The sequence below is a fragment of the Sciurus carolinensis genome, chromosome 19 (genome assembly GCF_902686445.1).
Source record: "Sciurus carolinensis chromosome 19, mSciCar1.2, whole genome shotgun sequence".
Taxonomy (NCBI): domain Eukaryota; kingdom Metazoa; phylum Chordata; class Mammalia; order Rodentia; family Sciuridae; genus Sciurus; species Sciurus carolinensis.
The window spans coordinates 1088286-1232464 of NC_062231.1; the positions used below are offsets into that span (position 1 = coordinate 1088286).

Below are 144179 nucleotides of genomic sequence, written 5' to 3' on the forward strand. Positions count from 1 at the left end.
ATGTATGATTAAACAAATGGTATGCTTTTACTCCATGTACAGAGAAACAACATGTATCCCATTTGTTTACAATAAAAATAAATTAAAAAATAAAAGTTACTATAAAGAGTAAATATGAAAACAGCTTCATATCATATACTATGCCTTGTAGAAAGAACAGTGAGAGTTTATGAAGTTACATTCAGCTGTAAGAATTGAAAAGAAATTGCCATCTAACTAAAAATTCTACAACATGAGAGTATTTGTGTATCATACCTAGAGGCAATTTGAGTACCAGAGAGAAAAAATCATATTTTGTTCAGATTTCAGAGTTTAGTATTTCTAGTTTGTAAATCTTACTGCATCCATTTCTATGTTTTGAATCCTCTGCAGTCTTCCTTGGGATGATTACCTGTGAAAACCAGATTGTAGCAGAGAAAGAAAGGCAGAAATCAAGTCAAACTGTATGAATATTCTTTTATAAAATAAAAAATTAATTATAGATGGACACAATACCTTTATTTTTTTTTTTGAGGTGCTGAGGATCAAACACATGGTAGTCAAGCACTCTACCACTGAGTCACAAACACAGTCCCAGTTCCAGTGTTCTTGAGTAACTGCTATATATATTCATAGAAATGAAGAAATGTCCTTTCAAGAGAAACATGCTAGATAAGAGTGATGCTTCACCTATATAGCACTTTGTTGTTGTCATTTAAATTGTGTTAGCCACTAATATTTACTCATAATGCTTTTGTTATTAGTAAATACTTTAAATCTTTGGATTTGAGATCATGGGAAAACATGGATTTGGTAAAGGTTTACATATCTACTACTACTATTATTACTATTATTATTATTATTATTATTATTATTATTATTATTATGTTTGGTGCTGGGGATTGAACCCAGGACCTTGTGCATGCAAGGAAGCACTCTACCAACTGAGCTATATCTCCAGCCTACATATCTACTTATTGTCAAAGAAGAAGCTAGAACACTTTTAAATGCTCTTCACTGAGAAAACAGAGCCAACATTAATGCAGCTCACAAACTGATGTGAATACTCATTCCACAAAAGATATTTTTATAGAACTATTTTTTCTTCAGTTACACTTAGTCCTCATAATAGTATGTGGGAAGGACTGTTGCATTAGGTAGTTTTCGCCAACTGTAAGAGTGTATATGGTGGAAATTCAGGCAACAAACATATTCTTTACAGTAAAACCCAAATAGTAAACTGCAGTACATTTTGGTTTGTAGCAAACTTAGTCATAGTACTAGCCACCATAAAGTCTTATGTATAGATTTTTCCCTTTTATAGGACACAAATATCCCTATGGAATAAAAATGTGCACTCTTCAAGACACTGCACTCTGACACAGAGATTAAAAGTACTGCACCACCACTTCCAACCATCTACAGTTCTTCCTCATGGAAGAGGTTCACCCTAGAATGCAGTGCCAATTTATCCTGAAACTCAGGCACCTGGCTGTGTCTCAAGATTCAAATGGGAGTTTGCTTTTCCTCCTTTACAAGAACCTTGCTTTGGCACAAGATTTCCTTCCTGAGCACAAATTTAGTACAAAGACAAGGATCCCAATTTTCATCCTGATGAAGTACTTTTTCTTTTGATTTTTCTAGTGTTTTAAAAGGAAAATGCTGAAGATTTGAAAGAGTATGGTTTTAAAAGTAAGCAATAAGCATGACTTCTCTATAAGTAGCAGTAAGTAGCAATATAGTCACTCCCTTTTTTTCTTCAGCTTTTCCTTGCCCATAGCAGAGTCAAAGAAGATATAAGTGCTTCTTTGTACTAAAATACACTGCCCTGTGTGCTCCCTGAAGTGTTCACATTAGATAAAGGAAGTTACCCATTGATAGGTATCAGAAGACAGTGAAGTCTTACCTGGATACTTGTACTGGTTAGTATGTGAGCATTAACATGCTTTCTAGAGAAGTCTCTTCTTAGCTGAATAATCTAATACACATTCTGTGTGAAATCTCTCTTTCTTACCCATCCCATGGATTCTTACATGGTAAGGGTGGTGATCAATGAAAGAGCCCCATAATTTACCATACTTTTGCTCTTCCTTAAAGTATGCAAATATGACTTCTTAAAAAAACAAAAGAAAATGGATACCAACAAAAATAAGTGTAATTTTAAAGAGAAACAATTTCTACATCTGCATTTTTCACTCTGAACCACCTAAAGGATCCAGTGAACAGTGTCATTGTGTTTTGCAATTGAGCAAACCTGGGCTCAAGAGGGAAAGTGTAGACCTTGCAAGGTCATTGAGGACAACTCACTTTCTGCCACATGTCAAATTATGGACATGATCTGAGTGCCAGATGAAATTTCAAAATATTTTGTCTTCCTTTGACACAATTGATGTAGTATTAAAAAAAAAAGTCTCATACTACTTCTAACTTTATTGTATAATGACACCATTTTGTGGAAAAATTGTATCTAAACTTAAGGAAAACTGACAAATCACCATTCATTGTAAAGTTTTTTTTTTTATTTGATTTAGGTATTACACAGTATGATCCTTTAAAAAGGATCCTTAACTGGAACTTTGGTATGTGCTGCATCTATTTCCTGCCACTCCGACACTTGACACGGTCTGTTGGAATAAAGGACTCAATACTTGACACGGTTCTGTTGATCATCCTCCCTCTTGGGGGCCATAGGCGTGGCATGTCTCCATGTGTAGTTGCTTTTTAATATTAATAATCAATATATTATTAAAAACTTATTGGAAAAAACATTGGGAAGGTTTTACTGTATTGGGACACAAAATAGTGCAAAATAAAAAATCTGGCAGTAGTACATAGATAAAATATATGAACATAAACAATTTTAGCTGTGCTAGAGTTTAAAGGAGGCTGTGATTACTTTAGTATAATAATAGTTGTATAAAGAGGCATTCCTCTGAACTTGGATGCAGTGTTTAGTCTTTGTTGCTTTCTTAGTTTCAATAGTTGTTCCTAGAGATACTTTACATAATAAAAACCTTAAGGTTAGTCATAAATATAATTTGTACTTTTCCTATGTTTAGTCTAATTCTTTGAGAATCAGAATAAGATTGTAGTCTGCCATTATATGATATTAGAATATACTAAATATTAACTATAATTTGATTTCTTTGCCCTTTAATAATAGTAAAAGTTTCTCACTGTTAAACACTGGAGTTCATGGTGGGGGTGGTTTCTTAGAAAATCTAGTGATGTGCTTGTTCTGAAGGTTGAAGGCTGCCAGATCATTGTGCGCTCAGTTTAGCTGAGAGGCGAGGTTGTTTTATTCTAGCTGGTAAATAAGATTGTTTTGTTTTGGATTGCCATACAGAGAAAATGGGTACTTTGAGAAGAAGCATAGATTGTACTTTTGAAGGTTTTTCTTGTTTTAAAATAAACAAAAATGATATAATCATTACTAAAGAAAAATATCTATAAAAAGACTGGCATAAAAAATAAAGACAGATTCAGTCTCAAAATACTTGGTGTCTCCGGGTGCTGTTTCTCCACCGCACCGATGGCTCCCATCCACCTAGGATCCCTGAACCCTGCTAGAGCTGGATGCTGGCAGGTATGATTTTTTTTTTTTTTTAACTATTGCCACATTGATTCAAAATTTTAAGTTTGGAGGGACCAAATAATTATAACTGCTCTCTTTGCCCTTTGTTCATTTTCTGTTCACTATGTTTTTCTTTCTAGAAGCCCAGATTCCTTTTTACTGCAACCTCCTGTGCTCTACCACTTTCTCCATCGACTAGTGCCATCACATCTTTATTCTTGCCTCCATGCACAACTTAAATCCTATGTTTATCAGGATAAGAACCCTCTTGCAGATATATTGCTTGATCCTCCCTAATTTTCTCTACATCTGAGAATATCTCACCTCTTGTTGAACTCTAAGTACTCCTAGAGGAAATCATACAGCAGAAAGGCAGTTTGGAATCAATAATGTTCAAGCTCAAAAGGCAACTCCATATTGGCTGGGCTGTCTTAACTATGTTTTTCTAAGGTAGTTTCCAATTTTTTCAATTATGCTTTATACACATCCCCCAAACTTGCACAGATAACTTTACCATGTTCTGTTGTACTCACCTCAAATATTTTACACTCCTGAAGATGTTATTGGGTCATTTATCAGGAACCTCTTTTCCATTAATCTCCAGATCACTGTTCTGCTAGCTTAATTGCAAGTTGTTCAAATCTGCCCACAAATATCTGATCTAGGTGTTAACCAGAGATGTAGGCAGAAGTTGTTCACAAAACTTAGGGTTCTTACTATTATATTTTCTTCTTTCTGGCATTCCCTCTTTTCATGAGCTATGACTGTCACTATCTTTATTTTCTAGTTCTGCAAGCCAGCCAGACTAAAGGATTCTCTTCAAATATCGGCAACTCCTTTGCCCTTTTCTTTCCTCATGCTAAAAAAATGAATGAAGAAAAGACCCCACACCCCAGTGCCATGCCATTGCCTTCTTCCAAGTGTTAAACTTTTACCTGTATTCTCTATCTTAATTTAGTCATTTTTTGGTGACCCAATGCAAAATTAGTTCCTTTGTCCAATGTTTTTAATTTTTATCTGTGCTTTTGTGCAGGGGTAGGGAAGAAGAGGAGTGGCCCAATTTAGAAGTAAATTTTAAAATGTACTCTTTTATATTTAAATGGTGTGAAAATCCATAAACTTTCATGTTGGATTTAAACATTTTGACACTATGGCACGGTAAAAGCATAATGCCTACCTATTTCATTTCCCTTAACTCTGCCTATTTTGCTAATAACACTTTTCCCCACATAAGCCCTTTCTCACTTTTAGTGTAAAGCACTGTGCCAGATGCTCATTGCCCCAGTTTCACTTCCCTCCTTCCCACTGAGTAGATGTGGCTTACTTTCTTCTGGCTGCCTTTGATGCTTTCTTCCTCCCTGATGATGTTTCATCTACTCCTATATCTGCTTTTATCTTCACCACTACTAGTCTTGCTCCCTTCACTGAAACCAGTCTTGATTCCCATATGAGTCACTGTGAACAGGCTAATCTCACTCATATTTGTGGCTTTCCATGCTGCCTTCAACATACTTTCTAAAATTGTGTACTGAAAAGATATGTGAGAGATTTTGCAGTTGTAAAGGAAGGGAAAAATAATCTAGAAAATTAGTCCTTTATCTCCATTATCAGTAGTAGAGTGAGAAATCAAGTAGTAAACATTGCTTTTTTCTGGAGAACAACTTAATACAAACAATACTTCTTCTCATTTTTTCCTCATCTTGCCCTCTTTTTTTTTCTCTCTTTCCTTTCTTCTTCTCACATTGTTTTTTTCCCACTCTTTAATTGTGAACTAATCCAGTTTTCAACATTTTTACATAGCTAGTCCTAGTCCTATCTTCTATAATGGGAAAATATTATGTGTGGACATGAAGCACTTTATAAAATTGTTCTTCTTCAGTAAAATAAACTTCCTTTTGCCTGTGAAATTTTGGGAGATAAAATCAAGCAAACAATTCAGTGAAATCCCCAAAAAGGAACATGTAAGTTTCTGTATGATTTATAATATAATTATAATTATAATGTAATGTCATAGATTTTCTTTTTGTTAATAATGAACTGCTATAAAAATTTTGCATCTTTCAGCCACTGTAATAAACATATACTAAAGTAGATATTGCAGAAGTAAGGATAAGTGAATTTCACTAGTTTCCTTCATTTTCAATTTTTCTGAGATTCAGAGTGGGATATTCTTAGAACATTTATCATAATCTGAGCCAGATGCCATAGTTTGAGCACTAATTTGGACATTTCACTCATCCCAGCAAAATCTACCAAGCCAGAACAGCTGTTTGGAATGCCTCTAGCAGACATCTGTGAGGATAAATATCTACCCAAAGCTGCACGGCACCTCTTGGTCTAGACTGTAAACTATGTGTAAAGATATTTGGGGGGTAAGTTCTCTGGAATGCAAATGTGTCTCCATGTGGAAAAATGATAGACACCATTGGCATTAGCTGAGCATTTTATTCTTACTTCAAAAAATTTTAAGAAACTCATGTACCAATGGCAACATAATGAAGAGATCTAATCTGTTTTTTGAAAAGCAGCATAAACCTGCTCAGATAAATTAGACTATGCTCTGCAAAGAATCAACATTGCCCCTCACATCCTTTCTCAAACTCCACACAGTTATTAAAGTCTTCTTTGTCACTGTAACAGAAGAGACTTCTCAATCTTGTGTTTTCTGAGATTTTAAAGACTGGTTTACATGTATTTCCACAATCTCTCCATCAAGATATATTCTGTGGGGTGTAATTTTCCTTTTTTTATAGAATGGGCCTGAATAAAACCACTGAGCTTGCATTTTATCCCATGACACATAAAAAACACTGATAAGAACATTTATTGAGGGATGGAGTTGTGTATCAGTGGTAGAGAACTTACCAAGCATGTGTGAGGCACTGAGTTGAATTCTCAGCACCACATATAAATAAACTAATAAAAATAAAGGTCCATCAGCAACTAAAAAAAATTTTTAAATAGACATTTAATGAGTATCCAGTATCATTCAAGCTTTATAATAAATAGATGGCATTTTATTTTATGTTGTACCTCTGTATATGGCAGACACCATGATTGTCATTTTATCATTTTATCTTTTTCAACAATTTAAAGGGCAGTTATTATTTTCATCAACATTGTTACCTTAAAAATGAAAAAGTAACTACAGAATATAAGGTTACATATGAAATAACTGACTTTCAAATCTCATGGACTGCTTTTCTCCAAAATCTTTTCTTTTTCAACACTGCAGGTAGAAGACATACAAATAGAAAAATAAGAAATTAGAGAAAACTTAAAATCTACTCTCAGTAATTTTAAAATATATAATGTTATTATTAAATATAGTTACCATGTTAAACAAAAAATCACCTGAACTCCTTTTCATCTAGCTAAAACTTTGTATCAATTGACCAATATATCTCCAGACCAAGTCCCTGATCACCACCACAGTTTTTTCTTAAAATTGACTTGAACACTTGGAGTCAACTATCTGGCTCCAGTGCCTCACTGCTCTCAAATTGGCCTCTGAAAGTCAAAGAAAACAAATGCCTGTTCTCTTGATTATATATCTTTAGGCAGTCAGCTAACATAAGGTCTTGCAGAGAATTAAGAGAAAAACAGAATGATGGATTTGAAGTAAATCTGAACTGTGAATCTGTTTTTCTACTATTGTCTTAAAGGTAGAAGTCCATCTTTAAATATCCCATTATGTAATTATGGAGCAAGATACAGGGTTTGTTTTAGTATGTGTAATATTTCTTTCTGGAAAGAGCTAGAAGGTGTCAATAAAATTTCACAAAGATGACTTTGGACTTCAAACATTACCACAAATCATAAGATATGTCAGATGTGCTTTAATTTTTTCTTGTACACTACTCTCAGCTTCTGCCACCCTATGCACAAAATCAAATTAAAATTAAAAAAATACTTTGTTCTTTCTAGCTATACATGAAAGTAGAATCTGTTTTGACATATTAATACAAACATGGAGTGTATCATTTCTTATTTTATTTTTAAAATTTAGATGTTTTTGTTATACATGACAGTAGAATCCCTTTTGATATAATTATACAAGTAAGGACTATATCTTATTCTAATTAGTACCCCATTCTTGTGGATGTACACGATGATGGGTTCACTGTGAAGTTTTCATATATGTACACAGGAAAATTATGTCAGATTCATTCTACCATCTTTGCGTTGTTTATGACGCTTCCTTCCCTCCATTCTTCATTGTATACTCTACTGAGCTTCTATTTTACCCCCTTATTGTGGGTTAGCTTCCACATGTTGGAGAGAACATTATTCCTTTGGATTTTTCACACTGTCTGCTTCACTTAGCATGATAGTCTCCAGATTCATCAATTTACTGGCAAATATCATAAACCATTATTTTTTATGGCTGAGTAATACCACATTTTGTGTGTGTGTGTGTGTGTGTGTGTGTGTGTGTGTGTTATATCACATTTTCTTTATTCATTCATCTTTTGAAGGACACCCTGGTTGGTTCCATAGCTTAGCTATTGTCAGTTGAACTGCTATTAACATCAATGTAGTTGTGTCATGAGTATGCTGATTTTAACTCCTTTGGATATATACCAAGGAATGGGATAACTACATTGATTGGTTGGTTCCATTTCTAGTTCTTTTGAGGAATCTACATACTGCTTTTCAGAGTGGTTGCATCAATTGACAATCCCACCAGCAATACAAGCATGAGCGTACCTTTTCCCCCACATTCTCACCAACATTTATTGTTACTTGTATTCTTGATAATTGCCATTCTGATCTGAGTGAAGTAAATATCAGTGCAGTTTTAATTTGCATTTCTCTAATTGCAAGAGATGTTGAACACTTTTCACATATTTCTTGACCATTCATATTTCTTCTTTTGAGAAGTGTCTGTTTAGTTCCTTTGCCCATTTATTGATTATTATTATTTTTTTTTGGTGTTAAAATTTTTAAGTTCTTTGCACACTCAGGAAATTAGTGCCTTATTTGAGGTGCGGATGGCAAAGATTTTCTCCCATTTTGTAGACTCTCCATGTTCTTGAGTGTTTGTTTCTTTGTGAAGAAGCTTTTTAGTTTGATGTCATCCTGTTTATTGATTTTTTTTATTTTAATTATTACACTTCAGGAGTCTTCTTGAAGAAGTTGGTTACTAAGTCAACTTGATGGCATGTGGGACTTTATTTTCTTCTAGTATGAGCAGGCTCTCTGGTCTAATACCTGGGTGTTTCATCCATGTTGAGTTCAGTTATTTGCAGGGTGAAAGAGAAGGTTTAAATTCCATTTCACTACACATGGATTTCCAAATTTTCTAGCACCATTTTTTGAAGATGATTATCTTTTCTCCAATGTATATTTTTGGTGACTTTGTCCAGTATGAGATTATTCTATTTATATGGTTTTGTCTCTGTGCCTTCTATTCTACTCTGTTGGTCTTCTTCCCTGATTTGGTGCCAATAACAAGCTGTTTTAGTTACTATAACTATATAGTATAATTACATCTGGTATTGTGATGCCTCTTGCTTCACTTTTTTTGCTAAGGATTGCTTTTACTCTTCAGAGCTTGTTATTTTCCCAAATAAATTTTATGACAGTTTTTTCTGTTTCTATGGTGAATGCCACTAGAGTTTTTTTAGAGGTTGATTGACCTTTATTTTATTCATTTATTTTTATGTGCTACTGAGAATCAAACCCAGTACCTCACACATTCTATGCAAGTGCTCTACCACTGAGTTAGAACCCCAGCCCCACCATTGGAATTTTAAGAGGAATTGCATTAAATCTTTATACAGCTTTTGGTAGTGTGGCCATTTGGTGAATATTAATTCTGTGCATCCAAGTACATGGGAGATATTTCCATCTTCTAAGTTCTTCAATGTTTTTCTATAGAGTTCTGTAGTCTTCATTGAAGTTTCACCTCTTTTGTTAGATTAATTCCCAGGTATATTTTTGAGATTATTGTGAATGAGATAGATTTCCTAATTTCTCCTTAAAGTTGATTCATTGGTGGTGTATAATAGCATAATTGATTCAAAGCATTGTGCAGAATTCATTTATGAGTTCTAGAAGTTTACTGGCAGATATTTGTCTTTTTTAAATTTGTTCTTTTTAAATATACATAACAATAAGGATATTGTGATATATTTATAGAAATATGGAGTACATCAAATTCTAATTGGGATCCCAGTCTTGTGATCATACATGATGTGGTTCATTGTGTTGTATTTATATATGTAAGGAAAGTTTTGTCATTTATTCCACTGTCTTTTCCATTCCTATACCCATTCCCTTCATTTCCCTTTGTCTAATCTACTTAACTACTGTTCTTCCCCACTACTTTCTTGTGTTCTAGCATCCAGAGAGAACATTCAACCTTTGTATTGTGGGGATTGGCTTATTTTAGTTAGCATGATAGTCCATGCTAAGATTCATCTATTTACTGGCAAATGTCAAAAAGTCATTCTTCTTTATATATAAGCAATATTTCATTGTGTATTTATACCACATTTTCTTTATCTATTCATATGTTGAAGGGCTCCTGGATTGGTTCCATAGCTTAACTATTGTGAATTGAGCTGCTATAAATATTGATGTGTCCACATCACTGTAATAGGTTGATGTTTTTCTTTCCATACCAGAGATTGAACCCAGGGTACTTAACCGAGTCACATCCCCACCTACATTTTTCATATTTTATTTAGAGACAAGGTCTTTCAGAATTGCATGGGGCCCTATTAGACTGTCTTTGAACTCCTTATCCTCCTGCCTCTGCCTCCCAAACTGCTGGGACAGTATACTGATCTTGACTCCTTTGAATATAGAGTTTTTGGGTCTTCTAAATATAAGGTCATGTCATCAGGAAATATAGTTTGATATCTTCTTTTCCTACTTATATCATTTTAATTTCTTTCTTTGCCTTTAACTTCAAGGACTATGATGAGTAGAAGTGGTTAAAGAGGGCATACCTGTCTTGTTCAAATTGTTATAGGAAATGCTTTCAATTTTTCTCTATTTAGAATGTTGGCCTTGGTTTTGATGTATATAACTTTTACAATGTTGACGTATTTTTCTTCTATCCCTAGTTTTTCTTTTTCTTATTTTTTTTCTGCATTGGTAGGGATTGAACCCAGGGCCTTGTGCATGTGAAGCAGGAACTCTACCAACTGAGCTATATCCCCAGCCTTCTAGTGTTTTTAAGATGAATGTGTATGGATTTTTAAAAATGCTTTTTTTCCCATTTATTGAGATAATCTGTGGTTCTTCTCTTTAAGTCTATTTATTTGATGAATTACATTTATTGATTCATGTATGTTGAATCAACTGACATCCCTGGGATTAATCATGAACTTTAAAATAATTAAAGAAAATACAGACTTATGAAAACATATAGCTTACTTATGGTGACTTTCTATTTCACTGACTTTCTAATCAAAGTTTTCAAAACTACACTTTTATTAAGCTTTTGAAATAATTATAAAATTGACAATAATGAGCAAGCATTTGTTTTACAACTAAAAATGTAGACACAGATGTAAATTCTATTTCCATAACCATTTTACAAATACACCTTTCTCTCATTTCTTAGGACCTTTACTTTAAAAGTGAAATAGAAATGACTATTTGCTGCTTCTTTTACTTTAACCACATTTGACATTCATTATGGTTTTTACCCCTTACCCAGGTTGAATTAAGTTACATCTATAGTTGTACAGTTACAGTGTTCTGGTTTTTGTTACCCACATTCTTGGAAATTCCCAACATTTGTAAATCCTTAAGTCAAAGACCTTGACCATAGCAGAGGTTTCTGTACACTTTCCTCAGGCTCCATTTTCCATGGGCTTGTGGTGAAGTGGATCCAGGTGTGGAAAAGCACCTATCTTGCATCCCAGGGCCTGTGACATGGAAAACAAATAAAGAAAAACTGGTGAAGACTTGAATGTACCTCTATACCAACTGAGTGGCCAGATGCTCATAGAACCAACATCATTTTTAGAAAATTAGATATTTCTTCATGTGGGTCATATGTTCAAAAAAAAAAAAACCTGTTTTAGACTTATGATATAAAGTATCACTAAAGGGGTCTGAAGGGCTTGAGCTAGAGGCATCTTATCTAGAAGGTACCAGTTTTTAATTACTCTTAAATCCTCAAACACAATAAAGTAACAGAGAATGCTTAGCCAGATATATATGTCAGAGGTACAGATGTACCATGCCTTTTTTTCCCCACATAATTGGATTTTTCTCCCATCTCTTAACCTTAGAAAGTAAATTCTATGTTTGTAAACATTTCATAGCACCACACTTATTAAAATTTCTTTCTAAATCTTTGAGGCTACTGCATAGAAGTTTTGATCAAGAAGGTCTGAATAGTGCTTTAAATTAAGAATATCATTTGTCCAAAAATAAACAGAATCAAAAGTGATTCAAATGATTGAGTCTAGTTAAATGGATTGCATTTTCTCATTGTGTAATTCTGTTTTAGTACTATAAGTAACAGAAAGTGTTTTCAGAAATGGAGATTTTTGTAAAAATTATGATCAATTGTTTTTTCTTCATTGATGAATTCATAGATTGTAGGAATATTTTGAAATGGTGCTTCTGTTTTTCGATAATTTTTACTTATGTGGGTTTTGCTTAAATGTAAGACTAACTTTTCAAACTTAAATTTGAATAATATTGCTTCAGACCCTATAAGTTTAATTCCTTAAATCTTTGAGTCTAATCTCAAATTTAATTTATAGAATCTCATTGCCAATGAATTGTAGTGTTTTGATGACCTGGGCTCTGGTTTTGAAGGGTAAAAGCATTTCAGTTAATTACTGCAATTTAATAAATCTAATTCAGAACAAGAACCCACATCATTCTTAGTTAGGATGGTTGTATTTCTTAATTTGTTCTTGGGTATCTGGGAGAGTTTATTGAGATATAATGGCATGTAACCTTTCAAATAAAGGTTTGAGAATTAATGATGTCTTATCTTCAATAAGATCATTAGTCTGATTTTCACTGAGATTTAAAAACAGCATTTGACATTCTCACATTATTTTTTTGCACTGGGAATTGAAGCCAGGATCAGTTTACTGATAAACTGCATCCAGTCCTATTTATTTTTTATTTTGAGGCATGTTCTTCCTAAGATGCTGAGGCCAGCTTCAAACTTTTAGTCCTCCTGCCTCAGATACTTGAGTCACTGGGATTATAGACATGTGCCATCATGCTCACTCACTATCCCCTTTTTATTTATTTTTATTTTCATTTTATTTATTTATTTGTGGTGCTGGGGATTGAACCCAGGGCCTTGTGCTTGCAAGGCAAGCACTCTACCAACTGAGCTATATCCCCAACCCTTTCTCTATTTTGTTTGTGTTACCCCCTTTTTAATTACCAGAGATAGCTCATTCTAAATTCTACTTTTTGAGTGGTTGCTCCAACTAAATTTACTTTGGAATTATAAAAACATAACTGTACCCAGGAAAAGGTAACTTTGTGATGACATATCTGAAATCACAAGTATGTAGGTAGATTTCTACTGAAAGAGATAATAAAACATAGAAGTACTTTGAAGCACTCCATCTTTGACATGAGTACAAATATTTTCTTAAAATTTTCTAAGGACCTCAGTTATAGTTGATTGGTTCTATTTTTTTTTTTTTGGTCCCCCATTTTTATTTGATCATGTGGCACATAGTAATAGTTTAATTATGGTATCTTCCATGACTGGAGCCATACTTGACAGTGATGTGCACAAAAAGGTGAGGGTCTGTACCAGTCCTGGGAAAGTTAATAAGAAGGGAAGAGATATCCACATATTCAGCTAACCGTAGTACTGAGGTAAAACTGCTTTTCTTAGCAATTTAAACATGATATAAGTAAAGGTTTTTTGTTGCCTTCTACAAGGCAAATATAGGTTAATGATGTGTTGTTCTATCAAGTTAAGATTCCCCAATTGCACAAATTTGCCTGTCTTCATGTTGTAAATGGAAATTTGCAAGAATATAGCCAATGATGTGTTCAGTGCTCAGATAATACAAATAGAGTTCTCTCTGCCTCAAATTTACTAACCTGGAAAAAAAATTATAAGAACTTGTCCAGTCCAATTATCAAGGAAACCTAAATTTTTCAGTTTCCTTGAGTGGTTTACAAACAATATGCTAGTCTGTTTTCTTCTGTGCTACTGAAGATCAGAACAATGAAGTAATAATGCTGGAAACAATCTATTGTTATGTGTAATTACGTGTCAAGTATTTTGGCAGTGTGTGTGTGTGAATTTAATATCTTTCATTTTGAGAAGTCCTGTATTATTTTGGATGAGTTTCTTTTGGTAGGGAAAATTTGGGAAATGTCCAAGAAAAATGTTCTTAAAGCAGTTGAGCCAGCTGATCTATTATAAAAGCCACAGCATGAATATTTTAATGTTCTTGTGTACTAAATGACTACTCATCAAACATGCAGAATTTCACAGAGAAAATAGAGAGCTGTCGGGGTTTCCGGGACCCCCAGCCTTGGGCACGGTCAAGATGGCGCCTGGCGCTGAGCCAAAAGCGGCCAGCTATACAGTAAACAACCAGCGAATTCCAATGATTGGCTAGTTAACGATGTGATTAGAGCATGCCCCCCTCGTGTACCTATTCTATGCCTGCAGCTGTCCGCGCGTTTACCTCGTGTGCTCTCCCCTGATTGGTTGAAGTGTATATAAGCTTGGTGGGTGGGGGAGTAAGCGGCGGCTGAAGCTGAAGCTGGGAGTAAGAAGAAGCTGAGAGAAGAAGAAGCTGAGAGTAGGAGTAGAAGCGAGGAAGAAGAGTGCGAGGAGCGGAGTGGCCGAAGCAGGCGTGAGCCGAGCAGGAGAAACGGAGCGACTGGAGCAGGCGAGAGTTAAGCAGAGGGAAAGAGAGCGAGAGAAAGAAAAGAGAGAAGGGGATAGAAAAGAGGGAAAGAAAGGAAGACTGTGCACAATAAACTTCCAAAGCTTCAGACGTTTGTCGTGTCTCTCTCTGCGGCCAGAGGGAACGCGATAGAGAGCTGATATACTTATGAAAGAAAATATCAGCTTGGTGACTATCTTGTTAAATAATAGACTATTTCAGAACTAATACCATTACAATTGTATGTTTTCTTTTTTGAAATTCTTTCCTGTAGTATATCATTCTATTTATGATCTTGATATAACTTCTTCACAAATGATTTAAATTCTTTTGACAGGGTGTGACATGTGAATGTTTTGAATAATAGTTCATCTGTAACACATGCATGTTACAATTAATGAAGTAACTAAAATTATTTTATAAGAGAAAATACAGCATTCATTATTATTTACCAAAGAGACTTTGACTGAAATACTCTGTTATAATAAGCAGTGCCATAATATTTCATGTGGTTCAATCTTCAACTGCTGAAGGGGAATAAAAAAAGAAAAGTAAAACTACAGTGGGATTGTCTTACAGATTGAGTTAGAATGTTCTAATATATCACATAAAAGAGTATGTGGACACAATATAAGAAAGTAAAATTATTCTGTACCATTATACACTATTTAATGTTAAAACATTCAGTTAAGAAATTTTATAGAGCCACAATTATTGAATCACATTTGTGCTGAATAATGATATTGATCAATACCTTTGAGAACTATCAGAGAGCTTTGTCAGAAATGTCTCTTCTGCACTATATATTGCTAAGTGATACCCCTTTCCATATATCAATACTGATCTTATTTGTATAGTTCACAAATTCTAAGAATATTTCAATACCTAAATGTTTATATGTATGTATGTGTGTTTGTGTGTGTATGAATATATATACACATATGTATATGTGTGTATGTATGTGTATATATATATATATATATATATGGGTTTTTTTTTGTTTGTTTGTTTGTTTTTTGTTTTTTTTTTTTTTTTTGCTGTGCTGGAGACTGAATCCAGGACCTTGTTCTTGATAGGCGAGTACTCTACAAGCTGAGCTATATCCCCAGCCCTATATTTTTTTTTAAATATATTTTTGGATTTTTTTTTTTACATCACAACCACTCTGGAATAATAAGGATATCTCATAATTAAAACCTGCAGTGGACAGATTGAGACAAACATCATTACCCTATGTACACATATGATTACACATATGGCATGAGTCTACTTCATGTACAACCAGAGAAATAAGTTTTACCCATTTGTTTACAATGAATCAAAAAAAAAGCCTGCAGTGAAACTTTACTCAGTGGTTAATTTGAGCCATTTCTCACCCTCCAGTATTCATTTTTTTTTCCAAAATTCTCCCACAACTTCACAATTGAACCATATAATTTAAAACTTGAAGTACCTGGGATTTATGGTTCACATCAAGACATCATTTGAGCAATTTTAAATTATGTACAGCTCTCCATGTAAAAAAGATGTTTTGTAATCACAATTACCTTAATAAGAATTTATATTCAAATAACCTGACATATCATGTCTTAGCAATTTCAAAACCATTATTCAGACAATGGCAGTTTATAAGTTAGGCAAATGTGAAGTGCTAAAAGAGCTAAAAAGCTGTTCTGTTTAAGTGTTCTAAGAGTGCTGCAGAACCCAGGTAATGACTTTTTTTTTTTTTTTTTAGTTAACATAACCAACCCAGAGTACTGCATGCTAAATCAAATTCAAGGAAGGTAGTTCCTTTACTAAATTACAAAGCTTTGGCAAAGCAATTCAGTACTCTTTAATACAATAACATTATTTATGTTGGAGTAATATTTTAGACAGTAATAATATTCACTGCAAAATTATCACTAAGTACCATATCAAAACAGTAGCTTTTAGGATAGCAGGTTATTTTATACAGTTTAATGTACTTTAGAACTATATGATTTCTCCTTTTAGAGTGAGTTCCCTCATGCATGCTGTTCTAGTGATCTAGGTGATCTTGCTTGGTTCTGAGGTTGGTCCAGAATCAGGTACAGTTCCAAAGTCTGAAAAGTGTTAAAATTATATTTTAAGGAGATGCAATGTCAATTCCAATTTTCCCAAGTACTCTTTAAAAAAATTGTTAAATTTTTACATAAATACTAGAATCTTGGAAATTAGTCATTTCAAACTCACTAACCCCAGATGATTCCTTGGATTTTAGAAGCCTTGTATCTTTATTTGGACATAAAGTCATATAGCCTTACTCCAGAATATTTTTAAAATTCTATCTAAAATATAGTTGTAGTTTTTAAATGACAAATAAATACATTGTCTGCTTGGAGAGACCTGGGGACCTGATATATCCTGACTTTTTCATTTCTCTTCAAATGCTGCCACCACCATCAGTATTCTTATGCTTCTCCTTGCCAAAGCTGTCAACTCTTTGATCTCAGCATTTAATTTATATATTACCCATTCCATTGCTTCTCAGGCTTTACCAGCATTGGAAGATATCATGCTTGCCATCAACCCTTCCAGGTAACTGCTAAGGCTGACTCCCTGCACAGAGATTATGGCTTCCTGAATCAGAACAGTCTTTTATGGGTATTAAGGATGTGATTTTTATTTAAAGTCTCTCATCCCCTGAAATATTTGAAAAGGAAATATTAGTAGTTTTAAGTTTCATTGTTTTCTCTACAGGATCAACTACAGAATGTTCTTGCAGATGTTTTGATTCTTGTTACATCAATGAGAGACTTCGAGTTGGAAGAAATTCCCATGGTATGCTGAGAAGTCTGTGGCTGCACAGCTTTCCAGAGGGATCTATATGTCTGTCCAGCATATCAACTCTAACTACATTGAAGTTCATAGGGTTTGGATATTTCTGCATTTCAGCTATTATAACTGTTTCCTATGGGTGGTTGAAGACATGCTCCAAGGTCCAGAGCTTCCTGGTGCAGACAGCCCAATCCCTGTACCAGCTATGCTGGGGGACAGTGAGTCACCCAGGCACTGTCCCACCCCACCTGCACCCAGTGGGCCATATAGTGTTCAGGAGCCATCAGGCCCCAAGAGAGAGTATCCCAAAGTGAGATCCCTTAAATAGTTTGTATTTTCCTAGTTATAGGTTTCCTAATATGTTGTCTTCATTTAAACATTTAGTACTTTATTAACTACAGTTTTATGTTTCAGGATATATACATTTTAAACATTGATCAGTACTGTATATGCTTGTAATAAAACTTGTAACAAAGTTTATTATAAATGGAAAAGTACCAAATTATTCATTATTTATATCTAGAGAGTTTTAAGACTGAGTTCAATAAGTTGTCATTAGCAGAATAATTACAGAAGATACTCAACTGGTTTACCACTGAAACACCTACCAGCAAACTTTGTATTAGGTAGGTTTATAGATCTATTATTTCTATTCTTACCATTCTTGCTGTAATGCACTACATTTAAAGCATTGGGTAACTCTGATGTTTCATTTACAGTTTTTCCCTCCATCCCTCCCCCTGCCCTGCAATATATTGTTCATCTGGTTTTAATGCTGCATAAATGTGCATTTTCTCATGCCTGTTTGCTTTGGATGTTGTATGCTGAGCTGTAGCAAGTTGTTACTTTTGTTATCTGTATACAGTTGCTTGCTTTAAATTAGCAGATCCTGAAATAGCTTTATTGCATATCTAAAATAAAAGTAATGTATATATAAAAAATAATATGATGGCAACTATCAAAGTTATTTCCATGTAGACTAGCTTAAAGCAGGTTTTGCTGTTTCTGTCATTTTATTTCACTCAGCAATGAACTCATACAGAGGAATGACTTATTCTATCCTCCCTAGGAAGCCATGACCTTGCAGAATATATAAGCAAACTGAGAATGACACCTACAGAACAGTATAATTAGTGCTATAAAACTTACCTGCAGGGAGCAGTGAGAGAACACCAGAGAAGCAGTTAGATCCTTGAGAATTGCCATGGAGGAAAAGGAGTCACAAAACTTCAGTCTGATAGTAAAGAATGCAATGTTTATATGCATGCACAGGGAGATTGCTGGTAGAACTCCCTATCCCACATATTTGAATGCTCTCTACATTATGAGAGAATAGGAAAGAAGAGTTCATGAACAAAACCCAGTTATTTTATTCAAGAGGATTAATCAGCTGATTAGAGTAAGATTCTCATATCCCAATAATTTTACCTTTAAATTTTCTTGCATTGTCTCCCACATGAGCTTTTGGGAGACACCTCATATCTGAATCATAATAGTTTTATTAATTTAATTATCAATACTGTACAGAGGAGCAGAGAAAGAACCTCAGCTAAACAGGGGGAGGGACAAGCATGGATGTTGAGATTAACTTCTGTACTGGATTCCAGAATCAGAAGGTACCATTCTGTGAGATGTTATGGGAAGCAGACAGATATGCCTTTAACAAGTGTTGGGTAAATTTGGCAAAAGCCGAGGCTCACCCCTGCTTCAGTCACAAATAAAGCCACTTTACACTCTTTGCCTCCTATTTAAGGGGCTAAAGAGACACAGGAAGACTTGGAATTTTATGTGAAGAAGAAACTTTAGGATGCAGGCCTGCCACCAAATAGGCTCATCCTCTCACCATGGAGTTATGTCAAGGTGAAGGACAAGCTGAAAGGGAATAACAGGGAAGAACATTTTAACCTTTAAATTTTTCTCAGATACCTCTGCTGGCTTCTGATTTTTGCTGCCACTGAAATGTCTCCATGATAACCCACCATGATATTAAGATGAATCCTCTCTTGACCAGGGTTTTATTTGGTAGCCTATGGTCAATAACTGTCTCACAATACAGACATATACTAAAACCCACTGCAAGTCCTGCTAATCCAGACTCTGTGAGCAGTAACAGATACCTGAGTAGACCTCATGTAGTCACAGAGACATCTGTGCAAACTCCACTGCAGGTGGGAACTTAGCTGTCTGCCTCAGTTGTCAGTCAGGGCAGTGGTCACTTCAAGGGGACATTGGACCTTTCTATGGGCATTTTTAACTATCAAAAATTGCAGGTGTCTGTGCTAGGTTATCTATAAGGCAGGGACCATGGATGTTACTAAGCACATCATCATATACAGGAAAGCCCCCCAACACAACAAAGCATCTGTTCTCTCATGTTAATCATGCTGAAGCTCAGGAACCCTTGGTATAGATCATAAATGCTAATCAGGAAGGCACTGGGTCTTTTCTGGTTCATTATTTTGTCCCCAGTGCTTCAAGAACATGTGATTATTTTAGAGTAGGTGAGGAAGAGAGAAAAAAAGAAGGGGGAGAGGAAGACACATGGCATCTTAAAACCTGGGGGCAAGGGAATTAATAATTTGGGCCTGATTCTTATGCTACAGTCTCTCTGTCAATGAGTTTGGTCATTACTACCAAAAGTTTTCCAGTCCAAGTTCTGTTGTTGATGTGATGCCAGATACCCCTCCTTGAATATCAGGCAAGATTCCTTGTAAGTAGCAACCCCCTATTGAGAAAGTAGTATTTCCTCTTCTATTCCAAGCATGCACAATGAGTCATCGAGCACTTCACCTGCATGCACACTCACACACACACACACACACACACACACACACACACACACAAATTAACATGCAGGGCCACTGGAATCCACTGCCCCATACTGGAGCTGGTGACCTGAGCAGGTCTCATGCCAACTCCAAAGAAAACACATTGACTTCTGATCCCATACATTCAGAGTGGCCTGCATGGTGTTTCACTTCCTCTTTCAAGTTGTTATTAGAGAAAATATAAGCTCCAGTGAGAAACAATATTTTGCAAATCCTGCCCACTGCCCTCTTCTCTCTGAGGAGTCTGTCCTTGTCCCAAGCATCCTGAGCTCACTCCAGATTGAGGATAAAAAGACAGTTTGTTGATGAGCATCTGCATTCTCTGCTCTGCTGACCAAACTTTATTTCAAACTGGAAGGTTCTCCATTAAAATGAAAGACATCTGGTGCTCTGTGATCACTTAGGAGTCTGGTGTCTGAAGCATGTGATCTGAAAGACCATAAACACAGATGCTGGATTGGAGGCACCAGATAGCAGACTTGCTAGAAGCACCTGCAGAGGTACACTTTCTTTCTTTCTGGGAATGGAAACTACTTCCATTAACCATGCCATTTATCGTTGGTACACTTTATCTTTGACACTGGGACTTTTATGACCATGAAGGTCATGCCCTCCTATGCTGTTTCTTGTGTGAGTGAGTGTGCAGATGTGTGCATTGGGGGTGGTTATTCAGAGTGAACCCAGGAGCATTCTACAACTCACCCACAACTGAACTAAATCCCAACCCCTTTTTAAATTTTATTATAAGGCAGAGTCTTACAAAATGGCTCAGACTGACCTCCTGCCTCAGTTCCTTGAGTCATTAGATTACAGACATATGACACTGAACCCAGGACATAACTTCCTAGAGATAGCTAATTCATAGAGAGTCAGCCATCTCTCCAGCATATTCACCGTACACAAACCAATCCAGTTCCCACACCACCAATTCCCTCCCTATTGGTCTTCCAACCTCTTGTGCCACTATTTGATTGCCTTATTCATACCAAGTCAAGGTCCCAGAGAACAAGGGATGGCCTTTTCTACTAGAGCCCACTGAAATTATTGAAACATACTAATCCTAAAACTGCTTATGCTGCCTCCTCTTTTCTTTCTGAACAAATAAAATAAATCTTTTTCCCAAGTTCTCCCTCACCTTCCACACTCTGTGCCTCCTGACCAACACTGGTGCTTCCCATGTGGCCTGGTGCAACTGTTTATGGAAACTGTAGAAGTCTTGGAGAGTCAAATCTGTTTCTGTGAGTCTTAACATACCAGAGTAAAAAAAAAAAAAAATGAAAGGTACCATTCCAAGAATGCAAAACTTGCAAAGCTTCTCAAAAGAGCCAGGACAATTGCATTTATAGCCTGAGTCCCTGGGCCTGGGTCATGGGAGCCCACCAAGTTCTCTGTATTCTGTTAGGCTTTCCCCATCCTTTGTGCTGAGGAATAGGAAGGGCTGCAAGAGATGGGAGGGGAGGAAGGTCGCTGTACCTGGAAAGTGGAAATTGTGCAAGCACTATTTCTAATGCACATAATTTCTTTGGTGGTGGCTGCAAACTTGGGTCACAGAAGAGGCACAGGAGCAGACAAAAACCCACAATAATCTGGAGTATAACTAGACGTGGACTAGTTTTCTTTCATTTCCTCATTTACCTTTCCAATGAACACTTTAAAGCATCATAAAAGTCAGATCATTTTCTTTCTTTAGGTGTTCTTACAATCAGATTAGACTTCCCATGGAAAGAAAATGACCTGTTGTGACTTTATGACCTCTCCTCCTACTGATTGGTATTATCAGAGCCTGTGACCAGAGCTCTGCCATCCCCAGGACTAAGAACTATGGGAACATGGTCAGCCTAATGTGCATGTGGACTAGGACCTGTAAAATTTCTAAAGGATTTTCCTGCTGCAGTACCAAGGTCATTGCTCCCTCAATCAATGCCCCTGGCTACATATCACTTCCTGGACACCACAGTAAAATCGTCCTCAGCATACTGACACTTTAGGGACTCTGATGGGGCTCAGAGAAGTCAGAAGGCCCACTGCAGAGTGCCCTTCAGTTTTTACAGAAAAGTGCACTCTCACCATCTAGTGGTCTCGAAGGGAAACTGCAGGGATCTGCACACCATGACCCAGGATCTTCCATATAAGAAAAACGTGGTCTTCTCAATCGCAGTCCTCCCAATCATCATCACAGCGCAATGACAGGGCTTTCAGAGCTTCTTAAGCAATAGATTAGCTAATGCTTCCACCTCTGGAAGAGAAGTAAAAGTCAAAACATTTACAGGGTTTTCACTGTTAAGCTTGGGTGTGGTTTGGAATCCTAAAGGGGACACTGCAAAAGGATTCTCTGGACTCCTGGGTGCTAGGAAACAGCTTGTGCAACCTCTTATATCTCAGAGTTCTAGACTGAAACTGACTAACCCTGGAAGTCTGTCTGCCTTAGTGACAGTCAGTAAGATCATCATAAAATTGTTTTTCAAAGTGGTGAAAAAGATTGTGTTCTTGGTGGAAAGACCAAACAAGTGGTCAGCTGCAAGTGTGTACCTGAAGGGATCATGAAACTTAGGATCCCTGCATCTGATACTGCAGGTCTGGGGTGTGGCTTGAGAATCTGCATTGCTATCAAGTTCTCTGGTGAAACTCAGTTGATCTGGGACCCACTCTAAGAAACCCATTCAACCATAGCACAACTTAGATTGGTTTCTTCTTAAATTATAGTGGAGAGAACGTGAATTTCAGAAAATAATTTTATAAAGTAGACCCACTGTACTGATCCCCACTTGCTTTCTTTTTCAAGAAGCAATTTACCTTCAACCCTACCAGGCCTAAGTGGACAGGATATGTCATATTTTTCAGGAAACTACCTGTTTTCTGCAAGAGAAATATAGTCCTGAAATAATGTTCATATGGAAGGAAGATTTTAGTGACACTTTCCACAGGCCAGATGCCAAAACTCATGATGATAAAGAAATTCCTTCTAATCATATAATCTGTAAGAATTTTTGGTTAAGAATTAAATGAGAACCCATAAGCATGGGTGAAAGTCACCTAGAGTTGTGGCGGTGGGGATTTGACAGTCTGAAATCATTAAGCTGTCAGTCAAAAATCATGATGTAGACATTGTTGGGACTCTCTGGAAATTTCTCTATGACACTCTATTGAAACTAGAGTGCAGAAGAGACACACAGTCTCTCTCATTCTGAGAGGACTCACTCTCTTCCTTGAGAGTGTCCTTTTCCCTTGTCCTATCCCTTCAATAAACTCATGCCTATTACTCTGAGAGACATTCGGAAATCTTTCTGACTTAATCATAAGAATTGGGGTTAGAAGGAGAGCCTTTGCACTGTCTCAATTTCCCAGAAGTCACCAGTTCTGTAACATTAAACATTTGAAGATACTCATGATCTGCATTGATCTTGCTTCAGATACAGTGTCAAGATTTCAGGGGCCTCAGTCTACAGCTCTTTCAGGAAGAGTCAAAGGTAGAAAATGTAAGAATAGAGGTAAACACTTGGAGTGTCTTTGCCCTTATCACACTCTAGCAGATAGGTTTACCAGGAGATAAATTTGGACCCATTTCTGAGCATCAAGTACCCTTGTCTCCCACTGCAACTTGCAAATGATCAATGATGCCAGGATTCTCATCATCCATATTCCCCGAAGCCAGGTTTTAGGTGACTCTACAAGATAGACATAATTTTTTAATACTTTTTTGCAAAGATTTATATGTGATGCCTTTCATGCTAGAGATTTACCAGTACAAAGTGGAAGCCTCTGTGCTGTACAACCAGAAAGATTTCATATGATGATCATTTCCTGCCTGCAGTCTCCAGCACATGGGTTCTGGTCAATGCTGGGTCCAATAAGAAAACTGGATTTAGCCAATCAAAGGTGAGCAGTGCTCTGAGCTCCTCCCTTCCATCCTGTTTGGCACAATCAAACTGCAACTACATTTGGCCTATCAGAAATTATTGTTGCTCTGACACCCCACCAACAGAAATCCACAGGGCTATTCCTGTTCTATTCACTCAAGAAATATGCCTCAGTTGATGTGGTTCTTAATTTGCACTGTAGATCTAGTGAAAAATGATATCCTGAAAATAGAAAGAAATTTTTGGTTTCAAATGCATGCTCAGTGACAAAAGTGTTCTATGTAATACAGAAAAAAATCAAGCACTTTCAGAGTTGACTTATCCATTGGACACAATAGGCAGAGTGCCTACATTGCATAGATGTTTTATTTTGAAATCCTAAGAAAAATAAATAAATACATTCTGTCCTGGATTATATTCATCTACATACCAGCCCAGTAGCAAAATATAAACTTTTAACTTTCTTTGAATAGGGAGGGGTCCATGAAGGCAGACACAATCTCTGGGACTGTCTAAAGTCATGCTCCAACATGTGGCCAGTATTAGGTCATTCTCAAAGTTTGTATAGACAAACTTTTTTTGTCACATTTTTTATTGGTGCATTATAGTTGTGAGACAAGAGCAAAGAACAAATAGTTGATTACCAAATAAAGAGATGGGTAGATATCACTAGCCATCAACTAATTGCTAACAGCCCCTGGGGGAGAGGAAGGATCACATCCTCCAATACAAGCAATCATCACCTGGTTGACTATCTTCCTGCCCTTTTTATCATCTTTGGTCACAGAGGCAAGATAAGAGGAGAAGAGGACATGAGAAAAAATAAAACCTAAAATTTATAAAGGGAAAATTCACCCCCACTCCCTTGAGCATCAGCACTGAACTCCTTTCCAGAGCGCTCTCTCTCTCTCTCTCTCTCTCTCTCTCTTTCTCTCTATTCTATTCTTTAAATAAAACTTTTTCTCTTGCCTTGGCATTTCTTGGGTGCTTAATTTTCAACAGAGGAGGAACAAGGACCCAATCCTGATTTTGAAGACTGATTTCAGTTGTACATAATGCTAGAATTCGTTGTTACATATTTATACATGCACTCAATATAACAATATAATTTGGCTAATATCAATCCCCAGCACTTCCCTACTCCCTCCCTACATCCCACCCCTTGGTCCCTTTTCTCTACTGATCTTCCTTTGATTTTTAGAAGATCTACCCACTGCTTTGTTTTCTTTTTTCTCTCTACCTTTCATATATAACATATAACCCTTAACCTTCTGGGTTTGACTTATTTCCCTTAACATGATGGTCTCTAATTTTATCTATTTTCCTGCAAAGACATATGTTCAGTTTTCTTTATGGATGTGTAAAACTACATTATATATATATATATATATATATATATATATATATCACATTTTCTGTATCCATTCATCTATTGATGGACACAGACTGGTTTTATATTTTGACTATTGTGAAATGTGTTGCTATAAACATGGATATGTATGCTTGCTCCATTGTAGCATCATGGCCTCAGTTCTTCAGGATAAATAGTGAAGAGCAGTACAGCTGGGTCATATGGTGGTTTCACATCCAGTCTTTTGAGGAGCATCCATATTCATCTCCATAGTGGTTGCATTAACTTACATTCCTCCCAACTGTATGAAAGTTTTTCTTTTTCTTCACATCCTCTGCAACATTTATTGTTTTTATTTTTGATGACTGCCATTCTGAAATGTGTGAGATAAAATCTCAATATAGTTTTGACTTTTCTTTCCCTAATTGGTAAAGATGTTGAACAATTTTTCATATATTTCTTGGTCATTTGTATTTCTTCTTTTGAGAAGTGTCTGTTTAGTTTATTTGCACATTTATTAATTGGGTTATTTGATTGTTTTGGAGATTTAATCTTCTGTTGTTCCCTGCTCTCATTCTCTTTTCCCTCCATTACTACAAAAGGAAATTGAGAAAAACAATAGGTCTGTCAATACTCTTGGTTTCAAGTAACAGAAAACCAACTCTAACATAGGCAAAGGTATTGTGTATGTGTGTCACACCAGAAAACACATGACCTCTGTGCTCCTCTGCCACAAATAACTTTCCAGGCATGCCTGCAGTGTCCCTTGCACTCTAAGAGCATGGTGAGGGAAGTCACAGCTCCTCACAATGAGGTGGCCAGGATTTTCTACCCCAAAGTGGCCTCATTGCCAGGCTCCTTGTTCTAACAACTGCATTCTTAGCTTCTGACCACAAACCCTTGCAGACATATAATATTCAGAGGCTGTGGTACCTTCCAGCACCTTTTTGCCTAACAATTCAGTCATATCATAACTCCTAATTTACTGCTTCTGTGATTGTTACTGTTTAAGTGTTCTCTGAAGAAGAAACCAGGTTTTCACCGTGTCCCCAGGAAGTCAGGCAGTTCTAGACTGAGCACAGTCACATCTTGATCCCCTATCCTTCTGTCTAGCTGCTGCTAAAATGTCTGCCAGAGACCAATCTCCATGGGAAGAGAGAGGAGCCACCAACTCCAAAAGGAAGTAGGGCCTTTGAGAGCATGAGGGAGAAGCTGCTCACTATACAGAGGAGGAAGCCAGTTCTGAAGGCCCTGTCTCCTTATCTTGCACAACTTCTGGATCAATGTCCCCTGACTCCTAGCACAAGTTTCCAACCCAAATTACATTAAGTTCATGGTTCCAAGGACAGACTTCTCATGTAGAATAATCTAGTTTCTGTCATATATCCATGTAGCCACAATGACATTCTCTCACCTGGGAGATAAAACACATGACCTGATAGACTAATGATTCTACAGAAATAGAAATCATCTAAATAGCTCTACCCTACCCAGCTCTCATCCTGAAGACTTCATGACTTCCCATCCTGTTGATTGGGAATCTCAAACCAGATGCTGCAGATGGATTAAATTTCATCATTTTCAGAAAGCAATATGGAGTCACTGTGTCTTAGAGGAGGCAGGGCAGTGGCCTGAGCCCTTTTCTCTCACAGGTGGCTGCTCTGCTGTCTGCTGCTCAGTCCTGTTCCTCAACTGACCTTCAGTCTGGCCACCTCTGGTACCTCTTCAAGTGCTAGTGGGGGATGACTGGGGGTGGGGGGATGCTGCTTCTCAGCTGCCCAGATTCAGCACAACTACACCATGAGGAGAGCTGAGTAGGCATGAGAGACACAAGGAGGCTAAGGAGAAAGAGGTCCAAAGAAGTCAAGGGCAGAGCTTGTGCTAAGGAAACAGGATTCCAAGGAAGGCTGGTCTTGTGAGATAACAATGGGAGAGAATAGAAATTCTTCCCTAATGAAAAATACTTCCTCTACCATCACTCTTTGGTTTTACTCTTTTGGTTAAGGTCTTTATATTTTACAGTTTATTTTTATTATGGCTAAAAATTAGAAGGAACCCAAACATTGAAAAGGAACAATATGGCTGTATATGGCTGTTCTACAAGCTTTCAAGCAGACTTATGAATAATGGCCTAAAAATATGGATGGTTTAAGTGACTCAGGTAATGTTCAAATGTAAAACAGTAATTGCATGTATGATGAGATTACTATTGTGCTATCTGATGCTGTATTTCTTGAGCAAAATGTCTGAAGCATATACAAGTGTGGTGGTACTAGTGAACTTGTGGTACAGTGTGTAGAAGTATAGAAAGATATGATCCAATTATATTCCCTGTCCCCACTCAGAGACTCATGGGAGGTGCCATACAAGAATAATGGGGGATCCAAGATGGCAGCCTAGAGGAAGACTGCACCCCCAGTCGCTCCAGAACCCAGGAGTTAAGAAGGGGAGGCATTGAGAGACTCGGACTGAAATAGAGCCACGGGTGAGTCTGCCCACTGGGTAAAGCTCAGCCCGGGTGGCAGGCCCAGATAGAGGTGGCTTATTGGAGCCGGGCAGGGCAGCTAGAGTCTTCCCAAGGTAGCCTTCCACACTCCGGCAGTGGGCTCCTCCCACACGGCCAGCTGCACGGTGCAGGCCCACAGTGAGAGCATTTCTGCACAGAGCCAGTTCCAAACCGTGGAACCAGTAGGGGGCTAGGGGCAGTTTTCTTCGGATGAGCTGCTTTATCAGATTCCTCCAAGACATCAGGCTACTGAAGGCTGGGAGGTGATACACTGGAAATCTACCGGGACACTATAAGCCAATAGCGGAAAACTGCAATATCTCAGGGTCCCACTGACAACTAACCAATATGAGAAAACAAGGGAAGAAAATGTCCCAAACAAACCTAGATACTACATCAATAAAACCCAATGACAGCACAGCAGAAGAAATGTCAGAAAGGGAGTTCAGAATGTACGTAATTAAAACGATCAGGGAAGCTAATGAGGAGATGAAAGAGCAAATGCAGGCATTGAAGGAGGAGATGAAAGAGCAAATGCAGGCATTAAATGATCGCACCAATCAACAGTTAAAAGACCAAATACGGGAAGCAAGAGATCATTTCAATAAAGAGTTAGAGATACTGAAAAAAAACCAAACTGAAATCCTTGAAATGAAGGAAACAATAAACCAAGTTAAAAACTCCATAGAAAGCATAACCAATAGGATAGAACACCTGGAAGACAGAACCTCAGACATTGAAGACAAATTATTTAATCTTGAAAGCAAAGTTGGCCAAACAGAAAAGATGGTAAGAAATCATGAACAGAATCTACAAGAATTATGGGATATCATGAAAAGGCCAAATTTAAGAATTATTGGGATTGAGGAAGGCTTAGAGAAACAAACCAAAGGAATGAACAATCTATTCAATGAAATAATAACAGAAAATTTCCCAAATCTGAAGAATGAAATGAAAAACCAAGTACAAGAGGCTTATAGAACTCCAAACATACAAAATTACAACAGACCCACACCAAGGCACATTATTATGAAAATACCTAACATACAAAATAAAGATAGAATTTTAAGGTCGCGAGAGAAAAGAATCAAATTACATTCAGAGGGAAACCAATAAGAATATCAGCAGATTTTTCAATCCAGACCCTAAAAGCTAGAAGGACCTGGAACAACATATACCAAGCCCTGAAAGAAAACGGATGCCAACCAAGAATCTTATACCCAGCAAAACTTACCTTCAAATTTGACGATAAAATAAGATCCTTCCATGATAAACAAAGCTAAAGGAATTTACAAAAAGAAAGCCAGCATTACAGAACATTCTCAGCAAAATATTCCATGAGGAAGAGATGAAAAACAACGATGCAAATCAGCAACAGGAGGCGCTAGCCTAAAGGAATAGCCAAATAAAGGAGAAACCAAATCATGTCAAAAAACAAATATGAGTCAATTGACTGGGAATACAAATCATATCACAATAATAACCCTGAATGTTAATGGCCTGAATTCATCAATCAAAAGACACAGACTGGCAGATTGGATTAAAAAGAAAAATCCAACAATATGCTGCCTGCAAGAGACTCATCTCATAGAAAGAGACACCCATAGACTAAAGGTGAAAGGATGGGGAAAAACATACCATGCACACGGACACAGCAAAAAAGCTGGAGTACCCATCCTCATCTCAGATAATGTGGACTTCAAACCAAAACTAGTCAGAAGGGATAAAGAAGGACATTACATGCTGCTTAAGGGAAGCATAAATCAGCAAGACATAACAATCATAAATATCTATGCCCCGAACATTGGCTCATCCACGTACATCAAACAAATCCTTCTCAATTCCAGAAATCAAATAGACCACAACACAATAATACTAGGCGATTTTAACACACCTCTCTCACCACTGGATAGATACTCCAAATAAAAATTGAATAAAGAAACTATAGATCTCAACAACACAATCAGCAATTTAGACTTAATGGACATATATAGAATATACCATCCAACAAAGAATGAATACACTTTCTTCTCAGCAGCACATGGATCCTTCTCTAAAATAGACCATATTTTATGCCACAAAGCTACTGTTAGCAAATACAAGAAGATAGAGATACTACCTTGTACTCTATCAGATCATAATGGATTGAAATTAGAAATAAATGACAGAATAAAAAACAGAAACTTCTCCAATACCTGGAGACTAAATAATACACGATTATATGATGAATAGATAACAGAAGACATCAGGAGGGAAATAAAAAAAATTCTTAGAAGTAAACGAGAACAAAGACACATCATATCTAAATCTCTGGGACACTATGAAAGCAGTACTTAGAGGAAGATTTATTTCATGGGGTGCATTCAAAAAAAGAAGTAGAAATCAACAAATAAACAACTTAACACTACAGCTCAAAGCACTAGAAAAAGAAGAGCAGACCAATACCAAAAGTGGTAGAAGACAGGAAATAGTTAAAATCAGAGCCGAAATCAACGAAATCGAAACAAAAGAAACAATCGGAAAAATTAACAAAATAAATAGTTGGTTCTTTGAAAAAACAAATAAAATTGATAAACCCTTAGCCACACTAACAAAGAGAAAGAGGGAGAAAACTCAAATTACTAAAATTCGGAATGAACAAGGAAACATCACAACAGACACGAGTGAAATACAAAACATAATTAGAAGCTATTTTGAAAATCTATACTCCAACAAAACAGAAAACCTCGAAGACATCAACAAATTTCTAGAGACATATGAACTACCTAAACTGAACGAGGAGGACATACAGAACTTAAATAAACCAATTTCAAGCAATGAAATAGAAGAGGTCATCAAAAGCCTACCAACAAAGAAAAGTCCAGGACCAGATGGGTTCTCAGCAGAGTTCTACAAAACCTTTAAAGAAGAGCTCATTCCAATACTCCTCAAACTATTCCATGAAATAGAAGAGGAGGGAACCCTACCAAACTCGTTCTATGAAGCCAATATCACCCTGATACCTAAACCAGACAGAGACACATCGAGGAAAGAAAATTTCAGACCAATATCCTTAATAAACATTGATGCAAAAATTCTCAACAAAATTTTAGCAAATCGCATACAAATATATATTAAAAAGATAGTGCACCACGATCAAGTGGGTTTTATCCCAGGGATGCAAGGTTGGTTCAACATTCGGAAATCAATAAATGTCCTTCACCATATCAACAGACTTAAAGTTAAGAATCACATGATTATTTCAATAGATGCAGAAAAAACATTCGATAAAATACAGCATCCCTTCATGCTCAAAACACTAGAAAAATTGGGGTAGTGGGAACATTCCTAAACATTATAAAGGCAATCTACGCTAAGCCCATGGCTAATATCATTCTAAATGGTGAAAAACTGAAAGTGTTCCCCCTAAAAACTGGAACAAGGCAGGGATGCCCTCTTTCACCGCTTCTATTCAACATCGTCCTTGAGACTCTAGCCAGAGCAATCAGACAAACGAAAGAAATTAAAGGGATACGAATTGGAAAAGAATAACTCAAACTATCCCTGTTCGCTGATGACATGATTATATATTTAGAGGAACCTGGAAATTCCACCAGAAAACTTTTAGAACTCATAAGTGAATTCAGTAAAGTAGCAGGTTATAAGATCAATGCTCATAAATCCAATGCATTTTTATACATAAGTGATGAATCTTCAGAAAGAGAAATTAGGAAAACTACCCCATTCACAATAGCATTGAAAAAAATAAAATACTTGGGAATCAATCTCACAAAAGAGGTGAAAGACCTCTACAATGAGAACTACAGAACACTAAAGAAAGAAATTAAAGAAAACCTTAGAAGATGGAAAGATCTCCCATGTTCCTGGATAGGCAGAATTAATATCGTCAAAATGGCTATACTACCTAAAGTGCTATACAGATTCAATGCAATTCCAATTAAAATCCCAATGATGTACCTTGCAGAAATAGAGCAAGCAATTATGAAATTCATCTGGAAGAATAAAAAACCTAGAATAGCTAAAGCAATCCTCAGTAGCAAGAGCGAAGCAGGGGGTATTGCAATACCAGATCTTCAACTCTACTACAAAGCAATAGTAACAAAAATGGCATGGTATTGGTACCAAAATAGACAGGTAGATCAATGGTACAGAATAGAGGACATGGACACAAACACAAATAAATACAATTTTCTCATAGTAGACAAAGGTTCCAACAATATGCAATGGAGAAAAGATAGCCTCTTCAACAAATGGTGCTGGGAAAACTGGAAAACCATATGCAATAGAATGAAATTAAATCCCTATCTCTCACCCTACACAAAACTCAACTCAAAATGGATCAAGGACCTTGGAATCAGACCAGAGACCCTGCATCTTATAGAAGAAAAAGTAGGTACAAATCTTCAACTTGTTGGCTTAGGATCAGACTTCCTTAACAGGACTCCCATAGCACAAGAAATAAAAGCAAGAATCAACAACTGGGATAGATTCAAACTTAAAAGCTTTCTCTCAGCAAAGGAAACTATCAGAAATGTGAAGAGAGAGCCTACAGAGTGGGAGAATATCTTTGCCAACCATACCTCAGATAGAGCGCTAATTTCCAGAATCTATAAAGAACTCAAAAAACTCTACACCAAGAATACAAATAATCCAATCAACAAATGGGCTAAGGAAATGAACAGACACTTCACAGAAGAAGATGTACAAGTAATCAACAGATATATGAAGAAATGTTCAACATCCCTAGTAATAAGGGAAATGCAAATCAAAACTACCTTAAGATTTCATCTCACCCCAATTAGAATGGCGATTATCAAGAATACAAGCAACAATAGGTGTTGGCGAGGATGTGGTGAAAAAGGAACTCTCATACATTGCTGGTGGGGTTGCAAATTAGTGCAGCCACTCTGGAAAGCAGTGTGGAGATTCCTCAGAAAGCTTGGAATGGAAACACCATTTGACCCAGCTATCCCACTCCTTGGCCTATACCCAAAGGACTTAAAATCAGCATACTACAGAGATACAGCCACATCAATGTTCATTGCTGCTCAATTCACCATAGCCAGATTGTGGAACCAACCTAGATGCCCTTCAGTTGATGAATGGATAAAGAAACTGTGGCATATTTATACAATGGAATATTACTCTGCAATGAAGAATGATAAAATTATGGCATTTGTAGGCAAATGGTCGAAATTGGAGAATATTATGCTAAGTGAGATAAGCCAATCTCAAAAAACTAAAGGACGAATGATCTCGCTGATAAGCGGATGAGGACATATAATGGGGGGTGGGAGGGGCTAGCATTAGGTTTAGGGTTAGGTTTAGAGTTAGGCTAAGGAGAGTGGTAAGTATGAAGGAAAGAAGGACTGTGTAGAGGGTAAAGAGGAGTGGGAGGGGTGGGGGGGAGGGGAAAAATAAAATAAACATCATTACCCTATGTAAACGTAAAAAAAATAAATTAAAAAAAAAAGAATAATGGTACTGAATTTTGCAGAATTCAAGTCATTGTGAGGGTTTTTTTTCCCAAATATTTAGACTTGAAGTCAACATTCAAATGGAATTGAATGTTTCAATGCTGCTTGGACATTGAGCCCTGGCCCTGAACTTTTCTAGTTTACAATCCAGGATGAATATTCACAAGTGAATCCTTCGCTTCTTGCTCCTCTAGCATTGTAATGGAACTCAAGGTCACCAGACCATGCTGCCAGCCACTGCTATAGTTCCCTATATCTCTTCTCTGTCTCTCTCCTTGCTGCCTGCCCAGCCCGCCTCAGCAGGACCCAACCAGAGAGTTTCTTCCTAAGTACTGTTTAAGGCCACATATTGATGTACTGTTTGTTAACACTAGGATAAAATTAGAGCCCCGGTCTCCTTACTTTCATTGCTTCTTATTGGTGCTTCTATTTGCACTGGCCAGAAAATTCTAGGATTGGGCCATGTCTTCCTTGGCTAAGAGTCTGTGCCAGTCTTCAGCACAGCACCTGGCCCAATGTGTCCTAAAGGGATGACTGCATAAGACAAGTGTGTACTGACCTCAAGTTGTGACTACCAGACACAAGTGGTATGCCATGGCTGTGAGGATCTTGGGCATATTTGTTACCAGTCTAAGCTTGACTTCACTAGGGAAATTGCCTTTAGGGAATTGGCTTTACCTAGGAAAATGGCCTATCCCCCTCACCAAAACCCAAGGACCAGGCCTGGATCATATTAGGCTACACTTCATGGAGGAAGGTAGGGCTCCCAATCCCAATATATTGCATTTTCTGTCCTGCCCCTGACTACCTTCTCCCTTCTCATCCCACATCCATTTTAAACAACTGTTACTTGTCATCCATGGAATCCTGGGAATGTACCTGAAGTTTCTCAGTCAATCCTTCAAGAGAAATATTTTTCCCAATTTGTAAATGGAGCAAAACTGTTCACCAAAATACCTTGGATGCTGTTATTGACAAGCAAGACTCATAATTACTGAAAAGAAACATGGAACAAAATTGCTATAATCAGCCTGATGATGAAATGTGTTTAGGTACATGATGATATAACTGAATCTCTACTGCAATAGAGGCTGCCAAAGGTGTCAGGGACTGAGAGGAAGGTAGATAGATATTCAGGGTGCTAAACAGAGGAACAGAGAGAACTCCATCCCCATCTCCATTCATCCAAGGGAGGGATCTCAGGAAGCAGGGAATCTCAAGGCTTCCCACATTTTTCTAGGGCAAAGAGAAGCAGGACATATTTTAGTGGATTAGGTAGAGTTTTTATTTATTTATTTATTGGCATGTCTATCCATTTATTTACAAAATTAGGAAAATCTGCAATCAGCTTTCCTGGACTCACAATAAAAGTTGATTTTTTTAATTAGAGACCCTTGAGACCCTATTAACAATAAGTTTGTTTTATGTGACTTTTTGCATAATTGAAACTTGGGGAGCAAGATAGCACACATAACTTCCTTTTGAAGCTATGCATGAAGTTCTGCATGAAAGCAAGTAGACTGGGGTGAGCAGTTTGTGATGCTGTTGTTTTCCCCTTGAGAAGAACAGAGTGTTTTGCTGCAATTAAGGATACACACCTGGGCAGGGCCTTTCACAGTTTTGCAGGAAGGCAGGTGAGCGCCCACTGCCTGGGATCCAGTGACGGGGCTGGAACCAGGGAAAGCACCCAGGTTGACCTTGGTTTGTGCAAGGCTGCCATCATGTGGCCACTGCAGATATTTCTCACCAGCAAACTCAGCAAGCCCAGGCACAAAGCTTGGTTTACACTGTTCTGAGCTCTCTTGACAGGACCCTTCTGTAATGATCATGGTTTTCTACCTCCAGCCAGAATACAGGCTCAAGATATAGCTTGATCTCAGTTTGAGGAAAATAAGGTTCTAATGTAACCATTCAAGTCCAAGTCTTCTCCAGGCCTGCGGTGAGCCTCCACCAAAGTAGAGCAACACATTGACAAATTCCCAAGGAACTGAAAGGCCATTCCTGTTTGTATGATTTTGGATTAATTAGACGAAGATGAGGCAGCATCCCAAAGGACACTTTGGTGAGGTTTTATTATGGAAAGAGGTCCAGATATTTAAACATTGAAGAAGTGACAATTTCTTAGCATTACAACCCAACAGAACTTAGAACTCTGGTAACCAGGCACCCGCATTCTAGGGACAGTCCCTTGTTTAGCTCATGTGAAGGAAGATGTGTAACAGAGCAGAATTTATTCCTGATGTACCCAACCTTCTGAGGTTCTAGGCACAAAAAAATCCAGCATGGGAGTATTTTTATATTTTGACTTAGCCCTCACACCAGACCCTTATAGCCACTTATCAGGAGGCACCCAAAGGTAAAAGAGAGATCCAGCATGGGAGTATTTTTATATTTTGACTTAGCCCTCACACCAGACCCTTATAGCCACTTATCAGGAGGCACCCAAAGGTAAAAGAGAGGAGCCTAGAGATGACCAATCAAGGCAAGTTCTCATCTGGGATCATATCTGAGATGTCCTTTGACATTCCCTGCGTGTGTGTGTGAGAGGGGGAATTATGAAACCTGTAATAATAGGAGTAGATTATTCCATGTTGAAACTGTGGCAGAACTTTCATGTTTGTACTACTGAAAATGATGAGTAGGGTGGATATTTAAGTACTGGATACTAGATTTTTCTACTCAAATATTTATCCAAAGTATTTATTCTGTAACCAATTGTCACCAATATATGGCCTATGCATATATTCATCTATACCTGGGTATAAATATTTTCAATGAGAGTGTCCCCTATGGAATCAGCCAGGATGGCCAGAGTTAATTATTGTCCAACATGAACGACAATCTCTTTTTAGAGTCCCATGCAGATCATTGTGGAACTACTTCTTAATTATGTCTCCTTAGGGAAAGAACAAGTGCACCACACAACCAACAATGATATCTCTGGTCTAAAGTTAGATGAGATTTCTGGAGAAGAGTCTCCACAGGCAGGAATTGGAGATGGTCAAAATAGGTACAGGACAAATACCCAAGTATGGGGACTCCCATAAACCCTGTTCCAGGTATTTACCACTTGAATGACCTATATTCCCATCCCTAAAGAAATCTAGACTGTATTACACCCCCCCTTGCAACCTAGTAGGTGTAAATCTTCAGATTACATACTTGTATAAATAACAGAGAAAATAATTTCACATTGTTTTTAATGATTACTGGGTACTGAATATTTCATTTCTGGTGCTACCTACCCCAGGTAACTCATATACCAGTCATCTCTGCTGTATTCCTAGTTCTTTTACAAGACTTAAACTCTAACACCTTCATCAGGAATGTATTGGCCTAAACATGAGTGAGGGTTACTCAAACAAATGAGGTAAAAGTAGTCTACATATTTTACATGAACACCATAACATAAAAAAAATCTCTATAGTCCCATCGGGTAAGGAGAGTATTCTCACATGCCTTTAAAATATTCCAGTAAGTAATGTCATTTCTTGCAGCAGTTCAGTCTTTCAATGCTTGTGGAATGTGATGTGATTCAATAGTTTCTTCATTCTGCCATGATGCAGGAACAATGTATATGTGTCCTAATAAACTGCATCAGTATCATTGGACTGTTACAAGAATGCCACAGATGGGGTCAAACATAAATTTATTCGTGCTAATTCCAGAATCTGTATATCAAAGTGCTTGCTGGAATGATTTCCTTTCAGGTCCACTCTTCGACATCTATATTGCCATTTTTTTGTCTCTATGTTTGTATGCTAATTGTGTCTTTATTGCTGCTTTTTAAAGGAGATAAAGTGAATTGGATCATACATTACACCAATTAACTGGATTAAATTAATCATGTCTTTAGGAAACATATATTTAAGTAGAATCACAGTCTGAGGCACTAGGTATTTGGAACATTAATATATGAGATTTGGGGAGATGCACAATTCAGCTAATAACAAACTAGTCTTCTGGTGAAGACAGACTCCTGGGAAAGGGAATACTGAATGAAGGGATAAACACATGTAACATTTTAATAGCTACAGTCAGATTACATCACAGAAGGGTTGCTGAAGTTACATTGCCACAGAATGTCTGGTTGTAGCTACTTCTCTGCATCCAGGATTATCTGGGTGTTGGCATTTAAAAATTACTTTTCTTGGTTAATCTCTTGTCCATGTGGCAAACAAAATCTCTGTTCCATTATTTTTGCAGTTTCCCAACTGAAAAGCTTGAGTTGCTTTTCAGTTGATTTATCAGCCATTTAGATTTTTTTCTTCCCTAAGTCATACTCACATTTTGGGCCCTGTGTTTCACTTTCTTGCTCCCTGTAGTCTCCAAGCATTTGCCCCAATGAGGAACCTGGGTTGACATAGCTCTGATTCTAAAGAGTTCCCTTAAAGTGAAAATAGGATAAACATTAGTCTCTCAAGTCAAAGGGATCTCCTGGGATGTCTTCTCTAGGCTCTTTCTTTAAAATGGAGAGAAATAATATTTCTGTAGATGGAAATCCTCTATATCAGGAGCAAACCAGACTTTGAGATGCTTAGAATGAATTTGATATAGTTCTGTCCTGTGCAGTTCTCAGTAAAGACACATGTTGCTGAGAAGCCATTTCATACCTAGAAACCTGTGTTTTCTCATTTCTACTATTGTATGTTTTCAGAGGACTCAGTTGGATAATGTCTTTATGGGGGCTTTTGATTTATGTAGGTGCTGTGTTTCCACAGCTGACAAAACACTTTGAAGTTACTGTGTAGATACTGCTTAACCATTATCTGACACCTTATTAATTTTCTTTCAGAAACTTAAATCTTAAAATTTCATCATGGGCACTCATGTCATCCACAAGCCCAAAATACAATATGTCAACTCCTCCTGGTCTGAAATCCAGATTCCAATTCTATAATGTTTTATGGTACTGTTAATAATTATATATCTCTCCAGTCTTGGCCTCCCTTTTGATGTATACTCTCAACAAAAAAGAAAAAAAAAGATTCTGCTACATGCCTCTATAGCCCATGTCCCTCTTTGTTTTGAAATCATAGGGCTTTGTATTCCTTTACAGTCCTCTAGATCAACCTGTTCTATAATTAATAAACCCTGATTAATAATATCAATCTATATTTTGATATGTAAAGGGGTGTTGAGTTAAATTCTAGCTGGTGTTTGCCATAGATATAAACTGAAGCAAGATTCCCTGCATCCTGGAATGGAAACCCCAAGATGACACAGATATATGAGAATGTTCTGCTGAGTTATATAATATATAGGACTGAATTTTATATATGTATATCACAAATCCTGTGGGCTGGGGATATAGCTCAGCTGGTAGAGTGCTTGCCTTGCAAGCATAAGGCCCAGGGTTCAAATCCCCAGCACCACACACACACAAAAAAATCTTGCTTTTCTGATGAGAATAAAAAATTGCAAAAGCCTTCTGATATGGTGGAGGTTTTTTGGCTTTGGAGTCAGACACAGCTCATCATGAGTCTCAGCCCACCTGCTTATTAGTTGTGGAAGTTTGTCCACCAGAGGAAACAGATGTTACAGTCTGGCCATCAGGTCTAAGTCCAAATTGCCAAATAAGTTTGCATTTAATGTATTTAAACCATAGAGTCAAGACTGTGGAAGATTGCAGGCTATGTGACTTTAACCTCCTGGGCTCCCCCATCTTCTTTTTTATGCTGTCTGATATCTACAATGGGAAAGAACCTATGACCAGAATGAAGTGGGAAAGAATGATCTACTTTTGGACACTTCCTGGTTGCAGGTTCCTGCTCTCACTCAGGACCTTGTTTCTCCTATTTATGGAGTCTAAGGAGAAATATTAGTAGTCTAAGGAGAAATATCAACTCTAGCATATAAAGAGATAGACCAGGCCCTTTAAATCCCTGATGTCATGGGACTCATAGCTCTCAAATCTGGAATATAGCTACTGTTAACTGGGTTATGATGGAGTCAAACTTCAGGGTGTAGTTCTCAAAACACATATACTTCATTAGTAGTATTTTATTAGTCAGAGATGATATTCTGGATATGCTAGGTTATGTTATTAATATTAATTTCAACTGTTTCTTTTCATGTTATTAATGTGAATACTAGAAATATTTTAATTATCCTTGTGCCTTCCCTGTGTTTCCTTTGGACATTGTTGTTTTAGGGGGTTACTTCCCAGTTCAAAGATCAGTCTTTCTCCTAAACAAGAACAGAAAGCAGAAAAGTTAAATGGAATTTTATAGTAATTGTTATTATATTATTTTCATTCATGAATGATAAACAGGATATAACCCATAAACTGAAATGATCTTATTTGTAAGGTTAAAAGCAAATGTTCTGCTGGCTGGGCTAAATCCCACTTCGGGAAGAAAACCTTGCCTTAAAACAGAAGCAACCTGAGGCTCTGAGGTGTAATTCCCTGATCTCAAAATAAAAAAAAGAAAAAAGCTGCAACCAACAAACCTGTCATTCTGGCTTTATTAATGCCAGGATTGGATAATACTCCCTGTCACTCAAAAAAAAAAAAAAAAAAGACTCACTGAACTCAGACTCAGGGTGTAGGCTCTGAAGCCCTGTCCAATCAGGAGCACTTAGTGAGAACTATCCAATCCTGTGTGCAACCAGGGAAGAGGGGCGGGATTCCACAATCTGGCCAGGGATCTTTTACTCCTGAGTTCGCCATTTTTGTCATTCAGCTCCAGCCCTCACTCTCATTCTTTGGAGTCACGTTTTGCTCTACTGTGCGGGTGCTGAAGATCCCTAGGGACAGACCTGGGTCCTAGGTACCAGGAAATGGTGAGTGGGCAGTGGCATCGGGAACCTGGGGACGGAGACTGCGGGAGGGCGACTGTTGGAACCGTGGGACTGGCTGCGGCGGGAACAGGAGCTAGCAGACAGGGACTGGGGGCCGGGTCTTCCCAGATGCTGGTGATTGACTTGTGGGACGATTATCATAATCAAATCCCCATATCATTTCCCTGCAGGAGAGGAGCTGTGGTCTATAGGAATCTTGCTTCCTCCTGAGCTAACTTATTGTTCATTTTTACTTTCTTTTTCTTCATTTCCTTTTTTCTTTTTTTTTGTTACTGGAAGTTGGACCGAGGGATACTTTAACACTGAGCTATATCCGTGGTACTTTTTATTTTTGTTTTGATAAAGAATCTAGCTAAGTTGCTGAGATTGGCCTTGTTATGGTTTGATTTATCTAGACTTTTATATTGCAATGAAGTATATAATTTTTACATATGTATGGATTTATATATGGATTTTGTTTATATTGTGATTCCTTATTGTAATAGTATAGTTTCATAATATACATGAAAGTCAGGTATGATAAGTATTTCTTTTGCTCTTACAATTGAAAAATTTCTTGACTAATGTTATGTATAACTTTGTGGATGAATTTTAGAACATAATGCATTATTGCATTATAGTTATACGTAATATTTGGGTTCATTTTGACATAATCATACAAGTGCAGAATATAATTTGCTCCACTTCAGTACCCAGTAGTTTCCCTTTCCTTCTCCTACCTTCTCCTCTCTTTCATTTATTTATAGTTTTTTTAAATTATGGCTTTATAGATACACATTAAGGTAGAATTCACTGTGATATATTCATTTATGTACATAGCAAATTTGGTGGGAATATATTGTATTTTAATTTTGGGGAAAATTTTCATTTTTGTGATGATTAGTTTTATCATATACACATGGGATGTGTAATTGAGTCTTTTGTGAGCATCTGATGATTTTCATTTTCTTATTAAATCTATGTACATTCTTTTTTTTTTTTTTGTGGTGCTGAGGATTTGAACCCAGGGCCTCGTGCTTGCAAGGCAAGCACTCTACCAACTGAGCTATATCCCCAGCCCAAATCTATGTACATTCTTTCTGAACATGTATACGTGTGAAATATCAGTGCATATTACACCTACATAAAATTAAACATGGTGTTCTATACTATTTTAAAAAGTGGATATACTATGACCAAAATGTGACTGACCCTTAGTGACCAGTGTTCCCTCAGGTTATTATTTATCTCTTCCAAGATGTACCATCCCGCTGGGTTACAAGTGTTTGGATGAATACTATTGTGTTTTTACATGTCATCATAGTCACATATGCTGTCATTTCAGTAAGTCTCTGTGATGGAGAGTATCATATCTTCAATAGCAAAACAGTTTCCACAATTAGATAACTTAAACTCTTCTCAAGTTTATGAGCATTCTTTTATTTTATTATCCTCATCAATACTATTTGATTTTGTCTATGACAAAATTTTATTTTATATTTCTCTAAAGTTGTTGAACATTTTATGATTATTGAACATTTAGATATTCCCTGTATAAATTGGCAGTTCAAGACTCTTGTTTGCATTTCTTTGTAGTTTCTGGCTTCAAAGATAAGAAAATGAATCCAAAAAGGCAGATAGAATTTGATTTCAAGGAAAAAAAACGGTATTAAGTATTTTAAAAAATTATTTGCCTTGTGGGATCTCTTGGTCCACCAAACAACTGAGATGGGTTTTTCTGGAGATCAGTTTCAGATAACTTGATCTCCTTTTTTGTAACATGGTAGGCTTATATCATCAAGCAGTATCCTGCCAGAATATCACTGAGTGTTGTTGGATCCAGTGGACTTACAACATGTGCAGGGATTTTAACCAACGGGTTAAAATGTCACTGACAGAAAAAGCAAGAGGAACAAAATGTGGCTGAGGATGAAAGGGGGCTAGGTGCGGTTAGTGTTCTAACCACAGTATCCAGATTCAGGGCCTGAGAACCTCTCACATAGGCAACGTAAACATCTTTCCACCTCATGTTCCCAACATTGCCTTTTTTCTTCCCCTGAGTAAGTAATGTAGGTTTCTTTTCTGCTTTATATTGGAGGTTATTTCAAATATCTTTGGAAATTCTAACAGGAAGAATATATAAGGAAAATCTGTCTTCCCTGTGGCCATAGGAAAATGAATATATTTTCTCAAAATCATTTGTAAGTAAATTGTTGAATGGCACATTCAGTAAAACATCCACTCTTCTTCCTTGAAGGTTTTTTTTTCCTTAATATTTTTGACAGTGAATCATGCATTCTATTATCTGAATTTTGGAGTTTAATACAAAATCATATGGGATAAGAACTAGCAAATCCTAGAAATATTCATAAATGATTGTTTACTGAATGATATGTTGTGACAGTAGGAACAAAAGAACATTTATTTTTTTAGAAATAGTTACATAATTTTTCTTTTCAATTTCTTATAAACCTTATAGATTTCTTTCTTTCCTGAGTCATACTCAGATTCTGGGTCTGTGTTGTGCTTTTTTGCACCTTGTAACCTACAAGCATTTACCCTCTAAAGAATCTGGGTTGATAGCTGTTTCTGAAGAATTTCTTAATATGAGACAAGGAAAAATATTTTTGTTACCCCTGGAATGTCTTCTCTAGGCACTTTCTTCAAAATGGAGAAAAAATAATATTTCTCCAGATTGACATCCCCTATGTCAGGAACAAACCAGCTTTGAGGAACTTTGAAGGGATTTTATACAGTTCTGTCTCTGGGTAGTTTTGGGGTGCTGCCAAGTTGCCATTTAATGTCCAGAAACCTGAATTGTCTCATCTCTACAATGAGAATAATTTTAGAGGACAGAGATGGATAATGCTCTTATGGAGGCTACTAATACATGTATATAGGCACCCATGTCATCCACATTCCCAAATATAAAAGATTGAATCTTTCTTGTCTGAATAACAGGTTCCAATTCTCTGGTGGTTCAAGGTGGTGCAACTAATTTTGTTTCTCCTTGTCTTTCTTTTACTCTGTGTCCCCAGTAAAAGTGTTCTCTGCTCCATGCCTCTATTGCCCATGTTCAGCTATGTTTAGAAAATGATTTAGAAACCTGTATTATTTGCTAATTGGTAAAGAAGGGTTCAGATTACTTCTGGCTGCTATCTTGTTACAAACTGAACCAGAACTTCTCCAGGTCCTGGAGAGGGAGTCCCATAACCAATCAGGTATATGAAATGTGCATATTTTATATATATATATATATATATATATATATATATATATACACACACATATATAAAAATATAAGCATATTATATATATATATACACACACACACACACACACACACATATACATGGACATAGATGCAGACAAATCTCTTGCCTGCATTTCTTTTAGGTGAGGAATACAATACCTTACCAATATTTCTTTTCTTTTCAGGTTCAAAAAACAGGAGAGATACTGCCCTGGAAGCAGGGAGTTTTAACAAGAAAGTTTCCAGAAGCAGACTTTTTCCTACCCAATGCTGGTCATGCTGGTCATGGTCCATTCCATTCCAGATAGCAGACAGCAAGCAAAATATATATATATATACATATGTATATATATGTATGTATTAGTATGTACACACACACACACACACACACAATACTTCTTTTTTGAAAAAGTGTCACTAACCAAGTACTAAATTAACAAGAAAAGTTGTATGAGTTATGTGGTATAGTGGAGGTATTTGTATTTGGTCTTTTAAATTAGATGCTTTGTGTGTGTGTGTGTGTGTGTGTGTGTGTGTGTGTATACTGGAGATTGAACACCCAGGGGGACTTAACCACTGAGTCACATCCCCAACACATTTTATGTTTTATTTAGTAACAGGGCCTTGCTGAGTTTCTGAGGCTGACTTTGAACTTGCAATCCTCCTACCTCAGCTTCCCAAGCTACTGAGATTACAGGTGTGTGCCACGATGCCTGGCAACACAATTCATCTCAATTCCAAGCCCACTTGCTTATTGAGAGGCTTTCATCATAAGAAGAAAAAAATGTCATAGACTGGACATTAGGTCTAAGGCCAAATTGCAAAAGAAGTTTGCCTTTAATGAATTTAAATAATAAACTCCAAGCTTTGTATCTGAACACATGAGCCACAACTACTGCAAAGAACTGAATTCTTTACTTATAACTTATAAAAGAGTGATCAGGACCTCCTGAGGTCAGGGGAATCATAGCTTTCAAATTTTGAATATGGTTCTGTGAACTGAGATATTCTGAAGGCTTGACATAGTTTTAGAGAGTGCTGTTCCAAAAATATATATACTTCACTGGTAATATTTTATTGGTCACATAATGGTAATATTCACATAATGGATATGTTGGATTATGTTATTAAACTCAATTTCTACTACTTATTTTTTATGTGAATACTAGAAAAATTTTAATTACCCTTGAAACTCATATATTTTCATTGAATATTACTGCCTTAGGGGATTCCTTCCCAGTTTAATGTTCAATCTGTTTTCTCACAAAAGAGAGCAGGGAAGTTAAATAAAATTTTATAGAATTGTCACTTTACTATTTCCAACCATAAATAATATATAGACATATATAATCCACAAATTGAAAAGGCCTTATATGTAAGGTTAAATGCAAATGTCTTACTGACTGGAATGGACCCCACTTCTCCAAGAAGATCTTGCCTTAAATTGGCTGCAGCCTGAGGTTCTGGATTTCAATTCCCAGTACCTCAAAAGAAAAAAGCTACAGCAAGAACCTGTCATTGTGACCTCATTCATTTATGCATTTGATGTCACTTCCTCTTACTTAGAAAACTCACTAGACTCAAACTGATTATGTTAAAACATAAGGCCTGTCTATTCCAGAGCCCTTAGGTAAGCATCATCTCATCCAGCACACGGGCAGTAAAGAGGAGCAGACTTTGACCATCTGGTGTGGCTTTTGTCTCTGGAGCCTGCCAGTGTTGGTATCCATCTTTAGGCTCCTTCTTTTATGTTCAGGGGACCTGGTTTGCTCTGCCATGCAGGTGCTGGAAGATCTGATAGAAAGAAAACAGGTCCCCTCCAAAGTCAGTAAAAGGTGAGTGAAACTGAGGGGTGAGGCTGTTTGAAACTGGCTGCACTGATTATGGTGGAAACTGGCAATTGCAGATTGAAATCCCTGTTGTAGTCTCTAGTCTGCAGTCCTGGGTCCTCCTCTGAGGCAGGTCAGCACTGAATCCCCACTAGACAGTCAAATGGGGCATATGTCAGCAGTAGACTCTTGAAGTCCTGTCCTATCCCTGCGGAATATCTGCAGGCCCTACCTGAAGTCTTAACTGAGCACATATGTGGCAACATTCCAGCACCTTCCCAGATAGTGTGATGGATTGTGAAGCAGGATGATCATCAGATTCACAACTCCATGTATTGTTTTCATGCATAAGAGGGGCTGTGGTCTATAGGGCTTTCAGTTCTTTCTTCCTCCTGAACTTTTTTTTTTTTTCTTGGGGTAAATATGGTACTGTGGATTGAATCCAGAGGTCCTTTACCACTGAGCTACATCCCTGGTACTTTTTATTTTGAGAAGTTTGATGAGTCTGCCCTTGAACTCATGCCCCAGTCTCCTCAGTTCCTGGGATTCCAGATGTGTGCCAACCTGCCTGGATCCTCCTGAATGCTCTAAATATATGGGAAGCAAAATATCAAATTCAGAACCTTGTCTTCCAACCTAAACTGTTATATATATATATATATATATATATATATATATATATCAACAAAATCCTAAAATTACAGCTCTCTCTCCACAATCCTAGTGACAACTTCCCCTCTTCTGAGTATAATCAATTATTTTTCCCATATTATGTTTCAAATGAGCACAGTAGTTTTATAATGTTTTACAAAGAACTGGATGGAACTTTTTAAAGAATTTGTTCTCTGACTGGGTGCAGTGGCACTTGCCTATAATTCCAGACACTCAGGTGACTAAGTCAGGAAGATTGCAATTTCAAAGTCAGGAATTTAGGTAGACCATGGGCAAGTTAGAAAGACCTGTCTGAACGTTTTAAAACAAGGGCTGGTTATCTAGCGCAGATTAAACATGCCCCTGTGTAAAATCCCCAGTACCATAGAAAAAATCAAAACCGAAGGTTCATTGTTTGTTTATGAGCATTACACATGTAGAAAAGGATAGAAGAATCACTTGACCTTTGAAAAAATATGTGTTTTTATTCTCCCTTTGTCTCTCCAAGGCCAGAAAACTTTCTGCTGAGAGTACCCCTTGTGGAATTTGTCAGAGGGCTCTCATTCCCTTCTCTGATAGTTTTCTGGCACTGTGTTTCAGAACAGTCTGATAGGAGGATCCACAACTGGCACATCAACTGTCTCTTGAGAGTCTAGTGAATATCAGTATTTGGGTCTTATCCTGTTACAGAGCAGTCTAAATTTAGGGGGGATAGTTTCTCAGGGAAGTAGCTGAGTGCCCTAAAGCTGGGAGAAATCTCCTTGTGTACCAAAAGGCACTTCAATTGTTTCCTTATCTGGGCTACTGTGAATACTGCAACAATGAAGATGAGAATGCAACCATTTATTTAACATACTGATTTCAACTACTTTGGAAATGCACCAAGAAATTATTATCATGTTAGTTTTTAAAGATCTTTAAACTTCCAATGCTTTAAAAAATGACTACTAAATTCATATTCTAGCACAGTGTGAAAGTGTTTCTTCCATATCCACATAAATGGATATTATTCTCCAACAGTTGTGCTCAGACTGCAGGTCTTATATTTCACTGTCACACAAAATTCCTGATGCAAGTTTGTTAGAATCAGGCTGCCTTATACTCAGTGGAAGAAGGTGATGTAAAACTATTTTAGAAATAAACAGGAATCTGTGCTTTGAAGTCTTTTTCTTCATTCCTGGTAGGTTTGCACACCAATGTGAAGCCACTCCTTTGTGATTTAGGGAGATATGCATATGTCAGTTGCCATTACTCCCAAAGCTTGGAAGTTTAGGATGTAGTCCTTTGAATGGAAAAAATTGAGGTTGGGACAAATTCCTTACAGAAAGAATTAGTTCTGGAGTTATTAGTGAGGTGAGCTGTGGGAGAGGAAAGTGCTGAACTACCATTTGGTCTGCCAGTTAGGAACTCTGTTTCCCCTGTTAACTCTTTGATGCTGGCTAGTTAGAAGTTCAACTGTTAGCAAAAGCAGTTTGCAGAGTATGTTGGCAAATCCTTTTAGGGATAAACTGGAACCTTACAACTTAACTCCTCTTCTTCATGGATTTGGCATGGCCATAGACAAACCACCCTTTTTCTCTGGTCTTGATACTCATGTATATCTAGTCTTTTCTTCTGTGTGCACAAGTTAATTAAAATTTGAACTACAGGCAATTTAAAGTTAATATGCTATATTTATGACCCCAGTCTTCCCCTACTAAGGGAAACACTGGATTTGGGTATTCTGTCCCAGTTATATGGTACATTCCTCAAGGAAGGCTAAAGCTAATTTTTTCAACTTATCTGATGGTAGAGTTTTTTGTTGTTTTGTCCAATGTCTATTCCTCTAATTCATTTATAACCTTAACAGGGACTCATAATATTAATTTGGTGTATCCATGAATGGAGGAAGTCAGGAGGCTCATATTCTGGTATACTTTTAAAATCACCCCTCTTAATATCTGCTTTTTGGGGGTGCTGTGGCATAATTCCAGTGTCATACAATCTGCACATAAACCCTACCAGTGATCTGTGACTCTTGTTCTAACATCTACCTTTTGGTTGAGTTGTATCATTTATTCACCTTAAATACTTTTCTTGATATGGTTGGATTTATGTAGGTGCTTTTATTACACTTAACAATAAAAAATGATATGTACATACATATGGATTTACCTAGGGAATTTTCTGTATTATGATTTCTTTGTCTTTAAAATACTGCAATAAATATTATAATTTTACAATATATATTAGTTTCAGGTAATGATAGCTGGTGCTTTTCTTTCTTTTTTTTTTTTTTTTTTTTTGCGGTGCTGGGGATTGAACCCAGGGGCCTTGTGCTTTTGAGGCAAGCACTCTACCAACTGAGCTATATCCCCAGCCCTAGCTGGTGCTTTTGATCTCATATTTTGGAGAGTTCTTGGCTAATTTCAAGTATATTTAGCCTTCCAGGAGAATTTTACAAGTTTTTGCTTTGGTTTCTTTATTAATTAAAATTAAAGCATGGCTGGGTGCTGTGGTGCATGCCTGTAATCCAAGTGACTTGGGAGACTGAGGCAGGAGGAATGTGAGTTCAAAGTCAGCCTCAGCAAAAGTGAGGTGCTAAGCAATTCATGCAATTCATAGAGATCCTGTCTCAAAAAAAATAAAAGTTCAAAAGTAAAGCAGGGTAAAATTTTGTCAGAGTATTTTTATAGTTTTACTTTGGGAAAATTGTCATCTTTATAATGTTGTATTTTATCATCTATCCATAGGATGTATAATTGATTCTTTTATGTGCTTCTCTGTATTTTTATTTTCTCAAATTCTGCACATTTCCTTTTTTAATATGTTTATATGTGAAATGCAACATTCATGTGGCATCTATATAAAACATACATGGTGTTTTATAGTATTTGTCAAACTGGATGTAATATAACAAAAAATGTGTCTGTCTTCTAGAAAACATTATTTCCCACAGTTTATAATTTATTTCTTCCTAACTGTAAATCCTCTTTAATCATGCCCCTGGGTTTCAACTCTGGAGGATTATGGCTATATCCTCATATGTGCTCTAATTTTACTGTCTATCTGGTGGGGCTGTAACATGTGTGTTCAATAGCAAAATAGTTTCTACAAATAAAATCAGCATAATCTCCATCTCCCTTTATGAGAATGCATTTATTCACATGTTCATCAATACTATATAATTTTGTGTATATGATATGATTTTATTTTACATTACCATATTTCTAAAGATGTTGAGTTTTTATGATTATTGAAGACTTAGATATCTTCTATTTAAAGTGGCTGTTCTAGTCTCTTGCTTGCTTTTGCAGTCTGTTTGACATGTGAGGCAGATAGTTTCTTTCACTGTCAGTTCTTGTACCATTTAATGGAATCATTTGACGAATAGAATTTTTATTCTAGCATTATAAAGTTTATAAATTTAAAATATTATTTTGTGTAACTTTGTAAGGAAATAACTGATATTTGTTGTTCTTTTTCCCTTTTGAAAGATTGGGGATTGAAACCAGGAAGTCCTATTACTGAGCTATATTCTTAGCTCTTTTTAAAATTTTATTTTCAGACAGGGTTTTGCTCGGTTGACCTTAAAATTATGATCCTCCTGCCTTAGTCTCCAGAGTACTGGATATTTCAGATGTGCACCACCACATGCATCCTATCTCACTCTTCCTTATGTCAACTTTTGAATATATTTTCTTTTATATTTCAATATTATTTATTCATAATTCTTATATTTAGTGTTTGGCATGTGAAAATGATTTTTTATGTGGCATGAGTGAAGGGGGATGATAGCATTTCTATTATCACACAGATGTCCCAACATACTAGCTACTTTTTTGGAAAGAATTCCATTTTTATTTTTCCTGGTACTGCAATCTCTATGATTTTTCACTGTCTCAATGGCAAGGGACAAAAATCTTAAGATTTTTGTCTTGCTTTCCACCATTTATTCATTTCATCATGTGGTCACTGACTACTATAACTTCATAACATCAATCATGTGTGGCATCATGTGTTTTGGTCAGTGGTAGGCTTCCTGTCAGCAAATAGCTTAGCCATGTTGTAGTTTGTACCATCTAGATTCTTGTCATTACACTCAGTTATTTGGAAAATGGCAGAATCATGTTTGAATGAATTTTCCATAATGTATTACCATCAAGTGAGACATCACTATATCTATACATATCTGTGCAATTACATAACATATAATTGATATGTTTTACTTGTTGAATTTACCAGAGCTTTTCAATTTTATTTGCTTTTCAATATTTATTTGGTACTGTGCATTGAACCTAGGGGTACTTAACCACTGAACCACATCCCCAGCCATTTTTTTATATTTAATTTAGAGTCAGGGTCACACTGAGTTTCTAAGTGACTTGCTAATGTACTGAAGCTCGATGCAAACTTGAGATCCTCCTGATTCAGCCTCCTGAGTCACTGGGATTACAGGTGTGCACTACACCTGACTCATTTGCTTTTTAAAAGTACCAACATTGATATTGGTGATTCTCTTTTTAGTATGTTCAATTTTAATATCTTCTAATTTTGCTCTTTTGCTTAGGATTTTCTTTCCTCTACTCTTATCTTTATAAAATTTACTTTTCCAAACTATTGAGATGGATGATGTGCTAATAAATTCTTAGTCATTTTGTGGCTTACTAATTTATGTCTTTATGTTTCCTTTTTAACCTCAGTTTTAGATGCATTCCACTTTTTTACAGCCTTTATGGAGGCTTAATTGGCACCAACAACCTGTATATATCTTAGGTATATAGTTTTGTTTTCTGGCATTTGTACATACCATGAAACCATCACCAAAATCAATAAAATTTTTATAGTCATTTCTACAGTGTTTTCCCTTAAATTCTCCCTTTGATTTCCCTCACAACCTTTTATATAATAAATTTGATCTTATTGAACACAGCAAGAACAGGCAAATATAAAAATTATAGAGATCATTGAATTACCACAAAGAAAATGTACTACTGCATACATTAATAAATAGAACATTAAATGATGCCCTGACAATCTCTTTATGCTCTTTCCCTCTTGATACCTCTCCATAATTCCCAATGGTGAGTGCTCTTTTGATTTTCTAAATACTATTTTGATTTTCTATATACTATTTATTCTTTAAAAAAAAACAAAAGAGCAAACAATAAAACAGAAGTGTTTCTCCCTCTTAATGTATTGATACAAAAAGGGGAGGAGAAGGAGGAGGAGAAGAAGCTGTGGGCTTGCTTCTAACCCTGACCCCACCCAGCCTGCTGTTTTTCTTTTTTTCTTTTTGCGGTACTGGGGATCAAACTCAGGGCCTTGTGCTTGAGCAGCAAGCACTCTACCAGCTGAGCTCTCTCCCAAGCCTACCTGCTGCTTTTTGGTTGGAGAGGATGTGAGGTAAATCTAGAGATGAAGAAGGAGAGGGCTGGGGCAGAATGTGAGACTGGGGGCTACTAAGAGAGGCTACCAGAGTATAAGTGGTAGGAGGGAGAAAAAGAACAAGGAAGGGGAGAAGGGCAATTGGGGACCAGTGGGAAGCTCAAATGGAGCAGGCCAGAAGGTGTAACAATGGTAGAATGATCAGGGAGTGTAAGCATCTAGACAGGTAGAAATAAGAAGGCTGGAGTGAAAAAAGAATGGCATCTTTGGTGCAGTTCTTCAAGCTACAAGCAGGTAAAATGTTCACACATTGATTTTTTCACACTCTCACTTCCGAAGAGACATCCCATTCCACATCCATTGGAAGTGTTTTTCTTCTGTCACACCAATTTCTGATTTCTACCAATTGGAATTCACTTTATATTTTTTCTCCTCTTCTTCCTGCTACTTATTCCCCTCTCCATCCTCAGCAGCTTCTTTTTCAGCCTCAGTCCTCTTCTCATCCTCTTCTACCACTTCCTTTTTTTTTGCTCTTTCCAGCTTTCCTTATCCTTCATTTTCTTCCTATTATTCTTGAGATCTTTGGCATTAAATAGACTACTGCCTCATGTTTTTCTCCGAGATGGGCCATGTGTAGACTGTGTGAAAACTGTGTCACCGTGTCCAGATTGAAGAGTCCTGGACTCCACAGTGTGATGGTAACTGGAGGAACTTTTCCCAATAGTAAAGGCAGCAGTGGTGGGGGCCAGTTAGAGCATTCTCATAGAATTTTTTTTCCCACTTCTGTTCTGTCTAGGGTAGAATTAATGTTCCATATTTTATGTCTGAGTAAATGGCACCACACCTTTTTCCAAAGTGGCTTTATGTTTTACCAACAGGCTCAACAATTCTAATCACTTAACATCTCTGGGACCACTAGTCTTTTTTGCATGTGTGTGATTGCTTTTTCCTTCCTGGTCAGTATAAAATATTCTCTGTTTGCTTGATTTTTTAAAAGGTGTTTTTAGTTGTAGATGGACACAATAAATTTATTTTATTTATTTATTTTTATGTGGTGCTGAGGATGGAACCCAGTGCCTGACATGTGCGCGGCAAGCACTTACCATTGAGCAACAGCACCAGCCCATGTTGGCTTGAATTTTAACTTCCTTAAAAAGCATCACTTTGTACTCAGATTCATATGTTTGTTATTTAAATGCTTACTCCTTTAGGAAATCTTTTAAATTTCTCATCTGTGCGTTACTCAGTTGAGATGTATTTTCCCCCAAAGAAATCTATAATGTGTATATTTTGCACTATAAGCACTTTACTGGAAATGCTCACTAAAAACATCTTCCACTTTAGATCTTACCTTTGAACATTGGAGATATGTTGACTTAAATTGACAAAAGTGGAACTCACAGAGGTAAAATCCTAGAAATCTACAGGGTAAAATCTTGGAAGGGAGGAAGTAATACAATCAGGTAACTTTTTAGGTAAATACAAGGACCCACTTGTATTATGGTTGATGACCAGGAATATGCACAAAAGGTGAAGACAATAGTAACTGGGGTGCATCAAGGCTATATGTAACTGGGTAATTTCCACATGGGTCATACATGGTATTTAAACAGGGCTGTGTCCTCAGCTCTATTTCTGGGTTTGACTGTGTTCCATGAGCTTTTTTGGATTTAAGGATCTCTACATTTTCTGTTAAGTATTTTGGAGGCAGTTTCCTATGCAGATCTCTCCCCATCTCACAATATTTTGTGGATTTTTTCCTGTCCTGCTTCAGTTTGCAGACCTAGGGTTCCCTGTTTTTCTTCTTTTTTTCTGTGCTTGGAACTGCACTCTCTGAAATTCTGGCAAATATTTTTTGCAAGCATAAGCTTATGGGAAATCTGCCATCTTGTGCTGTGGGGCTAGACTGTGAGGTCTGAGGGCAGCTGTTGCTCTACCATCATGTTCTAGGCAAGGTGAATTTGTTTATCTTACATTTGAGGGCTACATCAAAACAAAGGAGAAGCTTTTATTACTGAGCAATGCCAGCAGTCACTAGAACCTAGAATAATGTTTTTCTACAGTCTCTGGGAGGAGTGTGACTGACACTGTGATATTATCCCATTGTCAAGATATCTAACACATTTGGAACAGTAAAATAATAAATTTCTATTTTTAAGCAATTATATTTGTCATAATTTCTTTCAGCTGCAATAGGACATTTTCCTTTCTGCCATTTAAATTAATCATTTGACCAAAGGCTAATGTGACAAATGTTGAAGCTAAGTAATATTTTTTAAAGCTAAGCAAATCTTTAGCAAAATATGATTGACGATTACTATCTTATTGTCAAAAGTAGCAACACCTTGGTCAGATAACTTCTTTAATATGAAGAATAAATATGCTCTGTTTCTTTCTTTAATTGCAGCTTCTTTAGAATGTTATTTATGTGTTTTTCCCTGAGGAACATTTTTCTCTTTGGATTAGATTATGTCTCATAAATGTGACTTTTTTATATGCAATGATCTACATAAGTGAAGGTCTGATTCTTACATGAATTTTCTGATGACATTTGTTTTTTTGTTTAGGAGATTGGTGGATTGCTTTTCTAATTCTATCTTTTACTAAATGTAGAAAGGGAGAGTTTGCTGGCAAGTGTTTCTTTCATCTCTTGTGTCTGGTAACATGCTTGTGGCAGCCTAGGGTTTTATTCTCTAGATTTATGGCTTATAGGAACTGGATTCTCACCAATACATTTGACTTTGTCAAATTAAAAGATTTGCAACTTTCTTGTGTCTCTTACTATCTCAGTTTTGTTTTTTTCCAAATGAGGTATGAGTTAGAAGTATTTTCAAAGTTGATATTTTCAAGATAGCAATTTACTGAAAACTCTCATAAGCTACAGGTAAACTCAGAAAAGAAGATAAAAGATAAATCAGTTGTTTATGTGCATAAGAAAATGAATATTGAAATGTGAAATTAAAACAATTCTAGGGACTGAGGTTGTGACTCAGTGGTAGAGCACTTGCCTAGCATGTGTGAGGCCCTGGGTTCGATCCTGAGCACCACATAAAAATAAACTAAAGATAAAAAAGAAAACAACTCTAGTGACAATAATATCAAAGACAAATACTTAGGAACAATTTTTAGAAAGATGTAAAATCTTGAATATTGAAAACTAGGATACATATCTTGTTTGTGGAAGATCTAGAATTATCCTTAAGTCTAGGAAACTAGGTATTTCAAAGTGTCAGGAAGTGTACTCTGAGAAAATAAATGCTGATCTACATGGGTATGAAGAATAGAGTACCTGAGGTATAATTGTAAAATAATAAAAGATATATAAGAATATAAACAATGTTGTGGATGCATTTTTAAAAAATGATCATAAATAGGACTTGGTCAGAAGTTATAACTATCACACCCCATCCACATACCAACAAACATCACTTTTCTTTCACCTCACCCTCATTCTACTATTTATGCCCACAAAAACTCTTCTCAAGATGCACTTTCCTTTAAGAGAAATGCGTTTCAGTGGTACACTGGGGATCAACATGGGAAGAACTTGCCTAGCTTGTAGCAGAAACCATCAAAGGAATGGCAAAGTTCAGGGCCATCTCTGCTTCAATTTTCCTTTTTCTCTCACATGCAAAGAATTAAAGATTTGGTCTTAGATTGATGGATGAGGTGAACTTGGAAGTTTTGGGCCAAATAATTGGAAAATTAAAAGTATAAATGCACAAAGATTATGAATCACATATCTCCTATCACCTTAATGTTTTATTTTATTATTTTCACAAAAGCTGATTATCTGTGAAATATAATCTACAGAAAACTTCCAGATTAGTTTAGTGTAACAGATTTAAAGAGAATTAGCATATTATTATTTTGTTTATAAAATTTTAAGTAAAATAGTGAAATGATTTTATTTTTTAAAGAATTTGATTGCTTCTTTTTATTTGATAAAATCAGGCCAAAAAGAATAGTTCCCTAGTATTCTTTATTCTTTTTTATTGTTTCTTTTGTTGTGTGCATTTAATTGTATATCAGTGTTTAGCAATACATATAAAGACAAAAAATCAGTATAGATAAGCAATTTGATATGTCCATGAGATATGTTATATATTTACTATGGTGAACTACCCGTGATAAATAAAACTAAAATCCTGTAATATTAAGCAAAATAGATGGGTATTGATGATGTAATGCTAAGTGAAGTAAAACACACAAAGAAAATTATCACATTTTCTCTTATATGATAACTAAAATGAAATTTATGTGAAAGTGGAAAATTGATTACTATTGATGGGAATGGTGCTGGAGGATTAAGGGTTGAAGCATACATGTAGGTACATGGAGCAGTATCACACTGAATCACATTAATGTATACAATTGATATGTGCTAATAAAACCCATCATCTCAAATAATTACATCATTCTGTAAAACACCTAAAATCCTACTATGGAAGTTTCCAGTATATGATAAAATATTTGTATCTATAGTCCTCTATAGATAACCACCATTCTCTTTCTATGCATTCATCTTTATTTTTTTTTCAGATTCCATATGTAGAGTATGCAATGCATGTTTCCATGTCTGGATAATTTAACTTAGCTTCATCCATATATTGCAGATGGCAGGATATTCCTTTGTTGCTAGGATTTGAATCAAGTTGCGTTATTACTGAAATATATCGCCACCCATTTTTATTTTTCACTTTTAAGACAGCATCTTGCAAAATTACTAAGGTTTTCTTTCAACTTTGCCTTCAAAACCATCCTTCTTTAAAAGCTGAGTGATAAGCCAGGTGTGGTGGCACATGCCTTTTGTAATCCCAGGGACTTGGGACATTGAGGATAGAGAACCACTAGTTTGATGTCAGCCTCAGCATCCTATTGAGACACTTTACATTTTGAAAGATCATGTCTCAAAATAATTTAAAAAAACTGAAAATGATCATATATGTATGTTTATATATATTTTGTATATACACAATTAAATGTATGTGTGTGTATATGTGTGTATTCTTTGATGGACACTTAGGTTGTTTTTATGAAATGACTATTGAGAATAGTGTTGCAATGACCTTGGTAGTTTATATATTTCTAAAGATGTGTTTCATCTCCTTTAATTATTATAATGGTTAATTACACCTTGAGCAGATTGAGATATATCTAGAAAATTGGTATAGAACACCCGTAAGTGTCTGTTAGAGTGTTTCCAGAAGATTGGGTCAAAAAAGCAGTGGGGAAGACCTGTAATGAATGTGTAAGTACCAAACAACAAGTTTAGTTTAAAAAAAGGCAGAAGGGGAACATGTCACTGGCTTGTAATCTGATCTTCTTGAAATGATTATGATTTTATGATGTGTCACCTGTGAGCATCTGACTTCAGATTTTTTAGTTTTTGATAGTGGGCTTCAATATTTGGCTCTACAGGGGTTTTCCAGTCCTGTGTCTGGTACCATAGCTGTTTCATTAACCTCCTTAGATTGTGAGACTTCCAGTTGCTTGAATTTAGCTGTTACCAGTTTCCAACTTCAGGTAGGAGTTTTGGTACTATTTATCTCATTATCATGTGAATCAATCTAAAACATCCACTTATGTGTACACTTATACATTTATATATTTTATTTTTTTTTTCTGAAGGGCCCTGATTAATACAGGCACATGCTCAGCAAAATATCTGAGTTATATGGCACGTCTATTTTTCATTTTTTTAAAAACTCCCATAATATTTTCCATGATGTCTGTACAAGTTTATATTTCTTACAAATGGGTACAAGATTCTTCTGTTCTGCACATTTTCTGTATTCCATTTTTCCTACTTTGATTTTCATAACAAGCCATCCTAAGAGCATGTGTTTATATCTCATTGTGATATAACCTGAAACCCTAAATCTTCCAGAAGAAAACAGGGAAAATTCTTTGACATTGGTGTTGGTAGTAGTTTTAGATAGAACAAAGTATATACAAGAAAAGCAAAAATAAGCAAGTGAGACTATATAAAACTAAAATGCACTTATGTATCTAAGGAATCAATCAATTAAATGTAAAGTACACCATGGATTGAAGAAATTATTTGCTAGTTACATATCTGAGTTTCATATCCAAAATATAAAAAAAAATTATACAACTCATAAAAAAAGAAAGAAAACTCAATTTAAATATAGTAAAATGCCTAAGTAGACATTATCCTAAAAATCAAACAAATGTATAAAGTTATATAGAAGGTGCTCAGAATCTTCAATTATCAGAAAAATGCTAATCAAATTTATAATTTACTTTAGCTTCTCATTTATCTCACAGAAGTATGAGTGCTGAATAGTGTATATTCTCTATTCTGCACAGGGCATCCTGAGACATTCATAAATTACCAACCCTTCATTTTCCCACATTATTCTTTCTCATTATTCCATCTTAATTGCCAAGAAAGTCTAGAAACTGGAAAATAAGAACTTAAAGATAAAATACTAGATAGCCATGAGTTTTGAAAATAACTTCAAGAATATATAGAATACACTAGTAGATCTAGATGTGAAGAAATATATCATAAAAGACCTACAAAATAAAATTTAATTTGATTACAAATATTCTCAAAATAACCTAAAAAACTGGTCATGGGAGTTGATACCAGAAGTCTCAGCTTGTGAGGATAAAGCAGAGTGATTTAAACCCAGGAAATTGAGATCAACCTGAGCAACAGAGTAAAAACCTAGGTCCAAAATTCAAGCAACTAACAAAAAGTAAACATAATGTAAAAAAAAAAAAAAAGTTGCCTTCACTGGCACTGGTGAGATAAACAAACTTTCAATAAAAAATCACTAACAATAGTTTATGATCACCTCTAAATATAGAACACTGAAAACTTACCAATTCTTTCTATAAGACCAGGTTTCCCACATATGATATCACAGGAAAGAAGATTACAGGCCATCTTCCATTATGGATGTTGACTAAGATATTCAAAACACTAGCACACTGAAGGTAAAAACATTAAAAGGAAAACTGGACCTCATAATTAAGAGGGGCATCTCAAATTTATCAATATGTCATAACATAGTAAGTTTCCAAAAATCATTTTGATAGAGAAAAGTTGTGAAAAATCTCATGCAAATTTATGGTAAAACATATGGTAAATTAGGACCAGAGAAAAACTCTTTTTCAGTTTCCTAAAAAGTATCCAACAGTTATCTTCAGTTGTCATATTTAATGGTAAAAAATCTAAGTGCTTCACAACTTAATTTTGAAAAAAAGGAAAAAAAATAGTTTAATTTTCTGACTTCTAAATATGATTCTGAGAATATTGAACATGAATATTATAGCTCAAAGAATAAAAAGCCTAGGCAGATATTATCCTTTATAAAATGTTTCCAAGGAATTTTCACACACTAACAAAACGTTAGAACTACATTAGTTTATTCAGTACATAGATTAAAAGGTCAGTGTAAAATTATGCAAATTACCCTAGCAATGAGCAATGTCAAAATTGAGACACAAATCCATTTACAAATGCAGGAAAAATAACGAAATAAAAGCAATAAAGTAAATTTAAAACCTGTCCACTGCAAAGGTGAAAATCAAATGTAAAAAAATATGGAAACAAATGGGAAAGTAGCTAATATTCAATGATCAACAGTTTAATTTTGGTAAAAATCAATATTCCACAGTGGAGCTGCAGATTAAACATGAGTCAATGCCAATCCTAAAGCCATTTTGTAGAAAATGGTCAACTGACACTAATTATCATAAGAAAATGCAAAGGAAATCAAATAATGACATTAATATTGAAGTAAAAGTTGTTACTTTTATGAAAAATGTACTTTGCAAGCAAATTATGTCATGTAGGATATTGAATTTAAATATTTTTAAGGTTACCGATGAGCAGTAATCCCCATGCCCAAAGTGAGGGTGTCTGGGTCAACCTAGAGAAAAATTAGGCTGGGATTGACATTTGTCACCACAAATAATATCTCCTGAGCATGACAGAATTTGAATCTTTTCATGATAACTTTCTTCTACTTCCCAGATTTGTTGCAGCTGTCCTACCATAGATGTTCTTTCTATCTCTTGCATTTTATTCAAGTATATCTCAGTGGGTGTCAGGTATTGAACTTCAGATATATTACTGCCCCTCCTGCAGATGCAGCACTGGGGTAAGAATGCATTCCCAGCCCCTCTGCAAGTGGTTAAAGGGATTTAGGCCTGTTTGTTACACAACCTGAAGTGTATTTTAAATAGTGTTTTGTACATTAGAGCATTTGTTTATTGCTGAGAGGTGGAAGTTTGCAGGGATTCAGGCAATAGCCTTATTTCCACACTCAGCTGTAGAGAGTTTTCTCCAAGTACTCTTTGGCCTAGGTTTTGATGTTATTTCTCTGAATGTTAAAAATTTTTTGCTCTAACATATGGAAAAATGTTCAACATCTCTAGTAATAAGAGAAATGCAAATCAAAACCACCCTAAGATTCCATCTCACCCCAATTAGAATGGCGATTATCAAGAATACAAGCAACAACAGGTGTTGGTGAGGATGTGGGGAGAAAGGTACACTCTTACATTGCTAGTGGGGCTGCAAATTAGTGCAGCCACTCTGGAAAGCAGTGTGGAGATTCCTTAGAAAACTTGGAATGGAAACACCATTTGACCCAGCTATCCCACTCCTTGGCCTATACCCAAAGGACTTAAAATCAGCATACTACAGAGATACAGCCACATCAATGTTCATAGCAGCTCAGTTCACAATAGCCAGATTGTGGAACCAACCTAGATGTCCTTCAATTGATGAATGGATAAAGAAAATGTGTGATATATATACAATGGAATATTACTCAGCCATAAAGAATGATAAAATTATGGCATTTGCAGGCAAATGGATGAAACGAGAATATCATGCTAAGTGAGATAAGCCAATCTCAAAAAACCAATGGACAAATGATATCACTAATAAGTGGATGATGACACAATGGGGGTGGGAGGGGTTAGTGTTAGGGTTAGAGTTAGGGTTAGGGAGGGGGGCAAGAATGGAGGAAGGAAGGACTGTATAGAGGGAAAAGAGGGGTGGGAGGGGTGGGGGGGAAGGGGAAAAAATAACAATGAATCAAACAACATTACCCTATGTAAATTTATGATTACACAAATGGTATGTCTTTACGCCATGTACAAACAGAGAAACAACATGTATCCCATTTGTTTACAATAAAAAAAAATTTTTTGCTCTGTAGAAAATATGTAAAAGATGACTCACTGCCAGAGTGAAATAGTAGTCTCCACATCAGCACCATGTGTGAAGAATACTCAAGGTACTACCCCATTTTCCTTGACATATTTTGTGGGATTCCTGAGAAAAAGCATGCATGATCATGAGGAACATACAATTGCAGACTCATGGATTTCACATTCTCACTCAATCAATCACATGTGTACTTCAGAACTAGCTGAAAATTATCAGTTTAATTTGACTAGTTTATATAGTTTTCAGTGATACATCAAATACTTCTGACTTGTGTTTTGCACAGACTCTTGTATCCTCAGTTGTCTTGTGGTATCTGTGCTTTGATAGGGCTCAGAAAATTTATCTCATTTATCTCCAGTTTTTTTAAAAATTATTTTTCTTGTTTCATGTTTAGGTACAACTCTTTTTGGCAATTCTCTACACCTACAAAATTAACTCAGAAATTGTTCACCATTTTTATATTTGATTTTTCTGCATTATACTTTGGAATTTATTTTAGGATGTTGTTAGTGTTTCTTCCTTTGATAGTTTGTATTATTTTCTGTGTTTGTAAGCTATTCATTTAAAAATCAGATATAATTCCCTATTAATCTAATCTACTACTTCTGAACATAGCAAGCCAGATACACCATTCAAATTTATATTACTAATAAATAAATAGTCACTTGTTCAGGATTCCCTGTGTTTTAGTCAGTTTTGCATTACTGTGACCAAAGGACCTGACAAGAACAACTTAGAAGAGAAAATGTTTATTTGGGCTCATGGTTTTATAGGTTCATTCTAGTACTGACTCCATAGCTCTGGATCTAAGGTAAGGCAAAACATCAGGAGGAAAGGGTGTGACAGAGGAAATCCCGTCAGGACACGACAGTCATGAAGCAATGAAATGGCACTATTCACCAGGGATAATGTATAAACCTGAAAGCAGGCCCCAAGGAACTACTTCCTCTACTCACTATGTACCTTCTTAAAGTTACCACACCCTTGATCAAGATCAATGGATTGACCCAATGATTGGTTTTCAGTGGTCACAGTCTAATTATTTTACCACTGAGCAGTCTTACATTATCTCACACATAAGCCTTTAAGGAAAATATCATATCTTAAGCATAATACCACATCATAATTGCACTTTGTAGAACTGGACAGGAAAATAATAAAAATCACATTATCTGACCCCAGAAAAGTACAGTCCCTTGGTTCTTTATGCCATTTTTCTGGTTTCTGTGATTTTCAATTTTGGGTTACCACCTTGAAATAGAAATATGATTGAGGCAAAATAGAAGGAATCAGTGGAATTTTAAAACATTGTTTAATTAATGCCTATGCATTATACAAAATAGTTTTGTTCTGGCATATTTCTAGATATGCATGATGTATTTAGATCAATGTCATGCCACAGGCTCTCCCCACATCCTCTCTCAATTTCTTTCCTTTATCTTAATGCTTTATCTTTTATTTTCATGAGATACCTTTTTCTTTTTTTCTCTGTTGCTTCTGTATATGAGATAAAATGTAGAACATTTACTGTTCTGAGTCAATCTTATTTGTCTCAACATACTGATCTCCAATTGCATTCATTTTCCTGTGAACAGCTGACTTTTGCTGAATAAAGCTTTATTGTATGTTTATCTCATGTTTTCTTTATCTTTTCATCTGTTAGTCAAACCCAGACAGATTCCATGACTTAGTGATAGTGAATTGTGCTATTGTGAACCCAGGAATGTATCTATAATGTATGCTGATTTTTATTCAATTAGCTAGTATGGAGTGATATACATTAGCTGTGTCATATGATAGTTCTATTATTAGTTTCCTGAGGAAGTATTCATCATAACTTTATCAACAACATTGTACAAGGGTTCCCTTTTCCCTGCATGCTTGCTAGCATTTGTGACGGCAAATGAGGTGTGAAATGAAATCACAGTAGATGAAATCACAGTAGAGTTTTGATTTACCTTTCCCTGATGGCTAAAGATGCTGAATTTTTTTTTTTTTTTCATTCTTGGAATTGAACCCAGGGCCTTGTGCATGTAAGGCAAGCACTCTACCAACTGAGCTATATCCCCAGCCCCGATGATAAAATTTTTTACATAATTTTTGGCCATTGACTTTTTCTTTGAGAATTTTCTGTTTATTCACTAAGTTAGTAAATGGATTATTCATTTTTATTTTCATGTTGAGATTTTTAAAATTAATTTTATATTTAGATATCAGTCATTTATTAGAGTACTAAATGGCAAAAAATTTTCTCATTCAGTATGTTGTCTCTTCATGCTGTTAATTTTTTTCTTTGCCATTCAGAAGCATTTTCATTTTGATGCCGTGATGCCATGTCAGTATTTGTTCTTGATACTATGCTAAGATATATAAGTATTTTTGAGGAAGTGACATCCTACTTGTAAATGTTGTAGATTTTATTCTAGCAGTTTTTTAAGTTCCTGGGCTTATTCACAGGCCTTCAATACATTTTGGGTTGACATTACATATGGATATCCCATTTTCCCAGTGCAGTTTGTTAAAGAATACTTCTCTCAAATATATATTTGGGAATCTTCATCAGTAATTAGATGAAGCAAGGTTCATTGGCCTCTGTAACTCCTATTCTGTTTCATTTGTCACTGGACCCATTTTTGTCCCAGAACCACATTGCTTTTGTTATTATGGCTCTGAAGCATAAATTTAAGTCAGGTATTGTGAGATCTTCATGTTTATAGTTTACAGAATTACTTTTCTGAGTCTTTTATTATTCCATATGATTTTTAGGATTGTTTTTCCTAGTTATAGAGTGATATGGGTATTTTGTTGAAGATTGTATTGAATGTATAGGTGGCCTTGTTTAATCTATAGATGTCTTTAGTTTATTAAGTTTAGTTAATGTAGATGACTTTCATTTATCTGTAGATGACTGTTTTTCAAAGTTTTGTAATTTTTCTTATAAGATCTTTCCTTTCTTTGTTTAGATTTATTACTAAGAATTTTCAAGTTATTTGGAATGAAATGAATTTCCTGATTTCTTTATCAGTGGATTCATTATTGTGGGCAAAAGATGTTGATTTTCTATTTTGCTTTATCTATTCTGAAACTTTACTGAATTTGTTTATTGCATGAGGAACTTTTGGTGGAAACCTTAGGATTTTCTAAGTTTGGCCTTATACTATCTGTAAACAGATAATTTGACTTCTTCCTTTCACACTTGTTACCCTTTCTTTTCTGCCTCTTACCAAATGCGCCAAATAAAATTTGAGTATTCATTGTATAGAAGTGGTGGGAGTGAACATCCTCCTATTGTTCTTAATTTTAGAGGAAATGCATTCATGAATTCAGCTCTTCCCTATTTAATATAATGTTGACTTTAGGTTTGTCACATATAGCCTTTTAATATGTGACTTGAGCTAAGTTCTTTCTTCTCCTAGTTACTGCTGATTTGTGTTTGTTGCATTCGTGTAATGAAAACAACTTTATTATATTGTATGATCTTTTTAATGTGCTATTGAATTTGATTTGATATGATATTATACTGAGCAGGTTTTCATCTAAGTTCATCAACTTTATTGGTGTGTCATTTTCTTTCTTCAGAGAAGTGTTCTTATCTGGCTTTGGTTTTTGTTGTTTGGTAGTACTGGAGATTGAACCCAAGACCATTCCTACTCTAAGATACAACCTCAGTTCTTTTAATTTTATTTTGAGAAAAGGTGTTATGATTTGAGTGTGAGGTGTACCCCAAATGCTCATGTGTGAGACAATGCAAGAAGGTTCAGAGAAGAATCTATGGGGTTGTGAAAGCCTTAACCCAATCAGTGAATTAATTCCTTGATGGGATTAACTGAGTGGTAACTAGAGGGGGTGGGATATTGGGGGCATGGCTTTGGGGTATATATTTATATCTGCTAAGTGGAATTTTTTTCTCTACATCCTGATCACCATGTGAATTCTTTTCCTCTGCCACACTGCTCTACCATGATGTTCTGCCTCATCTTGAGCCCTTAGGAATGAAGCTGGCCTTCTATGGAATAAGACCTCTGAAACTGTGAGCCCCCTCCAATAAATTTTTTCTCCTCTACAATTGTACTAGTTGGGTCTTTTAGTCAAAGTGGTGAAATAGTTGACTAAAATAAAAGGTCTTGCTAAGTTACTGAAGTTGGCCTGAACTTGTGATCCTTCTGGCTCAGGTTCAAATTTTGGGTATTATAGGTGTGCAACACAGCTAGGTTTATGTCTGATTTTGAGTATCATGGTGATACAAGCTTCATAGAATAAATTTGGGAATGTTTCTTGTTTTTCTATTTCAAGAAAAACTTGAGAAACATTGTGTTAATTCCTCCACATGATCTGGTAGAATTCTGTATTAAATTCATCTTGTCCAGGAGTTTTCATGTTGGAAGGCTTGGTATTACTGCTTCAATTACATTGCTTTTTATTGTTATTTTAGGTATTCAGTATCCACTCTTTTCAATTTTGGTAGGTCATAGTTACTTAAAAATTTAACTATTTCTTCTAGATTTTCCAATGAATTAGAATAAGAGTTCTCAGAATAGTTCCCTGATAATCCTCTAAATTGCATTGGTTTCTATGGTAATGCCACCTTTTTTATCTCTAATTTTATGAATTTGAGTTTTCTCTTTCTTTGATTTGTTTGTCTAAGTGTTTATTCATTTTTTTATTGTTTCAAAGAACCAACTAGTTTTTTTTAATCAATCCTATGTATTCTTTTATTCTCTTTTATTAATTTTATCTCTGATCTTTATTCTTTCATTGTGATAATTTGTGGAATAATTTGGTTTTGCTTTTATAAGACTGTGAGTTGGATTACTAGGTTACTTGATTTGGATTTTTCTGGTATTTTATGCAGGAACACATACTGGCATTTTCCTTTTAGAACTGCCTTCACAGTGTCCCCAAAATTCTGGCACATTGTATTTCTATTGTTTGATTGTAAGATTTTAAAAATTTCTGTCCTGATTTATTTTATATCATACACTTAAAGGTGTATTATTTAATCTCCATGCGATTGTGTAGTATCTTTAATTTTTCTTGCTGTTGATTTCAGGGTATAATGATCTGATAAGATACAAGGCATTGACTCCACATGCCTTCTGAGGACTTTATTTGTGGCCATAAATATGATATATTTTGGAAAGAGTTCCATGAGCAGGTGAAAATAAAGTGTGGTCAGCTGTTGTTACTCAAACTCTCTTGTAGATACTTGTGTTCATTTTATCTACAGTATGACTTAACTGCAAGTCATTTTTTTTTTCCTCTAAAATTAGGGCAGATTTTGTAATTCTGCCAGAAGTGTAAATCTGATAATGCTGAATCATTTTATTATGATCATAATGAACTTGAAATAAAAACTGGAAAACTGGGAGTTGGATTTGGAAATAATGGATTTGATAATAAAATGATCAGATGACTGCCTAACTTGGATTTTGTAATGAGCATATATCTATAATATTCATAAGGACAATCTAAAAATAACATGTCAGATATCTTCTTTATGTTGCACTTATTTGTTAGGTTTTGTTTTCCTATTACTGATTTGTCAGTGTGGCTCATTTTGCATGTAGGTGATGTTCACTTTGTACATTTGCTTCTGTATGAATATAGGAATGTCAGATGAATTTGTTTTCTGTGTTTTTGTTTTTTCCAGCACAATCTGTGTCTTCATGTGATACAAATGCAGGGCTTATATACCAGTATAGATTAGAGATATTGTCAACCCTGAGCTGCTGCCAATGCAAAAGTGAGAAGACTATATAATCCAGAGAACTGAATAGTTTGATTTTGGGTTAGATACACAGGCAATTGTACAAGACATGTGTAAAACAGAACAAGGTTTTGGTAGATCACTTGGAATTCTTAGCATGTGTATTGGAAATAATTAATAAAACAATAGAAAGATGGTGATAGAATATTACTTGAGAAAAGATCATTAACAATAATACATGGTATAAAACAATAAAACAGTAAATATGAGAAAGAGTGACATTAGATGATCTTCCAAGAAGAAATAATCAAGGTTAGGAACATACATTTGTGCTGGGGATGTGACTCAGTGGTAGAGAAGTTGCCTTATGTGCAAAAACCCAGGGTTAATTCTCACCAAAAAAAAGAAAATTAAAAAGGAATAGATTTTTTAAATTAGAGCAGTATAGTTATACAAAGTAATTGGGTTTATTTTTGAAAAGACCCCCGCCCCATCAGCTCAGGCCTATTTTAAGAGAAAAAGAAAAATCATTAGCGGGGCATGTTAAAGGAATTTATCTGAAGATTTAGCTAAGAAAGAGGCAGGATAATTGGGAAAGTCAGAGCATGTCTGAACTAACAGGAGCTGATAAGCAGGAACTATAAAACTGTCCTGTAAAACTTCAGATACCAGATTCCTGACCAAGGACAGAGTAAATAGGATGAGATAACGAAGGACTGTAAATGGCAAAGTAAAATTATGGCTTGTGAAGCATGGCATCTTAAGTTCTGAGCCGCTCTATCCTTAACAAGGTTCCTTCTCGGGTCAGCTCCCCTAGCCTTCACAGATAAGGTGAGAGAAGTCTGAGTTTATACATTCTTTACCATTTTTTACGACCCGTGCTGCAGGCAATTAGGGAAAGCCTGTGTTTATGCAGGTGTGGAAGAGAGGGGCTGCGGGCAATTTGGGGAAGCCTGTGTCTCCGCCTGTGTCTCTATCTTTCATCCCCCTCTCCAGTTAAAGTAAATTTATGGCTTCTCCAAGAATGTCTAAATGCTGGATTCAAAATAACCAATAAGAAATCTGTTGCTTACCGTGCGCGCGAAACCTGCCCTTTACCCTATAAAAAACCTGTACCCCAAAGCCCGGTGTGCCGGTTCACCGAAGCTCCGGCTGAGGTTTTACTGAGCACCCGCAGGCGCCTGTGTAATCAATAAACTGCCTCTTGCTTTTGCAGCCAGGGATCACGTGAGTTCTTCCTTGGACAGGGGGTCTGAGGGTCTTTCATTTTGACAAAATCATAGATGGTTCAATTTGATTTCTCTGTCTTAATTCTCATTGCCTTCTTTTCCCCTTCCATCCTCCCTCCCGATATTTTCCTTCCTCTATTAATCTTCCTTTCACTCATTTATTTATTTTTAATTGGTGCTTTCTACACCTATATACCTGAAGGTGTAATCTATGTTGTTATGTTTATATATGCATATAACATTAGTTTGCTAAATTCATTCCACATTTCATCTCTTTTCCTGTCTCTTCTCCCTCTTTCTCAACCTCCTTCTAACCTTCCTTATATCTTTATGAAATCCAATTCCCCATTTCCCCCTTGTTTTCCTCTACCTGACACACGAGTGAAAACATTTGACCCTTGATTTTCTGAGTCTGATTTATTTCACTTTGCACGTGTTCTCCATTTCCATCCATTTACTAGAAAATGTCATAAATTAAATCTTTATGGCAGAATAAATCTCCTCTGTGTGTGTTTCTGTGTGTGTGTGTGTGACATTTTCTTACTTCATTCATCTATTGTTGAAAATCTGAACTGCTTCCATAATTTGGCTACTGTGCATTATGCTTATATAAATATCAATGTGAATGTATCAAAATATAGTTTTAATTATATTTAGTTATGTAAGTATAAGGAGCACTTGACAGATATCCAATATTCATTCAAACTTTTTCTCTGATACAAATATAAATCAGTCATAAAAAGAAAAGAATAACACTTCACTGATGATCAAATATATATAACCATGGCATATAAATTCAAACAATTCTAATTATGAAAAAAGATTATTTATTATAAAAAATGCCATTTGCATTTTTGTTTGCCCTTTTTTATTGGCAGTGAATTTGACTCATCTGTGCCTACTGTACAAACATGTCTTTTTCATTGTGGTAAAATATGCATAAAATTAAATTGAGGAATCAGGCCCAAGACCCTTTACCAAATAAAGAAAAAGTAGGCCAAATCTCTATCATCTTGGCTTAGGACCAGACTTTCTTAACAAAACCCTCATAGCATAAGAAATAAAAACAAGAATCAATAAACGGGATAGGTTCAAATATAAAGCTTTTTCCTAGCAAAGGAAACAATCAATAATGTGAAAAGAGAGCCTACAGAGCGGAGGAGAATCTTTTCCACACTCACTTTAGACAGAGCACTAATCTCCAAAGCTTATAAAAAACTTAAAAAAAACTTTACACCTAAAATACAAAGAACCCAATCAATAAATGGGCTAAGGAAATGGGCACATACTTCACAGAAGATATAAAAGTGATCAATAAATATATGAAAAAACACTCATCATTCCTAGTAATTAGAGAAATGCAAATTAAAACCACCCTAAGATTTCATCTAACTCCAATTAGAATGGCTATTATCAAGAACAGAAGCAATAAGTGTTAGCATGGATGTGGGGAAAAAGGTACACTCATACATTGCTGGTGGAGTTGCAAATTGGTGCAGTCACTCTGGAAAGCAGTATGGAGGTTCCTCAGAAAACTTAGAATGGACCCACCATTTGTCCCAGCTATCCCAGTCCTTGGTTTATGCCCAAATAATTTAAAATCAGCATACTATCATGATGCAGCCACACACATGTTCATAGCAGTTCAATTAACAATAGTTAGATTGTGGAACCAACCAAGATGCCCTTCAGTTGATGAATGCTTAAAGAAACTGTAATATATATACATAATGGAATATTACTTGGCCATAAAGAAGAATAAAACTATGGCATTTGCTGGTAAATGAATGAAGTTGGAAAATATCATGCTAAGTGAAATAGGCCAAGCTCAAAAAACCAAAGACTGAATATTTTCTCTGATAAGTGGATGATGATATATAATGAGGGGGGATAGAAGGGAGAAGAGAAGAATGAAGGAACTTTGGATGGTGTAAAGGAAAGTGAGGTGGTAGGGAGTGGGGGATGGAAAGATAATAGAATAAAACAGACAGTATTACCCTTGTATGTTTATGATTACATAAATGGTTTAAATCTACATAGTGTACAACCATAGAAATTAAAGGTTGTACCATGTTCGTGTACAATGAATCAAAATGCAGTCTGTAAAAATAATTAAAAAATTAAATTGACCATTATAACCATTTTAAGGTTACAAATTGTTATCATTTAGTGTATTTACAATGTTACAAATTGTTATCATTTAGTGTATTTACAATGTTGTAAAACAATTACAAGTATGTAGTTATAAAATTGAACCCAACTTTTTTTTTTTTTTGAGTATGGAAACATTTTTATTCAAAGAATCCTCCAACACTCCAGGAAAATCCAACATTAAAGATTTCTTGATTTCTTTTTGAGTTATATCAATAATGAATATACAGTGATCATTTGATTTAATCTTTTTTTTAATTTTTTAATTTTTTATTTTTTTTACGTTTACATAGGGTAATGATGTTTATTTTTTTTTCCCTTCCCCCCCAATTTTTTATATGTAAAACAACCAGTGCTTCCAACAGCCATTCCCTATTTCTCCTTTCCTCAGGACCTGGAATAATTAAGATGCAGTTTTTTCAATATATTTGCTTTGTCTTATAATTTAAAATAATTTGACCTATGCACTATGTGGCAAGTTCCTCTAATTTCTTTCCTTGAACTTAATGCTTTCAAGGCCATTTATGTTATGTATTTTAGTATTCTAATTAAACTTTTTTTTTAGCATTTTTTTTATTTTATTGTAAACAAATGGGATACATGTTGTTTCTCTGTTTGTATATGGCGTAAAGACATACCATTTGTGTAATCATAAATTTACATAGGGTAATGCTGTTTGATTCATTCTGTTATTTTCCCCTTCCCCCCCACCCCTCCCACCCCTCTTTTCCCTCTATACAGTCCTTCCTTCCTCCATTCTTGCCCCCCTCCCTAACCCTAACTCTAACCCTAACACTAACCCATCCCACCCCCCTATTATGTGTCATCATCCACTTATTAGCGATATCATTCGTCCTTTGGTTTTTTGAGATTGGCTTATCTCACTTAGCATGATATTCTCCAATTTCATCCATTTGCCTGCAAATGCCATAATTTTATTATTCTTTATGGCTGAGTAATATTCCATTGTGTATATATATACCACATTTTCTTTATCCATTCATCAATTGAAGGACATCTAGGTTGGTTCCACAGTCTGGCTATTGTGAACTGAGCTGCTATGAACATTGATGTGGCTGTATCTCTGTAATATGCTGATTTTAAGTCCTTTGGGTATAGGCCAAGGAGTGGGATAGCTGGGTCAAATGGTGGTTCCATTCCAAGTTTTCTAAGGAATCTCCACACTGCTTTCCAGAGTGGCTGCACTAATTTGCAGCCCCACCTAGCAATGTATGAGTGTACCGTTCTCCCCACATCCTCGCCAACACCTGTTGTTGCTTGTATTCTTGATAATCGCCATTCTAATTGGGGTGAGATGGAATCTTAGGGTGGTTTTGATTTGCATTTCTCTTATTACTAGAGATGTTGAACATTTTTCCATATGTTTGTTGATTGCTTGTAGATCTTCTTCTGTGAAGTGTCTATTCATTTCCTTAGCCCATTTGTCGATTGGATTATTTGCATTCTTGGTGTAGAGTTTTTTGAGTTCTTTATAGATTCGGGAGATTAGTGCTCTATCTGAAGTATGATTGGCAAAGATTTTCTCCCACTCTGTAGGCTCTTTCTTTGCATTGCTGATAGTTTCCTTTGCTGAGAGAAAGCTTTTTAGTTTGAATCTATGCCAGTTATTGATTCTTGCTTTTATTTCTTGTGCTATGGGAGTCCTGTTGAGGAAGTCTGGTCCTAAGCTGACATGTTGAAGCTCTGGACCTACTTTTTCTTCTATAAGATGCACAGTCTCTGGTCTGATTCCGAGGTCCTTAATCCATTTTGAGTTTAGTTTCGTGCATGGTGAGAGATATGGGTTTAGTTTCATTCTGTTGCATATGGATTTCCAATTCTCCCAGGACCATTTGCTGAAGAGGCTATCTTTTCTCCATTGCATATTTTTGGCCCCTTTGTCTAGTAGGAGAAAATTGTATTTATTTGGGTTTGTGTCCGTGTCCTCTATTCTGTACCATTGATCCACCTTTCTATTTTGTACCAATACCATGCCGTTTTTGTTACTATTGCTTTGTAGTAGAGTTGAAGATCTTGGTATTGCGATACTCCCTGCTTCGCTCTTTCTACTGAGGATTGCTTTAGCTATTCTGGGTTTTTTATTCTTCCAGATGAATTTCATAATTTCTTGCTCTATTTCTGTAAGGTACATCATTGGGATTTTAATTGGAATTGCAATTCCAATTGGAATTGCACTTTTGGAAGTATGGCCATTTTGACAATATTAATTCTTCCTATCCAAGAACATGGGAGATCTTTCCATCTTCTGAGGTTTTATTTAATTTCTTTCTTTAGTGTTCTGTAGTTCTCACTGTAGAGGTCTTTCACCTCTTTTGTGAGATTGATTCCCAAGTATTTTATTTTTTTTGATGCTATTGGGAATGGGGTAGTTTTCCTAATTTCTCTTTCTGAAGATTCGTCACTTATGTATAAAAATGCCTTAGATTTATGTGCATTGATCTTATATCCTGCTACTTTACTGAATTCACTTATGAGATCTAAAAGTTTTCTGGTGGAATTTCCTGGTTCCTCTAAGTATGTAATCATATCATCAGCAAATAGGGATAGTTTGAGTTCTTCTTTTCCAATTCGTATCCCTTTAATTTCTTTGGTCTGTCTAATTGCTCTGGCTAGAGTTTCAAGGACGATATTGAAAGGAAGTGGTGAAAGACGGCATCCCTGCCTTGTTCCAGTTTTAAGGGGGAATACTTTCAGTTTTTCAACATTTAGAATGATATTAGCCATGGGCTTAGCATAGATGGCCTTTTACAATGTTAAGGAATGTTCCCACTATCCCTATTTTTTCTAGTGTTTTGAGCATGAAGGAGTGCTGTATTTTATCAAATGCTTTTTCTGCATCTATCAAAATAATCATGTGATTCTTGACTTTAAGTCTATTGGTATGGTGAATTGCATTTATTGATTTCCTGATGTTGAACCAACCTTGCATCCCTGGGATGAAACCCACTTGATCATGGTGCACTATCTTTTTAATATGTTTTTGTATGCGATTTGCTAAAATTTTGTTGAGAATTTTTGCGTCCATGTTCATTAAGGATATTGGTCTGAAATTTTCTTTCCTCGATGTGTCTCTGTCTGGTTTAGGTATCAGGGTAATATTGGCTTCATAGAATGAGTTTGGGAGGGTTCCCTCCTCTTCTATTTTATGGAATACTTTGAGAAGTATTGGAATGAGCTCTTCTTTAAAGGTTTTGTAGAACTCAGCTGAAAACCCATCTGGTCCTGGACTTTTCTTTGTTGGTAGACTTTTGATGACTTCATCTATTTCATTACTTGAAATTGGTCTATTTAAATTGTGTATGTCCTCCTCGTTCAATTTAGGCAATTCATGTCTCTAGAAACCTGTTGATGTCTTCGAAATTTTCTATTTTGTTGGAGTATTGATTTTCAAAATAGCTTCTAATTATGTTTTGTATTTCAGTCGTGTCTGTTGTGATATTTCCTTGTTCATTCCAAATTTTAGTGACTTGGGTTTTCTCTCATCTTCTCTTTGTTACTGTGGCTAAAGGTTTATTAATTTTGTTTATTTTTTCAAAGAACCAACTATGTATTTTGTCAATTTTTTGTATTGTTTCTTTTGTTTCAATTTCGTTGATTTTAGTTCTGAGTTTAACTATTTCCTGTCTTCTACTACTTTTGGTGTTGGTCTGTTCTTCTTTTTCTAGGGCTTTGAGCTGTAGTTTTAGGTCATTTATTTGTTGAGTTTTACTTCTTTTATTAAATGCGCTAATTAAACTTTTGGTGAATACAATTCTATTGTGTGGACATATCAAATTGTAGTTATCTGTCATGGTTATTATTATGGCTTTGCAGTACTGTGGATGGATCCACGTATACTCTGACACTGAGCAACATCTCCAGATCTTTGTGCTTATTTGTTTGAAGCAGGGACTCCATAAATTTGCTCAAACTTGAGATTCCCCTGCCTACCCTCTAGAACTTATGGGATTCTAGGTTGCACCACCAGGTCTGGCAGTTATCAGTTAATCTGCTGTTAGATATATTTCACCTTTGGTTATTTTGAATAATTTAACTATAAATATTCATATACAAATTATTTTCTAACTATGATTTCAGTTATTTTTGTATATGTCTGGGATAAATTCTGGTTAATTATGTAATTCAATGTTATTTTGCTGTCATTTGTGTATTTATTACTTAGAATACAAGGAGATGCTTTCCACAGCACCATTGCACCATTTACATTCTCCCCAAAATGTATGGAATATTCAGCTTTTCATAGCTTGATATTGTTTCCTGTTTTTTTCAGAGTTTTATATTTTATTTTTGCATATTTTAACACTTCTTTGTTTATAGCACACAATACAACATTTAGGTAGATAGGAGGTCTATCAATCTGTTACTTATAGCTCTGAGAGAAAAATGTGCTGACACACGGGAGCCCACAGGGCTTATCCAGGCCATAGTTATCACACTCTAGATCCCTGGGCTGCACTTTATATCTTTCAGTTTGTTTCAGGTCAACCAAAGTTCATGGAGCCACATTGATTGAATAGGTAAAAAAAAGTTGGGGGCTCTGGAACGTGCAAGTTGTCCTTAATGGTATGATCTCTGGTGCTTGGGTGAATATGGAGGATGCACAGAGGTACTGTAGTGTGAAAGCCTAAAACAGAAGTGTTGTGTGTCTAGCTCTAATCATCTTCTCAAAAAGGGAAAATGACTGGTCTCCAGCTCAGGCCAAAAGTTTGTTGAGACAACTCTTCAAATACAGTAAAACTGTAAAAATTATCTACTTACTTCCATGGCAATGTTCTATTTTGCACAGAACTTTTATTTTAATAGATTAAACCCTTGTCTTGCATTTATTCTTGTAGCCTAAGGCTCCATTACCAAATATGAATTCATGAATATTTAATTTGGCTTTCTTTAAATTTAGTTTTAGCTATTAAAATGACACCATATATAAATGGATGAAATAAAAGATCCATTGACAACTAAAAATTTTTTTTAAATGTTTTATTTTGAGATTATTGTATATGAATCTCAATCCTTTGCATGTAAGTAACCATTCATCTTAAGCTTATTTGTGGAAGAGACTGTCCTTTCTCTATTAAATTATCTTGACAACTCTGTCAAAAATAAATTGTACTCAGGCATGTTGTTTATTTCTACACTTCAAATTTTCTTCCCTTGATCTATTTTCAAATTGTATTCTTTTAAACTCTTAATGAAGCTTCAAATAAATATTATGCCTGAAGTTATAAGATTCACTGGGTCACTAAGATATGTGATAGGACCTGATTGATTGCATTTACTTAATGATATTAGAAATTAACAAGAATTATTAGTAAGAATAATTCCAATAGAATATTTCACATTTAAAAGAACAAAGTTTCTATTACATATGACAGAAAGAGCAACCCATTGAATTCTTTAGTTTTCCATGAAGATAATTTAGAGTAAATTCACCATATATCTGTAGGAATGTCTGTACATTGTCATGACTATACTGGAAACTATTGCATTTGATTTTATGCTTCTAATAATCAAACACAGGGTTTTGCACATGCCAAACAAGTACTGCATCATTTAACTACAATCATAACCCCATACAAGTTTTTGTTTAAACTTGCCTGTAGGTAAAAATGCTACAGAATTTTCTATATTAGTACATACAGTATATATAATCATATTACACATAATTATACTAACAACTATTGTAGGCAGTATTCACTAAAGAATACAAAACTTATAGGTGGAACAGATGTAAACATTACATTGTATAGCTTAAATGTGAGTACTTTTAAACATTCATTAATACAATTTCTTTCAATTTTTTTGAAAAAATCTATAATTATTTTAAACAAAAATTATAACACTGTATTGTAGATCTTATAATGCACAAATACAAACCAATTCTTGAACAAGAAGATAGGATAAAAACAGCCTAAGATTTTTATATATTTGTTATAAAATTTATGCTATAGTATGTATGCAAACTGCAATATGTTAAGAGGCATATTATAATCTTTAGAGCAACTAGTAAAAATCAAAATCTACCACATTTAAATATTGATAAGAAATTAAACTGAAACCACAGGTATTTGTTTAAAAATGTGCACAGACCCTGTAGTCCTAATAGTGCAAAACAGGAAATAACCCAGATGTTTTTTATTACTGAAGTGGATGAACAAATTGTCATGCTTCTACACAGTATTGCTCAGCAATACAAAGGAGCATATTACTGAAACACATACTCTGGTGGAATCTCAAGCATTGTAATCTGAAACAGCTGGACCTAAACTCATGTGTATTGTGCGATTATAGGCACAATGAACCCAGGGTTCAAAAAAATCATAATCATAACTTTCATCTGAGGCAGGAAAATGTTGACTGGAAATATCCACAAGAATTTTTCTTGGGATATTGTAAATATTCTATGCTTAAAAGCAATAACATTTTATAGGTGTATTTGTCAAAACTGCACAGTTAATATTTGTTATATTCAATATGTTTCCTTATGAACTCACCCAAAAGTAAATAAATTGGAGCTTGGCTGGGAAGTGGGTAGGAACATAGGAAAAAGTAAAATAGCATAATTAGCAGATGTCAAATCTAGGTGAGAGGTATATTGTACTATTCACTCTTTTATGTATTTAAAAAATTTTTGTAATTAGCCATTTGTATAAATACAAATATTTGACCTACATTAGTTCTTAAGATCTTAGTTGCTTCTTGGATTATGATAGAAGCAATTGATTATTCATGTATTATGAGCAAGACTGATTTCACTCTTTCATTACCTTGGGAAAATTTATGATACTTAACATGAATGCTTTGTTTGTGTGTTTTGCATGAAAATCATATATAAATGCAAATATTAAATATGATCAATTTGCCCAAAATTGAGTATCTTAGAATAACAGTAACAATTTGGTTTTTGTTTTAAAGTAGGGCATGTTTACTCATCTTATGGATTTTAATATTCTAAGGCATTTATTTTTGTCTTAACCCTGGGGGTGACATCTTTGTTTTTATTTTATTTTGGCCTCTGTTTGGTAAGTGGAATTGTTTTTATTTATTTCTCAGTACAGGTATGAGCCTCAAGAGTCCTTTATCATTGAGTTGCATCTCCAGCTCTTTTAGTTTTTGTTTTCATTGAGACATTTCATTGAGAATTTCACTAAGTTGATGACACTAGTGTCTAACTTGTATTCCTCCTACCTCAGTCTCCTGAGTTTCTGGGATTACAGCATGCACCACTATACCCAGTTTGACTTTCCTTTGGATTGAAATGTTTCCCAGTAAAATCTTTTACCTCAATGATGCTCTTCATGAGCAGAGTACTAACAAGAGGGCCCTGTAAATAGTGTAATTAAGTAGTGTAAATAGTGTAAATAGATTAAATAGTGTAATCTCAGTAAATATGAGTTCATTGAGAAATAATGATGACTTTGTGAAAAGGATAGAGATTAGGTAATGTAGATGCTACAGTTTGGATAGATCTTCCCCCAAGGTTGATACATTAAAAACTTGGTTCCAAGGGTGTTTTACACTGTTAAAATCAAAAGATGACTTCCATAGTACTCAGGTGTTAGATTAAATTTTAGCTGGAGGAAATGTCCTCTCAGCATATCTGTCTTGGGCATTTGCTTTCACATTAAAATGTTTTTAGGCACAGTGTTTTCAGTTAGTCTGGGTTAAAAGTGATAAGTAGTAGCAAATACTAAAGAGGAATGCAAACATTGTAGAGTGCAGTAAACACATTTTCCAATTTAACCTATGATAAAACTATTTTTAAAAAATCATTGAAATTTCATTTCTTAAACATAGTCCTAAGCTATTTATTCATATTATTCCAGGATTTCTAAAACACTTAAAGTGTTCTCTTGTGAATATTCCTGATAATAAGTACTCAGGGGATATAAGTCTAAAAGAATCCTGCATTCATTACAGAAGATTTCCTTCATTTTCTTGTTCTAGAGCATATGTACAACTAATGTGGTCTAGGAAAGTTATTTGAGTTTTGGAACCAGGCAGTAGTGATTCTGAATTTCATCCCAGACTAGGCTTTTAGTAGAAACAGTATTATAAATTTTTCCAAATTTGAAAAATAATATAAACTATCTAAAAAAAAGCAGAATGAAAGATTGCAAAACCATCTCCAGTTCTTCATGCTCCCCAGCCCTTGGCATTGTGTTCTTTTATAGTTCCCATTTACACACAGAATCTTCTTCTCAAGCTTTGGATCTAGAATGGCTTATATACTTGGTCAGTAGAACACAGTGAACATGATCGTGTACCAGGTTTATGCCTAAGTCTGAAATGTTTTGAAAGCTTTTTCTTTTCCTTTCCAAACTCTACCAACTCTATAAAAACTTATGAAAAATAAGATGCCAAGTGGAGGAGAATAAACATGCCCCAGGGGATATCCAACTCTCTTCCAAAAGTAGAGACACAAATTCAAGTAACAGAATATATGCCTGATGGAGCCCAGCAGACACAGAAGAAGAGCCTAGGTAAACCCAGCCTAAATTTGTCTTCATCATGATCTAACAATTTAAATCATAAACTACTATGCTTGCAGGTAGCTAGTTATGCTTAATAGATGTCCAACAACACACACATTATAAACAGGATGCCAGGAATAATGGCATTCTGATTTCAAATAAACTGACAAGCAGTAGACATGTAATAGGTTCCTGTTCCTGTGAGTTAATATGTACTCTTTTATTAGATCATTTTGAGTTACATGAAAATGAATGGAGACAAGAAAACATGTTGACAGTACTTAAATTCTCACAAGACTCCACAGCAAAGGATGAAACAACCATAGCCTAAGATTAGGATCAAGGCTAAAATGCAAAATAAGAAGTTTGTCTTTAGTCTATTCCCTTCACAGTCAAAACTTGGTGTTCAATGTAAGAACAGATCCGAAGTTCACATGGGATTCATTTCTTCTTGAACCACATCATCTGTTATTCACCATATCATGTCTGCAAGGGGATGTGCCACTGCCAAACAGCAGTTGGGAAACAGTGTTCTACCTTTGGAGACTTACTTCTCTCAGGGTACCATCTCTTCCCCACTTGGGATAAAAGAGATTTGGGGAGGGAAGTCATGTTTCCTCAACTGTGATTTTTCAAAAAAGGTTCCAGGTCATTCACTTCCCTGAATTTGTGGGTATCAGAACCCTCAAATCTGCATTTGCATTTTGGCTGTATCTTGCCACTGAGGGTGCCACACCCCTGAATGTGGTGTCTGTATTGAGATGTTCTGGAAAATTAACACACAGAGGGAGTTGTGAATGTTTAGTGCTAGAAATATGTACAATTAATAAATAATTTTATATTGGCCATGAATTAAAATGAAAATGTTTCAGTATGTTGGGTTAAATAAATTATTATAATTAATTTTGCTTATGTGACCACTAAAATTTCAAGGTTTCACATGTGGTTCGTATTTGATTTTCATGGACAGTTCTGCTGTTGTGGACATTCTCCTTTGTAGAGATCAGGCTGCTTCTTCAAATTACAAGAGGATGAGCTGGTTGTGGTAGTTTACACCTGTAATCTCAGTCATTTGGGTTCTTGAGGCAGGGGAATCATACTTGAGGTCAGCCTCAGCAACTTAGTGAGATCATGTCTCAAAATAAATTTTAATAAGGACTGAGGATATAGCTCAGTTTAGAAGTAGCCCTGGGTTTAAACATGCACACACACACACACACACACACACACACACTCACATACACACAACCAGAACATGAGAGTTATAAAACCTAAAAATTGAAAGTAATTCTCACTATTATTTATGTTTGTAAATAGACATTATTGATAATGTTATTGGCAAATTGATATGACTTTACATTCTCTTTCAGAAAAGGGTTGTAGCCAAGAACCAGTCAATCTTGTGTATTGCAACCAGATTTTGAATTCCTTCACCTACCACTCTAGGCTAAAGGAATCTGAACCTGGAACTTAGTTCACTCAGGTTGAAGAGATGAGAATTATCTAATAAGATCCACAGACAGATAATAGGAGGTGGATTTCATAATCTGTAAGATTTTTGTCCTTGGCTCCAGCAAAACTCTGAATCTACCTTTAGGTTCCCTGATGTCTGGGTAGTTTTGTCATAGGCTCTATCACTCTGATGTTCATGTGATGGAGAATATGTAGAGAAGTTGCCTGAATGCAGCAGAAGCCAGAAAATGGTAAGTCTGCAGGGTTAGGTATTGTGTAAAAAGGAATAGAAGTTGGTTGGAAGCAGCTAGAAGTGACTGTAAGTACCTGGGCTTTTCTAAGGTCAGTTACTGAACTGAATTCCATTTCAGCACAGATACACCTTAATATTTTTCTTTTCTGGCCCACAATTTGAAAGTATACTAGTAACCAGCACCCTGCTTGTATTATCCTGTATGACCCAGAATGGGTCATGAAGACAGGGAGGGTCATCATAAGAGAAACCTGAATCATGAAAGGAATTTATATTTGGAGTTAATATTTTTTGTAGCATTTCTGGTCACTCTTTTCTACCCAGATGTGCCCTATTTCATACTGTGTTTTCCAAATGTATGTATTTTATCAGTAGTATTTGAAAGATATAAAAATGTTTCCTAAGAGGCAAAATACAGGTGGATTTTGTCAAAAAGAGTCATAAACTAAGGTCAACTTTTGAGCCTAGAAAATGATAGTGTTTTTTGGAGGTCTCCACAATACATATCACTTTCACTGGATATGGAATGTTTTGCTAAATCATTGGATCACTTCTGCAATGAAAGATAGTCCAAGGCTACTTTGCTTGGAGGGAGAGTTCATATCTTAGAAACAGCTCCTTTTAGAGGACTCCAATTACTTCTGAAGTCTTTTATATCCTGGTAGAATAAGCCTGACTCACACAGAAAGTGTTTACCAGTACAAGCAAATATTTAAAGATTCTTATGACAGAGCATTTGGGTAAAATCGACTTGTCAATCATCAAAAGACTATATTTTTACATACTGAGTCTTTTTTAAATGATATCCTGCCTATTAGTCTTTGAATTGTTTTGAGTGAAAAAAATCAATCACAGTTTTAAATCACTTGCTTAATAGTCCTTTGGAAGTATGGCCCTCTAAAGTGGGGCTTGATGAAGTTCACCAAGATAACTTCTCATAGTAAACACTATCCTGAAAGTGTTTTATGCAGAGCAGTCCAATGCCTCAGGCAGAAGATATAAGCTCATGGGATTTCTATTTGCAATTAGCAGTATTCTCCCAGAAGTCAAAACTCCATTCTTCATCTCTTTTCTCATTCACCTAAGTATGAAAATGTTTGTAATTGGTTTGATGCATGCTGAGGTATTAAGACCCTGATAAGGAGTGTGTTACCCTTTTGGTTGCCCCATCAGTAGCTGATTTTTTTCTGATTACATAGATATCAGTCATCTTACAGCCAGGTCAGTACATGATTACCATCTCCTTTGATGTGGATACAGTTTATATTACTGACAATATTTTCAAGGGCATGTTTAATGTCTTCGTTCTTAGCTGGGAGGAGTCCTCTTTCCAGGTAACTCTATGTGCACGTACTAAATTGAAGGCATATTTTGAGTCAATATAAATGTTTGCTTCCTTTCCTTTGGTTATTCAGAGTTTTTGTCAGTAAAATAATGGCTTTCTAGGCTGATGTTTTTAGAAGCAAAATGTCAGTTTTTAATATCTGTTGTGCCATGACTACAGAGTATCCAGCTATCCATTGGTCATTGCCCATGAGCTTGCTTCTATCAGTAAAGAGGTTCCAGTTTATCTCAGTGATAGACTAATCAAGCCTATCCAACTTGTTGAAGAATCTCCAAGATCTCTGAGTCATCATGTTGTACTTGTCCATTATCATCTGATAGAAACAGGATTCCTTGATTTAAGGTAGACGTGATTTGTTTTAAAGTTGACATTTGGAATGTCAAATGGGATGGTCTGGAATCCCCTTACACTCCCAATAGTCAACTAACATCCACCCTTCTGTTTCAGCAGGACAGGACTTGACGATGTACAAATGCACTCATGAATTGACAGTGGGTTTCTCAACTTCTTGTGGTAAATCACAAGTGACAATCACAACCCAAAGGAAAAAAGACCCACATTTTGCTGTGTGTTAAATCTGTTCTGACACATAAATTACCGATCACAGTTTGTCTTCAATGTGTGTAAGAGAACTTCAAGGACTGTACCTTGTATCTCATTTATATAGATTCTTAACACCTTTTATGTGTCAGGCAGGTTTAGGGCAGGGGCTGTCATGAGGCTTTGTTTTAACTTCTCAAAGATGGTTTGGAATTCTGGTGTACAAGTCTGATGTTTTATTTGTTCCTTTTAAGGACTCATATAGAATTTTACCTATTAGTGCAAAATTAGGGGCCTTAATATGGCAGTATCTGACATTTTTAGTCAGATTTTTTTATTGCTATGACTAAAATTCTGTACAAGAGCAATTTAGGGGATGAAAAGTTTATTTGGGGCTCACAGTTTTAGATATCTCAGTGCAGAGATGGCTGACTTTGTTCCTCAGGGCCTGGGAATAGTCAGAACATCATGGCAGGAGAGTGTGGTGGATGAAAGCACCTGGGAACATGGTTCAGGAAACAGGGAGTGCTGTATTCATCAAGGAAAAATATAAACCCCAAAGGCATACCCCCAGGGGACATATCTCCTCCTGCCATACCCTGCTTGCCTAGTTACCACTCAGTCCCTACCAGAGGATTAATGCACTGAATAGGTAAAATTCTCACGACCTAATCATTTCACATCTAAACCTTCTTGCCATTGTCTCATGCATGAACTTTTGGGGAACAACAAACATCTAAACCATAACACTGACATTTCCAGGAACCCATGTACCTGTTTCAGGTTCCTGACTTCTGTAAGGCTAAAGATAGCCTGCTTTACATCTGATATCAAAATTCATGTTTATTGCCTAATATGGAATCCCAGATAGGTGACTTGTTACAAAATGTAGTAATTTTAGTGAACACCTCCACATGAGGTGAGGTTGTTTAATGCAGCAGTATAGAATTTGAAAATCTGAGTTCATAATAGGGGTTGATTATAAGCAGATCATCCTCACACTGTAAAAAAGATTTCTTTAACCATCCATAATTCTCATATTTAACACTTTTGATAGACTTTGATTAAACAAATTACAAAAGATTTTTAAATCCCTGATGGAGAACAACACAGCAACACTGAAAGGTTACTTTTGTATTGAAGTCCTGTCACTCAGAAGTGGTGATTAGGAATTCCTTATCAGAGGGATGCAAAAAACTCATTTCTTAAATTTAGTAAGTTGAACCAGCCATAGTTGCCTACTATTGTCATTAGTAAGGTATATATATTAGGTACTGTGGAATAAATATCTGACACAATTTTCTTTTTAGCTCTCAGATCTTGCCCAAATTAGTATTTATCAGTATATTTTTTTTATTTCTTTATTTAAACAGATAGGATTTTGGTATTGCAGGGTATTTGTCAAAGCCAACTAAATCCATCTTTTAAGAAATTGTCCACAAAGACTTCATCTCTATTAGTAACTTCTCTATTCAGGGATACTGTTTCTTCAGGGGGTTGGGAATGAGGTTACTGTCATGTTAAACAAAATCTTGTTTGAGATAATATTGATCATCTTTTTCAGGGTCACTTTGACCCATATAGCCTTATTTACTCTTTTTTTTTATTTAGCCAGGGATTGTATCTAGGGGTGCTTAACCACTTAACCACATCCCCAGCACTTTTTATTTTTGATTTTTATTTTGAGACAGGGTCTCACTAAGTTGCTTAGGGCCTTGCTATGATGCTGAGGGTGGGATTAAATTTACAATCCTCCTGCATCAATCTCCCAAACAGCTGGGATTACAGGTATGTACCACTGTGCCTGGCTCAGTAGTGTTTTTTTTTTTTTTTAAAGCTCAATCCCAAATTGATTTATAAGTTTTAAAATATTGAATAATTTTTTCTTTACATGAAAATTTTTTGTTTTAATAAATAAAATTTGACATTTTTACATATGTACACATGAAATATAAATATCATTTGACAAATATAATTTTGCTGTGTTCTTAACATGTTTTCATTACTCTTCAAATTTAGAATAATTGCCCTCTTCTGATGAACTTTTTAACATTTATAGTTTCTTTTGACTTTAATTTTTTTCTCTGAATTCCAGATCAAATAAACTTGGGTAAAACCTGAAATTTTTTATTTACTGTGTGCTTCATAAAACATCATAAAAGATGAATACTATTATTGCTATCACCTTATTTTTGGTTTTGTGAGTTAAGATATGAAAACTCTTAGAGTGATATGGATACATTTAATATGATCCTAAAGGATTGATGTTGAGGCAGGGAAGATGGTGTATTATAGTGAGGCAGCATTTCTTTTTGCTCAGTTAACCAGAACTCAAGCAGTGAAAATACTGCTTAAAGTAAAAAGACTGGAGTGGTGCTCTGCCTTAACTGAACTGGAAACTGTTCAACTCACTAAATGGGTCTAAAAATGGTCACCCTGAGTTTATCAATTATCAGTGGACAGTCAAACCAGGAGCCATCTTGAGTATACACTACAGCTGCGCCAATGGAATGTGGAAACCCATATCTGGGAGTTTATGATTAGGTCTGTGTAAACCTACCTGAGTCAAGTAAAGACTTAACTGAACCTGAAAACCCAGGAAAAATCAGAAACCGAGAGCATTTTGCCATGGTGAACTCAAGTTGAAGTGGCTAGAGAACCCAACTGTTTCCAACCTTTTGACTCCTGTGGTTCATAGGAGCTCACAAGACCATCTACAATAAATCAGGAAGTTGATATGGTGGGTGTCAGGACACTTGACTCTCTACTCACCTGCCTGACTGATCCTTGGCACTGCCTATTCTTGGCATTCACCTGGTTTGGCATCTGTCCAGTCCCCAGCAACCACCCATTCTGGTGCCCTTCCTGTTTCTGGTACCTACTGGGTGTCTGATATAACCCTGTCTGATTGGTTCCTGTGATCCCAACCTGCCTGGGGACTCTGTCCCTCTGCCCCTAGTCTCCTGACCCCCTACACCTGAACTCACACCATGCCCCCACTTGACCTAATAATTTTGCAGCTTGGCAATCTGCCTCATAGCCTGGTCTCACAGGCTGCCAGTTCCCTGCCAGGCCTGCCTGACCAAGCCACCTTCTTTGCCATCTGACCCACAGGCTAATCCACTCAACCCTCCATTTCGCCACCTGACCTGCCCAACCCATCACAGATTGACATCTACCAGAATTTAGAAGTATATTTATTGAACACTGCCAGCAACTCACTACACAATAAAGCCTACTGGGAATCCCTCTAAAACTTAAGCCCTTGCATTTAGGAACTCCAAGCATGGGAACTTTAATCACAGAACCCAATGGGGAGCATACCCTGGGAGTGGAATGGACAGCTCCTCCTATTCCACCCCTTACCAATCACCCAAGAAGGGAAGTTTAGAAGTCTTAAACACCAATTGGCAACTTGGTGAGCAACACAATAAAAAGGAAGGCCATGACAGCCCACATCCCATATTCCGATGCTCAGTTTATACCTCAAGAAAAAAGTTCATTGTTTTGGTGTTTTGTTTTACTTGAATGTGTACTGATTAATTCAAGAACATGAACACACACACATACACACACACACTTTTTTTCTCCTCATTTATATAGTCTTGTTGAAGGTTGTTATTTTTTAAGATTATTTATTTATTTTTTATTGTTTTACAGACTGCACCTTGATTCACCATACACAAATGGGGTACATCATTTTGTCTCCATGGTTGTAAACTATGTAGACTCATACCATTCATGCAATCATATATGTACATTGGGCAATGATGTCTGTCTCATTTCACCATCTTTCATACCCCCTTCTCATTTCCTTCTACACAATCCAAAGTTCTTCCATTCTTCTCTCACTCCCCACCCTCCAAACCCCATTATATATCATTCTCCACTTATCAGGGAAAACTTTCAGCCTTTGGTTTTTTTGGGATTGGTTTATTTCACTTAGCATGATATTCTCCAATTCCATCCATTTATTGTAAATGACATGTTATTATTTTTTATGGCTGAATAATATTCCATTGTGTATATATATCACAGTTTCTTTATCCATTCATCTGTTGAAGGGCATCTAGGTTGGTTCCACAATCTAGCTATTGTGAATTGAGCTGCTATAAGCATTGATGTGACTGTGTTACTGTAGTATGCTAATTTTAAGTTCTTTGGGTATAAACTGAGGAGTGGGATTACTGGGTCAAAAGGTGGATCCATTCCAAGTTTTCTGAGTATTCTCCACACTGCTTTCTAGAGTTGCTGTACCAAATTTCAACTCCACCAGCTATGTAAAAGTGTGCCTTTTTCCCCACATCCATGCCAACATCTATCATTGTTTGTGTTCTTGATAATAGCCATTCTAATTGTGGTAAGATGAAATCATAGAGTTGCTTTAATTTGCATTTCTCCATAGAGATGTTGAACACTTTTTCATATATTTATTAGTCACCTATATGTCTTTTTTTGTAAAGTGTCTGTCCACTTCCTTGACCCATTTATTGATTGGGTTCTTTGTATATTTGGTGTAAAGTTTTGTAAGTTTTTTTATAAATTTTGGAGATAAATGTTCTATCTGCAGTGCATATGGAAAAGATTTTCTCCCATTCTGTAGGCTCTCTCTTCACATTATTAATTATATCCTTTGCTGAGAGAAAGCTCTTTAGTTTGAGTCTATCACATTTATTGATTCTTGCTTTGATTTCTTGTGCTGTGGGAGTCTTCTTGAGGAAGTCTGATCCTAAGCCAACATGATGAAGATTTGGGCCTACTTTGTCTTCTATTAGGTGCAGGATCTTCGGTCTAATTCCTAGGTCCTCGGTCCATTTTGAGTTGAGTTTTGTGCAGGGTGAGAGATAGAAGTTTAATTTCATTTTACTTCCTATGGATTCCCAGTTTTTCCAGCACCATTTGTTGAAGAGGCTATCTTTTCTCCATTGTATATTTTTGGCTCCTTTGTCTAGTATGAGGTCACTTTATGTGCATTCATCTCTGTGTCTTCTCTTCTGTACCATTGGTCTGGCTGTCTATTTTGGTGCCCATACCATGCCGTTGTTGTTACTATTGCTCTGTAATATAGTTTAATGTCTGGTATTGTGATACCTCTTGCTTCACTATTTCTGCTCAGGATTGTTTTGGCTATTCAAGGTCTCTTGCTCTTCCAGCTGAAATTCATGATTTCTTTCTCTATTTCTATGAGGAATATCTTTGGGACTTTAATTGGAATTGCATTGAATCTGTATAGAGCCTTTGGTAGAATGGCCATTTTGACAATGTTAATTCTGCCTATCCAAGAACATGGGAGATCTTTCCATCTTCTAAGGTTTTCTTCAATTTCTTTCTTTAGTGTTATGTAGTTTTCATTGTAGAGATTTTTCACCTCTTTTATTAGATTAATTCCCAAGTATTCTATTTTTTTGAGGCTATTGTGAATGGAGTGGTTTTCCTAATTTCTCTTTCAGAGGTTTTATTACTTATGAATAGAAATGTACTAGATTTATGCATATTGATTTTATATCCTGCTACTATACTGAATTTATTTATTAGTTCTAGAGATTTTCTAGTGGAGTTTTTTGGATCCTCTAAGTATAGAATCATGTCATCCACAAATAGTGACAGCTTAAGTTTGTCTTTTTCTATTTGTATCCCTTTGATTTCTTTGGCCCATCTAATTGCTGTGGCTAGTGTTTCAAGGACAAAGTTGAATAGAAATGGTGAAAGAAGGCATCCCTGTCTTGTTCCAGCTTTTAGAGGGAATGCTTTCAGTTTTTCTTCATTAAGAATGATGTTGAGGGGCTGGGGAGATAGCAAGCACAAGGCCTTCGGTTTGATTCCCCCCCCAAAAGAAAAAAAAAAAAAAAAGAATGATGTTGACCATGGGTTTAGCATAGATAGCCTTTACAATGATGAGGTATGTTCCCACTATTTCTATTTTTTCTAGAGTTTTAAGCATGAAGTGGTGCTGTATTTTATCAAACAATTTCTCAACATCTATTGAAATAATCTTGTGATTCTCAACTTTAAGTCTATTGATGTGATGAATTATATTTATTGATTTCTGAATGTTGAACCAACCTTGCATCCCTGGGATAAACCCCACTTGATCATGGTGCATTATCTTTTTAATATATTTTTGTTTGTGATTTGCCAGTACATTGTTAAGAATTTTTGCATCTATGTTCATCAGGGATATGGTCTAAAGTTTTCTTTCCTTGATGAGTCTTTGTTAGGTTATGGTATAGAGTGATACTAGCCTCATAGAGTGAATTTGAAAGGGTTCCCTCCTTTTCTATTTCCTGGGATATTTGAGGAGTATTGGTATTAGTTCTTCTTTAAATGTCTTGTAGAATTTGGCTATAAATTTATCTGGTCCTGGACTTTTCTTTCTTGGCAGTCTGTTGATAGCTTCTTCTATTTTGGTGCTTGAAATTGATGTGTTTAAATTGTGCACATCTTCCTGATTCAGTTTGGGAGGATCATATGTCTCTAAAAATTGGCCAATATCTTTGATATTTTCTCTTTTCTTGGAGTATATATTTTCAAAGTAGCTTCTAATTATGTTATGTATTTCAATGGTGTCTCATGATTTTTCCTTTTTCATCATGAATTCTAGTAATTTGAGTTTTCTCCTCTTACAAGTGTGGTTTGTGGCTTATCAACTTTTTTTACTTTTTCAAGAAACCAACTTTTAGTTTTCTCAATTCTTGAATTGTTTCTCTTGTTCCAATTTCATTAATTTCAGCTCTGATTTTAATTATTTCTGTCTTCTACTAATTTTGGTGTTGATCTGTTCTTTTTATAGGACTTTGAGATGTAATGTTAGGTCATTTAGCTGTTGACTTTTTACATTTTTAATGTTTGAGCTCAATGCAATGAATTTTCCTCTTAGTACTGCATTCAGAGTGTACCAGAGATTTTGATATGTTGTGTCATTGTTCTCATTTACCTCTAAGAATTTTTAAATTTCTTCTCTGATGTCTTCAGTTTTCATAGCATCATTCAATAGCATATTATTTATTCTCCAGGTATATGAGTAGTTTTTGTTTTATTTTATCATTCATTTTTTCACACCACTATCCTTGATGGACATAGATGCAAAAAATTCTTAATAAAATACGGGCAGAAATTTGGGTGCATTGGCACATGCCTGTAATCCAGTGGCTTGGGAGACTGAGGCAGGAGGATTGTGAGTTCAAAGCCAGTCTCAGCAAAAGTGAGGTGCTAAGAAACTGAGTTAACCCTATTTCAGTAAAATACAAAATGTGGTTGGGTATGTGTCTCAGTGGTTAAGTGCCCCTGGGTTCAATTTCTGGTACCCAAAAAGAAAAATGCAATTATAATAACAGATTAAATAGATATTTCACCATGGTCAACTGGGTTTTATCACAGGAATGAAAAGTTGGTTCAACATTTAAAAGTCAATAAATCTAACATATCATAAATAAAAGACAAGAACCACATAATTATCTCTATAGATGCAGAAAAGACATTCGCCAATTTACAACATCTGCTCATGTTTAGAACACTGAAAAAACTAGGGATAGAATGAATTTACCTCACCATTATAAAATCTATATATGACAAACCCAAGGTCATCTTTATTCTAATCAGAGAAACTGAAATTTTTCCCTTTAAAAACAGGAACAAGAGAAGGATCACTTCTATTTATCACTTCTATTCAATATACTCCTTCAAATTTTAGCCAGAGGAACAGAAAGAAATAAAGGAATACAAATAGGAAAAGAAAAGCTCAAACTATCTCTTTTTGCAAATAACATAATTCTGTATGTAGAAGTCCCAAAAACCTCCACCAACAAACTACTAGAATTCATGAATAAATTTAGAAAAGTAGCAGGATACAAAATTAATACCTATAAGTTGATTGCATTTCTATACACCAATGGTTAATCAGCTTTAAGAGAAATTAGAAAAACTATATAATTCACAGTAGTCTCCAAAAGATGAAAAATTTAGAACCCAACCTAATTACAATGACCACACTATCAACAGTGCTTTACAGATTCAAGAAAATCCTCATCAAAATTTCTGTGATGGGGGCTGGAGATAGCTCAGTTGGTAGAATGCTTGCCTTTTAAGCACAAGGCCCTGAGTTCAATCCCCAGCACTGCAAAGAAAGAAAAAAATTCTATGATGTCTTCATTGAAAAGAGGAAGTCATGAAAATTTATTAGTAAAAATAAGAGGCTCAGAATAGCTAAAGACATTCTTGGCAAGGAGTAGAAAGCCTGAAACATCACGATACCAGACCTTAGATTATACTGCAAAGCTATAGTAACAAAAAAATAGCATAGTATTGGCACAAAAGTAGGCAAAAAGGCCAATGAAACAGAATAGAAGACACAGAAAAACCCACATAAATACAGTTACCTCATGTTAAACAAAGGTGCTAAAATGCACACTGGAGAAAACATAGCCTCTTCAACAAATGTTGCTGGGAAAAATGGAAGTCCACATGTAATAGAATAAAAATTAATTCCTATTTCTCACCCTGCACAAAAATCAACTCTCAGTAGATCAAAGACCTAGAAATTTTACCAGAAGCCCTGTACCTGTTAGAAGAAAAGGTAGACCCAGAATTCCAACACATTGGCACAGGAACTGCTTTCTTCACAGCAGAAGAAACAATCAATAGCATGAAGAGAGAAACTACAGAGTGGGAGAAAATCTTTCCCACCTGCATATGTTGTTAATATCTAGGACAAGCAAAGAATTCAAAAAGCTTAACATCTAAAAACAGAACAAAAAATTAAAAAAAAATTAACAAAGGGGCAAAAGAAACTGAAGAGACCCTTCCCAAAAGAATAAATATGATCAACAAATATGTGATAAAATGTTCAACATCTCTAGATATTAGATAAAAAAATTTAAAACTACACTGAGATTCCATCACACTCCAGACAGAATGGCAAATATCAAGAATACTAATAAAAATATTCATGAGGATGTGGGAAAAAGAAAATGCTCATACATTGTTGGTGGGATTGCAGATTGTTTCAACTTCTCTGGAAAGCAGTATGGAGATTCCTCAAGGAATGGAACCACCATTTAACCGAATTATCCCGCTCCTCAGTATATATCCAAAGGATTTAAAATCAGCATACTACAGTGACACAGTCACATTAATGTTTATAGGAGCACAATTCACAATAGCTAAGTTATGAAACCAAGCTAGGTGCCCTTCAACAGATCTATTGATAAAGAAATTGTGGTACATATACACAATGGAATATTAATCCACCATAAAGAAGAATGACTTTACGACTTTTGCAGGGAAAGGATGGATCTGGAGAATAATATGCCAAGTGAAATAAGGCAATCCCCAAAAATCAAAGGTGGAGTGTTTTTGCTCATTATGTGAGAACTAAACCACATAAAGTGGGGGAGGATAAGAATAGAAGTTTAGTAAAGTAGACAATACTGAACAAAAGGAGGAAGTGGGATAGAATTAGAAAAGACAATAAATCAGGCATAATTTTTCTATGTACACATATAAAAATATCTTAGTGAATTCCATTATCATGCCCACCCACAAGAATAGAATCCTAATTAGAATAAGACATAACCCTTACTTGTATAATTTTATCAAAATGAATTCCACTGCCATGTAGAACTTAGAACCAATATTTTTTTAAAAAAATAACAGTTCTTTGAAAAATCTATGTATGATTATACTCTTATAAATATCATATTATAACATATACATATATTAAAACTTAATTGCATGAATATGTATAATTTTTTTTGGAGGTGCTGGGGATTGAACCCAGGGCCTTGTGCGTGTGAGGCAAGCAATCTACCAAGTGAGCTATATCCCCAGCCCTATAATTTTTATTTTATATTTTGAAAATAAGTTTGAATTAAAAAGAACAAAAATAAAAAAAATAAAATCCAAACAGGATTGTTGTTACTATTTGATATTTTAATAGCATACATGAAATACCACAAATATTTGAACTCAAATTCACTGGTAAATGTTTCCTTTTGTGTTCTATCTTGTTGCATTTCAAAATTTTATCTTATGCCACTGGAATTGAAATCACTAGAGAGCTTGTAACATATTCAGAAAACCCAGCTCCATCCCAGAACTACTAAATCAGATTTTACATTTTAATGAATCTCTGATTCATTGTTATATAATTAAAATTGGAGAATTCCCATTCTTATCATCATAACTTTCTAATATGAGAGCTATATTATAATTTAGGTAGATAATAGTATCTCTGTGTTTAAAAATGTCTTAATAAAGTCATCACCTACATGAGGGTCTTTTTTTAAAATTTATTTTGATTCATTGTACACAAATTGGGTACAACTGTTGTTTCTCTGGTTGTACACAAAGTAGAGGAGCACCATTTGTGTAATCATACACAGGGTAATGAAGTTTGTCTCATTCTGTTATTTTCCTTTACCCCACCCACATGAGGGTCTTTCTAACTCATTCCAAACACTGTGAATGATCATGTGGTCAATGTGCTATTTATTTACCTACTATTATTTCAGGAACTGTTGACATTCAGGGATGTGACTGTTGATTTTACTGAAGAGGAGTGGAAATGTCTGGAGCCTGCTCAGCAAAATTTACATAGAGATGTGATGTTAGAGAACTACAGAAACTTTGTCTTCCTGGGTAAGCATAACTTTCCTTCCAAATTCTCAATAAATTATTACTTAATTTACTTCCCCTTCAGAATATCTTCTGGGAATTTCTCTGTACAAATGAGTTTCATATTTGTGTTTTCAAGAAAAAAAGGGCATATTTGGTACAGATAAAATGTAATGACATTCTATGAGTCTTTAATCTCTCCCTTTCTTGATGTGTTATATATCCTTCACTTTAGATAACTAGTGCATAGAGTAATTCAGTGATGTAAAATATTGTGGCCTACACATAGCAGTGGACACAGTTGAGAGGCCCAAAAGTAAAGAAGGAAGCCAGACTTCAAAATGTTGGTGGAGAAGTTATGTAGCAGAAAAGATTTTTCAGAAGTTTAGGTTTATTTCTCATATCATTGAACATGTACTGCCCTATTTTTATCATGTTTTCTAATTCTTTAGAGTCTCCTATTTTTCTCCAGTAATGTACCAGTTCATTCAAATTAAACACCAAAATACCCCTTTGCTTGAGAATGTCAGCATGATATAAAAGATCTTTCATTATTTGTGGGTCTCTGGGAAATCTGATCACATTTTTGGAGAAATCTAGGTCAAATTATTGTAATCAATTAATATCGTAAAACAATTTCTACAATATTACTTATGTATTTATTCATTAAAATTCCCTTATCAGAAGTCTTTGTGAAAACTTGTAATGAACTTTCTGTGAAATAAAAGTCAAGATTCACAATGAATTCTCTTGGTGCTCTATTGTCACAGTTGCAAATTGTAGTAATGTTAAAGGGTTAGTAAAATAATATATTAATATATCTGTCATTATATATAATTTTGTTTGTTAAATTTTTTTCTTTTGGAGTAGGTTTCATGTTGTAGAGTAAGTTTTCTTACATCACTTAATTCTGTTTTATATTTAATCTATATTTTATAATTAGATGGCAATTTTCACTACTTCACAAATTAGAACAATGTAAGTTGAAATTAAGATATGCATGATCCTTGTTTCTATTGTCAAAATTATATGTGTTTTTATTGTGTAAATATTACACCTTTTAAAATGATTTTTTATTTTATCTGGTTTGGTTTTTCATCCCACCTGTGTACATAGTATTGTAAATTTTCTATATGTTAATGTAATGGGGATAGAATCCAGGGTGCTCTAATAATAAACTACATCCCCAGCCCACTTCTATTTATATTTGGAGAGAGGTTCTCACTAAGTTATTGAGGATGGCCTTGAAATTGTAATCTTTCTACCTCAGAAATCTTAGTAGCTGAATTACATGCCTGTCCTTTATCTACATATTCATGAGTTTGTTCTTATTTATAGGATTAAAACCATAGCCTTTTAAAGTAGCTTTCAAACACTTTTTCAATTCTTTTTATCTATTATGTATTGTTTTAAATTTTTAACTCTGATCAAAACCACAAAAGTTGCTTTCTCTAGCATATCAAATATTGTGTTCAGTAATGTTAATTCAAATTGTTATGTAACATACCTGTAGAAAGTTTACATCTTAAAAATCAGTAAATCAATTCCCGTGTAAATAAAGGTTTATTTCTGCTCCCATCACTTATGCCATTCTCATTTCTGTTCAGAAATCTTTCTGTGTATTTTTGTTTATTTATTTTTGTTTTGTTTAGGTATCTTATATGAGAATTCTGCCATGGTTTTGTTTTTGATAGTGACTTATTTTAGTTAATATAATATACTGTACATTTATATTGATTATAGATTTTTCAAAAATGTATAACTTTTTTAACTTGAAGAATATTCTGTAGATTCTATATTCCAAATTGCCTCATCCACTCATTTCAAGAAATATTTGGTTTGATTCCTCATTTCACCTCTGTTGAATAATACTGTAACAAATATTGATATGCAAATATATCTTAATTTGCTGTGTATGTGAGGGCTTATTACACTCAGAATTCAAATAGAAAGATATGCCTATCTTTCTAGCTTGATGTATTACATATTGAATATTGTGACTTTTAATGTTTTTAAGTGATGAAAGTATACTTTCCCAATTTTGTATTTTGAATATTTTTGAGATATTCATACAATTTTGAGATTCCACAAAATTACTAGACTATGTTTTTCTTTTTGCTTGCAAAAAATACCATTGTGAGTTTGATAGTTATTTACATGGAGTCCCTTGATAACTTTGAAGGTACAAAGGTCTTTTAATTTTATCTTTTGGTGGCCCATGCCTGTAATCCCAGTAGCTCAGGAGGCTGAGGCAGGAGAATCATGGCTTCAAAGCCAGCCTCATCAAAAGTGAGTCACTAAGCAACTCAGTGAGACCCTGTCTCTAAATAAAATACAAAATAGGGCTGGGGTGTGACTTAATGACCTGAGTTTAATCCCCGGTAAAAAAAAATATTGAATTCTGGAACAAGACCATGTTCAAGAATATTTGTGGATTTTTGAGCATCCCTTCTACTTTAATTTCTACCTCTATTCTATAATTTTTACAAAATAATTTAAATATTTTTATACCTAAAATCCTTTGTTTTATTTCTTACCAGTTAGTTTATTCAGTTTAATATTCCATTTGCTATTGAGGACATCTAGTATATAAGTCAAATTGGCTTAAATTATTTGAAATCTTCTGTTTTGTGATAACCATTTTGTTTGACTTTTTCTTTACAGTAAGTTGGAATTGCTGTCTCCTAGTATTATAGCATTGCTTTCTATATATGTATTTACTTTTCTTAAACTTACCTTTTTATATCTGTGAAGTATGATGTGAGTTGAAAATATATATATTCTTATTGAATTATTTGAAGGCAAGGTATTTTCTATCTTTATATAATATTCTACTTTGCCTATTTTCAAAGATTTTTTTAATTTAAAATATGTTTTATCTCATATATCTTTATGTTTTAAACTATTTTCTATAGAGGTTTAGGCCATGCAAACGTATGGAGGAGTATAAGCCTTTAAGTGAACACACTCCTTGGGTGATTAATGCCCTCTGTTTTTCTGACTTAGGAACATTCTGCAATCCCTCTCTCCTTTAGCCTTTATAAAAATATTTGATACTAGTGGACTGTGAGAAGCAAACAAGTTATATGATCTACACATGTGTAAATCTAACTGCACTAATGTAACCTGATATAACTCTGGCTTAGCTAATAAAACAAAACTGGCTCTCCCATGTGGGAACAATTTTGTGCTATATGTCATCCTGTGTGCTTGCCTCTTTACTTGCTTACCTTTACCCTTGCAGCTCATGCCATAAACAGGAACCCTTCTGAATGTATTGATGGGAGAAGGAGTAGCTTGCCACCTGGAATAGGCTTTGACATACATCTTTTATCGACTGGATACAGATCCCACCAGTAAGCTAAGGGAAATTCCTTGTCTGACCCTCAATGTCATCATTGGAGTGAACTTCCTTATTTGCTTTGTAAGGCTAAACATACTGTAAGTGATGCTGATTTTGCAACTTTGCCCTCTGAAATAGATTCTTCCTGTCCATGGTATTTGGAAAGTGGATCCTTAAGACCCAAAATTGGGAAAATATAGGTAAAAAGTCACATGAGCCACTGTGGGCTCCTATACCTGAGTTACAAGTTTGGTATTTGTGTCATGATGCTATCTCAAAAATAGCCTTGACAGTGCTGCCAACATCTCTTGTAGTCTCTATGACTGAAGATTTCCCTCCTGCTCCTCTTGCTCCTCCTTCTCCTCCCCCAGTCTGATCTCATTTTTTTGAATATCTCAGGCAGGCAGCTGCTGAGGGAGAAACTCATACATTGACTGTTCCATTAGATTAAATAATGCTAAATAGCCAGAATATGAACAATTGCTTTTTGCTGTATGTAAATAATTAAGAAGGATAGTGTTGGGGAGTGGAATTAATAGTAATTTTATGCTCAATATGATACAGGGGCTGGGAATGGGTTGTGCCTTTGTTCCCAGTGATTGGAAAGAATTGGTTAAGATGGTTACTTCTCCTGCCCAAAATACAGTGTTTTTACAAGAATACTCTGATTTATCCCATGTTCAAGCTTAGGATAATGCTCAGGAAAATGTTAGTATTTATTATGATGACTCATTTGGCATGGGTCAAAGAGGGACATTGTAACAACAAATTCAATTGCCTGCAGCCACCATTGCCCAAATTAGAACCTTAGTTGTAAAACATGGAGAAAGGATCCCAGACACTCAGGATCCTTCCAAGTCCTTTGTTGTAATTCAGCAAGCCTCAGAGGAGCCTTTTATTAATTTTGTTAACTGATTGATTAAAGCTGTCAAAAGACAAATACACAATTTGGAGTCTGCCAATATTCTGACCACACAATTAACTTACAGAAATGTCAACCAAGATTGAAAAGAAGTGGTGAAATCTCTTTACCATAAAGTGGCTACCATGCTTTCTGATTTAATAAAGGCATGTCAGAATATTGGAACTGAAGCTCATCAAGTGACTTTACTGGCCACTGCTTTAAAATCCCCAATGATAAACTTTGCTACAATTGTAAAAAACATAGCCATCTTCAAAAGATTCATAAGAGAAAAAAAGGGACACAAAAGTGGTCCAATCAAAAATGTCAATCTGTCATAAAGGATTTTATTGGGCTAATCAATACAGATCAAAAACAGACATGTCAGGAAACCTAATTATGGGTCTCCCCCAACCCAGGATAAAAGGACAGGGAACACTTTTCACCTGCAGATGCATATGTCTCCTTCACAAATGTTCTGATTCAAACAGAAGCTCCATCCACAAATCCTTTCATGCCACTTAGAGGGATTTTTGGGATAGATTTGATTACTACTAAGGATGCTCAAATATGTCTCGCTGGGGAAGTTTGTAAAATTGCTACCCAAATTCGAGGACCTCTACCCAAAGATACCTTTGGATTAATTTTGCCCTGCTCCCACAGTATTAAAGAAAGAACATTTATAATTACTGGATTAATTTATTCTGATAATACTGTTATACTATACATTTTGGTTTGGTCTCATATGCCCTTAAATCTCTCCAAAAGATCCTCCATCACTCAGTTAACTGTGATTCCTTATATTACTGCCCAACAACCCCAAAATAAAAGAGAAAATGCAGGATTTGGTTCTACCATCATTGGAACATGTTTACCTATTACTGAAAATGGACAAAAGTTAACCTTGTGTATAAATGAGCAACTATTCACATGGTTACTGGACACCAGTACTTATGTTACAGTTATACTCCTCTCAATGTGATCTTGTGCATGGCCCTTACAAAATGCCACCCCAGTTTGGGGCATAGACTGTCGCACTCCCCGCCCGCAGAGAGACACGACACCTGGTTCTTTTCAGCCTTTTTATTGCGCGCACCCCCTTCCTCTCAGTTCTTTCTTTGTTCTCCCCCTTTGAGGAACTTACACTCCAATATAAACATTACTGTAACCAATCAGCATTTGAGCACGAGGGGAGAGCATGAACAGATACAGGCAGTAAATGCAGACATGCAGTGATCATGCACTGTCCACGAGGGAACTCAACCAATCCCTGGAACTTCCTCAAAATAATGTCAGTTGTTTGTGCAAAAGTTAACTGCTCTGGCTCACTGCCAGGCGCCATCTTAGCCACACCTAGGGCCAGGGGTCCCGGGCACCCCGACAATAGACAATAATGAAGAGGTATCTAAAAGCTGTCTATGGTTGTGACGTTCTGCCCTTTCCAACCCACAGCACATTATTACTCACATACAACAGAACATTGTGGCCGTTCCCTGTCCTGTATGGGGTAGAGACATCTTACACATGTTACAAATGTTTGTTGAATTGCCTTTTTTGTAGGGGCCTCTGTAGTTCTGACTACCTTGCCATTAAAGTGAAATGTCACCACTCCTGTCTGGGTGAAACAATGGCCATTGTTTAAGGAAAAGGTGGCAGCTGCCTAGGCCCTTATTCAAGAGTAGGTACAGTTGGGACATAGTGAACCTTCTACCAGTCCATGGAATATGCCCATTTTTATCATAAAGAAAGAAATCAGGAAAATAAAAATTATTACAAGATTTAAGAGAAATTATACAACCTATGGGGCTCACTTCAATACAGATTGCCTCACCCTAAACTAATCCCTCAGGATTTTTCCTTATATGTAACAGATCTAAAAGACTGTATTTTCCTATTTCTCTCTTTTTACATGCTGTGGAATTGCAAAATTTCTTTCATCAAAATGCTCACTTTTTAACAAAAATCTTTTCAGTTTCCTCTCAACAGGCCCATTTAATCATTAATAATTGCTCTCATTGTACACCATTTTGTTCGCCTACTTGGGAAACTGTAAGCCCTTGAGGTTTACATTCTAATGCCCTTTGGCAGATGAATGTAACTCATTTTCCTCCCTTCCACCTCATTCTTTCTTACATGTTTCTTAGATACATCCTCAGGCCTTATATGGGTCAGTGCACATCATTCAGAAAAGACCTCAGCCTGTCTCTCTCATTTGTTGCTCTGCATTGCAACATGGGTACATCTCATCATTTAAAAACTGACAATGCCTCTGATTATACTTTTAGTGCCTTTGCTGCATTTTATAATCAATGGAATACAATTCCAACCCATGGAATTCCCCACAATCCTACCAGACAGATCTTAGTTGAATGTACACATTGTATGCTTAAAATGTGTCTTTTAAAACAAGCAAAAAAAAAAAAATAGGGACTTAGCCTCACTCATGTTAAAAATTCTTTCAATATTACCTGGTTCAAAATGAATGCTCTTAATGTACAATATGAAGATAATACACATCATTGGTCCTGTGCCTTGGACAGACATTTTTCCCCCTAAGGTACCAATACCAAAGATAAACTATTATAGTTCCAATACCAAAGATAACTGTTGTAAACAGTTGACTTCTGCCCCCTTGTACCCTTGATTACATGGGGGAAAGGATATGCTGCTGTTCTTATTCCTACACATTCTGCCTGGATTCATACCAGGTGTGTGAGTCCTGTCAATCATCATGAGTGGACATCAAGGACTTCACAATCTGATTCTCAATTTTTATTTGATCGTGGATGAAGAGGACCCTGATTCAAAAAGGGAACTTCAATAAGAACAGGAAACCCAAGGAGCCTCCAGACTTCTAATCATCTTGTGACTTGAGGGAATATAAAAAGTTTAAAACACCTGACCAAAATTGTTAGCCCATATGTGTTTAGAATGTACACCAGAAAATTTGGTTACAGTTCTGTTTGCAAAACTTACCCAAAATTCCACAACTATCATGGCTATGATTGTGTTATTTCTCTGTTGTATCTCGGTTGGTGGTGCCACTGTACAGAAAACTGTTTCACTTTGGCTTCTTGTACTCATTATAATATTTGGGTCTGCTTAGTGAAAATTGTTAATTCTTCCAAAATTTGTATCCATCAAGTTATTCTTTTTTTTTATTGTAAACAAATGGGATACATGTTGTTTCTCTGTCTGTACATGGAGTAAAGGCATACCATTTGTGTAATCATAAATTTACATAGGGTAATGTTGTTTGCTTCATTCTGTTATTTTTTCCTTACCCCCACCTCCCCACCCCTCTTATCCCTCTATACAGTCCTTTCTTCCTCCATTCTTGCCACCCTCCTTAAACCTAACCCTAAACCTAACCCTAAACCTAATGCTAACCCCTCCCACCCCCCATTATATGTCATCATCCACTTGTCAGCAAGATCATTCATCCTTTGGTTTTTTGAGATTGGTTTATCTCACTTAGCACGATAATCTCCAATTTCATCCATTTGCCTGCAAATGCCATAATTTTATCATTCTTCATGGCAGAGTAGTATTCCATTATATATATATGCCACAGTTTCTTTATCCATTCATCAAATGAAGGACATCTAGTTTGGTTCCAAAATCTGGCTATGGTGAATTGATCAGCAATGAATTTTGATGTGGCTGTATCTCTGTAGTATGCTGATTTTAAGTCCTTTGGGTATAGGCCAAGGAGTGGGATAGCTGGGTCAAATGGTGGTTCCATTCCCAGCTTTCTGAGGAATCTCCAACTGCTTTCCAGAGTGGCTGCACTAATTTGCAACCCCACCAGCAATGTATGAGAGTACCTTTTTTCCCACATCCTCGCCAACATCTATTGTTGCTTGTGTTCTTGATAATTGCCATTCTAATTGGGGTGAGATGGAATCTTAGGGTAGTTTCTTATTACTAGAGATGTTGAACATGTTTTCATATATCTGTTGATTACTTGTACACCTTCTTCTGTGAAGTGTCTGTTCATTTCCTTAGCGCATTTGTTGATTGGATTATTTGTATTCTCGGTGTAGAATTTTTTATAGATTCTGGAAATTAGCGCTCTATCTGAAGTATGAGTGGCAAAAATATTCTTCCATTCTGTAGGCTCTCTCTTCACATTACTGATAGTTTCCTTTGCTGAGAGAAAACTTTTTAGTTTGAATGTATCCCAGTTGTTGATTCTTGCTTTTATTTCTTGTGCGATGGGAGTCCTGTTAAGGAAGTCTGATCCTAAGCCAAAAAGTTGAAGATTTGGACCCACTTTTTCTTCTATAAGATGCAGGGTCTCTGGTCTGATTCTGAGGACCTTGATACACTTTGAGTTGAGTTTTGTGCAGGGTGAGAGATAGGGGTTTAGTTTCATTCTGTTGCATATGGATTTCCAGTTTTCCCAGCACCATTTGTTGAAGAGGCTATCTTTTCTCCATTGCATATTTTTGGCCCCTTTGTTTAGTATGAGAAAATTGTATTTATTTGGGTTTGTGTCTGTGTTTATTTTGGTACCAATACCATGCTGTTTTTGTTACTATTGATTTGTAGTAGAGTTGAAGATCTGGTATTGTGATACCCCCTGCTTCGCTCTTGCTACTGAGGATGCTTTAGCTATTCTGGGTTTTTTATTCTTCCAGATGAATTTCATAATTGCTTGCTCTATTCTGTAAGGTATATCATTGGGATTTTAATTGGAATTGCATTGAATCTGTATAGCACTTTTGGTAGTAGGGCCATTTTGACAATATTAATTCTGCCTATCCAAGAACATGGGAGATCTTTCCATCTTCTAAGGTTTTCTTTAATTTCTTTCTTTAGTGTTCTGTAGTTCTCATTGTAGAGGTCTTTCACCTCTATTGTGAGATTGGTTCCCAGGTATTTTATTTTTTTTGATGCTATTGTGAGTGGGGTACTTTTCCTAATTTCTCTTTCTGAAGATTCATCACTTATGTATAAAAATGCATTGAATTTATGATCATTGATCTTGTAACCTGCTACTTTACTGAATTCACTTATGAGTTCTAAAAGTTGTCTGGTGGAATTTCCAGGTTCCTCTAAATATATAATCATGTCATCAGCGAACAGGAATAGTTTGAGTTCTTCTTTTCCAATTCGTATCCCTTTAATTTCTTTGGTCTGTCTAATTGCTCTGGCTAGAATTTCAAGGACGATGTTGAATAGAAGTGGTGAAAGAGGGCATCCCTGCCTTGTCCCAGTTTTTAGGGGGAATGCTCAGTTTTTCACCATTTAGAATGATATTGGCCATGGGCTTAGCATAGATGGCCTTTACAATGTTAAGGAATGTTCCCACTACCCCAATTTTTTCTAGTGTTTTGAGCATGAAGGGATGCTGTATTTTATTGAGTGCTTTTTCCTGCATCTATCAAAATAATCATGTGATTCTTAACTTTAAGTCTGTTGATATGGTGAATGACATTTATTGATTTCTGGATGTTGAACCAACCTTGCATCCCTGGGATAAAACCCACTTGATTGTGGTACACTATCTTTTTAATGTATTTTTTATGCGATTTGCTAAAATTTTGTTGAGAATTTTTGTGTCGATGTTCATTAAGGATATTGGTCTGAAATTTCCTTTCCTCGATGTGTCTCTGTCTGGTTTAGGTATCATGGTGATACTGGCTTCATAGAACGAGTTTGGGAGGGTTCCCTCCTCTTCTATTTCATGGAATACTTTGAGGAGTATTGGGATGAACTCTTCTTTAAAGGTTTTGTAGAACTCAGCTGAGAACCCATCTGGTCCCGGACTTTTCTTTGTTGGTAGGCTTTTGATGTCCTCTTCTATTTCATTGCTTGAAATTGATTTATTTAAGTTGTGTATATCCTCCTGCTTCAGTTTAGGTAATTCATATGTCTCTAGAAACTTTTTGGTGTCTTCGAGGTTTTCTGTTTTGTTGGAATATCGATTTTCAAAATAGCTTCTAATTATGTTTTGTATTTCACTCATGGCTGTTGTGATATTTCCTTGTTCATTCTGAATTTTGGTAATTTGGGTTTTCTCCCTCTTTCTCTTTGTTAATGTGGCTAAGGGTTTGTCAATTTTGTTTACTTTTCCATAGAACCAACTATTTATTTTGTTAATTTTTCCGATTGTTTCTTTTGTTTCAATTTTGTTGATTTCGGCTCTGATTTTAACTATTTCCTGTCTTCTACTATATTTGGTGTTAGTCAGCTCTTCTTTTTCTAAGGCTTTGAGCTGAAGTGTTAAGTCGCTTATTTGTTGATTTCTACTTCTTTTGTTGAATGCACCCCATGAAATAAATCTTTCTCTAAGTACTGCTTTCATAGTGTCCCAGAGATTTTGATATGATGTATCTTTGTTCTCGTTTAATTCGAAGAATTTTTTAATTTCCTTCTTGATGTCTTCTGTTATCCATTCATCATATAATAGTGTATTATTTAATCTCCAGGTATTGGAGAAGTTTCTGTTTTTTAGTCTGTCATTTATTTCCAATTTCAATCCATTATGATCTGATAGAATACAAGGTAGTATCTCTATTTTCTTGTATTTGCTAACAGTAGCTTTGTGGCATAAAATATGGTCTATTTTAGAGAAAGATCCATGTACTGCTGAGAAGAAAGTGTATTCGCTCTTTGTTGGATGGTATATTCTCTATATGTCGGTTAAGTCTAAATTGTTGATTGTGGTATTGAGATCTATGGTTTCTTTATTCAATTTTTATTTGGAGTATCTATCCAGTGGTGAGAGAGGTGTGTTAAAATCGCCTAGTATTATTGTGTTGTGGTCTGTTTGTTTTCTTGAATTAAGAAGGATTTGTTTGATGTACATGGATGAGCCAATGTTCAGGGCATAGATATTTATGATTGTTATGTCTTGCTGATTTATGCTTCCCTTAAGCACTATGTAATGTCCTTCTTTATCCCTTCTGACTAGTTTTGGCTTGAAGTCCACATTATCTGAAATGAGGATGGGTACTCCAGCTCTTTTCCTGTGTCCAGGTGCATGGTATGTTTTTTCCCATCCTTTCACCTTTAGTCTATGTGTATCTCTTTCTATGAGATGAGTCTCTTGCATGCAGCATATTGTTGGATTTTTCTTTTTAATCCAATCTGCCAGTCTATGTCTTTTGATTGATGAATTCAGGCCATTAACATTGAGGGATATTATTGTGATATGATTTGTATTCCCAGTCATTTGATTCATTTTTGTTTTTTGACATGATTTGGTTTCTCCTTTATTTGGCTCTTCCTTTAGGCTAGTTCCTCCCATTGCTGATTTGCATCATTGTTTTTCATCTCTTCCTCATGGAATATTTTGCTGAGAATGTTCTGTAATGCCGGCTTTCTTTTTGTAAATTCCTTTAGCTTTTGTTTATCATGGAAGGATCTTATTTTGTTGTCAAATCTGAAAGTAAGTTTTGCTGGGCATAAGATTCTTGGTTGGCATCCGTTTTCTTTCAGGGCTTGGTAAATGTTGTTCCAGGACCTTCTAGCTTTTAGGATCTGAATTGAAAAATCTGCTGAAATTTTTATTGGTTTCCTCCTGAATGTAATTTGATTCTTTTCTCTCGTGGTCTTTAAAATTCTGTCTTTATTTTGTATGTTAGGTATTTTCATAATAATGTGCCTTGGTGTGGGTCTGTTGTAATTTTGTGCATTTGGAGTCCTACAATCCTCTCATACATGGTTTTCCATTTCATTCTTCAGATTTGGGAAATTTTCTTGAATAGATTGTTCATTCCTTTGGTGTGTTTCTCTAAGCCTTCCTCAATCTCAATAATTCTTAAATTTGACCTTTTTATGATATCCCATAATTCTTATAGATTCTGTTCATGATTTCTTACCATCTTCTCTGTTTGGTCAACTTTGTTTTAAAGATTAAATATTTTGTCTTCAATGTCTGAGGTTTTGTCTTCCAGGTGTTCTATCCTATTGGTTATGCTTTCTATGGAGCTTTTAACTTGGTTTATTGTTTCCTCCATTTTGAGGATTTCTGTTTGTTTGTTTGTTTTTTTCAGTATCCCTAACTCTTTATTGAAATGATCTCTTGCTTCCCGTATTTGCTCTTTTAACTGTTGATTGGTGTGATCTCTTAATGCCTGCATTTGCTCTTTCATCTCCTTCAATGCCTGCATTTGCTCTTTCATCTCCTCATTTGCTTCCCTGATTGTTTTAATTATGTACATTCTGAACTCCCATTCCGACATTTCTTCTGCTGTGCTTTCATTAGGTTTTATTGATATAGCATCTAGGTTTGTTTGGGACATTTTCTTCCCTTGTTTTCTGATATTGTTCAGATATCAGTGGGATTCTGAGATATTGTAGATTTCTTCTATTGGCTTATAGTGTCTCTGTATATTTCCACTATATCACCTCCCAGCCCTCAGTAGCCTGAAGTCTTGGAGGAACTTGATAATGCAGTGCTTGTGAAGAACCCTAGCCTGCTACTAGTTCCGGGGCTTGGAGCTGGCTCTTTGTAGAAAGGCTCTCACTGGGCGGTCTGCTCTGTGAAGCTGGCCGTGAAAGGAGCCTGCCTGCCGGAGGGGCAGGGCTACTTGGGGAAGTCCCTGGCTGCCTTGTCCAGGTCCCTGAAGCTGCCTGCAGGCCGGAGCTGGCCTCTGGCTCTGGGACTCGGAGCTGTTTCTGTGCAGAACGGCTCTCACTGGGGGGCCTGCTCTGAGAGAAGCTGGCAGTGGAAGGAGCCCAACGCTGGACGGAGCAGGGCTACCTGGGGGATACTCTAGCTCCCCTTCCCTGCTCTGATTGCCACCCCTGTCCGGGCCTGCCGCCCGGGCCAAGTTTCACCCGGTGCAGAAGACTCACCCCATGACTATTTTAGTCTGAGTCTCTCAATGCCTCCCCTTTTTGAATCCTGGGTTCTGGAGCGACAGGAGATGCAGTCACCCTCTAGTCCACCATCTTGGATCGCCCATTCCAAGCTTTCTGAGGAATCTCCACACTGCTTTCCAGAGTGGCAGCACTAATTTGCAACCCCACCAGCAATGTATGAGTGTACCTTTTTTCCCCACATCCTCGCCACCATCTATTGTTGCTTGTGTTCTTGATAATTGCCATTCTAATTGGGGTGAGATGGAATCTTAGGGTAGTTTTGATTTACATTTCTCTTATTACTAGAGATGGTGAACATTTTTTCATATATCTGTTGATTGCTTGTACATCTTCTGTGAAGTGTCTGTTCATTTCCTTAGCCTATTTGTTGTTTGGATTATTTGTATTCTTGGTGTAGAGTTTTTTGAGTTCTTTATAGATTCTGGAAATTAGCGCTCTATCTGATGTATGAGTGGCAAAGATTTTCTACCACTCTGTAGGCTTTCTCATCACATTACTGACAGTTTCCTTTGCTGAGAGAAAGCTTTTTAGTTTGAATGTATCCCAGTTGTTGATTCTTGCTTTTATTTCTTGTACTATGGGAGTCCTGTTAAGGAAGTCTGATCCAAAGCGCACAAGTTGAAAATTTGGATTTACTTTTTCTTCTATAAGATGCAGGGTCTCTGGTCTGATTCCGAGGTCCTTGATCCATTTTTAGTTGAGTTTTGTGCAGGGTGAGAGATAGAGGTTTAATTTCATTCTGTTGCATATGGATTTCCATTTTTCCCAGCACCATTTGTTGAAGAGGCTATCTTTTCTCCATTGCATATTTTTGGCCCCTTTGTCTAGTATGAGAAAATTGTATTTATTTGGGTTTTTGTCCGTGTCCTCTATTCTTTACCATTGATCTACCTGTCTATTTTGGTACCAATACCATGCCATTTTTGTTATTATTGCTTTGTAGTAGAGTTGAAGATCCGGTATTGTGATACCCTCTGCTTCACTGTTTCTGCTAAGGATTGCTTTAGCTATTGTGGGTTTCTTATTCTTCCTGATGAATTTCATAATTTCTTGCTCCATTTCTGTAAGGTACGTCATTGGGATTTTAATTGGAATTGCATTGTTTCTGTATAGCACTTTTGGTAGTATGGCCATTTTGACAATATCCAAGAACAGGGGAGATCTTTGCATCTTCTGAGGTTTTCTTTAATTTCTTTCTTTAGTGTTCTGTAGTTCACATTGTAGAGGTCTTTCACCTGTTTTGTGAGATTGATTCCCAAGTATTTTATTTTTTTTGAGTCTATTGTGAATGTGTATTCTTGATAATAGAGTTGCTATTGATTATTTGCTATTGTTATATCATAAGCGATGCCATGAATGTAATAATATGTGTTGGTTCAATTTAACTCATAATGGTAACCCCATTCAGAAAAAAAATAGGATAATTTTAAAGACATTGTAAAGAAGGTGTGGCAAGATGATGGAGCATGATGATGCCATGAATTTAATAATATGTGTTGGTTCAATTTAACTCATAATGGTAACTCCATTCAGAAATTAGGATAATTTTAAAGACATTGTAAAGAAGGTGCAGCAAGATGATGGAGGCTGAGATTTATTAGAGTGTTAACCTCTTTACTACCAAATTTTACATGGATTAAGCAACTTTTCATTGGCGGATGTTTACTGGTACTTGCCTTATTTTGCTGTGCTTGTTTTGCCATTGTCTGCCTTACTTTCTCCCACCACCCTCCTTAAACAAAAGACAAATCATGTCTATTCAAAAGGCCATACAATACAAAAAAGGGGAATTGTAGAGGTTCAGGCCACAGAAAAGTAGAGAGGAGAAAAAACATTTGAGTGAGCACACTCCTCGGTAATAAAGGCCTTCTGTTTTTCTGACTTAGGAACATTCTGCAACTTCTCACTCTAGCCATTATAAAAAACATTTGGTACTAGTGGATCTGAGAAACAAATAAGTTATATGATCTGCACATATGCAAAACTAACTGCACTATTGTAACCTGATATAACCTTGGAGTATCTAATAAAACAAAGCTGGTTTTCCCACATGGGAGCCATTTCATGCTGTAAGCTGTCCTGTGTGCTTGCCTCTCAGTCTGCTCACCTTTACCCTTACAGTTTTCCATCTCAAAATTTGACCATGCTATCTTTCTTTTGGCTATTTTTTTATGTTATATGCTTACATTCTTTTCTTTTCATTCTACTTGATTCCTTATATTTAGAGGTCCCTGTAGATTACTTACAGTTGCATTTCTTTTAGATTTATTATTTTTGTTTTAAAATTTTTATTTGTGCTTTTTTACATATACATGACAGCAGAATGTATTTTGACATATTTTACATACATAGAATATAACTTTCCATTCTGTGGTTGTACACAATGTGGAGTTACACTGGTCGTGTAGTCATATATCAACATAAGAAATTTATGTCTGATTCATTCTATCTTATTTCCATTTTTTCCTCCCTTTCCTTTATTCTCGTTTGTCTGATCCAATGAACTTCTATTCTTTCCTTCCCCACCTTATTGTATGTTTGCCTCCACATATCAGAGAGAACATTCAACCTTTTGAAGTAATATTTTACTACCTCTACATTTAGCATACACTGAGGATTTCTAAACATCCAGATAGACTATATGTTTCAATAAAGGGCTCAATTTGTCCACTATATACCTGACAGTCTTGAATAAACTGCACACATTTAACAATAATAAATTTTATAATTTGAAAATTTCTTCAAAATATGAGCATTCTGGCCCTTCATCAATGCAGTGTGCTATATTGCTCAAATTTTTAGAAGACAATCCTTCCTAGGAATTTTAACACAAACTTTGTTTACCAGCTTATATTTCAGTCATAAACCAGCAACCTCTTGAAAACTCTCAACATGTAGAAAAACTAACTGTAGATTAGGAATCATTTGTCTTTTATGTACACTAAATACACAGCAAAATAAAATGAAACCCTCAGACATTGGTACAATGGTTACTCTTGCCTCATTGTATGCACACTGATCCAGAAAACCAGGACACAGTGTATATTACTCAATAGGGGGCTTGGCTATTGCCCCCCTGAAAAATATTTTAAAGATATTGAAATGAAAAAATTACAAAATGTGTTGTAATTTGCCACTTCTACTTTTTACATATATCAAGCACTTTAAAACATCTAGACAGTCCAGATATTTCAGGAAAAGTACTTAGCATTGTCAACTATATGTAGAGTAATGAGGAGTAAAAAGCACACTCAAAACAATGGTTGTAATATAACCCTCTGAATGAACATGGACAAGTTTCACTACTAGAGGTTGTTGTAACAACTCCATTTTAAAATCACTTCCAGAGCAGCTTTTTCATATTGCATACACAGGCCTTTATAATCAGGCAGTAAATCTTTCTGAAGGTGGTGGGCATTTTTCTACAGTTTCTCTCTTTGGTAGACAAAACAACTGCTTGAGGGTGCTTACCCTTCCACCCATCCAGCCTCAGGGTTTCACTCACTTTCCAGAATGTTTCTTTGTTTGCCTTGTCAGGACAATATGTCTTCTGGATCTTGTGCAGAGCAATCTAGAGGCCCCTAGCCTATACTGATTGGCCAAATTTTACAGCATTTACTTGCCTTCTTGGGCCCTCAAAGCCCCGGCTGGCCTCCATGTATTTGGTCAGTGCCATTCTTCTCACCATGCCATGACCTGCCATCCAAAGGTGCCATTTCTCAGCACCAACTCTGGTTAGGATGGACAGAACTGGGCCAGGAGACTTGGCAGCCCAGAAGTCCTGGGCCTGTGGTCCAACTTGTCAATGCTGCCATCAGATAATCAACACAGGGGGAGAGACTTGTCAGTCCTTCATGTTTCACACCCTGGGCAAACCAGTGGGCAGGCCCAGTGGGAGCTCCAGAAGTCCACACAGCAAAGACCAAAGTCTTTCTCTATGATTCTCAGGTCATCTGCTGACTTGGTACCGGAGGGCCATACTCTCTGCTGGAACTGACTTGGTAGTTGCCTCTTTTAGATTTAATTCTGTTAGTCAAGCTTTTTATTTTGATCTGTGTTTTGTAATAATATATTCATAATCAAACTAGTTTTGAAAGTGAACTCACTATTCTAACTTTGTAAGTTGTTTTCTGTATTTCTTAATTGTTTTTCTTACTTTGTTTACTGTTTTAACTTGTGGTTCATTGCTTTTCATAGTGGCAGTCTTTGATTCCTCTCCCACTTCTCTTTATATGTTCTATAGGTACTTAAAGTCCTCTTTGCTCAGTCTCTCCCATGGTGCTAGACAGTTTTGCACACCATGCATGCCTTTTTTAGAAATTTTTCTTAAGGAATTCTTCACATAAACAATTTCTGCTTATTTATATTAACAATTTTAGCTCTTGAAACTTCCTTCAAATGGTTATTTAGTGCTCTTTGGGTAATTCATAACTCCCTATGCTAATGTTCAATTATTAATATTTTATTGTATTACTTTGATTAAGCCATGCTTTTCTTTATCTTTATGTGCTGTAGTATTTTAAATTGAGTTTTACATTAAAAATTCAGTCAACAGTAGATTATATAGTTATTCTGGAAAGCAGTATGGAAGTTTTTAAATAAATAAAAAAAATGGCAAGAACACTGCTATGTGCTTGTAATCCCAGCTAATTGGGGGCCATTGAAAAGGATTTAAAATTGGAGGCAAGTCACAGAAATTTTGAAACACCATGTCTCAAACAATTTTCAAAGCACTTGTGTTGCAGTTCAGTGGTATAGCACCATTGGGCTTAATCCCAAACACCACACAGAAAAATGAGCTTGTGATCCAGAAATGCCAGCATTAAATATGTATCCATAAGAGAGTAATAAGCATGTGAAAGAGAGAGATTCACTGTTGTGCTCAGTGCAAACATTGTTCTCAATAATCAAGATATGGACTCAACTGTGTGCTCATCAATAATCAAATGAGTAAAAGTGTGATATTTAGACAGTATTAATATTTAACTAAAGAAAGTAATATGTCACTTAAATTGACATAGTATGAATATGCAGGACTGCATTAAGTGAAATAAGGCAGACACAGAAAATCAGTTGTAGGAACATTTGACTCACATGTGGAAGTTAAATTCAGTGAGTAAAATTGTGGTCACCAGGTACTGTGTTTTGTTGACTGTTGGCATTTTGTTAGTCAGAGGCTACAAATTTTATTTTAATGGGTACAAGAAGGTCAAGAATTTTGTTGTACCACATGGTGAGTGTAGTGAATTATGTTACTGATAAATATTAAAAGACTGAATGCAATACTTCATAAGCACAAAACTGATAATTGTATGAAATATGCATGTGTTAATTCACTTCATTTAGTCATTTCATCTCATATATATATCATGAAAAAAGTAAATACACAAAGTTCAATAAAACAAATCAGCAAATAATACACCAAAAATAAAAAAAAAAACATTAGTCTTGATTACCATGTGTTGGCTTCATCCAAGTAATATGAACATAGGCTGTGCAATGTTTTTATTGCCTCTCAAACTTGTTTTCATGGAGAATCTTCCAGATATAAGTGCATTTTTTAAATTAAAAATTTTGTGTATGTATCTTCTTAAGAATCCATAGACTCTTTAACTTTGTTGAATATCTGTGGTATTATCATCTAAAATGTATGTGCTATTTTCAGGTCCCTGTGTCATGATAGACAGAAAGCAGATTTCAGATGCTCTGCAAGAAAACCACAAATGTTTGTGTATGTTTCATAGTTCCCTTATTCAACTGAGAGTGAATGTAGCTGGTAGAGTTTTCCTTTCGCACAATGCCATGTTATAGAGGAGGAAAGTCTGTGGTAGATAAAAGTAACATATTTCCTTCCCTCTACTATATTACTCTCCTTAGTAAGATCCTCATCTTGGATACTGTGATCTCTATAATAGTTTGGGTAATTTTTACAATGTTAATTTGTCCGTACATTTTTATTTAACTTATTTATTTCTGGAGTAATAATGACCTTGGATTTACTAATCTGCTAGCCTGATGATGTACTGACACTGCTATGATTTCATAAATTATGTATGCAATGTGGACAAAATAAATTCATCCCAGTCTAATAAGTAAAATAATTTTTATTTTGAATTATTTCAGCCATGACTTCTCATCATACCCAAGCATTTTCACCAGAGCAGGGCATAAAACATATATTTCAAAAAGTGATAAATGGAAAATATGGAAATTGTGACTTTGACTACTTAAAACAAAGAAAAATATTGAAAATGGCAACTGAGAATGAACATCAGAAATTATATTATCAAAAGTCAGCCCTTACTCACCACCACAGAATTTGTACTGGGAAGAAGTCCTTTAAATGTAAAGAATGTGATAAAGTTTTTAATGATAAATCACACCTTATTGACCACCAGAGAATTCATACTGGAGAGAAGCCCTACAATTTTAAATATGATAAAACTTTTTATCGAAGATCAATTCTTACTCAACAGCAGATAATTCATACTTGTGAGAAGTTCTTCAAATGTGGAGAATGTGATAAAACTTTTAATCAAAAATCAAACCTTATTCACCACAGCAGAATTCATACTGGAGAGAAGCCCTACAAATGTAAAGAATGTAATAAAACTTTTAATAGAGGATCACTCCTTATTCTCCACAGCAGAATTCATACTGTAGAGAAGCCCTGCAAATATGAAGAATGTAACAAAACTTTTAATGCAAAATCACACCTTATTGACCACCAAAGAATTCATACTGGGGAGAAGCCCTACAAATGTAAAGAATGTGGCAAAGCTTTTAATAAAAAATCAAGCCTTACTTGCCACAAGAGAACACATACCGGAGAGAAGCCCTACAATTGTGAAGAATGTGACAAAGTTTTTAATAAAAAATCAAGTCTTTTTTACCACAGCAGAATTCATACAGAACAGAAGCCCTGCAAATGTACAGGATGTGACAAAGCTTTTAATCAAAAATCAAGTCTTACTCGCCACCAGAGAATCCATACCGGGGAGAAGCCCTACAGATGTAAAGAATGTGGCAAAGCTTTTAATCGAAAAACTAGTCTTACCTACCACAGTAGAATTCATAGTGGAGAGAAACCCTACAAATGTGAAGAATGTGACAAAGCTTTTAATGCAAAATTACGCCTTATTGACCACCATAGAATTCATACTGGGGAGAAGCCCTACAAATGTAAAGAATGTGGCAAAGCTTTTAATCAAAAATCAAGCCTTACTTGCCACAAGAGAACACATACTGGAGAGAAGCCCTACAAATGTGAAGAATGTGACAAAGTTTTTAAAAACAAATCAAGTCTTATTTACCACAGCAGAATTCATACAGGACAGAAGCCCTGCAAATGTACAGAATGTAACAAAGCTTTTAATCAAAAATCAAGTCTTATTCGCCACCAGAGAATCCACACCGGGGAGAAGCCCTACAGATGTAAAGAATGTGGCAAAGCTTTTAATCGAAAAACTAGTCTTACCTACCACAGTAGAATTCATAGTGGAGAGAAGCCCTACAAATGTGAAGAATGTGACAAAGCTTTTAATGAAAAATCAAGCCTTATTTGCCACCAGAGAACACATACTGGAGAGAAGCCCTACAAATGTGAAGAATGTGACAAAGTTTTTAAAGAAAAATCAAGCCTTATTTACCACAGCAGAATTCATACTGGAGAGAAGCCCTACAAATGTACAGAATGTGACAAAGCTTTTAATAAAAAATCAAGTCTTACTCGCCACCAGAGAATCCACACCGGGGAGAAACCCTACAAATGTAAAGAATGTGGCAAAGCTTTTAATCGAAAAACTAATCTTACCTACCACAGTAGAATTCATAGTGCAGAGAAGTCCTACAAATGTGAAGAAAGTAACAAGATTTTTAATGCAAAATCACACCTTATTGACCACCATAGAATTCATACTGGAGAGAAGCCCTACAAATGTAAAGAATGTGGCAAAGCTTTTAATCAAAAATCTTACCTTATTAGACATCAGAGAATTCATATTGGAGAGAAGTCTACAAATGAGAACATTTTACCATTCCTGTAAGGATGAGTAAAAATTTATTCCGAGTCAGAAAAAATCATAGCAAAGAGAATTATCCAAATGGAAAAACTGTGACAGTGTGACAATATCTCCAACAATTGATCATCCTTTACTCAGCACCTGAGAATACAACCTGGTTAGAGAGAGTACAAGTGGAAAAAGTTGTTCAAAGCTCTTAGCCATTGCTCAAACATTACTGAACATTAGAGAATTCATAGTGCTCATAAACCCCAAAAAGTTAAAAGTTTTCAAGATTTTATTTAAATTTTGAATTTATTGAACATCTGAAACCTCATACCTGTAGTGAACATTGAATAGCATTTGTAAAAAATATATGCCTTATATAGCAGCAAAGTACTTGCAATAAAAATCCTTAACAAATATAAAACAAGTAAAGTTCTTTTCTATGCCTCATACCTTGATGTATAAGAGGATCAGTAAAAGAGATCATTTAAATATAGAAAATGAATAGTTGCCTTTAACTTTGGCTTAAAATTTATTAAGCATTTTTAATTGATGAGGTAGATATAAAAAATTGTCATAAATATTACACATCCTTAGTGTAGAAAGCTCATCTTTGGAAGAATATACATTTCTTATAAATCAAAATTTCTAAGTATTCTTATTTTTGAATACTGGAGGAAAGAGTTATAAGAGATCTGTTTTTGAGTTTTTTAAAATAAATTTCAATGTTTAAAACTTTATTTTTTGTACTGTGGATTGAATTTAGGGATGCTTAACCATGAAATCACATTCCCAGGGTCCCTCCCCACTTTTTCAAATTTTGAGTTGGGTGTTGATAACTTGCTAAAAACCTCACTTAAGTTTCTGAGACTGACTTTGAGCTTGTGAAACTCTTTCCTCATCTTCCCAATTTGCTGGAATTACAGACATGAGCTACCATGTCCAGTTTACAGGGCACTTTTAGCTATATTCACATTATGTATGCAATATGTTAATAAATATAAGTGAATGTGTTAATGTTAATGTTAACACTGTCATGTATTGAATTTTGTCATTATCTCACAAATATAGTATTCTACTCAACAAAAGATATATATTACAGTAAAACATACTATTGGGTAAATAGTACTGTAACACCTCAACTATTATACACATTTTAATCAAACTTATTTGGGAAGTATAATTTTCATAAATTGGATCCTTATACTTTTTCTGTTTGTATTTATGGAAAAATTGTTTTAAGAAGGATAAAGAGATAATGAAAATAAGCCTCATTTTTATATCCTGAATTAAAACTTTAACATATTGCATTATAGAATGACAGTACTCCTGAAGACTGTGTAACTCTGGAAAGTCATAAAATCTCCCAGTCATGGGGATTATGAACACCCCAAATACTAGAAACCTACAATGCCTATTTTGTTTAAAGGCATCATTGAAGAGGGAGATATTCTCAGTGCTTCCATGGGAAGCCATATGGTCAACAGGACACTGACCTATCCTGGCTCTTGTCAAGTCTGGTAGAGAAAAAAGACTGAGGAAGTCAAGCATTCCTCATAAACTCCCTAAGAGCAACCCCTGAAGAGAAAAATTACCTCCAAAATTTTAGAAAAATAGCATACTCTAAGATGACATTTTCAGTTTTGGATACCCCACAAGAAAATCAAACCAGAAACAAGTTCAAAATGATGTAAACATTTACGCCTCCCACAATTTATTTTAATAGATATATTTTGACTTTAGAGACCTCTTTTATTCTACTTTATAATTTATAAGGGCTATTATACTTTTTAGATTATAGTATAGATAGTATATGGCATGGTCTCCCAAAACTTATGTACAACTCAGTTCTTACAAGACATTATAAACTAAACCTGTCCCTTTTTAGGTCTTACATGTACAGTAGTACATGACACCACACAAAACAAGTTTTATTCAAATGAACCTGTGGACTATAAGTCCTGTTCAAACACCAAAAACAAAAACCTTATCATATATTTCCTCCATGTATTAGTCCTGTGGGTCAGCAAAACACCCACCAACACTGATTTTATTTAAATTAATTTGGATATATAAATATTGTAATCTAATGATAACTTATGGGCAAGAGAACTATGTGGTCATCACAACTGTTCTTCATTCCAATGTGTATTGTTCCAGCTTTCATTCTTGTCTCCACTCCATGTCATCACACACAGAAATGCTTTCTTTTTCAATTTATGTGTAATAATTTTAACTTTATGAGGTTCAGAAGGAAGATTCACTAATAAAGAGTTAAGAAAAATATTAAAGATGTTTCCTACCCATGTGCCTGTGTTACCTTTGAATATCCTTGATGGAATATCAAATGAATGCCCCTCTCTAGTCTTTTCTTTTGTGCTTCCATATGATTTTTTTTCTTTTCCCCATGCTCCCAACATGATGCTACATACCATACTGTGATATATTAAACTGGGTACATGCCGGGTTCAGTATTGAACAGAGATGCCACAAATGTTTGTGAATGAGTGAGAACACTGCAGAATATTTGCTGATATATTTCCAGGAAATAGGAAGAAAAGTTACTTGATAGGATTAGAGGTAAATTGTTAGTAGAAAATTCGAGGTCATTTTCAGTAAGAGATCATTTGTGAGGGACAAATGAAGGACTGAGAGCTGCTCAGGTTCGAAGCCCGTGTGCCAGGTCTTTTGTGTCATGCTTTGAGTATATGGCTGCTCAGATCTTCAGGGAATGCCAAGTGAGATGAGAGGAGTGAAAAAGGTAGAATTAGCAGTAAACTAAGCTTCTTTGGTATTTCTTTATCATGAATCCTGTGTCCACCAGCATGGTTTTATAAAACTGATGTGCTTGATTAAGGATGTTTGTATTTAAACTTGATAGATATTGCTTAATTGTATTCCAATAAAGTACATTACACTTTGCTGTCACCAAAATAGATACTATTTTCTTTGTCAATCACAAAAGCAAAAAATGACATTTGTTCATTTTTGTGGGAGGAAGCTACCAGTCCTCAGAGACAGGGAGAAATAGTGATCAGCAACTAAACCCCACCTTCATTTCACCTCTTTTTTATTTGTTTACAGTCTGGATACTTGTTTAGGATAGGTATGTTCTTCTATGTGTATCCCTCCCATGGAGCTTTCTCATTGTGTACATGGTGGTACCTCTATGTGGATTTTCCATATCTAGTCACTGCAGGGACCCTGATGATACTGCCTCCTGACTGCTTATACTCACAGTTATGTACCCCTTGGTAGTTATCTTTGTGGCAACATGTCATTTCATGGTCCAGTCATAAAATTGAATATTATTAACCCTAATAAGTAATAAAGTTTTGATACAAGCTTAAGCATGGTTGATTCTTGAAAATATTAAACTAAGAAAAAGACATCAGAGACCAAAGGACAAACACTATCTGTCCAAATTAAATGAGATAGTGGAAATGGGCAAATTTATGTATAGAGAATATAGAATGTTGGTTATCAAAAATTGGAGGTTATCAAAACAGTTTGATAACTCTTGGTTATCAAAAAGAGAAAGATTGGAAGTTAGTGTTTAGAAACTGAACCATGCATGATTTTAGCTTGGGGTAATAAAGTTCTGGAGATGGATGGTGGTAATGGTTTGCAAAACAATGTAAATTTAATTAATGTCATTGATTTATACAATAAAATTATTAGGTGGAAAATTGATCTTATGTATATTATACCATTTTTACATTAGGTAAAAGAAAATTATTCTTTAGGTATCAACACTTAGTTGATAAAACTGAATAAAAGTGAAGAGAGGATTACACAAAAAGAAATACACTAATGGTACATGCTACAACATGGAAAAATGCTTTTAATCATAGAAGTAATAATAATAGATAACATGAAATACTTACCAAATGCCCTATACATTCTACATATTTTCATTTTTAATTCATTTAACCCTTATGGCAAGTTGAATAACATGGGTTTTTATCATTTCACCATTTTTTAAATGAGATAATGTGAGTATAGGAAAAAATGAGCAACTTGCTGAATCACCCAGCTAATAAATGGGAAAATAGAGCTTCTGAATTCTTGTGCTTTTGGCTCTTGAACTTCTGCAGTTCTGAGAGATAAGTGTCAGATGTTCAAGTTTGAGCTGATGTCACAAGCTGAGACTTCTAGGCAAGAGCAGAATTGCTCATGACATGACTCTTGAATTCTGCAGTTCAGGTAAGAGAAGAGAATAATCAAGATGAGGAGAAACTAAGAGAACTCCTGGAGGTGGGTAAGCCAAAAATTAGGACTTCAAGAACAGGAAAATCTAGAATGAATATTTAAAAATAGCTTCATTTGAACAATTTACAAAAAATAAACTATACATATGTAAAGTGTACATATGTTGAAATAATTCTGCACCTCCTGCCCACATAGCAACCATTCATCTTCTATTCGTCACTATGCATTCACTTACTTTAAACAATTTTATATATACAAAATTATGTAGTATTACTCTGATGATTTTTAGTTAGTATCATAACAGTTTGCTTTAGAAAGCATCAATTTCTTATTCCTTTTTATTGTGGAGTATTTTCTTTTTTTAAAATTCATTTTTATTGTTTCTCTCTTTGTACATGAAGTAAAGGCATACCATTTGTGTAATCATAAATTTACCTAGGTATTGGGGGCTGTGCCATGTGGACGGCACTGGGATGGCGCCTGGCAGCCAGCCAGAGGGTGTCTGATCACATCAACAGTGAGGAGGTTAATTAACATAAGCACATTCAGGTGATTTATCACTGGCCATATTCAGTTAAGTCCATGGGCACAATGCATGCACAGGTGTTCCTGAGCGCACCTTCTCGGGCTTGCTCGTTTTAACTCTTGCCGTGATAAGGCAGCTGGCTCCTCGCCTGATCCCAACTGGCATGGCCCCGCCCTCTGCCTCCTGGAGGGAATATAAGCGGGCAGAAGGTGGGGTGGCGATGGTAAGAAGCAGAAGCTAAGAGAAGCAGCAAGTAGGGGCAGGGGTTAGAAAAAGGAGCAGCAGCAAGCAGAGAAAAGCAGCAAGCAGAAAGAGAAGCAGTGAGTAGGGGCAATGGCAAGCACAGAGAAGCAGTGCACCTTTAGCACATACTCCTAGCACACACCTTTAGTTCACAGGATGCAGGATGCACCTTTAAGAAGAAGCTGCAGAAGCCTAAGAAGAAATAGATCTGTGATAAGCATAGAAGCCTTTCTCTATCTTTCAGTCTCTCTCTCTAAAAGATTCTTATGCAAAGTCTCTCTCTCCCTAAGAAAAGCCTTTCTTCCTCTATAGCCCAGGGAACAAGCGAATAAGCAAGAAAGCACACTGCTAAAGAAAGATAATTAAAGTCGTTTATTTCCCGTCCACCACCGAGAAAGACCTGCGCAAATTGTTGCTGCAGGCAGTGACAAATATCCAATAATTGTCACCGCAAAAAGACAGCGACACCTAGGTAATAGTTTTGATTCAATGTTATTTTTTTCCCCACCACCCCTCCCACCCCTCTTGTTCCTCTATACCCCTCTTGTTCCTCCTTCCTCCATTCTTCCCCCCTCTCTCCCCATATATGTGTCATCATCTGCTTATCAGCGAGATCATTTGTCCTTTGGTTTTTTGAGATTGGCTTATCTCACTTAGCATAACATTCTCCAATTTCATCCATTTGCCTGCAAATGTCATAATTTTATTATTCTTTATGGCTAATATTCCATTGTGTGTGTGTGTATATACATATACATATATATACATATACATATATATATATATATATATATATTTATGTATCTCAGAGTTTCTTTATCCATTCATCAATTGAAGGTCATCTAGGTTGGTTCCACAATCTGGCTATTGTGAACTGAGCAGCAATGAACACTGACAAGGCTGTATCTCTGTAGTATGCTGATTTTAAACCTTTTGGGTGTAGGCCAATAAGTGGGATAGCTGGGTCAAATGGTGGTTCCATTCCAAGTTTTCTGAGGAATCTTCACACTTTCCAGATTGGCTGCACTAATTTGCAGCCCCACCAGCAATGTATGAGTGTACCTTTTTCCCCACATACTCGCCAATACCTATTGTTGCTAGGATTCTTGATGATCACTATTCTAATTGGGGTGAGATGGAATCTTAGGGTAGTTTTGATTTGAATTTCTCTTATTACTAAAGATGGTGACCATTTTTTCATATGTTTGCTGATTGCTTGTAGATCTTCTGTGAAGCATCTGTTCATATCCTTAGCCCATTTGTTGATTGGGATATTTGTACTCTTCATGTAGAGTTTTTTGAATTCTTTATATAATCTGGAAATTAGTGCTCTATCTGAAGTATGAGTGGCAAAGATTTTCTACCACTCTGTAGGCTTTCTCATCACATTGCTGACAGTTTCCTTTGCTGAGAGAAAGCTATTTAGTTTGAATCTATCCCAGTTATTGATTCTTCTTTTATTTCTTGTGCTATGGGTATCCTGCTAAGGAAGTCTAATCCTAAGCCAACATGTTGAAGATTTGGACCTACTTTTTCTTCTATAAGATGCAGGGTCTCTGGTCTGATTTCAAGGTCCTTGATCCATTTTGAGTTGATTTTTGTGCAGGGTGAGAGATAGGTGTTTAATTTCATTCTATTGCATATGGATTTCCATTTTTCCCAGCACCATTTGTTGAAGAGGCTATCTTTTCTCCATTGCATATTTTTGGCTCCTTTGTCTAGTATGAGAAAATTGTATTTATTTGGGTTTGTGTCCATGTCCTCTATTCTGTACCATTGATCTACCTATTTTGGTGCCAATAACATGTGGTTTTTGCTACTATTGCTTTGCAGTATAGTTGAAGGTCTGGTATTGTGATACCCCCTGCTTCACTCTTCCTGCTAAGGATTGCTTTAGCTATTCTGGGTTTCTTATTCTTCCAGATGAATTTCATGATTGCTTGCTCTATTTCTGCAAGGTACTTCATTGGGATTTTAATTGGAATTGCATTGAATCTGTATAGCACTTTTGGTAGTAGGGCCATTTTGACAATATTAATTCTGCCTATTCAAGAACATGGGAGATCTTTGCATCTTCTAAGGTTTTCTTTAATTTCTTTCTTTAGTGTTCTGTGGTTCTCATTGTAGAGGTCTTTAACATCTTTTGTTAGATTGATCCCCAAGTATTTTATTTTTTTCAAAGCTATTGTGAGTGGGGTAGTTTTCCTGACTTCTCTTTCTGAAGATTCATCTTATGTATAAAAATGCATTGGATTTATGAGCATTGATCTTATATCCTGCTGCTTTACAGAATTCACTTAAGAGTTCTAAAAGTTTTCTGGTGGAATTTCCTGGTTCCTCTAAATATATAATCATGTAATCAGCAAATAGAAATAGTTTGAGTTCTTCTTTTCCTATTTGTATCCCTTTAATTTCCTTGGTCTTTCTAGTTGCTCTGGCTAGAGTTTCTAAAACAATATTGAATAGAAGTGGTGAAAGAGGGCATCCCTGTCTAGTTCTAGTTTTTAGGGGGAATGCTTTCAGTTTTTCACCATTTAGAATGATATTGGCCATGGACCTAGCATAGATGGCCTTTACAATGTTAGGAAATGTTACAATGTTAAGAAATGTATCCCTATTTTTTCTAGTGCTTTGAGCATAAAGGGATGCTGTATTTTATGAAATGCTTTTTCTGCATCTATCAAAATAATCATGTGATTCTTGATTTTAAGTCTGTTGATATGGTGAATTACTTTTATTGATATCTGAATGTTGAACCAACCTTGCATCCCTGGGATAAAACCCACTTGATCATGGTGCACTATCTTTTTAATATATTTTTGTATTTGATTTGCTAAAATTTTGTTGAGAATTTTTGCACCAATGTTCATTAAGTATATTCGTCTGAAATTTTCTTTCTTCGATGTGTCTCTGTCTGGTTTAGGTATCAGGGTGATATTGGCTTCATAGAATGGGTTTGGGAGGGTTTCCTTCTCTTCTATTTCATGAAATACTTTGAGAAGTATTGGAATGAGCTGTACTTTAAAGGTTTTGTAGAATTCAGCTGAGAACCCATCTGGTCCCGAACTTTTCTTTTTTGGTAGGCTTTTGATGACTTCTTCTATTTCATTACTTGAAATTGATCTATTTAAATTGTGAATGTACTCCTGGTTCAGTTTAGGTAATTCATATGTCTCTAGAATCCTGTTGATGTCTTCGAGATTTTCAATTTTGTTGAAGTATAGATTTTCAAAATAGCTTCTAATTATATTTTGTATTTCACTCATGTCTGTTGTGATATATCCTTGTTCATTCCGAATTTTAGTAATTTGGGTTTTCTCTCTCCTTCTCTTTGTTAGTGTGGCTAAGGGTTTATCAATTTTGTTATTTTTTTCAAAGAACCAACTATTTTGTCAAATTTTTCCATTGTTTCTTTTGTTTCAATTTTGTTGATTTCAGCTCTGATTTTAACTATTTCCTGTCTTCTACTACTTCAGGTCTTGCTTTGTTCTTCTTTTTCTAGAGCTTTGAGTCATAGTGTCAGGTCATTTATTAGTTGATTTTTTTCTTTTATTGAATGCACGCCATGAAACAAATTTTCCTTGAAGTACTGCTTTCATAGTGTCCCAGAAATTTTGATATGATGTTTCTTTTTTCTCTTTTACATCTAAGAATTTTTAATTTCCTTCCTGATATCTTCTGTTATCCATTCATCATACAATAGCATATTATTTAATCTCCATGTGTTGGAGTAGCTTCTGTTTTTTACTCCATCATTTATTTCTAATTTTAAACCATTATGATCTGACAGAATAGAAGGTAGTATCTCTATTTTCTTGTATTTGCTAATTTTAGCTTTGTGGCATAAAATATGGTCTATTTTAGAGAAGAATCCCTGTGCTGCTGAACAGAAAGTGTATTTGCTCTTTGTTGGTTAGTATATTCTATAAATGTCCGTTAAGTCTAAATTATTGATTGTGTTATTGAGATCTGTGGTTTCTTTTTTCAATTTTTGTTTGGAGGATCTGTCCAGTGGTGAGAGAGGTGTGTTCCAATCATGTAGTATTATTGTATTGTGGTCTATTTGATTTCTGGCATTGAAAAGGATTTGTTTTATGTATATGATGAACCACTGTTTGGGGCATAGATATTTATGATTGTTATGTCTTACTGATTGATGCTTCCCTTAAGCAGTATGTAATGTCCTTGTTTATCCTTTCTAACTTTGGCTTGAAGTCGACATTATCTGATATGAGAATGGATACACCAGATTTTTTGCTGTGTCCATGTGCATGGTATGTTTTTCCCCATCCTTTCACCTTTAGTCTGTGTGTATCTCTTTCTATGAGATGAGTCTCTTGCAGGCAGCAAATTGTTGGATTTTTCTTTTTAATCCAATCTGCCAGTCTATGTCTTTTGATTGATGAGTTCAGGCCATTAACATTCAGGGTTATTATTGAAATATGATTTGTATTCCTGGTCATTTGGCTCTTTTCTTTCTTTCTTTTTTTTTTTTTTGACACGACTTGGTTTCTCCTTTATTTGGCTGTTCCTTTAGGGTAGTTCCTCCCTTTGATGATTTACATTTTTGTTTTTTATCTCTTCCTCATGGAATATTTTGCTGAGAATGTTCTGTAATGCCAGCTTTCTTTTTGTAAATTCTTTTCGCTTTTGTTTATCATGGAAGAATTTTATTTTATCGTCAAATCTGAAGGTTAGTTTGCTGAGTATAAGATTCTTGGTTGGCATCCATTTTCTTTCAGAGCTTGTAAAATGTTGTTCCAGACCCTTCTATCTTTTAGGGTCTGGACTGAAAAATCTGCTAATATCTGTATTGGTTCCTCCTGAATGTATTTTGATTCTTTTCTCTCACAGCTTTTAAAATTGTCTTTATTTTGTATGTTAGATATTTTTATTATACTGTGTGTTGTTGTGGGTCTGTTGTAATTTCGTGTATTTGGAGTCCTAATAGCCTCTTTTTTAAATTGTGAACAAATGGGATACATGTTGCTTCTCTGTTTGCACATGGAGTAAAAGTATACCATTTGTGTAATCATAAATTTACATAGGGTAATGTTGTTTGACTCATTCTGCCATTTTTTCCTTCTCTGCACCCCTCTCACCCCTCTTTTCCCTCTATGCAGTCCTTCCTTCCTCCATTCTTGCCACTCTCCTTAACCCTAACCCTAAACCTACCCCTAACCCTTATGCTAAGCCCTCCCACCCCTCATTATATGTCATCATCTGCTTATCAACAAGAACATGTCCTTTGGTTTTTTTGAGATTGGCTTATCTCACTTAGCATGATATTCTCCAATTTCATCCATTTGCCTGCAAATGCCATAATTTTATCTTTCTTTATGGTGGAATAATATCCCATTGCATATATATGCCACAGTTTCTTTATCCATTCATCAATTGAAGGACATCTAGGTTGGTTCCACAATCTGGCTATGGTGAATAGAGCAGCAATGAACATTGATGTGACTGTATCTCTGTAGTTTGCTGATTTTATGTCCTTTGGGTATAGGCCAAGGAGTGGGATAGCTGGGTCAAATGGTGGTTCCATTCCCAGCTTTCTGAGGTATCTCCATACTGCTTTCTGGAGTCCTATAAGCCTCTTTTACGTGATTTTTCCATTTCATTCTTCAGATTTGGGAAATTTTCTGATATTATTTCATTGAATCAATTGTTCATTTCTTTGGTTTGTTTCTCTAAGCCTTCCTCAATCCCAATAGTTCTTAAATTTGGCCTTTTCATGATATTCCATAGTTTTTATAGATTCTATTTATTATTTCTTACCATCTTTTCTGTTTGGTCAACTTTGCTTTCAAGATTAAATATTTTGTCTTCGATATCTGATGTCCTGTCTTCCAGGTGTTCTATCCTATTGGTTATACTTTCTATGGAGTTTTTAATTTGGTTTATTGTTTTCTTCATTTCAAGGATTTCTGTTTGTTTTTTGCAATATCTCTCTTTATTGAAATTATCTTTTGCTTCCTGTATTTGCTCCTTTAACTGTCGACTGGTGTGATCATTGAATGTCTACATTTGCCCTTTCATCTCCTCATTTGCTTCTCTGATCGTTTTAATTACGTACATCCTGAACCCCCTTTCTGATATTTCTTCTGCCATGCTGTCATTGGATTTTATTGCTATACCATCTAGGTCTGTTTGGGACATTTTCTTCCCTTCTTTTCTCATATTGCTCAGGTATCTACCCCTCTAGTAGTGAAACTCTGGGATATTGCAATTTTCCTCTATTGACTAATGTTTTCTCTGTAGATTTCCAATAGCTCACCTCTTAGCCTTCAGTAGCCTGAAGTCTTGGAGGAACTTGATAATGCAGTGCTCCACTAGGAAGCTGGCCCTCTAGGTGTGGTGACCTTCAGGTGAGGTATATTCCCTGTCAGTGGGCAGAGGTGCCTCCACTTGTTGACTGATGGTCAGTCAAAGGGGGACTAGACTGCAGACTGGGACACGTCTGATCTGGCCCTGTGTCTCTGGTTCTACTGCCCTGGTGGGAAAGCCATGCCCAGCAGGGAAGACACCCCTGGTGGGTACATTTCTCTGGTCAGCTCTCCTCGGAAAGTTCCCTTTGCTCCAGAACTACCACCTGGACTGGAAAGCCCTCCTCTGACCTACAGGGGTGGGGAGCCTGGCCCTGTGAGGGACTCCCTCACTGAGTGGCCCTCCTCTGCTACGTTCCCTGGGAACTGGAGCTACTTCCTGGGCCTTGGACCCTTACTTTGCATCAAGGCCTCTCGTTATGCGACCCTCCTCTGCAATGCTCCCAGTTGACAGGGTTCTCTGCTCCAGCAGGGGAATCTCACTGGTCCACTCTACTCCACGAAGTTCCCTGGATTTTGGGATTACTGTCACATCTGGGATGCCCAACCAGTGGGAGAGACTCACCCGGTGGCTCTGAGTTGGTCCCAAGTCTCTCAGTCCCTCCTCTTCTTGACTTCTGGGTCTTGTCAAAGGTCCTCTAGCATCCTGTAGGTGTCTTAGGAAGGGAGCTGCTCTTCTAATGATGATGGCCACGCCCTCAGAAATAATTCAAAATTCACGCACCAGCCTATATAGAATCCTCTGGCTAGCTCCACGATGCAGGTGAGTTGGCTCGTCTGCCGTCTTGCTCCATGATGGTGACAGACCTCAGCTTGGTGGTCAGGCGGGGTTGCTCAGTAATAGTATCTGTCTTTAGCTGGTGGTTGGACGAGTTGGCTACCGGCTGCCTAGCTCTGCAAGGCAGGCGGGTTGGGTGCCCACCTGCTACCTCCACTACTGTGACCAGGCAGTGATTGAGTATTTTCTTGTATGCATATATAAAAATATGCTAATCAACTCACCCATCGATGAGCATCTTGTAATTTTTATTTGCATTTACCTAATGTCAAATGATGTTGACCATCTTTTCATGTGTTTTTTTTTCCACTCATATCTTTATATTTTAAAGAGATTCTTTTTAAAATTTGTTTCAGTTAGTTGTACATGACAGTAGAAGGCATTTGACACATCATACATATACATCATACATATACATATACATATACATGTCTCATTCTGGCTGTACACAGCATAGAAGCACACTAGCTGTGTAATCATATTTGTGCAAAGGGTAATAACATCCAGTGCATTCTACTCCCCTTCCTCCCCCATACCACCTCCCCTCTGTTCACTCCCTTCTGCCTAATCCAAAGATCCAAAGGACCTCTATTCTTCCCTAGCCCCTGTTCCATTATTGTGAATTAGCATTCACATATCAGAGAAAATATTCAGCCCTTAATTTGGGGGGGATTGGCTTATTTTCCTTAGCATGATATTCTTCAGCTCCATCAATTTCCTGGCAAGCGCCATAATTTAATTTTTCCTTGAGATTGAATCATTTCATTATGTATATATACCACATTTTCTTTATCCATTCATCAGATAAAGGGTATCTGGCTCCACAGTTTGGCTTTTGTGAATTGAGGTGCTGTAAATATTGATATGGCTGCATCACTATAGTATGCTGATTTTATATCCTTGGGTTATAAATCGAGGAGCAGGATAACTGGGTCAAATGGTTGTTCCATTCCAAGTTTTGTCAGGAATCTTCATACTGCTTTTCATAATGGTTGTAGCAATCTGCAGTTCCACCAAGAATGCCTGAGTGTAGCTTTTATCCCACATCTTCAACATTTATTGATCATTGGATTATTGATAATTGGAATTCTGACTAGAGTTAAGTGGAATCTTAGAGTAGTTTTGATTTGCATTCTTCTGATTGCTAGAGATTTTGAATACTTTTTTATATACTTGTTGACTGATCATATTGCTTCTTCTGAGAAATGTCTGGTCAGTTCCATAGACCATTTGTTGATTGGATTATTGGTTTGTTGGTCTGTTTTGGTGTTAAGTTTTTTGAGTTATTTATATATCCTGGAGTTTAATGCTGAACATGAGATGCAGGTGGCAAATCTTTTCTTCCGCTCTGTGGGCTCCCTCTTCTCATTATTGTTTTCTTTGCTGAGAAGCTTTTTAGTTTGAATTCATCCTATTTATTGATTCTTGATTTTACTTTTTGCATTTTAGGAGTCTTGTTAAGGAACTCAGGTCCTAAGCTGACATGATGAAGATTTGGGCTTACTTTTTCTTCTATTAGGCACAGAGTCTCTGTTTTAGTTTCTAGATCTTTGATCCACTTTGAGTTTATTTCTGTGCAGGTTGAGATATAGAAATTTAATTTTAGTTTGCTACATATGGATTTCCAGTTTTCCCAGCACCATTTGTTGAAGACAATATCTTTTCTCCAATAAATGTGTCCACATCCTTTTATATAAAATGTTCTTTAAAATAATTTTCATATTTTATTATGGTTTTGTTGCACTTTGAAAGTTATTAAATATTTAGGTAGAAATCCACATTTGTTCTATGCAGAAATGATCTTTCAGTCTGTGGCTTGACATGTTTTATTAAGGAAGAATTATTAATGTTGATGAAGTCCCACTTATCTTTTTTTATTTTGAAGACACTGCTTTTTATATCATAGTCAAAAAATCATTGTATAAAACAGGACCACAAAGATAGTTTCCTCTCTTTTCTTTTAGTAGTTGTACACGTTTAGGTTTTACATTTAGGTACATAATTAATTTTTAGATAATTTTTTACATAGCATAAGTATAGATCAAAGTCTCTTTTAAGAAAAATATATTTTCCAAGACTACACTTATAAAGAACTTTAATTTTAATAAGTGATAATCTTTGTATATAAATTCACCTGAAATCTTTTTATAAATTTTATAATTCCTAATCTGTATAATTTCATAATTAATAAAGGTTGAAGTTTATATATTTTACAGAACAGGTCAGTCTCTCTGAATGCTTTTCTATTTTTTTCCATTGGTTATTGTTTCAATCTTAGGCACTATAAACCCAAATGCCACCATAAATTCTAGTCAGCAAATCATGATATATTTGAAATAAAATGTTATCTTTCCTTTTTAAAATGTGAAGGACACACATTTCCTTTATTTGCTCTACTATGATTTTGTAATATAGCATAAACCTGTCACTTTAAAAAAAGAAAAATACACAAACACTTCATATTTTGCATCTGTTATACTACCCCTATTTTTTCTTGCTTCCATGAAGATGAATTGTAGTTTCTCAAATGAACTAGGAACTAACTCATATTCATTATGATAAGACTTGAACCCAGATGTGTGTTTATAGAAATTTTATCATCATTATTCACTTTTGATGGAGGAGGAAGGCTACTAAGCAAAAATGACAACAGGTAAAGTACAGTAAGTGTGATTATCCCATCTATATTTTACCTAGGAGGGTGACACAGAATATTCATGGCATTTTTTTAGTCCAAATTTGAAACATGTGAAAGAGTATAAAAATAAAGAGCACAAATTATCTTTCTTTTTTTTTTAACTTTTCTTTTTTTGTACTGGGGATGGAACTCAGACCTGTTATATCACTGAGCTACATCTCTCACATTTTTAGTGCTTTTTATTTTTTATTCTGAGAAAGGATCTTTCTAAGTAGCTAATGCCAGTCTTAGACTTGCACTTCTTCTTCCTCAGCCTCATGATCACTGCAATTACTGTCATGTGCTACCCTATCTTTAAACCCAGCCCCACCACATACAAATATTAAATGTTCAGGGAAGCAAGTTTTTTTTTTTTTTTAAGCACTCTTAGAATCACTAACCATATCCATTTTAAGAATATTTCTAATACCCCTAACAACTTCCCTGTGTTTACCTGTTGTCAAGAAGGAATGGGATGTAGTCAAGGTAAAACCAACAACTAAATATTTAAATGACCTTAAGGGAGATTCACAGCACCTTTCCATAGGCCCAGAGAACTATATGTATTTGTCCATGGGCATCCATCCCTAGGTTATTGTTTCAAATGTTGTTAAAAGGTATTGCCTTTGAAAGTTTCTAATCTCTAGACCTGGGCTTAACCCTTATTTATTTATTCGTTTGTTTGTTTATTTATGGTACTAGGGTTTGAACCCAGAGATGCTTAAGCACTGAGCAACATCTTCAATGCTTTTTTAATATTTTATTTTGAGACAGGGTCTCCCTAAGTTGCTTAGAGACCTGCTAAGTTGCTGAGAATGGCTTTGAAGTTGTGATTCTTCTCCTTCAGCATCCCAAACTGCTGGAATTACAGGCATGCACCACCATGCCTCTCTGGACTTAACACTCTAAAGGTAAAACACAGTGAGCACAAAACACAGTGAGCACTGTCATTTGAACATATGCACAAATTGCTGGATACACAAAAATCAAAGGGCCCAAATCAACAATCCCCACATGCTGTACAAAGAAAACTGCTAACAAAGTTTGCTTAATTGACTATCAATGCATTTGCTGATGGAACATCATTTCATACAAAGAATTATACAAAGGGAGGATAACCTGCATTAAGATTTCCCTTTTGATTTTTTTTTTATTTTGGAGATTTGATGGCCCTTTAAAATCCTCTGTAATATTGGTACTTGTTATGAATAAGTATTATATTAGTGAAAAGTTTAAAAACAAAATAGACAAAGTATGCTCAAGTGCAACCATTTAGCATTGTGCTTGCACAGTGTCACTCTTGAATTATCTACTTTCCATGCACCATCCCTTTGCTCCTTGTCTTCTGACCTTCTGTTCCCCAAAGGTGCTTGCACTTCATTCATTTTTGCATTTGAAGCCATCAGTGTCAACCTCAACAGTTTGTTCCTTTTTCCACCATCTCAAGGAAGGAATGAGGTAACTGACTAGAGTTCTCTGCAATGGAACTGATGCAGTGGGTATGCAAACATTCTTGAGTCTTCCTATTTTACCTTTAGACATTACTAGAAAGTGTAGGAGCCCTGAAGATTCAGAAATCACTGAGTCCTATTGATTAAACACTCATTTTATTATTGCTATGGACACATCTGCCCTCCTGCATTCTCTGGAGAGGTAAGATAGTGTCAGACTACAGCAAATGTGGATTTCTATTGAGTGTCCCTGAGCCTGTGGGCACCTCTTTAGGGGATGTGCTGTGTTCACCTAAGGCAGAGAGGGTTTATGACTAAACACAGCAGTGGACAGGCTCTGTGAGGGCTTCCAGAGGCTGTAGTATGTTAAGATAGATTAGGCTTGAAGGGTGCCTAGGACTGCAGAGGGATGCAGAGTGAGCATGATTGATGCAAGTGGGAATCTACCAGTGCAGGCAGGGAAAGCACAGTAAGCATGCTGCAGGTGCTGGGTTGTGTGCATTTAACACATATTTGCAATAATCTTTATGTATGCATATATATACACATAATATATGTGTGCTCATATTTGGATGATATAACTATATATACACACAATAGATATCAAAAAGATCTTTAAGAAAATAACCATCACATATTTAAAATTTTATTCACAATGTTCAATTTAGGTGCTGTTAAAAAGGATCTTTTCAGAAATTTTCAAAATCATGTTTGTAATGTTAAACTACATTTTAAATTTTAACTTTAAAACTTCCAAAACTCTGACTTAAATTTTAAAAAGTAATTAAAACTTCAAAACAGAAACAAAATATTTTGAAAAAATTGATATCTATTAACTTTAAAATGTGAGTCATTGCTCAGCTTTGTTTCCACCTGGATTCTTCAAAATGTGATTCTGATTGCTAGAACAATGAAATTTCCCCAAATTTTTTCTGCAAAGTTTCTTCAAGTGCTTGCCTTGACCCTCCTTTAACATCTCAACAAGGCATACTGAATTATGATATGCTTGGGTCTGTTTTCTTTTCTCCTGCCTCTCTTCTCAGAATCACTGTCTGCCCATCGTGAGCCTGCCATCCAGTTTGCCATTCTCAACATGCCCTTCCCATTTCACCTCTTGAACATGACCACCTGGACCATTTCTTTCTCCCACCTCTTTCTCCAGGTCATAGCTGCTCAGTACCATCCCACCATGGCTATCTCTCACACAGTGGCATCATCAACAGGAGACACTTTACAGCTGATGTGCTTCACATACTGTAAGAATAAAGTTAAAGGAACTGAAAGAAGTTTCAGAGTTAGGGCCACTGGAAAGGCCAGAAGAGAAAAAAAAAAAAAAAAAGCAGAGAGAAGTCACAGAAACCTGGAAAAAATGGCTTGCTTCAGTGAGAAATGGGTGGCACCAGGCATTGTTTACCTGGGCCATGACCCACCATGTTTCTGGTCCTGGCACATACACAGCATTCTCACAACTATTGTAAAGTCAGACAATGTTTTTGTTCAGGCTGAGGGTAAGGGCTCAAGTCCTGGCAAGAGTGTAAGAAGAGTGGGTGTGTATGCTTATCCTGCTGCCTCAGCTCTGAAGGATTACAGCAAGAACTTCTAGCTTTGGTGGACTCTGCCCCTGCTTATGGTCACCATAGTGTGCTTTTGCATATAACCAATGGTCATTCCATCACCATTTTCTGAAAAGCTCTTCTCTTTTTATTGCATTGACTTTGTGCTTTTTTTCAAAATCATCTGACCATGTCCGTGTGAGTCTCTCTCAAAATTCTATTCTGATCTTTGATCTTCATATATCTTTATACCAGTATCACATAGTCTTGCCTACTTGCAGATTTGTAACATGACTTCAACTTTAAAGCAATGTAAGATCTCTTACTAGGTTCTTCCTCTTTCAATTTCTTTTCCTATTCAAATCCCTTTGCATTTTCCTGTGCATCTTAGAATAAACTTATCATTTCTAAAAATAATCCTCTAGTATTTTGATTGACAGTTTCTTGAATCCATGTATTAATTTAGGGACTATTGACAACCTAAGAAAATTGAGTTATCCTACCTATGAAACTGGAATATCTCCTCATAAAATGGATTTTTAAGATATTATCTTGTGTGTGCTGGCCTCTGTCCCAGTCTTCAGCAAAGGTCTCAAGTCATAAACACAAGTTCATGAAGATTTTATGTTGTGTGAATTTGTTTGAAAATTGTTGAGGGGTCAAATTTATGTTTATATCAATATGGTAAGGGTTGCAACAACTATGTGGAACCATGAGCAGAGGGGTCCCAGGAAGGTGAGTCTCCAAGAGTTAATATAAATTTACAGTGGCTCCCACAGGTGATAAAACTGGTGACTCACAAAAGATAGTGTCTTGGTTACATATTTTGGGAGGATTTCCGTTGGCATCTGTGTGCTAGACTTTAAGCCCTTTTCTTTCCCCATGGCATCTTGGAAGAAAAGGCTTAACCATAGCACCCCAGGAAAACTGCTGGCCCTCATGAACATGCTCTAAAGATCTAGAGCACTGGATGTCAACACATTTTCCCAGCTACTAATGACACGTTCAACCACCTTACAATGATGCACAGCTTTGGAGGGCTGATGACTCTGAGTGAGAAAAATATTTTTTTTTGTCCTTTCTTCCTATCTACCTTTTTTTTGGTCACCTTTCTATTGGTGTCTTCCTTTTTCCCAAGTGTTTTTCTTCCCTCTTCCACTTCTTTCCCTCTTCCACTGTCTTTTTTCCTTCTTTGTAAATTGAAGCTTTTTGTTGATGAAGGTAAAAAATATTATGCCTATATATCCATCCTCCTCCAGGATTCTGTATAATCTTGAAACATGTGTTCATGTCACCTCCCTGCTCATTTATCATCCCAAACAAGTTGAAACAGCAAGTTGAGCATTCAAATATCTCTACTTCTTTCCTATTAAAGTAAGTATAAAACTTCTGATTTCAGGAGGTTGCTAAATATTTCCTGTTTTTACTTTTGATATGGACAGGCTCAGAATTGTCCATGGTACAAGGATTCTGTTTTATTTTCAGCAATTTTGCTACCTGAGGAACATTCTACTATCCTCCTTTTGTTGAGGATAAACTGAGAAACAGTATGACATAATGAGTCCCCCAGGTGAGACTGGAAAACATGCCTCAATACAGGAATAAATAAATATGTAAACTACAGTCAACAAGAAAAGAACTTACTTACCATATGTTAATAGTTTCTACTTCTAGTAATAATTCTGGTTACTTGCCAAAAAAAAGTATTCTTTCAGACTTAAGCCTGTGTAGAGTAACTTTCTTTAGGGCAAGGATATTTGCCATTCCCTGACAGGTCTCTTGGGAGAATTAAGAATTCATCCCATACACAACATTGAAGCTGGATAATTTGTACATGACTGTGGTTCTCTCTGGACCAATAAAAAAACATGTAATGGTGTGGAGGTATAATTAAGCATTTAAGTCCTTGCCTAAAATGTGTGAGACCTTGGGCTAAAGTACAGCACCACCAAATTAAAAAGAAAGGAAAACATGAAGGAAGGAACTTCATGGTTTCTTCAGAGTTTGTTTTCTATACAAGAGTTTTGTCAAAAACGTGCTGGAAAATACATAAAATATGGCAGAGAAAATTGATGGTCACCAAATATTTAATATTCCCCACCCTATAAAGTCCAACCACCCCTGGATTCAGTGTGTGGTCATGTGACTTATTCTGGCCAATGGACTATGAGGCAGGTGATGCCTACATCTCTATCTTTTCCTGCAGCAGAGACCTTAAGACCTGCTTTTTATGCAGAGAAATATAGCCAGATCCACACTGAACTTCCAGAAAGTGAGAGATAAGTATTTATTTATTAGGTCACTGAGGCCTAGGCCAGGTAGGGAAGTTGCTGATCATTTTGTTGTGTCAATGAACACATGTAAGCACACTTCAGCTGAGGAATCCTTTCATGACTTGATGCCAAGTCAGGATGAGAAGTACTTGCAGTCATCACACACTGTTGGCCAAGATGGATGCTGCCTCAGGAGCCACTGTTTGGCTTTGGAATTGTTGGAACTATTGGAGAAATTGTGCTCATAGAACTCTTCATAGAATTGCTACCCAAGGTAGTAGGAACATTTCTGCAACTACACAAATGAAACAGGAATTTCAGTAACCCCCCTAAATGAGAGTTTTTTTCCTTTACCTATTTACTTGCTTTGCTTTGCTTGTAGATTCCAGGCACACACTTCTCTGCTTGCTCTTATGCAGAGCTCACAGAAACAGGTTTTCCTTCCAGATGTATATGAGTTACCCATCCAGACCATCAAAACACTTCTGCAATAGAAGAAAGCGGGGAAGCCCTTGGCTGCTCATCACTATCTGCAAATCTTATCATTTGGGGTAAAGAATCTTGCCTGCCAGGAAAAGTGGAGATGCTTGCTAGCTAATGTATAGGTTAAATAGTGCTGTGACCTTTGGAAACCACACTCTAACAGAAATACTGATGGTACTACTCTGAAATAAATAAGTCCATACTTTTCTCTATGGCTTCAAGCTTACCTTAGATTTTCCCTGAAGCAATAACATGTGATTGTGTCAGGACTGGAGTCTCCTTTAAGGGAATTGATAGGATCTGTAGGAAGAATTAGGAAGTTGCAGATTGACCATGTTCCCTTTTATACAAGGATTGCTCCTGTTTTGGATGGTGTTGAAGTCATCTGTTTAAATGGTCTAGAAATAAAAATGAACTCTAGGAGAAATGAGGACATGGAACTTTTTATTTTATCTTATTTTTATTCTTTTATTCATTCATTTTGAAATAAAATTTTGACACACATTAGTCTCAAAAGCAGAAACATTCAAGTTGAAAAATACTTGGGATAGTTTTCTGCTCACTATAAAGCTTTGGCATTTTAGAATTTTTTTAAACCTGAAATGTCAAGAAGTTTTCACAAGATATAAAAATGTGCCTAATGAGAGAGGATCAAGTAACTATTTTGTAAAAATGGACTTTTTCATTTTCATTCTGCCTGAGCATTTGATAAAGCTCATCATTGCTACTTAAAGCAAACTAGTTCTTAATAGGCCTTGGTGCCACAAAACAGATACCTGGAGAAGTATCCTGGGATTATTTATAATATTGTGAAAATTGGCAGTGTGTGTATATAAACAGGCTTCTACAGAAAGAGTTCAGCTGGGAGGTGGTCTAAAATGTTCATCTGAGACCTGCTTTTTCTCTTTTATTTACATATGTTTATAAACAAAAATTAACTCCCTGTAATACTCTCAGCCAATCTTTTCAATAGGGAAGCAGGAAGCACAAATGTCATTTTTTCTCTACCTCCAGGATCACCTGCCATGTAGATGGGGTCGGTTCTTCCCTGGGATCAGAAAGATGGTTAAGGAAATGAAAGGCAGTAAATGCAGCAAAATATTAATTTTTGTGTCCTGTCCACCTTGAGTTTGTTTACTTAAGTCAGAATACATCTGGTTGTGGACAAATAACCAAAACTTTATTAAATATATTGATAGATGAAGTGACACTCTAATTTGGGTTAGCTATAAAATGACCAGGCTATGTGGGGAGGGGTTAAAAGTTATAAATTAAATGACAGTAGCTCAGGGAAGATACTTGTTGAAACTATATAATGGGGGTAATATTCTATGAGAATGGGTTTGTGGATTTTATGAGCTAATTGGTGCAGAGTACTCAATCTGGAATAAGTACTTAGTAAATAGTGATTCATTACTCACTTTGCACTTGAGGACTCACCTGAGGTCACAGATCTATGATGTGGCATAGTTCCATCTCTAAACGCCAGTGTACCACATTCCAACACCTGTGCTTTTAGGCAGTTACATTTTGGCATATACTCAATGTGTGGCCTAATACACACTTGGTACACACCACAACTCATCCATCTTTATGTGCTGGTTACTGTGTTGAGCTCTTTGTCTGGATTACTGTATTGAACTAAGGCAACAGTCCTACAACATAGATACTATTATGTTATCCAATAAATGCCCTAAGAGGTAGAGCTAGCAATGGAGTTCTAGATCACTGATTGTAGAATCTAGCCTTCTCCCTGTTGTGCTGTACATTCATCATCCCACTGTGTGAGGTAGTGCACAGACATGTCAAGGTGAGGGCAGGTTTTTGCTAATGGCAGAGGTCCCTTGGTGCTTCTTTTAAAAATCACTAATAGAAGCTGAGATTTTTGGAAACAGCCAGTACTCATCCCCTTGTGTACATTTCTCTTCTGTGGAACAAACAAGAACACAGTATGTGCAGGACTTCCAGTCCCTCCATTCTAGGACTTCCATTTCAAATTGATAAGTGTGAGGTGAGAAAAATCCTGTGGAAAAATAAGGAAGGAGATGGGTAGAGGTAGGAAAAGAATATTTGTAAGTGACATTCCCTTATAAGAAGCAAGAATGGGATGTTTCAGAAATGAAGGGAAGTGGTACCTGAGGTGATTCTTAAGCCACAGGAAGCCTAATGAAGGGCACACATAGCCCACTGGACAGCATGCAGAGAAATGAGCAAAGGTGTAGCATCATGCATTGGGTACTGATAGTGAGTGGCTTAGCAAAAGCAATGTCACAGAAGGCCATCTACAGTTGAAACATTCCTGGACTCTGCTCTGCTGGTCTGTGTGTTTCCTAAACTCATTTGATAAAGATTACCATGGTAATTGTTAAAAGCTTTTTCCCAAGTTCTTGGCCAGATCCACTGATTAGAGTCTTCAGCAATGTGACTTTGAGTCTGTATTTTTCTTAAGCCCTCAAGTGATTCTTATGATCAGACAAGTTTGGAAATAACTGAGGAGAGATGGGAGATAAGAACTAATTCCTGTCCAGTTCTTCAATCCCTAATTAACCATGTATGTTCTGAATTATCAAGTTTCTCCCAACCTTTGCAGAACTCCACATCCTTAGACCTGGCCTTCAGAACTGTGGATCCCAGGTTCCATTAGGCTGTTTTTCCTTTTTCACAAGAAGCATCTCTGCAAATCAACATTTTTCCATAGGCAAGAATCAAGCACCAGACACAGGAAAATGTTTACCATTTTTCTGCTTTCTTTTTATGAGGCGATAAAGGCTCATATTTTCAGTGTGCACTATGGACAAATCTACCATCCAATGATAGGAGGAATTGAAGAAATAGAGCACACATCTAGGAAGAGGGATTGAGTGATAAACTTAAATTTTAAGGTACCCAAAAATCACATCTGAAGTCCTTTTGGAAAAGTTATAGAATGAACCTTGTTGAAGAGACAAGTGGAATCCTCTCCTTTTAGCATGTTCAAGACTACTGGCAAAAACTGCCTTAGTGCCATCCATGGTGGCACACACCTGTATTCCCAGTGGCTTGGGGAGGCTGAGGCAGGAGAATCACATGTTCAAGGCCAGCCTAGCAACTTAATGAGGCCCTAAGCAACTTAGTGAGACCATGTTTCTAAATAAAATGCAAAAAAAAAAAAAAAAATGGCTGAGCATGTGGCTCAGTGGTTAAATGTCCCTGAGTTCAATTTCAATCCCTGTACACATACAGAAAAAAAAAAAAAAAAAAAAAAACCTGCCTTGGCAAGAGTAATAAGTGACTGACAACACATATTATATGCTTGCTGTGCAGGGCATAGGGATTAGGTTTTATAACACCAGGTCATTCTTGCTGAAACTTCCCATGGTGAAAAAGTGCTCTTTGTGTAGAACACCATAGATTTGAAAAGTTCATAAATGTTAGTGAGAAATTCTATTGCAATTTATGTTTCATACAAAAAGAGGGATGGGGAAGGAGGATGAGAGGAAAGAAAGATAATAGACAATACCAGAAAATGAAAACTCAATTCAGTTTTTCAATTAAAGTCAGATGTATTTTAGGCTCTACTTATAGGCAACTTCATATAGGTAACATACTTTATTTGTGTTTTATAAAGACCTGAATCTGTCAGAGCAAATAAGATCACAGAGTAATTAAAAAGTAATAGGGATGACACATGAGAGACAGGATCAGTCCAGCATCACTTGTGAAGCAGCAGCATTTTATATTTTACACTCTTTTTCAGAAACTCTAAGATCTTTCTTGAAGCCATAGACTGCACCTATTTGCAAGACCCTTTGTCAATAATATCTGAACAGGGCATTGGCATGAACCTAAAAATTCTCTCATCACACTTCTCAAGTCATTAATCAAGACTGATAAAATCTCCACAGTGTGAACAACCCGGTAATGATTGTTAAAGAGGGTGTGCAAAAATCATCCAGAACATCTCTGAATCAGCAAAGAACATCACACTCAAATGCACCTAGGAGAGTAGACCCACAAGCTTCATAAGTAGATAAAAAAACAGAATCCAGAGGAGGGGGTCCTAAATTCTGTGAAGTGCATGGATGAGCCTACTTTGGGTCTCCAAAGATGGAGTTAGGTCTTCTATATAGTACTGACTTTGTTGTTGTGCATATGATTAGAACAACAACCAAAAAATAACATTTATTGAATTCATAAAAAAAACTTTTCTCAGTTTGTCCTGCGTTTACATTTTCATTTGATTTTTCATTTTCATTTTGATTTTCACAATTTCATAATGTGTATGGCTATCTTTTCTATTTTACAGAGGACAATGGTGGAACTTGGAGAAGTTAAGAGCATCCATGGCTCCCTCACTTACCACTTACTTGACCTTGGATAGAGTCCATGAAAGTCTTCACCTACAAAATGATGATCATACCATATTTATAATGTAGTATTTTACAGGGTAACATGAGGCAATTTATGGACTACCCAGCATAATAGTGGACATAGTCTAAGTCACAGCATCAGCCTGCTTTTCTCAAAGGCTTCCAAGAGCTTCCATTTCCCAAAAGTGAAAGGCAGGTTCTTGACTCACAGAACCTAAGCCATCTGGAAATGTCCAGTCTTTCACTTCTAAGCACTCTCCCAAGTCTAGCCTTCTATTTGTGAGGCCCTCTCTATGCTAACATTCTTTCCTGCATCCTCCTCTCATAGCCCATACTATTTAAAATTGCAGCTCCTCAGTTACCCACCCTGACACTTTCACCCCACCACTCTGCTTTCTCAATATAATTTATGATTAAGATGCCCTATATATCTCTCAGTCCCCAACAAATATTAAGCTACAAGGTAAGGAATAGATAAGCTTTATTTTGTTATTGCTGTGCATCTAGTTGATGTTCCTTCATTAAATATAGATTGGGATGTTTTCTCTGTCCCTTTCTTTCTTCCTTTTTCAAGATCACACCCTTGATTGATCAGAAATTTTTATTTTCCAAGTGTGCAAAAGTCAAAAGAAACATTTGAACTGTCAGTAACTGAAATAGGTTTAAAGGGCCCCAAGATAAAAAGCAAACAAAACCCAACAAATTTTGGGGGGTCTTCTAAATATAGAATCATGCTGTTAATAAATAGGAATAATTTGAGTTCTTCTTTTCCTGTGCATATCCCTTTAATTTCTTTCTCTAATTGCTCTGGCAATGGTTTCAAGGACAATGCTGAATAAACATGGTGAAAAAGGGCATCCTTGTCTTGTTTCAGTTTTTGAAGGGAATGCTTTCAAATTTTCTTCATTTACAATGATGTTGGCCTTGGGTTTAGCATATATTGTTTTTACAATACTGAGGTATTTTCCCATTATACCTAGATTTCTCATATTTTGAACATGAACAGGTGGTGCATTTTGTCAAATGCTTTTCTACATCTATTGAGATAATCATATGGTTCTTGTCTTTGGGTCTATTGATGTGATGAATTAATTTATTTTGATTTCCATATGCTGAACCAGACTTGCATCCCTCAGATGAACACTACTTGATCATGGTGCACAATCTTTGTAACATGATTTTGTATAAAATTTGCCAGAATTTTACTGAGAATATTTGCATCCATATTTATGAGGAATATTGGTCTGAAATTTTCTTTCCTTGATGTGTCATGGTGAAGGTAGCTTCACAGAATGAGTTTGGAAGATCTTCCTCCTTTTCTATTTCATGTAATAATTTGAGGAGTATTGGTGAAGGTCTTGTAGAACTTGACTGTTCTGTCTGGCCCTGGGGTTTGCTTAGTTGTTAGGCATTTGAGGGATCTTCTGTTTCACTGTTTGAAATTGATCTGTTTAAATTATTTATGTCCTTATTAATCAGTTTGTGTAGGTCATATGTCTCTAGAAATTTGTCAATGTCTTTAAGATTTTCAATTTTATTGGAGTATAAATTTTTAAAATAGTTTCTGATTAACATGTTTATTTTAGTAGTGTTCATCATATTTCCTTTTTCATCACAAAGTTTAGTAATTTGAGTTTTCTCCCTCTTTGTTATCATGGCTAAGGGTTAATAAATTTTAATTATTTTTTCTAAAACTGAGGTTTTACGTTGTCAATTTTTAAAATTGTTACTTTTCTTTTAGTTTTATTGATTTCATCTCTGATTTTAATTATTTCCCATCTTCTACTGATTTTGGTGTCGATGTGTTCTTCTTTTTCTAGGGTTTTGAGGTTTAATGCTTGTTTTTTTATTTGACTATTTTTTATTATTTTAATGAATGAGCTCAATGCAATGAACTATCCTCTTAGAACTGTCTTCATGTTGTCCCATAGATTTTGATATGTTGTGTTGCTATTCTCATTTACTTCTAAGTATTTTTTAATTTCATTCCTTATTTCTTCTTCTATCATTTAGTCTCCAGTTATTAGAGGAGCTTCTAATTTTTATTTTATCATTCATTTCTAATTTTATTCCAGTATGTTCTGTTAGAATGCAAGATATTAAAAATTTCATCAGAAAAATTATTGAACAAATAAACAAATTCAGCAATGTAGCAGGATGTAAAATTAACACCCATAATATCAAACACATTTCTATACTACAGTGATGAATCCGTTAAAGGAGAAATTAGGAAAACTAGGCCATTTACAATAGTCTCAAAAACAAAAAAGTTGGGAATCAATCTAACAAAAGAGATGAAAGACCTCTATAGTGAAAATTGAAGAGCACTAAAGGAAGAAATTGAAAACCTTGAAACATGGAAAGCTCTCTCATAATCTTGGATATGCAGAATTAACATTGTCAAAATGACCATTGTACAGATTTAGTGCTACTCTATTAAATTCCCAATGACATTCTTCATAGAAATATAAAAAGCAATCATAAAATTTTTTGACATAAGAGGGTTTATTAAGCAAATATAGTGTCTCCCAGCAGGGTAAGAGGGAAACTAAGAGGAAAAGTGAAAGGGTGCACACAAGAGAGAGTGGAAAAGTGAGGAGGAGAGAGAAAGAGAGTAGGAGAGAGAGAGCATGAGAAAAGAGGGCAGGGAAGTTATCCTTAAGCAGTTTAATTCTGACGGGCTAACAGGGGACCAATAATGGAGAAGGATACTTGCAAGCAAACTGATAATAGCTAGCTAGGATGTTCACAGACTGACAAGTAGTTGGGAGGCGGGGATATGGCTGTAGCAGAAAGGGCGGGGAGAACAGCTTTCAGACTGACAAGCTAGTTTGTGATGCGATGTAAAGGGCAGGGGAGCAGCTTGGTATTACATTCCCCCGTTTCTGTTTTTATAATAAAATCTTTTTTCTCCAGTTCTTTCCTGCCTTATCTCTCCTTTCTGCCTAAGTGACTAGGGCTGGTTTTGCAGGTGAGATGTAAAAAGTCCCTTCTCCCAGGGGTAGTCTTCAACTTCCAGACATCCACAGGCAGATGGTTTTCATGGACTTCATTTTCTCGATTTGACTGTATTTCTACACTAACTGCCTGTCCCCAATTCTGGCTTCATTCCTCTAATTTTAGGAACTCCTTTACTTCTGTAGGGAAAGGGGGCAATGACCACTCTGGCTTCTTTGAGCTGAAGGGGGAAGCGTGGGACGAGCAGTTTGGAATTCCCTTTTTAGAAATCAGGTTAATCAAGGGGTCCATGGTAGAAGTCTGGTTGGGGAAGAGAAGGTTGTAGGGGCATCTGGAGGTGGGTACTTTTATGAGAGAAGAACAAAAAGACACGAGTACTGAAATGAGATTAATACAATATAAATGTTGCAGAATCTGGAACATGCCAATGAATATCATAGAGATGACAGAAGTCAATAATTCCTCACCAGGGGGTAGAAGAACTGAGAAGTTGTTCCCATAACAAGGCCTAGCAAAGGCTGGAGAGGACAAGGCCTGTATTTGGGAACTTTAACTTTGTCCAGGTTATCAGGAATGTAAACACATTTAGTAGAGATCTCTATATTTCTGTTACTAGCAAACATAGATTAAGCCTACCCGTGTCTGTAGGCCTTAAACTGACTAAAAACTTCTGACTCTGGCAGTTTTTCTTGATAGTTATCAGGCACATTTGCCTAAGAATCTCTTTTGTAGCTTTTAGTCTTTATTCTAGTGGGCTAACACAAGTGTACATCTTAAGCTACATTTAACTATTATTCCTTTTAAATGCCCAAGAATGGCTATATTTTGGTTTTAATTGTCTTGCTAGGTATCTAAGATCAAGCTGGTCAAAGTGACCTGTTCCTGTCTGTTAAAGAGTCAGTTGAGTTCCCACAGGAGTCAGTCATAGAGAACTTAAGGGCAGCTTCTTAGCTTTAGTGCCATCCATTAGGCAGGGTATCCTCAATGAGGTGACTTTCCTTGAAAGCACTAGGGATGTCTCCCTTTTTCCTTGACCCTCCTCTGCAGCAGATGCACTGATTGGCTTTTCATCCTCCAGTGGCCTCATCATTCTCCCTGATTGGGAGATCGTGTGACCCAGAGTTTCAAAGCTCCTTAAAAAAGTCCTCTTGTGGAGATCCAAGATGGTGGACTAGAGGGAGGCTGTGTTCCTTGTCACTCTGTAACTCCGGTTTCAAGCAGAGGATATCTGTTTCTTGGTGAGGCAATTTTTGCTGCTTATCGATCCCGTGCTGTTTACCCCATTTGTCTGCTGTGATCACCTGCAGTCTGCCAGTATATCGACACCTTTTTTGAGTGCAGATTGCTCACTGTCAGGTGCCTATCATCGGCCATTTGACTGCCTCTCACCTGTCCATTGCCTGCCTTACACCTATCCATCACCCAATGCAGGAGGTTCACCTCCCAATTGTTCGACAACAGTCAACAAACTGATCGCCGACCGCCAGGGGAACACCAGCTGCCTGCTGTTGGCTGGAAGTTCACTGTTACAGTACCTGCAGGTTTGATTACATGTGGCTGCTGTAATATTGAGACAACAGCCAGGCCCCATAGGACCCCTGGCCAGACTGACTGAGCCCTGTCTCCAGGATCCCTCAGCCCAAGCGATCACTCCCTACCTCTGGGGCCCTCACATCGACTGATTGCTCTCTGCCACCAGGACCCCCAGACCAACTGACTGTGCCCTATCACTGGGACCCCAGACCTACTGATTGCTCTCAGCCTCCAGGATCCCACAAACACACCAAACACGCCCAACCTCCAGGTACCCCTCCCTGACCAACCGCAACCCTCCTCCAGGACCTCCAGCCAACAACGTCCACACCCTGAGCTGCAGCTCCCCATTTGCCAACACATTTGAAAGTCACAGTGGCCATCTGGGATAATCCTGGAAGTTGAAGCTCTGATATTTTAGGTGGGACAAATCCCATCCTGAGGTGCCTGCTGGAGATGAGCTCATTTTGAGGTACCTCTCATGCATCAGGTTACTGAAGACTGGGAAGTTTCATTACCATATGACTGTTATACTGTAGATTTCATTTTTTCTTCTTATTGAAAAATTCTAAGTTTTTATTTCTTTACTTTTCTTGCTCTCTTTTCCTTTTCTTTACCTGTTCCCTCAGAGTCTCTTTCTTCCTTTTTGCAGGCTAACACCCAATTTCTTTTGATTACACTCTCACCAATTCTATTATCTAGAACTTCTGTATATTCTTTTCTTATCCCATTAACAGCTACATTCTACATCCTTCTGCATCCTCTTTGTCCTCCATTAGAAATTGCAGACCTTATTGCAAATCTGTTTGTTTTAATGAAGATAATATTTGAACTCATTCTGTTTATTATGACAATATTGTTATCGTACTCATAGGAGCTATTTGGTATAGGATTGCATAGTGTCTGAATTGGGCACTGCTAATATTGATCTCCCCTTAAAGAAAAGTTTTTGGAAACCTCTAGGACTACTATAAGCCTATAGGGGGAAATCTGCAATACCCCAGATCTGCACTGCTAGAGTGAAGATACATGAACAACATGAAAATACAAGGGAAGAAAATGATCCAAACAAATCTAGATTCTATATTAAAAGAATCCAATGACAGTATGGTAGCAGAAATGTCAGAAAAGGACTTCAGATTATGCATGATTAAGATGATTTGCGAAGCAAAGGATGAGATAAGAAAGCAAATGCAGGCAATAAATGATAATATCAATAAGCTGAAAGAGCAATTGAAAGAAGCAAAAGATCATTTCAACAAAGAGATAGAGATTCTCAAAAAAAAAAAAAGAAAGAAAAACAAATGGAAATCCTTGAAATAAAGAAAACAATAAACCAAATAAAAAAGTCAATGGAAAGCATCACCAAAAGACTAGACCACTTGGAAGACAGAACCTCAGACAATGAAGACAAAATATTTAATCTTGAAACCAAAGTGAGCCAAACAGAGAAGATGGTAAGAAATCATGAACAGAATCTCCAGGAACTATGGGACATTATGAAAAGATCAAATTTAAGAATTATTGGGATTGAGGAAGGCACAGAGATAGAAACCAAAGGAATGAACAACATATTCAATGAAATAATGTCAGAAAATTTCCCAAACCTGAAGAATGGA

At 36.0% G+C, this 144179-nt stretch overlaps 1 protein-coding gene and 1 pseudogene across 3 annotated transcripts; one reads left to right on the plus strand and one right to left on the minus strand.

Moving 5' to 3' along the window:
• Nucleotides 1–16803: 16803 nt before the first annotated feature.
• LOC124971134 (PRELI domain containing protein 3B-like) lies at nucleotides 16804–22210 on the minus strand (annotated as a pseudogene).
• A 17723-nt stretch (nucleotides 22211–39933) lies between these two features.
• On the plus strand, nucleotides 39934–116505 carry LOC124971027 (zinc finger protein 260-like). Of its 3 annotated transcripts, none has more exons than XM_047534711.1 (3): nucleotides 39934–40013; nucleotides 92005–92131; nucleotides 111313–116505. In XM_047534711.1, exons 1-3 carry the CDS (start codon nucleotides 40011–40013, stop codon nucleotides 113232–113234), a joined length of 2052 nt encoding a protein of 683 aa, XP_047390667.1. In that variant the 5' UTR covers nucleotides 39934–40010; the 3' UTR covers nucleotides 113235–116505. The 3 variants fall into 3 exon arrangements, with proteins under 3 accessions (XP_047390667.1, XP_047390668.1, XP_047390669.1); XM_047534712.1 differs by lacking the exon at nucleotides 39934–40013 and adding an exon at nucleotides 103274–103345 and having other exon boundaries at nucleotides 92011–92131; XM_047534713.1 differs by lacking the exons at nucleotides 39934–40013; nucleotides 92005–92131 and adding an exon at nucleotides 95428–95463.
• The last annotated feature ends 27674 nt before the right edge of the window (nucleotides 116506–144179 follow it).

Excerpts from the sequence above, each read along its gene's own strand:
- LOC124971027 (XM_047534711.1), top strand. Across the intron at positions 92,132-111,312 it reads CAGAAACTTTGTCTTCCTGG|CCATGACTTCTCATCATACC; the intron begins GTAAGCATAACT and ends GAATTATTTCAG.